Source organism: Anomaloglossus baeobatrachus, chromosome 6 (assembly GCF_048569485.1).
Source record: "Anomaloglossus baeobatrachus isolate aAnoBae1 chromosome 6, aAnoBae1.hap1, whole genome shotgun sequence".
In the NCBI taxonomy this organism is placed as follows: Eukaryota; Metazoa; Chordata; class Amphibia; order Anura; family Aromobatidae; genus Anomaloglossus; species Anomaloglossus baeobatrachus.
This window is the reverse complement of record NC_134358.1, coordinates 39,441,325-39,585,503: the sequence shown is the minus strand read 5'-3', so window position 1 is coordinate 39,585,503 and position 144,179 is coordinate 39,441,325. Positions and strand designations below refer to the sequence as shown.

Sequence of the window (144,179 nt, the reverse complement as noted above, 5' to 3'; positions counted from 1 at the left end):
CCTTCAAATCTCAGGGACCTGGAGCAGTTTGCCAAAGAAGAATGGTCCAAACTTCCTGCAGAGCATTGTAAGAAGCTCATTGATGGTCACCGGAAGCGGTTGTTCGCAGTTATTTTGGCTAAAGGTTGTGCAACCAAGTATTAGGCTAAGGGTGTCAATACTTTTGTCTGGCCCATTTTTGGAGTTTTGTGTGAAATAATCAATGATTTGATTTTTGTTTCATTCTCTTTTGTGTTTTTTCATTGCAAGCAAAATAAATGAAGATAATAATACCAAAGAATTTGTGATTGCAATCATTTTCAAGAAGAAACTGAGCATGGTAGTGCCCGCTCATCACTAGTTACCAGTACTGCGCACCTGAGCATGGTAGTGCCCGCTCATCACTAGTTACCAGTACTGCGCACCTGAGCATGGTAGTGCCCGCTCATCACTAGTTACGAGTACTGAGCACCCGAGCATGGTAGTGCCCGCTCATCACTAGTTACAAGTACTGAGCACCTGAGCATGGTAGTGCCCACTCATCACTAGTTACAAGTACTGAGCACCTGAGCATGGTAGTGCCCACTCATCACTAGTTACAAGTACTGAGCACCTGAGCATGGAAATGCCCGCTCATCACTAGTTACGAGTACCGAGCACCTGAGCATGGTAGTGCCCGCTCATCACTAGTTACGAGTACTGAGCACCTGAGCATGGTAGTGCCCGCTCATCACTAGTTACGAGTACTGAGCATCTGAGCATGGAAATGCCCGCTCATCACTAGTTACGAGTACCGAGCACCTGAGCATGGAAATGCCCGCTCATCACTAGTTACGAGTACCGAGCACCTGAGCATGGTAGTGCCCGCTCATCACTAGTTACGAGTACTGAGCACCTGAGCATGGTAGTGCCCGCTCATCACTAGTTACGAGTACTGAGCACCTGAGCATGGTAGTGCCCGCTCATCACTAGTTACGAGTACTGAGCACCCGAGCATGGTAGTGCCCGCTCATCACTAGTTACGAGTACTGAGCACCTGAGCATGGTAGTGCCCGCTCATCAGTACTAAGATGAGGTTCTCAGAGCTACCGTCATAGTCTCCTGCAGATCTATTTGCACCAACTCTAATATTAATGCTTTAAATTTTACCATCAGGATCCATTTGTCCTATGTGTAAAGAAGCTGCAATACCTGACACGACCTCTGGACCAGAGCGGCGCTGTTTCTAAAATAAGCTAATGTATCTTTTTTTGAATAATGAACAATCCTTTTGAAAATAAATCATAAATCCTGGTGGGATGTTTGTCGTCTTGTGCGAGTGCAGATAAAGCTACTGTATTATCCGTAGCGACCTCTGCTATATTTGCATTTTTTGTGCAATTTTAACCCTACATTGGAAAAGCACAAAACAAGCGGGACATTTTTTCCAATCAGAGGGGTTAATGCGTGAGTCATTGTCCTGATGGAGTGTTGATCGAGGCTGCATCTGCCCATCCATCATTCAGCTGGCGCTGGTGCCCGGCAGGTGCAGGGGTCCACCAGGCTCTCTGGCGTCTACTGAACCAGTTCCACTGTCCCCCGCACCGCAGCGTCCGTCCCGGAGCCCCCTTCTGTAGGGGACATCTGGATCCCGCTGTTCTCTTGTCACATTCCATCTCGGGTCATCCTTGTGTAAAGTTCAGTCAAGTTCACGGGCAGGAAAAAACGAATAATATTAATAAAATGTTTAATTCTTGGCAGCAGGATCACAGATATGAGGGATTTCCCCGGTTCTTAGGTCTTTTAGAGTCAGTTCCATGAATATAATGGGGGGATTTCCAGGAGCTGTTAGTAAGATTTCATAATCTGTCACACCGGGACATGAAACCTCCTATGGCAGAACGGTAACTCCACCAGCGGTGACGTGAGGATCAGATCTTCAGCGTATTATTTCTTATAACCCTTTGCTCTGATATTAGGGGAATGTATATCTAATATATAAAGCTGAATGTGTGTGTGTGTGTGTGTGTGTGTGTCCGGGATTGGCATCTGCACCGTCGCAGCTACAGCCACAAAATTTTGCACACTCACATGTCTGGACCCCGAGAGTGTCATAGGCTATATTTTGAGGGGAAATTTTAACCTCGCGCTTTACAGTTAATCACCAAAAACCTGCCTCCATTAAAGCAAATGGAGCTGGGAGCCACAGCGCAGCCAGAACTTCAGAAGAATGCGCAGCCACGCCCTTATATGGAATGTTGGCGTGTCACAATGCAGCCAGGGAAAGAGGCAGACACAGACAGGGAAAGAGGTAGACACAGACAGGGTAAGAAACAGACATAGACAGGGTAAGAGACAGACACAAAGAGACAGACACAGACAAAGAGACAGACTGACAGGGAAAGAGACAGAGACATACACAGGGAAACAGACAGACAGGAAAAGAAAGGGAAAGAGACAGACAGTGTAAGAGATAAACAAAGACAGGTAAAGAGACAGACAAAGAGACAGACACAGGGAAAGAGACAGAGGGAAAGAGACAGACAGGGAAAGAGATGGAAAAAGACAGACAGGGAAAGAGACAGACAGGGAAAGAGACAGACAGGGAAAGAGACAGACAGGGAAAGTGACAGAGATAGATAGACAGACAGGGAAAGAGATAGATAGACAGACAGGGAAAGAGATTGAGACAGACGGAGAAAGAGACAGTCAGAGACAGACAGGGAAAGAGACAGACAAAGAGATAGAGAGAGAGACAGAGAGATATATACAGAGGGGGAGACAGACAGAGAATGGGAGAGAAACAGAGAGACAGTTACTATCCCGGGCGTTAATACATTCTATTTATACATTCTATCCCGGGAATGTTAATATATTCTATTTTGTTAACAACATTTATTAACCCAGGCTAAGCCACCTTATACACCACCCTGTCTTTATTTTATAGTGTCCTCTCTTATTAGATAATTAGATACAAAGTGAAATGACTGCTTATGGAACATGGGAAACCTTCTTTTCTAATGGAAGAGCTTATGGACTGTTCTTTTGGTCAGATGTTGCTCCATTTTCAGCCATTTTATATTCAACAAGAGAGGACTATGTAGTGGCGAGGACGCTGTGAATAACCAAAATAACAAGAATACACTACGTAATGGATGGTGCGATACATAACATGAGAGGATGCTAAATAATCTAATATATAAAGCTCAGTGTATGTGTGTGTGTATTTCCGCTAAAGGAATCTACACCGTCACATTTACAATCATGAAATTTTGCACAGATGCCCCATGTGACTCAAGGAACGTCATAGACTATGTTTGGATGGGAAAATTTAACCCTGCTTTATAACTTTATAGTTACTTGATAAAAATCCTGCCTCCATTAAAGTCAATGGAACTTCGAGCTATAGGAGCTGTAATTGGTTGCTATAGGAACAAAATAAATTGTTAGTATAAGATGCTTATGTGTGAGGTAATAAGATGTCAGTGGGAAGACGGATAGAGAGAGACAGAAAGAGACAGGGAGAGAGGGACAGACAGTCAAAGACACAGACAGAGGCAGACAGACAGGGAAAGAGACAGGCAGACAGGGAAAGAGACAGAGACAAGGAAAAAGACAGGGAAAGAGACAGAGACAAGGAAAGAGACAGGGAAAGAGACAGAGAGAGGGAAAGAGACGGAGACAGATGGGGAAAGAGACAGACAGGGAAAAAGACAGACGTGGAAAGAGGCAGACAGGGAAAGAGACAGGGAAAGAGACAGAGACAAAAAAAAAACAGGGAAAGAGACAGAGACAAGGAAAGAGATGGAGACAGATGGGGAAGGAGACAGACAGGGAAAAAGACAGACGGGGAAAGAGACAGACGGGGAAAGAGACAGGGAAAGAGACAGAGACAAAAAAAACAGGGAAAGAGACAGAGACAGGGAAAGAGACAGAGACAGGTAAAGAGACAGGGAAAAAGACAGAGACAGGGAAAGAGACGGAGACAGACGGGGAAAGAGACAGACAATGAAAGAGACTGAAAGAGAGAGACAGACAGACACAGAGATAGAGACAGACAGACAGAGAGACTGGGAGAGAGTCAGAGAGACAGTTACTATCCCAGGCAACGCCCGTGTACTATAGCTAGTACTATATAGTAATAGAGAGGATGCTAATAAGGGACGGTGCTATACATAAGTGATAATACTCTGTAATATTGGGGTGGTGCTGTATATAGCAGCAGACGCTATATATTAAGAGATGACACCATACATAACTAGAGAGGATGCTGCGTAATAAGGGACGATGTTATACATAACATGAGAGAACACTGTATAATAAGAGATGGCATCATATAAAGAGAGGATGCTAATAAGAGACGGTGCTATACATAACAAGAGATAACACTGTGTAATATTGGGGTGGTGCTGTACATGACAGCGGATGCTATATAATAAGGGATGGCACCATACCCATACATAACATAGGGATGCTGCATAATAAGGGACGGTGTTATACATAGCAAGATGTAATACTGTGTAATAATTGCACAGTGCTATACATAACATAGGGTGTTATATAATAAGGGACGACACCATACAAGAGAGGATGCAGCATTATAAGGGATGGTGTTATACATAACAAGATGTAATATTATGTAATAATCGGCTGGTGCTGTACATAACAGAGGATGTTATATAATAAGGGATGGTGCCATACATAACTAGTCAAATGTGTTTTTGCTGTAAACTTTGCAGATGCAGATAAGTCGTGGTTGGAGAAGTCATCATGACGGTGTGGGCCAGATGGAAAAACAGGAAAAGTGAAAAGACATCACCTGTAGGTCTTCATATACAGAAATGTTGTGTAATCACTAGCACAGTCCACACTGCTGGCATCTACCTCTCTACAGTCACTGTATGCTGGTGATATCGGGCTTGTTCATTGTATAGTGAAATTTGCACAATATCAACACTGCTATTGTGAGGAACCCAGAGTTATACCTTTGGTAATAATACAGGGATAATGCACACAGTGATGTCATAGTAGAGCAATAATGCACACAGTGATGTCATAGTAGAGCAATAATGCATGCAGTGATGTTATATGTCATAGTACAGCAATAATGCATACAGTGATGTCATAGTACAGCAATAATGTCCAAAGTAGTGTCATAGTACAGCAATAATACACACAGTGATGTCATAGTATAGCAATAATGCAGTGATATCATAGTTCAGCAATATTGCATACAGTGATGTCATAGTACAGCAGTAATGCACAGTGATGTCATAGTAGAGCAATAATGCACAGTGATGTCATAGTAGAGCAATAATGCACGCAGTGATGTTATATGTCATAGTACAGCAATAATGCACACAGTGATGTCATAGTACAGCAATAATGTCCAAAGCAGTGTCATAGTACAGCAATAATACACACAGTGATGTCATAGTATAGCAATAATGCAGTGATATCATAGTTCAGCAATATTGCACACAGTGATGTCATAGTACAGCAGTAATGCACAGTGATGTCATAGTAGAGCAATAATGCACAGTGATGTTATATGTCATAGTACAGCAATAATTAATGCACACAGTGATGTCATAGTAGAGCAATGATGCACGCAGTGATGTCATAGTACAGAAATAATGCACACAGTGATGTCATAGCACAGAAATAATGCACACAGTGATGTCATAGTACAGCAATAATGCACACAGTGATGTCATAGTACAGAAATAATGCACACAGTGATGTCATAGTACAGAAATAATGCACACAGTGATGTCATATAGTACAGCAATAATGCACACAGTGATGTCATATAGTACAGCAATAATGCACAAAGTGATGTCATAATACAGCAATAATACACCCAGTGATGTCATAGTACAGCAATAATGCACACAGTGATGTCATAGTAGAGCAATAATGCACAAAGTGATGTCATAGTACAGCAATAATGCACAAAGTGATGTCATAGTAGAGCAATAATGCACACAGTGATGTCATAGTACAGCAATAATGCACAAAGTGATGTCATAGTACAGCAATAATGCACACAGTGATGTCATAGTAGAGCAATAATGCACACAGTGATGTTATATGTCATAGTACAGCAATAATGCACACAGTGATGTCATAGTTCAGCAATAATGCACACAGTGATGTTATATGTCACAGTACAGCAATAATGCACACAGTGATGTCATAGTACAGAAATAATGCACACAGTGATGTCATATAGTACAGCAATAATACACAAAGTGATGTCATAATACAGCAATAATACACCCAGTGATGTCATAGTACAGCAATAATGCACACAGTGATGTCATAGTAGAGCAATAATGCACAAAGTGATGTCATAGTACAGCAATAATGCACAAAGTGATGTCATAGTAGAGCAATAATGCACACAGTGATGTCATAGTACAGCAATAATGCACAAAGTGATGTCATAGTACAGCAATAATGCACACAGTGATGTCATAGTAGAGCAATAATGAACACAGTGATGTTATATGTCATAGTACAGCAATAATGCACACAGTGATGTCATAGTTCAGCAATAATGCACACAGTGATGTTATATGTCATAGTACAGCAATAATGCACACAGTGATGTCATAGTTCAGCAATAATGCACACAGTGATGTTATATGTCATAGTACAGCAATAATGCACACAGTGATGTCATAGTACAGCAATGATGCATACAGTGATGTCATAGTACAGCAATAACGTACAAAGTAGTGTCATAGTACAGCAATAATACACACAGTGATGTCATAGTATAGTAATAATGCAGTGATATCATAGTTCAGCAATATTGCACACAGTGATGTCATAGTTCAGCAATAATGCACACAGTGATGTCATAGTACAGCAATAATGCACACAGTGATGTCATAGTACAGAAATAATGCACACAGTGATGTCATAGTTCAGCAATAATGCACACAGTGATGTCATAGTACAGCAATAATGCACACAGTGATGTCATAGTACAGCAATAATGCACACAGTGATGTCATAGTACAGAAATAATGCACACAGTGATGTCATAGTTCAGCAATAATGCACAAAGTGGTGTCATAGTACAGCAATAATGCACAGTGATGTCATAGTTCAGCAATAATGCACACAGTAATGTCATAGTACAGCAATAATACACAGTGATGTCATAGTTCAGCAATAATGCACACAGTGATGTCATAGTACAGCAATAATGCACAAAGTGGTGTCACAGTAGAGCAATAATGCACAGTGATATCATAGTTCAGCAGTAATACACCCAGTGATGTCATAGTAGAGAAATAATACACATAGTGAGCTCACAGTAATGGGATAATGCACACAGTGATGTCATAGTAAAGCAATAGTGCACACTGTGAACTCACAATATTCAGTTAATACACACATTGATGTCATAGTACAGCGATAGTGCACACCGTGAACTCACAAATAACGGGGTAATGCACATAGTGATGTCATAGTACATTAATAATGCACATAGTGATGTCATAGTACAGCGATAATGCATAAGGTGAACTCATAATAATGGGGTAATGCACACAGTAAGATAAAAGTAATGGGACAATGTGCAGAGTGATGTCTCCGTATGAAGTACAGAATGTCATTCCTTTACCATGGCACTCTGATCAGCGCAGTGTGGGCATTTCGGCACCCGCCATGATATGTTTATCATCTATTATTTGTGGATTATTTTTATTTTCCCTCAACCTAAAAGTTTACTTTTGTCTAATTTTTTTCTCCGCTCATACAATGGCGGTACAATAATCCTCCTCCCTTGTGCTTCTCATTGAATCTATGGGGGGGGGGGGCTTGTGTTTATACACAGAGGTCAATCAGAACAGGACGAGCTGCAGCACAAATCTTAGACGTACAGTGATTATTGTGCCGGACGGAGGTGCCGGTGTTTTCCGTAGGTTCCTCTTTAACATAACGACTTATGGCTGCTATGAAAGATTATCCTGATAAGTTCAGTGATCTCCTCGGTGTACCCTCCATACATTTTTCCCTGGGTTCTTGGCCGGAACATGCAAATGTAAGAACGTAGCAGAGAAACACTGTGTAACCTCTTCTTTCTGTTCCCCTCCAGGCTACAACGTTCTGCTGTGTGATCTTTCACTTCTGGCAGCTGCTCAGTTTCTCTCTCTCCTACACGCCGGTTCTGCGCGCCGCTCATCTATCCTGTACCACCTGCCAGTTGTTATTTTGTGTGTTGCAATATCAGGAATGTAAGGAATAACAGGAGAACATATCTGCGTTATCTTCTTCAAAAGCGCTGATCTCACGGACTTCACAAAGAACTTTCTATGGGAGAAAACAGGTGCAGCGCGACCCGGTGCCAGGCTACGAGAGCTGTCTGCTAATGTCCTATCACCATCGCCACCATATCTACTCAATTTTTACTAAGTGCGCCTAGAAATACATGTACGAAACAGTTACTGATCAATATTTGCATTTTAAGTAGCAAAATATTGAAGCCCCACCCCTGCCTAGCTTGGGAACGCCCCACAATTGATAGAAACGCCCCTGCTTAAGGAAAATTACCATAAACTCCTACCTAGTTTCATGGCAATCTTTCCCTAAATTTGGAGACAATAGGTATCTTTTCTATAAGCTGTAATGTAGGGCATATTTGCCCAAAATATATAAGCCCCACCCCTGCCTAGATAGCAAAACCCTCAAAACTGATAGAAACGCCCCTGCTAAAAGTAAATTACCATAAACTCCAACCTAGTTTCATGTCTATCTTGCCCTAAATTGGGGGGCTAAAAGGAATCTTTTCTATAAGCTGTAACGTTGGGCATATTTGCCCAAAATATTTAAGCCCCACCCCTGCCTAGTTTGAGAGCCACCAAAACTGATAGAAGCGCCCCTGCTTAAAGAAAATTACCGTAAATATCAACCTATATTTCATGGCAATCTTGCCCTAAATTAGGAGGTATAAGGTATCTTTTCTATAATCTGTAACGGGCATATTTTCATAAAACATTTATGCCCCACCCCTGCCTAGTTTGGAAACCCCCCAAATTGATAGAAATGCCCCTGCTTAAAGCAAATTACCAAAAACCTTAACCTAGTTTCTTGGCAATGTTGCCCTAAATTGGGGTATAAAAGGTATCTTTTCTATAAGCTGTAATGTTGGGCATATTTTCCCAAAATATTTAATCCCCACACCTGCCTAGCTTGGGGAAACACCAAAAACTGATAGAAACTCCCCTGCTTAAAGAAAATTACCATAAACATCAACCTAGTTCATGACAATCTTGCCCTAAATTGGGGGGATAAAAGGTATCTTTCCTAAAAGCTGTAAGATTGATCATATTTGCACAAAATATTAAGCCCCACCCCTGCCTAGCTTGAGAACGCCCCAATATTGATAGAAACTCCCCTGCTTGAAGCAGATTACCATAAACTTCAACCTAGTTTCATAGCACTCTTTCCCTAAATTGGGGGATAAACAGTATCTTTTCTATAAGCTTATTTGCCAAAAATATTTAAGCCCCACCCCTGCCTAGCTTTGAAACACCCCAAAATTGATAGAAATGCCCCTGCTTAAAGAAAATTACCATAAGCTTCAATCTAGTTCATGTCAATGTTGCCCTAAATTTGGGGGATGAAGGGTATTTTTCTATAAGCTGTTAAGCTAGGATATAATTGCCCAAAATATTTAAGCCACACTTCTGCCAAGTTTGGGAATCCCCCAAAATTGATAGATACGCCCCTGCTTAAAGAAAATTGCCATAAACATCACCTTAGTTTCATGGCAATTTTACCCTAAATTGAGGGATAAAAGGTATCTTTTCTATAAGATGTAGCGTTGGGCATATTTGCCCAAAATATTTAAGCCCCACCCCTGCCTAGTTTGGGAACACCCCAAATTGATATAAACGCCCCTGCTTGAAGCAAATTATCATAGACTCCAACCTAGTTTCATGACAATACTGCCTTAATTTGATCAGATAAAAGGCATATTTTCTAAAAGCCGTAACTTTGGGTATATTTGTCCAAAATATTTAAGCCTCACCCCTGCCTGGTTTGGGAACTTCCCAAAAGTGATAGAAATGCACCTGTTTAAAAAAAAATTACCATAAACTTCAACCTAGTTTCATGGGAATCCTGCCCTAAGTTGAGAGTTAAAAGGTATCTTTTCTATAAGCTGTAACTTTGGGCATATCACAGGTTTCATAGACCCCACCTCTGAGCACAGGTCACGCCCACATAGTGATGACATAACACAGCCAGAGCACTAAAATATATACAAACATGGACGATATGAAATAGAAAATGCTATATGGTATATCCAACTGTTCAATGCCCCCCCCTTTTTTTTTTTTTTAACAAAATATCGAACTCTTCAGTGCCTCGCTTTTGCAAAATATCCAACTGTTCCGTGCCCCCTTTTTGCCCAACTGTCATTGATTGCAACATTACTAATCTTCTGTGGCAGTAGGGTACTAAATAGACAGCAAATGGGCACAAAGGGGGGCACTGTTGCCAAAAAATGACCCCCAATTCTAACTTGGTACAGGAGAACATTCAGCCATTGACGTACGTGTATCGGTGCTAACAATATACAATGAGGATTCCCAGTAGATTCCAGCAAGCAGAGATCTGGAAAATTCAAGAAAGAAAATATTCAGAGAGTATAATACAAAATTGAGTAACTTCTCATCATCGAAAGAATCAACTTATTTGCTTAAACTGTGTTGCCCTTTAAATTTATAAAAATGAATGCTGGGAAATGTAGTTCAGTGTCAGTGAGGGAGAAAGTAGGTAACTTCTTCTACTTGTGTTAATATGAAGTAGCTAACTTCTTCTACTTGTATTAATAGGAAGTAGCTAACTTCTACTTGTGTTAACAGGAAGTAGCTAACTTCTACTTGTGTTAATAGGAAGTAGCTAACTTCTACTTGTGTTAATAGGAAGTAGCTAACTTCTACTTGTGTTAATAGGACGTAGCTAACTTCTACTTGTGTTAATAGGAAGTAGCTAACTTCTACTTGTCTTAATAGGAAGTACCTAACTTCTACTTGTTTTAATAGGAAGTAGCTAACTTCTACTTGTGTTAACACGAAGTAGCTAACTTCTTCTACTTGTGTTAATAGGAAGTATTTAACTTCTACTTGTGTTAATAGGAAGTAGCTAACTTCTTCTACCTGTGTTAATAGGAAGTATTTAACTTCTACTTGTGTTAACAGGAAGTAGCTAACTTCTACTTGTGTTAATAGGAAGTAGCTAACTTCTACTTGTGTTAATAGGACGTAGCTAACTTCTACTTGTGTTAATAGGACGTAGCTAACTTCTACTTGTGTTAATAGGACGTAGCTAACTTCTACTTGTGTTAATAGGAAGTAGCTAACTTCTACTTGTTTTAATAGGAAGTAGCTAACTTCTACTTGTGTTAATAGGAAGTACCTAACTTCTACTTGTTTTAATAGGAAGTAGCTAACTTCTACTTGTGTTAACAGGAAGTAGCTAACTTCTTCTACTTGTGTTAATAGGAAGTATTTAACTTCTACTTGTGTTAATAGGAAGTAGCTAACTTCTTCTACCTGTGTTAATAGGAAGTATTTAACTTCTACTTGTGTTAACAGGAAGTAGCTAACTTCTTGTGTTAATAGGAAGTAGCTAACTTCTACTTGTGTTAATAGGAAGTAGCTAACTTCTTCTACCTGTGTTAATAGGAAGTATTTAACTTCTACTTGTGTTAACAGGAAGTAGCTAACTTCTACTTGTGTTAATAGGAAGTAGCTAATGTCTTCTACTTGTGTTAATAGGAAGTAGCTAACTTCTATTTATTTTAATAGGAAGTAGCTAACTTATACGTGTGTTAATAGAAAGTAGCTAACTTCTTCTACTTGTGTTAATAGGAAGTATTTAACTTCTACTTGTGTTAATAGGAAGTAGCTAACTTCTTCTACCTGTGTTAATAGGAAGTATGTAACTTCTACTTGTGTTAATAGGAAGTAGCTAACTTATCATCATACCTGTTTTTCAATAGAAATGACTAAAATTATCATTTTGGGAATGAATAACATGGGAAAAAAAGTAAGATATGGGGTTTTTACTCAGCGAAGTGGAGTTCCCCTTTAAATAAAAAGTTGTCCAAGAACATAACAGAGGGGGAACTGAGTCACCTCCAGGCTTTCTTTACATAACGACATCAAAACAAGCCAAATAATAAGGATTTGGATTTTAATTCTTGGCCGCTCTCCACAGGCAAGTACCTGCAAGACCGATACAAAGGATCAAACCCTCAGCTGTGATCAGCCGCCATAAAAGCCTGGATGACAGAATATATCTGCTCCTATCCATCGTATTGTTCCTGCTTGTATGTGTTTATATTAAAGGCAGCGATTAGGGAAGGAATGAAATGTAGGAGGACCCCCATGTATGCAAACACTGCATCAACAAAAAGTGCAGAATTTAAAGGGAAGGATCAAAAACAGAAATATACAATAAAAAAAAGTGTTTATTGCCTGTGTCCAGATGCTTCAGCAACAATTGAAGGGGTCGTCCACTTTTGAAACTTTGACTATTGGATCCCCAATAATATAAAGGGAACTTAGCAGCAGGTGATTCTTTTTGCTGAAGCCCCACACGAGCAAATTGAAAACTAATCAAATTTTTTTAGAATTTTCTAAAAGTCCGATTCTTGCCAAACTTAGCCAATTTTTGGGGAATTCCATTTGTGTAACTTTGTTACACAATCCTTTGTGTAACGGATTAATAAGTGTCTAGAAGAGGTTAAAAAAAATAATAAATGATGGTGGTCACCTGGTCCCTCTCCTGTCCTTGCAACTGAAGCCACTGAGGTGATAAGGATCCTGCTGATTAAACAAATATAGCAAATAAGCCACAGATCAGACTGTGACAAGACAGGCATCCCTGAATTCTGAGTGTAAACCCTTGCAGCATGCTGTCTCCAGCTTACATACAAAAACCTGCTGACAGATTCCCTTTAAGGCAATTTTAATTTCCTATTAGCAGCACCCATAAAATTGTAGACTGTTCAGCCCGGGTAGAGGTATTTAGGTAGGGACCCAGCATAAGAGATACGCCTTGACACGGGCTGTTGGGCTCGCATTAAACTGGCCTTTTTTATGTGCTAAATGTCTCAATTTTTACACTTATTTCTTTAGCAGTTATGCGGGCGTCACACGGGACGATCTATCGTGCGATCGCATGAGTGATCGCACTCGCCCCCGTCGTTTGTGCGTCACGGGCAATTAGTTGCCCGTGGCACACAAAGTCGTTAACCCCCGTCACACGTACTTACCTCCCGGGCGACCTCGCTGTGGGCGGTGAACATCCTCTTCCTGAAGGGGGAGGGACGTTCGGCGTCACAGCGACGTCACACAGCCGCCGGCCAATAGAAGCGGAGGGGCTGAGATGAGCGGGACATAACATCCCACCCACCTCCTTCCTTCCGCATTGCCGGCGGGACGCCGGTAAGCTGTGTTCATCATTCCCGGGGTGTCACACGGAGCGATGTGTGCTGCCTCGGGAACGATGAACAACCGGCGTGCAGAAGAAGGAACACATTTTTGAAAATGAGCGACGTGTCATCAAGCAACGATAAGGTGAGTATTTTTGCTCGTTCACAGTCGCTCGTAGCTGTCACACGTTACGATATGTGAAACGATGCGGATGTACGTCACTAATGACGTGACTCCGACGACATATCGCCCGATATATCGTACCGTGTGACGCCCGCATAAGGCATGTCCAAATTCCTATATTCAGTGTTTGGATACCTTAGCGTCTCAGAGTGCAGCTGTTTATTTATTAGAGTATATTTTGCACCAGTTCACACTTCTCTGTTAGGAAGTGCCATCAGTTTTCTAATTTTTGATTCATTGCATAGGCACCATATAGTAGCGACTGGAAAACTGCCTGAATAAGTCCACTCAGCAGATCTGGAAAAGAGAGATGGACTTGGGGGCTGGCAGCCGGGACCCTTCAATCAAATATTGTAAGGTGAGGATCGGCATAATCCAAACTCGGACACTTTGATGCGAAGATTTTGTGCCGTACTGAAGTGTCTGACATTGTGTGGTCGGTACTCCCGGTTCCTCCACCAGTACTTGGCCATACCGACTTGCACTTTCTACCTGCGGTGCTGCCCAGTCTGATCTCTTGGGGACCAGCACAGGATTCCTAATGATATTGAGGCCTCTTATCTATGCTCTATGCATTGTCTCTCATTTGCTATAATGGCCCATTAAATATTAATGTTGCAGGCTTTTGTGCTTTCTTTTTCAAACCACATTTTTGCATTTTCCATTTTAGGAAAATTATTAGATTTTTGCGCTGTTAGACATCCCACCGCTCCGGCTCCTCCGTGCGGAGGGTCACAGGGTCAGCAGGGGCTGTAACTCAGAAATCACAGCCTCCCTATAACATCTGAAATTAGAGAAACTAAAAAGAACATTTCCAAAAATCCACATCAGTCCTCATAGATAGATAGATAGATAGATAGAGGGATAGATAGATAGATAGATAGATAGAGGGATAGATAGATAGATAGAGGGATAGATAGATAGAGGGATAGATAGATAGATAGAGGGATAGATAGATAGATAGATAGGAGATACAGGCGTCAACCTGTTCTGTGCTTATTTATAGGTGGGCTAGAGTTTACCTCTGCTAGTCTGCTTGCTTTTTTGGTTACATATTGAGAAGAAGCCAATCACATTTGCTCCCCTCCTATTTATGCTGGTTGAAACCTTCCACCTATGCCAGCTATAGTTTGTTATATTTTAGTCTGTGAGGTGGTTGTACTTATTGCTTGGTGCGGTTGTGGAGTTTACCACTGCTGTTTTGCAGCTTCCTTCTTCTCGTGTTTCCTCTTGAATCTCTTATTGTCTTTACCTATATGTGTGTGTGTGCTGTGTCACAAGAGTTTTTGTTTTACCTTGTCTGTTTTTATCTGTGGGTTTCATCACACTCCTGTCTCATCCCTCCCTGGGGGAAGGGGGATGGGAAATCAGATCAGGACTGGTCTGGAGCAGGGCCAGGAAGGAGACTCAGGCCTCTCCACCATCAAGAGTATCCCTGAGGATAGGGATAGCATAGGGCCTCTAGCTTGAGGGACAGCTTGGGAGCTCTGATTCCCTGCTATCCCATAGTCATTGACAATCCCATAAAAGAAAGGTGGCTAGATAGATGGATGGATGGATCAATGGATAGATAGATAGATAGATAGATAGATAGATATAGAGCTAGATAGATAGATAGATAGATAGATAGATAGATAGATAGATAGATAGATAGATATAGAGCTAGATAGATAGATAGATAGATAGATAGATAGATAGATAGAGGGATAGATAGATAGATAGATAGATAGATAGATAGATAGATAGATAGATAGATAGATAGATAGATATAGAGCTAGATAGATAGATAGATAGATAGATAGATAGATAGATACATACATAGAGGGATAGATAGGAATGTGTTATTTTCTGATGCTGCGTCCCCTGTAATGGCGTTGATCTGCATGTGGTCGTCCTCAGATTTCTTGTCCTGTGAGGTGAATGACTGGAGATGAATAGAGGGAACGTCTTTCCAGTCAGGGCTGCAGCATCACTCAGCGCTGATCCTGGAGACTGGCTTTTAGGTTACAAGACAAGTAAGTAAATGTTTGCTCTCAGCACTGACACTGGTCTGAACTAGGGCCTAACTGGAGCAAAGAGCCCAGACACAATCCAGGGCGGACGTCCTTCTGCCTGAAGGAACCATTCACAGCCGGGAGCTGAATGTGATCTACAGCATTTACCCCAACGCAAAAATATCAGCCCCGGATATTTGCTTTCTATCTGTCTTATTTTCTTTATTTCTTTTTCCTTCCTTCTTTTCTATTCTTTCTTTCCTTATTTGTTTTTTCTTTCTTTACCTCTCTTCTTCTTACTCTTTCTTTTTCTTTCCTTTTTCTTTCTTTATTTGTCCTTGTTTGTTTTTCCTTCCTCTTTTTTTTCTGTCTGCCTTTCCTTATTTCTTTCTCCTTCCTTCTTTGCTTTCTTTCTTTATTTGTTTTTTTTCTTTCTTTACTTCTCTTCTTATTACTTTGTCACTCTTCTTTCTTTTTTTCCTCTCTTCTTTGTACAATCTCTCCTTTGTTTCTTCTTTCTTTCTTACATTCCTTCCATTTTTTTTATCTTTCTTCTTTTTTCCTTTTATTTTTCTTTCTTTCTTTCCTTATTTGTGTTTTTCTTTACCTCCTTATTCTGTCTCTCTCTTTTCTTTTTCTTTCACCTTCTTTCTTTCTTTCTTTCCTTCTTTCTTTCCTTCTTTCCTTTTTTTCTTTCTTTCCTTCTTTCTTTCCTTCTTTCCTTTTTTCTTTCTATCCTTCTTTCTTTCTTTCCTTTCTTCCTTCTTTCTTTCCTTTTTTCCTTCTTTCTTTCCTTCTTTCCATATTTCCTATTTTCTTTCTTTCCTTTTTTCTTTTTTTCCTTTATTCTTTCTTTCCTTCTTTCTTTCTTTCCCTCTCTTCTTCCTACAATCTCTACATTATTTCTTCTTTCTTTCTTACATTCTTTCCATATATCTTTTATCTTCCATCCTTTTTCCTTTTATTTTTCTTTCTTTCCTTAGTTGTGTATTTCTTTACTTCTCTTCTTCTTACTCTGTTTTTCTTTCTCTTTCTTTCTTTTTTTCTTTCATTCTTTCTTTCTCCTTTCTTTCCTTCTTACTTTCTTTCCCTCTCTTCCTACAATCTCTCCTTTATTTCTCCTTTCTTACATTCTTTCCATATTTCTTTTGTCTTCCTTCCTTTTTCCTTTTATTTTTCTTTCTTTCCTTATTTGTGTTTTTCTTTACTCCTCTTCTTATTCTGTCTTTCTTTCTTTCTTTCTTTCTTTCTTTCTTTCTTTCTTTCTCCTTCTTTCTCTCTTTCTCCTTTCTCTCTTTCCCCTTCTTTCTCTCTTTTGCCTTCTCTTTCCTTCCTTATTATATACATTGCCCATTTCTCAGGACTTTTACCCTTTGCTCCATCGTCTGAGCTCACAGTGAATATTTACAGATCACTAAGTAAATGCTAGCAGGTTGAAGAAGCGGAAATTATGGCTGGGCCTAACAATAGCCTCTATCTCCAAGGCCAATATGTCCGCGCTTCACCGCTTTTCTCACATCAGTGCATTAGCGCTGCCCTCCGCTCTACCTGAACCTGATCGCCTTCTTTCTTATTTCCCAGAACAAGGCTCGGTTATGTCTTCCGCTTGTTTGGGTCGTAGCTCGGATGTGGAGACAACACTTCGGGATGTAGAAAACATTTCCAGTAAATCAAGAGTCACAGTGCTGAGTCTTCTCCGGGAAATATGGCTGATCACGTGGCTTTCCTAGATGTTTCAAGTCTGGCTACATGTGTGTGAGTGCGGGGAATATTACTGCTCCTCCAGGGACAATGGGACATGACCTCAACGATGAAGGCGCCATCAGCAGTTGCCTATTAGGGGGAGGTGTTGGGCTACCACTGAATCTCCTCCTCCTACCGGCCGACATCCCCGAAACTTATTCTGATGATGACCTAAAATTAAGAAAATATTTTGGCTCGTAGGATGTGGTCCACAGGCTCCCGTCCAATGGCCACCAAATACTAGCCTAGTTTTTGGACCAAAATTGTGGGAATTGCTTTGCTCATATCTACGTAGGTGTCATCCTTAGGTTAAGTCTTCAATATCCGATCAGTGGGGGTCCTACACCAGGCACCCCAGCAAGTCAGCTATTTGGCATCCATATTTACTCAGTGCACAATGGCTGCTCTCGGGTACGTCAACTCAGTTCCTATACAAGTAAATAGTAGATGAGCTGTAGTACCCAAGAACAAGGACTTTACAAAATGTATATAAGACAGGGCTATGCCGTAATAAATGGCTAGGTGATCACCAACCTCACCGGTATCATGGACCTGGCTGCAGTCACGTGTTTAGATGGTGTGGTATCACCTCAGAGACCAAAAGGGTAGGTGATCACCAACCTCACAGGTATCATTCACCTTGCCGCAGTCCCGGGCTTAGTTTGTGCGGTATCACCTCGAAGGCCAAAGGGGTAGATGATCAACAACCTCACCGGTATCATGGACCTGGCCACAGTCCCGAGCTTAGATGGTGTGGTATTACCTCGGAGGCCAAAGGGGTAGGTGATCACCATCCTCACTGGTATCATGGACCTGACTGCAGTCCCGGGCTTAGATGGTGCGGTATCACCTCAGAAGCCAAAGGGGTAGGTGATTACCAACCTCACCGGTATCATGGATCTGGCCACAGTCCCGGGCTTAGATGGTGCGATATTACCTCGGAGGCCAAAGGGGTAGATGATCACCAACCTCACCGGTATCATGGACCTGGCCGTAGTCACGGGCTTAGATGGTGCGGTATCACCTTGAAGGCCAAAGGGGTAGATGATCACCAACCTCACTGGTATCATGGACCTGTCTGCAGCCACGGGTTTAGATGGTGCGGAATCACCAAGGAGGCCAATGACCGGCCACAAGGGATACGCGATTGATGGCATAAAAGTGTAAGTATTGAGCATTTTATTGTTTTTTTTTTCCATAATGGCCAACCCATCTTAGACACGGCTCAGTCTTCGACATTTATATTCTGGACACATTGATGCAATTTCTTCTATTAAGTACACCAGCCCATACTGATCACATTGGTGCCAGTCACACCCTGATTTTTTTGCCTTCTGCTCGCCTCTTTATTGCCCCCCTCCAGCCCTTATAAAATTTGAGGATTGGGGTCGTAGGTCACTTCTGAAGTCCTGTGATTTTATGGGGGGCCCATTAGACCCCACTCCCTCGGACAGTTGTTTTGGGCTGTCATAGTAAAAGTCTCATAGATGTGGAAAAGTCACGGAGTCTTCTGTAAGGGTCAAGTAGAACAATGGGCATCAGGGGGTGGTGGGCATTGAGTGCAGCGGTGGGACGTCCTCTCCTGGTCTATCAGTGTGATCCTTGCATGAAGAGGGTCCTAAAATCTTTTTTATTGTCATGTAGGTGATAATTAGACCCTGAAGTGCCTAAATGTGAACCATCTGTTGGGGCTGATCTCAGCTGTTGGGAGACTTATGACTTCCTCTAAGACTTTGCACCAATTAGTTCTGTACTTAAAGGTTGTTCTTCTCATGTCTAACACTTAAAGGGGCAGTAAACCGAAGTGTAACCACTTATTGCACATAAGACGCCATCGCTCCCATTCACACCTATGTACTCACATAGATCTAGACGCCCTTAGCTTTTCTAGACCTTCAGTCCACTTCTAACCTGTAATGGCCGATAACTTAGGACAAATAATGCCGATCATCAGCACTAAAGGGAATGTCCAGGAAAGTTAGTTCTTACTTTAAGCCATGTTTTCCAAACCAAAAGACTTCTTCCTGGATATAGTGCATACATTGTACTGCTGTGTCAGTAGGGTATGTGGTGGTCCGTGCTCCGTCCGGCTCCGGGGCAGACCCCCAGAGCCATCTGTCAATCATTCATCCATCCAGTACAAGTGCTGATGTCAGCACATCCCATCCCCCCGCACTAGATATCCCCAGGGAGGATTACTGATCAATGATAAGTATAGTATTGAAATATCTCCTATAACCGACCCCCGGGGCCAGAATATAACCCGCACACAATACCTCCCCTTACTAGGACCTATTGGGGGGAGGAGGGGTAATAGCAAATGCAATATTTTCCTCGGGATCAATAAAATGTATCGTATGTTATATACAGTTAGGTCCAGAAATATTTGGACAGTGACACAATTTACGCGAGTTGGGCTCTGCATGCCACCACATTGGATTTGAAATGAAACCTCTACAACAGAATTCAAGTGCAGATTGTAACGTTTAATTTGAAGGTTTGAACAAAAATATCTGATAGAAATTGTAGGAATTGTCACATTTCTTTACAAACACTCCACATTTTAGGAGGTCAAAAGTAATTGGACAAATAAACCAAACCCAAACAAAATATTTTTATTTTCAATATTTTGTTGCGAATCCTTTGGAGGCAATCACTGCCTTAAGTCTGGAACCCATGGACATCACCAAACGCTGGGTTTCCTCCTTCTTAATGCTTTGCCAGGCCTTTACAGCCGCAGCCTTCAGGTCTTGCTTGTTTGTGGGTCTTTCCGTCTTAAGTCTGGATTTGAGCAAGTGAAATGCATGCTCAATTGGGTTAAGATCTGGTGATTGACTTGGCCATTGCAGAATGTTCCACTTTTTTGCACTCATGAACTCCTGGGTAGCTTTGGCTGTATGCTTGGGGTCATTGTCCATCTGTACTATGAAGCGCCGTCCGATCAACTTTGCGGCATTTGGCTGAATCTGGGCTGAAAGTATATCCCAGTACACTTCAGAATTCATCCGGCTACTCTTGTCTGCTGTTATGTCATCAATAAACACAAGTGACCCAGTGCCATTGAAAGCCATGCATGCCCATGCCATCACGTTGCCTCCACCATGTTTTACAGAGGATGTGGTGTGCCTTGGATCATGTGCCGTTCCCTTTCTCCTCCAAACTTTTTTCTTCCCATCATTCTCGTACAGGTTGATCTTGGTCTCATCTGTCCATAGAATACTTTTCCAGAACTGAGCTGGCTTCATGAGGTGTTTTTCAGCAAATTTAACTCTGGCCTGTCTATTTTTGGAATTGATGAATGGTTTGCATCTAGATGTGAACCCTTTGTATTTACTTTCATGGAGTCTTCTCTTTACTGTTGACTTAGAGACAGATGCACCTACTTCACTGAGAGTGTTCTGGACTTCAGTTGATGTTGTGAACGGGTTCTTCTTCACCAAAGAAAGTATGCGCCGATCATCCACCACTGTTGTCATCCGTGGACGCCCAGGCCTTTTTGAGTTCCCAAGCTCACCAGTCAATTCCTTTTTTCTCAGAATGTACCCGACTGTTGATTTTGCTACTCCAAGCATGTCTGCTATCTCTCTGATGGATTTTTTCTTTTTTTTCAGCCTCAGGATGTTCTGCTTCACCTCAATTGAGAGTTCCTTAGACCGCATGTTGTCTGGTCACAGCAACAGCTTTCAAATGCAAAACCACACACCTGTAATCAACCCCAGACCTTTTATCTACTTCATTGATTACAGGTTAACGAGGGAGACGCCTTCAGAGTTAATTGCAGCCCTTAGAGTCCCTTGTCCAATTACTTTTGGTCCCTTGAAAAAGAGGAGGCTATGCATTACAGAGCTATGATTCCTAAACCCTTTCTCCGATTTGGATGTGAAAACTCTCATATTGCAGCTGGGAGTGTGCACTTTCAGCCCATATTATATATAGAATTGTATTTCTGAACATGTTTTTGTAAACAGCTAAAATAACAAAACTTGTGTCACTGTCCAAATATTTCTGGACCTAACTGTACATTCGTAATACTGAACTTAAAATCGCTATATGTAAAGCGCCATGGAATAAATGGCGCTATAATAAATTAAAATAATAATACAATATATGTGAATCTAGTCTTAGAGGGATTTTACCATTTTTAACATTTATGGCACAAGATATCCAATAAATATCCCATATGGAGCTCCTGCCTCGAAGACCTTTAAACAGTAATCAAACTTTTATTCATCCATTTTCTAATTATTTTGAATAAAAAGTTATAAAACTTTAAAATTCACTTTATTAATTAATTTATATTCATTCCTTTAAAAAGAATTTCCAGCAGGTGGACAGGTGAATTCCCCGGTGGGCCCTCCCCATGAGCAGTGCTTGGCCCAGTACGCTTAATGCAGTATTTACAGACAGAGGTCGCATCTCTTCAATCATTTGACAAACTACCCAGCTTATTATACGCAAGCATAGTTGGGGGTCAGGTACAGTGGTGTAACTAGATTTTGATGGGCCCTGGTGCAAAATTTGGACCTGGACCTCCCTTATTTTGGTCAGATATATGTATATGTATGTATACATTTAGCATTCTAAATCCTATAAAGACATACAAGTTACCTTCCCCCCCCCTTTGTAGTAATGTCCCCCACCGTGTTCTAAAGTCCCCCCCATCCTGGGCTCCTTACTCGTAAGTATGTCGCCCATCCTGGTATATATGCCCCCCATCCTGGTATATATGTCTCCCATCCCATCCTAGTATAAATGGTCCGTCCCCATTCTAGCCCACATCTTCGTGTATATACAACCTCATTCTGGTAAAAATATCTCCATCCTGGTATATATGTCCCCATCCTAGGCCCTTCCTGGTATATACTGTTCCCCTCCTGGTCCTCCTGGTATATACTATCCCCCTCCTGGTATTATTATTATTAATATTTATTTATAGAGCACCATTAATTCCACGGTGCTGTACATGCTATCCCCCTCCTGGGACTCTCCTGGTGTATACTGTCCCCCTGCTTGGCCCCTTCTAGTATATACTGTCCCCTTCCTGGTATTCACTGTCCCCCTCTTTGTATATATGTCCCCATCCTGGTAAATATGTCTCCGTTCTATCTAACATAAAAAAACAACACCATTGTAATCACCGTCCCTGGTGCCCACGTCACGCAGCGTCATCCTATGTAGCCAGTGCACAGTGGCTGGCAGCTTTCATTGGGATTGGTGCACTGCTATTGCAACGCATGATGTCATTGCCATGCACCGCCCTCAGTCACTGAGACAGATGAAAGCTGCCGCCTTCTGTTTGGCCGGCAGCGGGCATTGCAGTACAGGGACCCGATGGGTCTCTGCTCTGCCATGCATTTCTCTCGGATGCACATCCAGCTGAAGCAGGGGCTGGTTCCAGCGGTCTCCTTGTACTCCAGGACCCGGTCGCGGTTGCAATCCTTGTGGCCGAGATCGTTCTGCCCCTGGTCAGGTATATTGCTTGTAGCTGATCAGTGGGACCCTTAGAATAGATATTACTGGTGGGCCCTTGCCATCATAGTACGACACTGTGCAGGTGTCCTTCAAACCCCGGCTTCTCCCTGACTTTTGCCTTTAGCTACATGGATATCATATCGTCCTCTTATGGAGTACCGATGATGGCAGTGATGGGTCAGCTCAGCACCTGGGTCTTACTAACACTGGGGAGAAGCAGCTGCAGGAGATTGTTCTGATAAGGGTCCTCTCACACTGGCATATAAAATGGATGTGTGCAATGTGAGAATATTTCGCATTGCACTTGTGACTTGTGACGCCCTGGCCGGGCCAGGTAGTCACAGATAGGGCCCCCGCATTACACCGTTCCCTAACAAGGTGACAGCAGCACATATAAAACCCTAGTCACCCCCCTCAGTTCTTGATGGATACACCAGGGGGCGGAACCAGGCAGTTGGAAGACGCCCACCAAGGAGTCTCAGACAGCCTGAGGCGGGAAAGTTTAGTCGAGTCTAGAAGTTCAAGTCTAGAGGTCAAAAGGAGAAGTGTGTGGGCTGGAGCTGTGTGCAGCTCCAGCAAAGGAAAAACCCAAACTGAACCGGTGCCAGGGCAGGAGCCCTGGTACTGCTGGCTAGGAGGCAGACGGAGGCCTCTGTCTGCAGGAGCCAGGAAGACGGCTTGGTGGAACCGTGGTGGACCGGGACAGGGTAGTGGCCCGCCGGTACTGACCCGGGGAACCAGTTCGGAAACCGGAGCACAAAGGGGGGTACTCAGACCCTGAAGATAGGTCCAGAAGCTACTGGGGGCTAGCTAATTAACTGATTGCGGCCAGGACTAGAGGTCCTGTCCCACCCAAAGTCCCGACTGAAGACAACAGCCCAACGAGGGAGATAGAAATCCAACGCCACGGCACAGATATCCCACGGGCCAGCGTCTGCGGGCAAAGAGCTCCTCAGGCAACCAAAAGCCGGGAGCGGACTCCTGAAGTTGCAAGCGCAGGTAGTGTGGCGCCCTGGACAAGCCAGGGGCCACAGAGAACAACACCCACACACCCCACACTCCCGGTCAGGCACACCGAAGTCAGACAAAACCCTTGTTGCCTCCCTCCAGGGGCTGATGTTCACACCAGGGGGTGGGCCAGGCAGTTGGTCCCGCCCACCGAGGAGTTCACAGCCCTGGAGGCGGGAAAACCAGGCAGATAGAGTTTGGAGGTGAAAAGAGAGAGGAAGGAAAGTGGCAGTTAAGCAGCCTGAAGTTGGTCCAGGTGTGTGGCCCGGACAGATCAGCAAGGTTGGCAGACGGTGGTAACCGTCTGCAGGAGTGGCCTATTGGAGTCTACCGTAAGGACCGTGGACGGGCGGTGGCCCGGCGGTACCGGACCGGTACACAAAGAGAAGTCAGCACCATCTGGCAGGGGCTTACGGACCTCGGCAAGGCTAGGAGTCGCCGCGAATTTGCCAAATTCGTTAGCGAAGGGAACCTCCTGGGTTTCCCAGCAGCCAAGTCCCGACAGAAGGCAACAGTCCAACCAAGAGAGGGAGACACCGCCACCGCCAAGGCAACCGTTTCCCAGGGCCAGAGCCTGCGGGCAAAAGGGGCTCCTCCGGCCCATATCCAAGCTGGGGAGCGGGTTACCGGTAGGAACCCATTGGAACCGTTTACCGTACATAGGTGCAAGGAAAGGCAGTCATCACCAACCTGCCGGGAGAAACAACACCGCAGCCGTCTGTGTGACCCGTCCATCCAGCCGTGTGTTTTACCGAGAACTGTGTCCTCATCATTGGCTGAGAGAGTACCACCGTGCCGTGCGGCACAGCGCTGCGCCCGCGACCCTGCACCTCACCAGGCCCCATAACCCGCCGGCCATCTATCCCTACCCCATCACCGGGCCCTGGGACAACCAACCCCCTACCCACGGAGGGGAGAACTAACATCCAGGCTGCTCCCTGTCATCGCTCCCGGGATCCCCCGTCCAGAGCAGCGGTGGTGTCACCAATATCACCACAACCGTGGGTGGCGTCACGGACAATAACTAAACCCCCACAATCAATTTCCCTTTTCACTCACGGGCGAGGAACGCCGCTCGAGTCCCCGGGATCCGGCCCACCGCTCGAGCCACCACCGAGCAGCAGCAGCAGCCGGATCCGAGCAGTGGGTGAGCGCAGCGTCCCCTCCTCCGCCCGTGACAACTTGGCGTCACGAACAGGATCCTACCGTTCTACCAACTGGTGGAAGTACGCCTTGTGTGACCGCCGGAGGTGTCCGGCCGAAAAATTTGTGAAGCCGCCATCTTGGGCGTGAAAAATTCCCGCTCGAGCGTCTCCTCGAGTAGTAGAGGCGCGAAGGCCAAAACCCCGCCCCTGTAGAGGAGGAGCCGGAAAGAGACTAAGGGGGACTGATGGCGTCTGGCCGCATGTAGCGCGTGGCTATAAAAGCAGGGACGCCAGGACCCTGCGGCCATCTTGTTCCTGGGAGAGGCCGCCAGCAAGATGTATATGCCGTCCCATAGCACCGTAGCCCCCGCGCCTGGAACCGCGGCGTGGGTGGAGATCCGGACCGCGCAGCTCCAACAACGGCTGCAGGTCAAGATGCAGCTCCTCTTGGAGGAGTGGGAGACCGACATGGCAGAGGTTATAGCGACCGTACGGAGACGCGAAGAGGAGGGAGCTTTGGAAGGGAGGGTGAGTGACCCAGGCCCCGGTACCCCTAGTGGGTCGGTCATGGCGGCTGCGGGACCCGGTCTGAACCCGCTCGCCCTGCTACCTCCCTCGCTACCCATATCGGCTGCCTTGACCCCGCCACTAGGCCCGCTACCCCCGCAACCGGTAGCGGTACCCTGCATGTCCGCCCAGGCGGATCGACCTGCAACCGGAGCCCGTGACCGTCCGGAAGTGCTGCCTTGGAGAGTACAAAAGCCCGAGCCGGAGGCATTTACAGAGACTTCCCCCGAGCCAGAGCCGACAGGCCGCTCCGTGCAGAAGGCCCAACGGAAGAAAGCCCCTGTGCCCATCCCCCACACCTCGGCTGAGGTTGCGCCGGGTTGCCGCTGCAAAGCAGCACCCCAGGCCAAGTCACCGCGAGACCTTCCACCCAGATTGCCAGTGGTGGGCAGTGTCCAGAAGGTCTCGCGGGGCCCGACCCGTGCGCCGGCGCTCGCAGCAGCGCCGTATTGGTACAGGGAGCCGACACCGCTGGGCCCGGAGATAGCGGAAAGGGAAAGGAAGAAGGCGGAGATGGTGGCCCGTACGATCCGGGAGAAGGAGAGCCTCCGCCAAGCGACCTTCCGTGTCTGGGGCACCCTGTATGAAGGGCAGGTGAGGCGGTTTGATGTCCGCCGGGGCTATGGCTTCATATACGAGCCGGGCCTGGAGGCCGAAGTTTTCATAGCCCGGCGGGATGTTAATGCCCACCTGCCGGAGGAGCATCCAGGCCGCAATCTGATGCCCGGGGACCTGGTGCAGTATACCCGGCACTCTGGGGAGAGGGGGTGGTTTGCGCTGGATGCCAAGCTGAGGGGCAGCCAGGAGGCCCGGGTGTCCACCGCGTCCCCTCCTTCAGCCGACACCGAAGAGTCGGAGTAAGGGCAGCGGAGTCCCGTTGCAGTTGTCCCCCGTTGGGACCATTAAAAGTACCGTTTTGAAAGTTTGAAAGAATGAAAAAGAAAGAAAATCAACTGAGATGTCATCTGATTTGCTACCTGATTGTCAGCCTGAGTGAAACCGGTCATTGCCGGCAACTGGTCCCCGTTGGGACCTTTCATTTTGCGTAGAAACTACTACGAACAGGCCCGAGAACTAGCAGGGCAACCACAAACTTGTGGCATGTAAATAAAAATGTTGTTATGGCTTTCACCGTTGCCGCCTCCGGAGAGGCAGATTGGAGGAAGGGCCCGCAGTGGAGCAGGCTGGGGCCCAGCCACCACCGGAACCGGTGGCGATCCTCTGGGGGTTTCAGGGGTTCCCCATGGACGTGGGTCACCTGAAAAGGACAGAACCCGCTCGGGCAGCTTGTGCTGGACTGGGGTCAAGGGGTGCTGCCTGTTTGCTTAGGGGCAGCATCTGTCGCGGGCGGGGAGGAGGGTGTCAGCACACTACGCTCACCCCTTCTGCTCGGGTCCGGCGGCTGCTGCTCAGTGGTGGCTCGAGCGGTGGGCCGGATCCCGGGGGTTTCTCGAGCGGCACTCCTCGCCCGTGAGTGAAAGGGGGTTGTTGGGTGTGGGGATTGTTTATTGTCCGTGACGCCACCCACGGTTGTGGTGATTTCACCACCGCTGCTCAATACGGGGATCCCGGGGATGGTGATGCGGAGCAGCCAGGTGTTGTGTTGCCCCTCCGTGGGTAGGGGTTGGTGATCCCGGGGCCCGGTGATGGCTTGGGAGGTGCAGGGCCTGGTGGGCGCAGGGACGCGGGGGCAGCGCTGTGCCTTGCGGCACTGTGGTACTCACTCAGCCTGAGACGTTGACACAGTTTTTACGGTAAACCAAACGGCTGGTAAGACGGTCCCACGGACGGCTGCAATTGCTCTCCCAGTAGGTGACGGTGATGTCCCTCTTCCTAGCACCTTTGTGTACGTGTTGGTTGCGATGGGTCCCCACCGGTAACCCGCTCCCCGGCTTCAAGCTGGACCGGGGGAGCTCTACTCTTTGCCCGCAGGCGCTGGCCCTGAGAAACGGTGCCTTGGCGGTGGCGGTGTCTCTTTTACACTGGCTGGGCTGTTGCCTTCAATCGGGACTTGGTTGTTGGGGGATCTACGTCCCCTTCACTGACGGATTTGGCAAATTCTGGCGACTCCAAGCCTTGCCGGGGTCCGAGAGGCCCCTGCCCTGGTGCTGACTGTCCTTCGGAACACTGCTCCAGACCGCCGGGCACACAGCCTCCGGGGTCCTTACAGGAACTTCCAAACGGTCCCCCTCCAGACAGTCACCGCCGTTGCTGACCTTGCTGACCTGTCCTGCACACAGCTGGACTACTTCAGGCTTTAGCACACTCTTTCTGTTCTGTCACCACTCTTGCCTTCCTCCTTTAATACTTTTCTTCCTTCACTTTCACTTAGCTGTTTACTCCTTTCTAGCCCTCAGCTAGACTTCAACCCTGTTCTCAAGCTCTTCCCTGAGCTGACTGCCTGGTTTTCCCGCCTCCAGAGCTGTGAACTCCTCGGTGGGTGGAGCCAACCGCCTGGCCCACCCCCTGGTGTGAATCATCAGCTTCTGGAGGAAGGCAACAAGGATTTTTGGTTAGCTTTGGTGTTCCTAACTGGGATGTAGGGTGTGGTGGTGTGTGACCTGTGTTCCCTGGCTTGCCCAGGGCGACACATTCCCCCTTAGCAAAATGCAGACCGTCCGCGGGCTGCCGTCCAACACCGGTTTTATTTTTCTGCAAAAGTTAACATGGTAAATCAAACATAAATACATTTTTAATAACTCTTCCCTTAACGGGAGGCACATTTCTTTAACGTTGCATAACGGTTTACGGTTACGGTTTCCGCTCTCTCCCACCCAAGCAACCTGGCCCTGATGCTGCCCCTAAAGCCCAGGCAGCACCCCTTGACCCACAGTCCAGCACACGGTACCCGAGCGGGATCTGTCCTTCCCCTCCAGAGGGTAGCCACCGGTTCCTTTGGTGGCTGGGCCCTAGCCTGCTCTGCTCAGGGCCCTCCCTCCAACCTGCCTCTCCGGAGGCGGCCTGCGGAAAACGGTAACGGCAAACAACATATTTACAAGCCACTAACGTCTGTGGTTGCCCTGCAAGTTCACGGGCTTGTCCATGGATAGTCCTCCATGCAAACTTTTAAACGGTCCCCACGGGGACAACGGTGCCGGCTCCAGCCGGTTCAATCACATGGATAATCAGGTGAACTTTGGATCATTTCACTTATCATTCTTTCAAACTTTTCAACTTACAACAAACAACACTCTTTACATTCCCTGACCCCTTTTACTCACAGAACGGTCTCCCTGTACCTAAGTGGAGGTCTACCTAGGTTAGAATGGGTGGACCTTCGGGGACCGGTGTCAGTGGTGCTAGACAGTGGGGTAGAGGAAGCAATCGGTTCCTCCTCCCTGCTATGGTGTGGAGCAGGCGGAGGTGTAGGGGAGCTGAGTACAGGTTCGTCCCTGGGCACTGGCACTGGTTCTGGCTCACGGTTAACTGCTTCCACTACTTCTTCATCCACGGGTTGTGGGAACAGTATCACTGGAAGAATCACCGCGCCGTTCTGTGTAGGCCAGTTTGCTGGGAAGTCACCCATTACAGTGTGGATTACCTCTGCTGCTTTCTCTGCTGGTCGAGGAACTGGTACTTCAGCCTCTGCCTCCAACGCTGGGGGGCACCTTTTTAGATGGTCCCGGGAAACTGTGGCCAGGGTACCCCCTTGGTCACGACTGATCTGGTAGGCCTTCCCATCTCCCCATTCTGTGGGTTGTATGACGTAAGGGACTTGCTCCCACTGATCATCCAGCTTGTGGGCCTTCCTTTTCCGTTTCAGCACTACATCTCCGGGTTGGAAAGGGCCCGCGGACGCCTTCTGATTGAACCGGTGCTCCTGCTGTTTTCGACTTCGACTGAGGTTTTTCTCCACATACTCCTGGATTTGCCGGTATTGTGCTCTCCTCCGACTTTCCCACTCCACCGTCGAAGGGAGTGCTTCTGGGGCCTCCAACCTCATCTCCAGATCCACCGGCAGGCGGCCAGGCCGAGCCCTCATCAGATACGCTGGGGTGCACTTCGTCGAGCTAGAGGGGATATTATTGTACATGTCGACCAGGTCGGGTAACTTTTCCGGCCACAGGTTCCGTTCTTCCAGTGGTAGCGTCTTGAGAAGACCCAGGACCAAGTGGTTCATTTTCTTGCACATGCCATTGGTTTGGGCGTGGTACGGAGTGGTCCGGATTTTCTTGCAGCCATACAACTGGCAGAATTCGTGGAACACCTCTGCTTCAAAGGCCGGGCCTTGGTCACTCAGCACCTTTTCGGGGTACCCATGGGGTCGGCAAAAATAAGCCTGGAACGCTCGAGCAGCGGTTCGACCAGTCAGGTCCTTAACGGGGACTACCACCATAAATCTTGAGTAGTGGTCTACAATGGTCAATGCGTAGGTGTACCCACTTCGGCTAGGGGTGAGCTTGACATGGTCTAGGGCGACCAATTCCAGCGGCTGATGGGTGACTATTGGATGTAAGGGTGCCCTCTGGCTAGTCTCGTCCTTTCTCCTTAGCATACAAGGACCGCACTCTCGGCACCAGGCTTCCACCGATTCACGCATCCCACTCCAATAGAACCGCTCCCTCAACAGCATCTCCAGCTTCTTCCACCCGAAGTGGCCAGCACCATCATGGTATGCCCGCAGGACAGTAGCGACGTCAGCTTGAGGAATGACCAACTGGCATATTTTCTCATGGGTCTTCGGGTTGATCAGCTCACGGTACAGCTTCCCTTGGTGTAGGTAAAGCCGTTTCCGTTCCTTCCACAAGCGTTGGGCTTCGGCTGGAGCGGCAGGGTCTATTCCCGTAGCACCTTGTTCCACCAGAGTCTCGACAAGGCGAACAGCCGGCGCTTGGTCCTGAGCTTCCTGCCACTCTTGACTGGGCCGTGGGTCCAGATCCACTCGTTGCTGATGTACTTGTACCCTCTCAGTAGGCGGCTGGTGAAACGCAGGCAACTCGATCTCCTCGAGGTCATCATCCTTGCACCCCTCTTCTGACAAATGGGGCATTCGGGAGAGTGCATCCGCATTTATGTTGACGTGACCGGCTCGGTACTTTATGGTAAAATCATAGTTGGCTAGCCGGGCTACCCACCGCTGCTCCAGCGCGCCCAACTTGGCCGTGTTCAGGTGAGTCAGCGGATTGTTGTCCGTAAACGCGGTGAATGTTGCTGCCGCCAAGTAGTGGCGGAACCGCTCCGTGATAGCCCACACCAACGCCAATAGCTCGAGCTTGAAGGAGCTGTAGTTCTCAGGGTTCCTTTCAGTCGGCTGGAGTTTTCGGCTAGCATAGGCAATCACCTTCTCCTTTCCATCCTGGACCTGGGATAGGACCGCTCCTAGCCCCACGTTACTGGCGTCCGTGTGGAGGATGAACGGGCGCCCATAATCAGGGTACGCCAGGACCTCTTCTCCGGTCAAGGCCGCCTTCAACTGGCAAAAGAACTCCTCATGCTTGTCCTCCCACGACAATGGGGTTCCAATGGGTCTACCACCTTTGGTCTGTCCCACGAGGAGGTCTTGCATGGGGGCAGCCATCTTCGTGTACCCCTTTATAAAGCGCCGATAGTACCCCACCAGACCCAGAAACTGCCTTACTTCCCTCACTGTAGTTGGTCTCGGCCAGCTCTGGATGGCAGTAATCTTCTCAGGGTCGGGGGCGACACCATCCGCACTCACCACATGCCCTAGATACTGCACCCGGGGTTTCAGCAGGTGGCATTTAGAGGGCTTCAATTTCATCCCGTACTTGGCAAGGGACGCGAACACCTCGGCCAGGTGCTCCAGATGGGCCTCATACGTCTGGGAATAAACAATCACATCATCCAAGTACAACAGGACGGTCTCGAAGTTTAGATGTCCCAGGCAGCACTCCATCAGCCGTTGAAAGGTTCCGGGGGCATTGCACAGCCCAAACGGCATGCTATTGAATTCACAGAGCCCCATCGGGGTGGTGAAGGCGGTCTTCTCCCGGTCCTCTGGGGCCACGGCCACTTGCCAGTATCCGCTGGTGAGGTCAAGGGTCGAGAAGTAGTTTGCAGTTCTCAGTGCAGCCAAAGACTCTTCAATCCGAGGTAATGGATAGGCATCCTTATGGGTTATCTGGTTGATCTTCCGGTAGTCCACACACATCCGCATGGTACCATCCTTCTTCTTGACCAATACCAACGGAGCGGCCCAGGGACTACAGCTGTCTCGAATAACCCCTGCCTCCTTCATATTCCTCAACATATCCTTGGCACACTGGTAATGTGCAGGGGGAATAGGTCTATACCTCTCTTTGATAGGGGGATGTTCACCGGTGGGGATGTAGTGTTGGACCCCCTTAATCTGCCCAAAGTCTAGGGGGTGCTTACTAAAAACCTGTTCGTACTCCTGCACCACCCTGTATACCCCTGCCCTGTGATGTGTAGGGGTATCATCAGTGCCTACATGTAGCTGTTGATGCCACTCCTTTGTCTCCCCCTGGGGTGGGGAAGTGCTGGTGGTAGGTGGGAGTGTGGATGGACTGGCTTCATGGATAGTGTGAGGGTCCAGGGTGAGCAGCTTGGCAATGGTGGCATACCGGGGAAGCCTGACTTCTTCCTCTCCACAGTTCAGCACTCTCACAGGCACTCTCCCTTTCTTCACATCCACCACCCCTCGGGCGGCCATTACAGTGGGCCAGTGCTCGGAAGGCATGGGCTCCATCATCGCAGGGTAGTCACGCCCCTGAGGCCCTACTGCTGCCCTACACCAGATCATCATCTCACTCCTAGGGGGCACAGTCAATGGAGCAACATCCATCACTCTCACTCCACCAATCTCCCCTCCTGTTGAGCTTACATGCTGGCGGTACATCAGGGCTCGGATCTCACGCTGCACAGCCCTCTGCCGGCTCCCTGCCACTGTGGCGGACAGCTGTTGTAATAGGGTTAACACATCAGCCATGCAGTGCTCCATCACATTGGTTCCCAGCACTATTTTCGGGATATGATCACTGGGTTCATTCATGATCACAATCATACCCTGGTGTTGCAGTTCGGCTTGCCCCACTGTCATAGCCACTTGTTTATACCCCACCTGGGTCAATGGGAGTCCATTAGCGGCAATCAACGTTATACTATTGTCTGGGGGCACCAGCTCGTCTACGGCCCAATACCGCTGGTACAACGTGTACGGTATGGTAGTTACCTGTGATCCAGTGTCCAAGAGAGCCATCACTGGTATGCCGTCCACAGCCACGGGGATGATAGGGCGGGCCCCGATATATCGGTCCCGCCAGTCCGGGGGGCCACGATGTTCTACTCCTGAGGATTGGCCCGGGGCCCCAGGGGTTGCTCGTTTAACGGGCACTGTCGGAAGTAATGACCCGGCTTACGGCACTTGTAGCAGATTGGGGGTCTGCTCCGCGGGTTGTTAGCACTTTTCCGCTGCATCCAGGGAACATCCTCGGGACTGTCAGCAAGCTGTATCTGTGCTGGAGGCTGAGGTCTGGTCAGAGGTTGTAGTGCAGCCAGGATTTTGGCAAGGTCTCCGTCCATGCGACGGACCTGGGCTTCCAGTTCTTCCACTGTGCTGCTCGGGGCTGCAGGTGTTGGAGAGGTTGGTTTGGCTGAGGCCGCCACAATGGGAGCCGTCTCGACGGGCCACGGGGTGGGTTCCAGAACTTCGGTTGCTGGGGGCTGTAGTGCTTTAATGGCCCGCTCCTTTAACACAGCAAAGTCCACATCAGGGTGTTCCAGGGCCCACAGCCGGAGTTGTTTACGATCCTCAGGGGACCTCATCCCCTGCGCAAATTGCTCCACTAACATCTTGTTGCTATCCGCCTCATTAATAGGGTTCGCCCGCTTCAGCGTGCGGAGGGCGGTCTGCAGACGTAGAGCATAGTCCCGAATGCTATCCCCAGCTCGTTGCCGGCACTGGTAAAACTGCATCCTCAGCTCAGCTTCAGTCCGGGTCTCGAAGGCAGTCTGTAGCTTCTCAAAGATGGTGGCTACAGAGAGCCAGTCCCCCTCGGCCCAGGTCTCCGCTTCCTGCTCCGTCGCACCGGTTAACTGGCATAGCACTATCGCTGCATGTTGCTTATCAGTCAGGGGGTACAGCTCTAGCAACGGGTTAAGCTTTTTCCGGAAGGCCTGTAGGGCATCCGGTTTCCTGTCATACTGCGGTAGCCAGGCAGCTCCGGGCGCGTAGGGCAAGGAGAACGGCATGACCTGAGCGAGCGTGGGGGCCGCGGCACCTCCCGCCGGTACGGCCGGGACCTGGGCAGGTCCATTCCCGTCCGCGGGTGCCGCTGCGGCTGCGACCACCGCTTCTCCAGCGGCTCCGTCGGGCGCAGGCATCTTGTTTCCGTCCCCCTTAGCTCTTTCCGGCCCCTCCTCTTTCGGGGCGGGGTTTTGGCCTTCGCGCCTCTACTACTCGAGAAGACGCTCGAGCGGGAACTTTTCGCGCCAAAGATGGCGGCTTCTGAATTTTTTCTGCCGGATATCTCCGGCGGTAACAAGGCGCACCTCTACCCAACGGCAGAGCGGTAAGATCCTGTTTGTGACGCCAAGTTGTCGCGGGCGGGGAGGAGGGTGTCAGCACACTACGCTCACCCCTTCTGCTCGGGTCCGGCGGCTGCTGCTCAGTGGTGGCTCGAGCGGTGGGCCGGATCCCAGGGGTTTCTCGAGCGGCACTCCTCGCCCGTGAGTGAAAGGGGGTTGTTGGGTGTGGGGATTGTTTATTGTCCGTGACGCCACCCACGGTTGTGGTGATTTCACCACCGCTGCTCAATACGGGGATCCCGGGGATGGTGATGCGGAGCAGCCAGGTGTTGTGTTGCCCCTCCGTGGGTAGGGGTTGGTGATCCCGGGGCCCGGTGATGGCTTGGGAGGTGCAGGGCCTGGTGGGCGCAGGGACGCGGGGGCAGCGCTGTGCCTTGCGGCACTGTGGTACTCACTCAGCCTGAGACATTGACACAGTTTTTACGGTAAACCAAACGGCTGGTAAGACGGTCCCACGGACGGCTGCAATTGCTCTCCCAGTAGGTGACGGTGATGTCCCTCTTCCTAGCACCTTTGTGTACGTGTTGGTTGCGATGGGTCCCCACCGGTAACCCGCTCCCCGGCTTCAAGCTGGACCGGGGGAGCTCTACTCTTTGCCCGCAGGCGCTGGCCCTGAGAAATGGTGTCTCTTTTACACTGGCTGGGCTGTTGCCTTCAATCGGGACTTGGTTGTTGGGGGATCTACGTCCCCTTCACTGACGGATTTGGCAAATTCTGGCGACTCCAAGCCTTGCCGGGGTCCGAGAGGCCCCTGCCCTGGTGCTGACTGTCCTTCGGAACACTGCTCCAGACCGCCGGGCACACAGCCTCCGGGGTCCTTACAGGAACTTCCAAACGGTCCCCCTCCAGACAGTCACCGCCGTTGCTGACCTTGCTGACCTGTCCTGCACACAGCTGGACTACTTCAGGCTTTAGCACACTCTTTCTGTTCTGTCACCACTCTTGCCTTCCTCCTTTACTACTTTTCTTCCTTCACTTTCACTTAGCTGTTTACTCCTTTCTAGCCCACAGCTAGACTTAAACCCTGTTCTCAAGCTCTTCCCTGAGCTGACTGCCTGGTTTTCCCGCCTCCAGAGCTGTGAACTCCTCGGTGGGCGGAGCCAACCGCCTGGCCCACCCCCTGGTGTGAATCATCAGCTTCTGGAGGAAGGCAACAAGGATTTTTGGTTAGCTTTGGTGTTCCTAACTGGGATGTAGGGTGTGGTGGTGTGTGACCTGTGTCCCCTGGCTTGCCCAGGGCGACACACATCAGGGCCAGGTTGCTTGGGTGGGAGTGAGCGGAAGCCGTAACCGTTTAGTACCGTTTGCAACGTTTTAAATAAGAGTACCTCCCGATGTGGGAAGATGTTATTTTACTTGTAATGTGTTACCATTTTTCTATTTTTCAGTTGTGAAAATAAAACCGGTGGTGGACGGGCAGCCCGCAGACGGTCTGCATTTTACTAAGGGAGAATGTGGCGCCCTGGACAAGCCAGGGGCCACAGAGAACAACACCCACACACCCCACACTCCCGGTCAGGCACACCGAAGTCAGACAAAACCCTTGTTGCCTCCCTCCAGGGGCTGATGTTCACACCAGGGGGTGGGCCAGGCGGTTGGTCCCGCCCACCAAGGAGTTCACAGCCCTGGAGGCGGGAAAACCAGGCAGATAGAGTTTGGAGGTGAAAAGAGAGAGGAAGGAAAGTGGCAGTTAAGCAGCCTGAAGTTGGTCCGGGTGTGTGGCCCGGACAGATCAGCAAGGTTGGCAGACGGTGGTGACCGTCTGCAGGAATGGCCTATCGGAGTCTACCGTAAGGACCGTGGACGGGCGGTGGCCCGGCGGTACCGGACCGGTACACAAAGAGAAGTCCGCACCATCTGGCAGGGGCTTACGGACCCCGGCAAGGCTAGGAGTCGCCGTGAATTTGCCAAATTCGTTAGCGAAGGGAACCTGCTCAGCGCTGCCCCCGCGACCCTGCACCTCACCAGGCCCCGTAACCTGCCGGCCATCCATCCCTACGCCATCACCGGGCCCCGGGACAACCAACCCCCTACCCACGGAGGGGAGAACTAACATCCAGGCTGCTCCCTGTCATCTCTCCCGGGATCCCCCGTCCAGAGCAGCGGTGGTGTCACCAATATCACCACAACCGTGGGTGGCTTCACGGACAATAACTAAACCCCCACAATCAATTTCCCTTTTCACTCACGGGCGAGGAACGCCGCTCGAGTCCCCGGGATCCGGCCCACCGCTCGAGCCACCACCGAGCAGCAGCAGCAGCCGGACCCGAGCAGTGGGTGAGCGCAGCGTCCCCTCCTCCGCCCGCGACAGTAGTCCACCATCACAAACAGGTGCAGGAGAAAGGCAGAGACCACCAACCGGGTTGGGGACAAGACTGCAGCCGGATGCGGGCACCGACCACCATCACCTTAGTTTACCAGAGACTCGTGTGTTTACTAATCGTGAGTACATCAGTGCCCTCCGGCCATCCATCTCCCTGCACCGTCAAACACCCCCAACGGGTCCCGGGGCCACCATCCCTGCCCATGGAGGGGTTAACAACTTGCTGCGCAACATCTCCCCCGGGTGCCCCGTAACTGCAGCGGGTGGTGTTTACCTTCACCACATCCCGTGGGTGGCGTCATGAACTTAAACACGGCTCCGGCCGTACACATACGTCCCCAAACCGCAAACCCCTTTTTGATCGACGTGACCGCACGACCCCCGGGTCCGGAGACCCTCGAGCCACCCACTGAAGGTCTGGATCCGAGCGGCTCGGCTGCCGAGCACGAGGCGGTACACAATCAGACCAATGTTAGTCAATGAAGCAGAGCAGATATGTGTAAGGGATCATCACCTGACAAAATCGTCAACACCTCCAGCTGGTAATTGTAAGGATGGGGGTCTATGGGACAATTTATTAAAGTTTTGCCTCCTAATTTGCAATACTTTTCACTACAAGAATGGCTTTTAGTATACTGTGAAAGACGGTTCTCTGAGAGATAGTTTCATCACGATTTATTTATTATAAAATGTTCTTTGCTAAAAATAAATACCATATTTAAGAAAATTCAGGTCAAGAAGTCTTGGAAATTTGTCTCCAGCCTAATTATTGCCAAGCCACAATTTTGCACTTGTTTCCCCCATCTCCCTCGTATGACGTACAGAGCCTTGCGAAAGTATTCGGCCCCATTTAATTTTTCAACCTTTTCCCACATTTCAGGCTTCAAACATAAAGATAAAAATGTTAATGTTTTGGTGAAGAATCAACAAGTGGACACAATTGTGAAGTAGAACGAAATTTATTGCTTATTTTAAACTTTTGTAAAAAAGAATAAACTGAAAATTGGGGCGTGCAATATTATTCATCCCCTTTACTTTCAGTGCAGCAAACTGACTCCAGACGTTCATTGAGGATCTCTGAATGATCCAATGTTGTCCTAAATGACTGATGATGATAAATATAATCCCCTGTGTGTAATCAAGTCTCCGTATAAATGCCCCTGCTCTGTGATAGTCTCAGGGTTCTGTTTAAAGCAGAGGGCATCATGAAGACCAAGGAACACAACAGGCAGGTCCGTGATACTGTTGTGGAGAAGTTTAAAACCGGATTTGGTTACAAAAAGATTTCCACAACTTTAAACATCCCAAGAAGCACTGTGCAAGAGATCATATTGAAATGGAAGGAGTATCATACCACTGCAAATCTACCAAGACCCGGCCGTCCATCCAAACTTTCATCTCAAACAAGGAGAAGACTGATAAGAGATGCAGCCAAGAGGCCCATGATCCCTCTGGATGAACTGCAGAGATCTACAGCTGAGGTGGGAGAGTCTGTCCATAGGACAACAATCAGTCGTACACTGCACAACTCTGGCCTTTATGGAAGAGTGGCAAGAAGAAAGCCATTTCTCAAAGATATCCATAAAAAGTGTTGTTTAACGTTTGCTACAACCCACCTGGGAGACACCAAACATGTGGAGGAAGGTGCTCTGGTCAGATGAAACCAAAATCGAACTTTTTGGGCACAATGCCAAACGATATGTTTGGCATAAAAACAACACAGCTCATCACCCTGAAAACACCATCCCCACTGTCAAACATGGTGGTGGCAGCATCATGGTTTGGGCCTGCTTTTCTTCCCCAGGGACAGGTTAGATTGTTAAAATTGATGGGAAGATGGATGGAACCAAATACAGGACCATTCTTGAAGAAAATCTGTTGGAGTCTGCAAAAGACCTGAGACTGGGACGGAGATTTGTCTTCCAACAAGACAATGATCCCAAACATAAAGCAAAATCTATAATGGAATGGTTCACAAATAAACGTATCCAGGTGCTAGAATGGCTAAGTCACAGTCCAGACCTGAACCCAATCGAGAATCTGTGGAAAGAGCTGAAAACTGCTGTTCACAAACGCCTCCATCCAACCTCACTCAGCTCCAGCTGTTTACAAAGGAAGAATGGGCGAGAATTTCAGTCTCTCGATGTGCAAAACTGATAGACACATGCCCCAAGCGACTTGTGCTGTAATCGCAGCAAAAGGGGGCGCTACAAAGTATTAACTTAAAGGGACCGAATAATATTGCACACCCCAATTTTCAGTTATTTATTTTTTAAAAATGTTTAAAATAAACAATAAATTTCGTTCAACTTCACAATTGTGTCCCACTTGTTGTTGATTCTTTACCATTAATTTTAAATTGTTTATCTTTATGTTTGAAGCCTGAAATGTGGGAAAAGGTTGACAAATACTTTCACAAGGCACTGTAGGTCTACTTCCCAGGCGCAGCAGGTCGCCCATGCGCCCTGACTCTCAGCTCTTGTCTATAACAATGAAGATATCCAAAGATATTCCTCCATTCAGTTCCTTCTGGCCGTGGTCTTGTAGCCAGAGTCAAATGAAGGGTTGATTTTTGGGTTGTCCAGACTTTTCAGTGTATGAAAACTTTTTTTTTTAAAGACCTTCTCTTTTCTAAAGTTTCTTTGACACAGTCTATCGAGATTTCCATTTTTCACCACTGGCAAGTTGTTTTGCCTTCAGTTTTTAGAGCTCTTATAAAATTTATGGAGGTCCTTTTTTATTTCCAAGAGATTATCATCATACAGAAAATACTGCCATTTAGTGACAACATGAAACACTGCCATATTCTGTGACGCAAATGGAAATCGGATCAAGTATAATGACCATCAAAAGACCAGAAGAGCAAAAACATGTCACCAGAAAGTTTGCCTTATTATTACATCTACAGACAGAATTCCTGAGGACAAACATGGACCATGTAACCCCAGGGGCAGGAGAATTCATTCAGAGAACTCATTTACAACACAATTGTGAGGTCTCTGAAGAGTTGTCCCAACACCTTAAGGAGACACCAGTGGTGTCAATAATCTTTGAAGTAAAACATGGTTCCTTGAAGAAAGCAAAGAAAAGAGGTCCCAGTTGACCACAACTATAGGACTCAAGGTGCTCCAGCCCCTCACCCCTCCTTCGTTAATAAGCCCATTCATCACAGCCAAGTGGCCAGATCTTTTGTTTTTGAAGGGGACTAATTTTTGAGGGACTAAGAAAATGCCCCCAGGACAGAAGAATGGTAAAGGTGGCTTAAGGCCCCTTTACACGCTACGATATGTCGTCGGGGTCATGGATTCTGTGACGCACATCTGGCATCGTTTGACATATCATAGCGTGTGACAGCTACAAGCGACTGAGAACGAGCAAAAATACTCACCTTATCGTTGCTCATTGACACGTTGCTCATTTTCATATTATCGTCAAACCTTCTCTGCGCCGGTTGTTCATCGTTCCCGGGGCAGCACACATCACTCCGTGTTACACCCCGGGAACGATGAACACAGCTTACCTGCGTCCCGCGGGCAATGCGGAAGGAAGGAGGTGGGCGGGATGTTTTGTCCCGCTCATCTCCGCCCCTCCGCTTCTTTTGGCCGGCCGCTACGTGACGTCGCTGTGACGCCGAACGTCCCTCCCCCTTCAGGAAGAGGATGTTCGCCGCCCACAGCGAGGTCGTTTGGAAGGTAAGTACGTGTGACGGAGTTTACGACTTTGTGTGACACGGGCAACAAATTGCCCGTAACGCACAAACGATGGGGGCGGGTACGATCGCACGATAAATCGTAGCGTGTAACGGGGCCTTTAGGTAAATAGATTGAATGGGGTAAAAAATCATAACTAAGCAGTTGGTTTGTTGAGTAATGCTCATTATGGAGAATTTGATTCATCTGTATATTTCATGATCTTCCATGACTTCAAGGGGATGTCTACTTTCTACCATCCCAGTAGTTGACCACAGAATGATCTTCACGATCTACCAATGATCAATTGAAACCTATTAAAGCACAAATGGAGCATCATATAATCCCAAATGAAAACAGTGGGCTATCCATGGACTTCAAGCATGTGGTGGGTTCCCCAGACTGAGATCTAGCTCCTAAATAAAGGACTCTTCTTAATTATACAGTGGTTTGCTTGGAAATTCAGTTCAAACCAAAAGGTTCGATAAATTTGCGCTGACCTCAATACTGGAAAAGAAAGAGAGAGATTGAGAGAGAAATAGAGAGACCAAGAGATCACTCACAAGAATAATGTATTTCATTTCAATATGACGCGTCCAACCAGGTAAATTTGGAGGTGGAATCCAATTGTGTCATACATTTCACCAGTCCTGCACCTTACTGGGCTCCAATGGGAACCTCTGATCCTGACATGTCCAACCAGGTGAATTTGGAGATGGAATCCAGTTGTGTCACACATATCACCAGTCCCGCACCCAACTGGGCTCCAATGGGAACCTCTGATCCCGACATGTCCAACCAGGTGAATTTGGAGATGGAATCCAGTTGTGTCATACATATCACCAGTCCCACACCCAACTGGGCTCCAATGGGAACCTCTGATGCCGACATGTCCAACCAGGTGAATCTGGAGATGGAATCCAGTTGTGTGATACATATCACAAGTCCCGCACCCAACTAGGCTCCAATGGGAACCTCTGATCTCGACAAGTCCAACCATGTGAATCTGGAGATGGAATCCAGTTGTGTGATACATATCACAAGTCCCGCACCCAACTGGGCTCCAATTGGAACCTCTGATCCCGATGTGTCCAACCAGGTGAATTTGGAGATGGAATCCAGTTGTGTCATACATATCACTAGTCCGGCGCCCAACTGGGCTCTAATGCAAACCTCTGATTCCGACGTGTCCAACCAGGTGAATCTGGAGATAAAATCCAGTTGTGTGATATATATCACCAGTCCCACACCCAACTGGGCTCCAATGGGAACCTCTGATCCCGACATGTCCAACCAGGTGAATCTGGAGATGGAATCCAGTTGTGTGATACATATCACAAGTCCCGCACCCAACTAGGCTCCAATGGGAACCTCTGATCTCGACATGTCCAACCATGTGAATCTGGAGATGGAATCCAGTTGTGTGATACATATCACAAGTCCCGCACCCAACTGGGCTTCAATTGGAACCTCTGATCCCGATGTGTCCAACCAGGTGAATTTGGAGATGGAATCCAGTTGTGTCATACATATCACTAGTCCGGCGCCCAACTGGGCTCTAATGCAAACCTCTGATTCTGACGTGTCCAACCAGGTGAATCTGGAGATAAAATCCAGTTGTGTGATATATATCACCAGTCCCACACCCAACTGGGCTCCAATGGGAACCTCTGATCCCGACATGTCCAACCGTGTGAATCTGGAGATGGAATCCAGTTGAGTCATACATACCACCAGTCCCGCACCCAACTGGGCTCCAATGGGAACCTCTGCTCCCTGATGACCCCATGGTTTACTGATCACCGCTGTACAAGGTATGATAATCTGCTTGACTAACTAGGATGGGATATCATAGCTGCTGCACATTATGGAGAATCCCACTCAGCATCTGTCTCCAGTGTGGAAAGACAAGTTGTTGTTTTTTAGGAGAACTCGCAACTCGAATCTCGAGCATTTAAGTCTGCGTAAAAAAGTGAATTCAAGGAAATTCAATGCAAACTTGATCTTCCTTGGAATGATCCGCCCATACCAACCCTCAGTAAAACCAAAGCTCTTGGGAATCACCAAGAAAATTTATTTTTAGAAGCCAGCCCCGCAATCAGAAGATCTCTGCAGGTTCCTCACCTTCTCTGACTCTCAGCAGAAGTCAACTGGATGAAGCCACCTCCACTCATTTCCTTTGCATGGGGATCATTTAATGGCTTTTCTTCTGCATCCTAAAAGGGGTACCAAGTGAAGAACCCACTTACTGATGTTCATATACCCCGATAACAAGACAACCCCTTTGCTTATTTCCAGGAACCAACAGATTGAGCATGTGAATGTCCAACATGCCAGTTCCTTCTTTCTCCTAACAGCAGAGTAAAGTTGGTGGGGATCCAAAAATGCTCAATTAGCCCTTAGGATAACCTTATTTTGAAGGACCTCATCTTTGACCTGACCCTTTTTTAGGGTCTAATATAAAACCTTTGAAAAAAACGTTCACAATTGTCTTCTACAGTGTAATGGGCAACACAATGATCCCATTCTCTCACCAAATTGCAAACCTCACCCAAATGGCTGGAGACTAATTTAAGGCAATTACTAATGCAGATTTCTTCCTGTCAGTCAATTTGTAGACAGAGAATCATTAAACAGGTAGTTCAGTGTAACTGGGTCAATCCCTGGGAGACAAATGCATTTGCATCTGTAATTAGCCTATATTTTGGAGAGTTCCTCTTCCGAGAACTTCTGGTGAGTCCGGGTAAAAATGATACCGCACCAGATAAATTCATAGAACGCAGATTAACACGAGCCAAGGGGATTAGCTAAGAAGAAAAGTTCATTTCATTTAGGAAATCATTAGCAACTCAAAGACAAATCAGCAAGAGTCCAAATAGTGAAATGACCCCGCAGCTCTGATCCACATCCCTGCGATAACTGCTGTACTCTGATCCATGACTTATAAAACTTCTTGTAACTACTGGAGAACAAATGGAAGTCACAGAGCAGTTATGTTCTTGTCCTGCTACTATAGGACTATAACTACTATAATACTGCCCCCTATGTGCAAGAATATAACTACTATAATACTGCCCCCTATGTACAAGAATATAACCACTATAATACTGCCCCTATGTATAGGAATATAACTACTATAATACTGCTGCTATGTACAAGAATATAACTACTATAATACTGCCCCCTATGTACAAGAATATAACTACTATAATACTGCCCCTATGTATAAGAATATAACTGGTATAATAATGACACCTATGTAGAAGTATTGCGGCAGCGATATAGCAGATATATTATGGTTTCTGTGACGGTTTTTATTTAATATTTCTTGGTAATGTAAGATACTTCATTAACATTTTTTTAGAAAACAAAAATAACTTGTACTATGTTTTTGCAGTAGAACTAATAATACAAAGTGAAAACAAAAATATAAAAAGTGAGTGTGTGAACCTACTCCTTTGCCGGTAGATAAGAAGTGCTGCTTTATCTGAGCGTGTTGTTTACCACTATCTTCCAGGAAATCTCGCTCGCACCCACCCAGGAAGCACAAAATGTTCAAATTCGAAGAAAAAACACAAACTCTCACACGTCACATGTATGTCCTGCGTGTACACGTGTGTGAGCGCCGTCATATGTGTACTAGAGGGAAGGTTTATTTATCATAGGGTGAAAACGTTACAGGAAACTATAGTGGAAGGTTTGGATTCTCTGACGTTATCTGCCGGATGCCGTATACTCCATCACCTTGGCTGTATATTGTCTTTCGGCCATCATCACGGTGATGATTTGTCCTCATTATTACTACTATGGTGCATTGTTTATTACTAGTGACATGAGCCTTTCTACCTATAATCCACTATATATGTGGTGTCCATGGTTTTCTTCAGATTGCAGACAAACACAGCTCAGCCCTATCCTTGGAGTAACTCAGCCATATCGCCGTGCCATTTCTGCCTTGCACTCAGTGACAAACCTAGCTTTGCTACATTGTTGAATAACTCAGCCATATCGCCGTGCCATTTCTGCCTTGCACTCTGTGACAAACCTAGCTTTGCTACATTGTTGAGTAACTCAGCCATATCGCCATGCCATTTCTGCCTTGCACTCTGTGACAAACCTAGCTTTGCTACATTGTTGAGTAACTCAGCCATATCGCCGTGCCATTTCTGCCTTGCACTCTGTGACAAACCTAGCTTTGCTACATTGTTGAATAACTCAGCCTTATCGCTGTGCCATTTCTGCCTTGCACTCTGAGACAAACCTAGCTTTGCTACATTGTTGAGTAACTCAGCCGTTTCGCTGTGCCATTTCTGCCTTGGACACCAAGACAAACTTTGCTACATTACTGGGTAACTCAGACTTCCCACTTTCCGGCTCTGTGTGGGAATCTGTGACAAACAAAGCTCTGCTACAATCATTGTGTGCCACCCCCGTGGAAGCAGCCGAGCTGCTCGATTCTGGGTTCGCTGTGGCTCGAGGGTCTCCAGACCCAGGGGTCGTGCGGCCACTCGAATGAAAAAGGGGTATTTACAGGGGAGTTATAGTTTGTGACGCCACCCGTGGTGTATGGAAATTAGGAGTACCACCGCTGCCGCTGGGAGTACCTGGGGTGAAGCAGCGGGGGCAGCAAGGTGTTGTAACCCTCCACAGGTAGGGGGATGCCCCGGGACTTGGCATAGGGGTGCCGTGGGGTGCAGGGGTCACTCTCATACTCACTCAGTTCATAGGCAGACACTGACAACCGGGTAAACCAAGTCTCAGGGTACCGCTGCCGCTGAGGGGAGCTCGTCCGGGTCCCATCCCCAATGGTGCTGCCTGGTGATCCGTGACCTGCCTCCTGGCACTTAGTTTGACTAAACTTGATGGCCCGGTAGCTTGGAACTAGCCGGGCCCCGCTCCCTACTATGGCTAAGTATGGGAGCTTGCTCTCAGGGCTCACGCTTGGGATTTTCCAGACCGTTTTGGTTGGAAAGTTCTATCCCCCTCGTTGCGCTAATGCCCCAAATCTGGAGCGGGTGGGAACGGATCGTAAAGGCTCCGTTCTCCTCAGGCGAATTGTCAGGTTGCCTGAAGCTACTCCCCGACCTAGGGTCCATGTACCCCATCGTGCCGTCGGTCCCGGACCGGTGATAGGGCTAGGTTGCCAGCTGTCCTCCTCGACAGGTCTGAGCACCTCGCCACAATATCCTGCAACCGGGGCTCCGACTCCTCTAGGCCCAGACCACCGTCTGCAACCTAGGCAGTTATTTCAGGAGTCACCACTCCCGACTTCCTCTGAGCTCCTCTCAGCTTGAGGGCTACTCCAACCTCCTTCTCCACTCACAGCCAGACTCTACTCTACACTCCTCCCCTCCCCTCCCCCCCAGATGGACGACTCTATTCCACGCAAGCCATCCACTAGTGTGTCTGGTGGGTGTGGTGCAGGGAGTATCTAGGATTTGATTTGCTGTTGGAGGCAACACCACTTAAGTAGGGACCTAGAACCAAGAGGGAAGCGGAATACTGCACGGGAGTGCAGCTTGTGCAGTACCCTGTGACGACCTGACAGTCCAGGGGCGTCACAGTTGGATCAGTTCTGTGGCAGATAATTTTGCTGTGTTGTCTACTATGTTACCAACTCTGCTCTTGTTATTCGACCTGGACCACCTCTCTACACCAATGTCCTCTATCCGTGCTGCATAGTAGTAACTGCTCATCCAGTCCAAGGCTTTCAAGGATCCATCGCAACGCGTGAGACATACCCCGATTATGTCACATCCATCCGTCACCTGACTGGTCAGCGATTATCATAGTAGATGTGGTGCAGCCATCTGATACCTTTATTATGATTTATGCCAAATATTGGTGTATATTATAGAGTAAACTTGGATTTTTCTGGTGCACGGACAGCAAGAGATTCAATAAGAGGTGGGAGTTTCTTAGCACAACGCTCACATCTTACCCTCCCGGCTTCTATAAAGAATGTTGCATGCGTTGCCGGTTTTGATAAATGGATTGCCAGATTAGGCGTCATTCAGATGATTGCAGAACCTGCCCCCCTCACAATACAACTGAAGGGGGTCAGGATCCAGGAACTAAAATGTGACCACAGAATGATGTCCTCCTGACCGAATTTTGCTTCTTGGATGTTTAGCTTGGTTCTTCTAGCAATGGCCGCCGTACACGTCGCGCTCCTGTGGTTTTTTCTTGCCTTTTCTTTGGAAGCTTTAATAATAAGGACAATTAGCAGCAGCTGGAAGGATAATCAAGGGGAAGATTGCTTTGTCTATGGAAGAAAGAGGAGGCGCTGTGCTGTAAGTCTCCGCACCGTATACAGCGCGCAGCTACTTATTATGCATATGCTCTACCACAAGGCGGTAATATAGATGCAGTCGGCACTGTGCTGAAATACAATGCAAAGATTCCCTGTATATAGAGTACAGAGGAGGGAATCGATTCGCAGGACCCTTGTCTAGCATCCATATCAGTAGTCTGTGGCCGCTGGATGGAAGCCCGATGATCTATCTCTTACCTGCCGACATGGCAGCTCTTTTGACTGGTTGGTCTGGCACAATGTCATGTGTGCATCCCGCCATCACGATAACGTCCCACAATGTCACATGTGCATCCCGCCATCACGACGACGTCCCACAATGTCATGTGTGCATCTCGCCTAACGACGATATGTGACGCCCCTGGACTAGTCAGGTCGTCACAGGGTACTGCATGCTCTTTCTCTTAGTGCAGGACTCAACCTCCCATGGTTCTGGGTTCCCAACCTATAGTACTGCCTCCATCAGCATCCAAAAATCCCAATCACACTTCACACCACACCCTGCCAGACACACCAGTGGGCTGCTAAGCTGGAATAGGGCCGCCCACCATAGGGGTCAGGCAGACCGGCTGCAGGGGAGCAAAGTGAGAGGGAGGGGGGGTAGTAGCTCCCAAAAGGAAGAAGAAACTGGAGGTTGGAGCTCCCAGAGAAGCTGAGTAAAAATTTGGGTTGCAGACGGTGGTCTGGACACGGAGGAGTCGGAGACCCGGTCGTGGGATATTAGGACTGGGTGCCTGGACCTAGTCTTGGAGGACGGTCAGCAGCTCGCGTTCAATAGCCGGTTCGGGACCAAAAGCACGGCGGGGTACTGGACCCTAGGTCGGGGAGTAGCTTCAAGCAACCCGACAATTAACCTGTGGAGGATAGTGACTTTATGGACTGTCCCTACGAAGCTCAGAGATCAGGGGCACTAGCGCAATGATTGGGATAGGGCTTTCCAACCCAAACAGCCCACTGAAATCCCAAGCGTGAGCCCTTGAGAGCAAAGCTCCTCTACCAATAGTAGGGAGCGGGGCCAGGACAGCTGTATTCCTACGGGCCAACTGAACACTTCTAAATTTGTGCACGGAGGCAGGCTCCGGACCATCAGGCAGTACTATAGGGGATGGATACCCGGACGGGCTCCCCAAGAGGGCAGCGGCACCCAGAGACTTGGTTTACCTTGTTTTGATAGTCTGCTCTTCATCACCGACACTGTCTGAGTGAGTACATGGTCATCCCCTGCTACCGCCTAGCCCTGCGCTCCACCATCCAGAGTCCCGGGGTCTCCCCTACCCGTGGAGGGAAACGTCATCTGGCTGCCCCACTCCATCTCCCCGGGTACTGCCAACACCGGCAGCGGCGGTACTCCCCTTACCGCAAACCATGGGTGGCGTCACAAACTATTATCCCCTGTAAATAGACCCCTATACATTTGAGTTGCCGCGAGCCCCCGGGTCCAGAGACCCTCGAGCCACAGTAAATCCCGGATCCAAGCGGTTCGACCGCTACAGGGGCAGCACATGACATCCCACAATGACATGTGTGCATCCCTCCTTAATGATGACGTCCCACAATGTCATGTGTGCATCCCGCCTTAACGATGGTGTCCCACAATGTCATCCCGCCCTAACGAATGATGTCCCACAATGTCATGTGTACATCCCGCCATCACGACAACGTCCCACAATGTCATGTGTACATCCCGCCATCACGACAACGTCCCACAATGTCATGTGTACATCCCGCCATCACAACGATGTCCCACAATGTCATGTGTGCATCCCGCCTTAACGACAACATCCCACAATGTCACGTGTGCATCCCGCCATCACGACAACGTCCCATAATGTCATGTGTGTGTAGCGCCCCACGGGGCAGGTGTTTTAACCTACTCGTTGCCGGTCCGGGGGTGCAGATCCTCTGCATTGTGACGGGGTGGCCTTGCCCGGTTCCTTTGCCCTGAGGCATACAGGAAGGAGGATTGGAGGGTGGCAAGGAGGATGGAGGTAGTAGTCGGAGGTTAGGAATGTCTATTAGGATCGTGACGCCACCTGTGGTATGCGGCCAGGGATGGGGCCGCTGCTGCAGGGTCTCTCACTGGGGCAGATGTTAAATGCAGCCGGGATGGTGTCGCTCCCCACAGGTGCAGCGGGATTAACCCGGGGAGGATGGGAGGAGTTTGGTGGTAGTCCCCGTTGGCCGCTTAAAGGAGAGGCAGAGGACGGTTCCAAGTCTGTTTACTCACAAGTCTTTTAGACATTGCCCGAGGTACTGTCCTCTGCCACCATGGGCTCCAGCCAATCCCGGATCCGTCGGCAGTTACCGCCGGTGCCTGTGAAGTTTTTTAGTGAAGTGTCCCTCGGTTGCTATCCGGAACCCAGGCCGAGCCTCCTGCTCCACGCTACGAGCCCACGAAGAGAGAGAAACACTAACTCCAGTTGTCAGTGCTAGGTGTTATCCCAAGCTTGGCCCAGGAAGGTTCTGTCTAAGTGTGATGGTAGCGTATACTTCTAGCCCATGTGGTGCCTGCCCCTGGTGGTTTTCCTAGTGACTGGGGAAGTCCCATGCTTTGTGATGGCTGGCTACCCTGCCTGCCCTAGTCCAACCCCATGTGAGTAAGCACCTGCTGTTGTTTGTGTGTGTTTTGTGAAGGCACCGGGGGGTTAACCCCACTCCGGACCCCCCGAAAAGTGGTGTAATACCCTGTGGCGCCTGAAGCCCAAGGGTGCCACATTCCCCGGTGGCAAATGGCAGCACTCCCGAGCTGCAACATTTTACAAAGATTACCACATTTTTGTTATGCATTAAACAAAAACATTATGTCTTCCCTTTATGGGAGGCACAGCAAATAAACATTTCAAACATTTTCAACTGTTTCAAACAGGTCAGCAAGTCATCAAGACATTTTCAAAGTGCAGCATAGAAAATCAACATTAACTTTAACTTTTTCATATGCAAGAAAACAATTACTATTACTCTTTCTTGTGTGCTGCTTCTGGTGGAGATGGCTGTACCAGGAAACAGTCCCGGCCCCCTGGTTCCCGACACTCATGGGACAGCCTCTTGCAAAATGTCCCGCTTTCCAACAATGGCGACAGATGGGCTGCCCATCGGCAGTATACTGATCAAGAACTTGGGACAACGGGTCCTTGCCGCCTCATCGCCATGGAAGGTCATCAGCACTGGAAGCCAGTTCAATGGATACCGGTAGCTGTTTCACCTGCTTGGACTGCACTACATGGGTCAAGGCAGTCACACACTTGATCAGTTCCTGAATCTGGAGTCGCCAATCATCGGGGGGATCCTTCTCCACGGCTTGCTCTTTGGCATCCACCTTTAGCTTGGTAGTGGACACAGGATTGGGCTGAGATGGTTCACGCAGCACTTGGATGGCCCGGTCTTTGAATTCGGCAAAGCTGATGTCTGGGTGTTGCATGGCTATGATGCGCAGCTGGCTCCGGTGGGCATCAGACAGAACCCCCTGCAGAAACTGGTCGGTCTGTAGGTGATCTTCATCCTCCACCTTTGCTGGTATCACCTGCTTGACTGCTTTTATTGCGTTCAAGATCCACTCTCCACCCACTCCAAAATCGGGGTACTAGCGCAATGAGAGGGAGAGGACTTTCCACAAATACGGTCCAAGAAATCCCAATCGTGAACCCTGAGAGCAAGCTCCCTCAGTTAGCCACACTGGGGAGTGGGACCCGACTAGTTTCAAGCTAAAGGGACCAACTAGAAGGAAACAAGGTGCCAAGGGAAAGGTCACAGATCAACAGGCAACACCAGCAGAAACGGGACCCAAACGTGCTTTCCCCCAGTGGCAGTGGTGTCCAGAACTTTGGTTTACTAAAGTTGTCGGTGTCAGCTTTATTGGACTGAGTGAGTACGCAAGTGACCCTTACCTCCCCAATGGCACCTCCCTGTCACCATCACCGAGTCCCAAGGCATTCCCCCCTACCCATGGAGTGGCTAAACACCTGGCTGCCCACTCCATCGCCATTGGGTACTCCCAGCTGCAGCGGTGGTACGCCACCTTACCACACACCACAGGTGGCGTCACGAATTCTAAATATAATCTCCTGTAAATACCCCCCTTCATTCGAGTGGCCGCAAGACTTCCCCACCCCCGGGTTCGGACGCCCCTCGAGCCACTGCGGAACCAGATCTGCGCAGCCTGGCTGCTGACACGGGGGCGGCACAATGACATCTGCCGATTTTGCTAATACGCCACACACAGTCCATAAACAGAGAGTTCAATAGGCGCACAGTACCCAGTTGTGGGCACGAATATCCTGTTCGTGACGCCAAAAGTAGCGCCCCATGGAGCAGGTGTTTTAAGCTACTAATTGCCGGGCCGGGGGTGCAGATCCTCTGCGTCGTCACGGGGTGGTCTGACCCACTTCCGTTGCTCCGAGGCGTACAGGAAGGAGGATTGGAGGGTGGCAGGGAGGATGGAGGTAGTAGTCGGAGGTTAGGAAAGTCTTTTAAAGTGATCGTGACACCACCTGTGGTACGCGGCCGGGGACGGGGGCCGCCGCTCCAGGGTCTCTCAGCAGGGTAAATGTCGGGTGCAGCCGGGATGGTGTTGCACCCTACAGGCAGAGCGGGATTACCCCAGGAAGGATGGCGTGGATAGTGGTAGTCCCCGTTGGCGCGACAGCGCTGGTTGACGGCGCTGGTAAAGGAGAGGCAGAGGCAGGGCTGCGGTTCCAAGTCTTTTTACTCACAAGTTGACAGTGCTAGGTGTTATCCCAAGCTGTGCCCAGGAAGGTTCTGTCTCAAGTTTGATGGTTGCGCCTACTTCTACCCCATGTGGTGCCACCCCCAGTGGTTGTCCTAGCGACTGGGGAAGTCCCATGCTTCGTGATGGCTGGCTCCCCTCTCTGCCCTAGTCCAACCCCCTGTGAGTAAGTACCTGCTGTTGTGTACCGCCCTGAGAGGGGCTCGGCCGCTCCCTGGCCAGGGCCGAGCCGCTCGAGGTCTGGGCTCGGGTTGTCAGTGGCAGCCGGGGGCCGCGTTGTCGTTGGACGGGTCGTGACGCCACCCATGGGTCGTGGTGACGGGATGCACCACCGCTGCGGCTGGAGTGATGGGGGCTCCTGGGATCGGTGTTGAAGGCGCAGCCTGGATGTTAGCCCCTCCGTGGGTAGGGGCGGTGTGTCCCGGGGCCCGGCGGGACAGGCGATGATGTTGTCGGGGTGCAAGGTGCTGTACTGCGGTGTGGTGTTGTGCCCGGATGGCACTGGTGTACTCACTATTAATTCACACTCAGAGTCACTGGTAAACCAAAGTTCGGGTATGGTCGGGTCCCGCAGCCGGCTGCTTGTGTCCCTTGTGAGGCTGATGGTGGCCCCTTTCCCCTCTTGTTGTGGTTTTCGGCTCCCCTGCCTGGACAGTGGTAGCCCGCTCTCCTGTGTTGAGCTGCCGGAGGAGCCCTCGGTTGCCCGCAGGTGCTGGCCCGTCGGATGTTTGGCCCTTGGCGGTGGCGCTCACCCGGTATCGGTGGGCTGTTGCCTTCTTTCGGGACTTTGGGTGAGGATGAACCCGTGAGGTCCAGACTGCAATCAGTTAATTTGCCTATACTCAGTGGCTTCTAAGCTAGGACGGGGTCTGAGTACCCAGTTTCTGGTGCTCCGGTAAACGGTTGACTCCCCGGTTCAGGGCCGGCGGGCTCCAACCCTGGTCCGGTCCCTACGGTTCCGCTGGTTGCTATACCGGTACTCCTGCAGACGGCCACCACCGTCTGCCTGCCTGATGTTACGGGGATCCCAGTCTCCAACCCGGGTCCCTGACAGCTCTGCTCCTCCACACCTCCTGTCACTTTCACTCTACAACTCAAACTGTTTGTATTTCCTGCCTCAGGACAGTAGTCTCCTCGGTGGGCGTGTCTTTCCGCCTGACTCCGCCCACCTGGTGTGCCCTACTGGCCCTGAGGGAGGCATCAGGTCTCTCTTTCGGGTGACTGGTGTGTCCTCACAAGGGATGGGGGTGTGTGTGTTGTGTGGTAGGTGTTGTTACCTGTGACCCCTGGGGTCCAGGGCGTCACAGTTGTTTGTGTGTGTTTCGTAAAGGCATCAGCAGGTTAACACCCTCCTGACCTGGGATAGATATTACCCCTGAAAAGTAGTGTAATACCCTGTGGCACCTGAAGCCCAGGGGCGCCACATATAACAGCTTCTGAGCCTCGTCCATTAACCCGTACCAGACATATGCCATACTGTATGTATACGATGGACGTTGGGTACGCGTTAAAGAATACGTTATTGATATCGTAATCCTGAACAACCCTGTGAGGCAAATCCCGGGATATGAAGATGAATTATGACTCCAGTCATAATCCCTCATCACTCCCTGGCAGTGCCCCCTCCCTTCTTGTTCTCAGTGTTCCACTTACACCTCCATGGCCATGTCCTGTGATATGGAGATGAGGTGGTGTGGGAACAATGGACACAGGAGGACTCCCTGCCGTCACCCTGTAACAAGAGTTGTATCTCATTAGCAAGGCTATGGAAATAGCCAGACAGAACGACTCCAGTAAAAAATGGTTCATATCTCGCAAGCCATATTTCCGATAAATATGGCAACCATAAAAATGGTGTCTCCGCATGCGGACGATGCCGGCACACCCTTTTTATGGGAGCAGGACATTGGGAAATGCCCCAGGCGTGATATCAGCCAATGGGGAACTGGCAGACAGGTCATGAGTCCCCTCGTTCTGTAGCTAAATTCATAACTGTCACAATGAGAGCATTGGCGTCCGCCTACGACGCTCCCAGGCAAAGTTATGGCCATATTCCATGTTGTGGATTTTGTCCATAACTCCAGCCAGGGGTGGAGCAGTGCTCCCTCTGAGGTCACGAAGGTAGGAGGGGACCTGGATCTGCCCAGGTTGATAACCCTACTTCGGCCATTTTCCAGTGTTCTTTCGCTGGGGGTCACGTGTGAGAAACATCTGTGGGAGTTCCTGGAAACCTGGTCTACAGCGCCCCCCTGTGGCCAGACGCAACAAGGTAACTGCTGGAACTGTGTATGCCTGTTTGTAACCCATGCTTTGATTGTAACTGTACTCTGACATATGTATATTCTGTAGATTCCCTATTGTATATATTGTAGTTTCTAGTGTGCTTTAGGCTGATTAAATTATATAATTAATCTTGGGCTGTTCTGTTATCTCGATCTTGAATCCCACGTCTGTGTGTTCGGCTAATAGTTACCGTAAATCGGTTGGTGGCAGCGAATTGTGCCAAGGATTATTGTGGGGAGGCCAGTGAGATTCGGGGAGATTTTATATATTCCGCCCGCGGAGGTCGGGGGAATATATACCTTACTCTCACCGGGGACCCTTCAATAATCGGCATAAGTAGTATAGCGGCCTCCTTGCTTATTGTCGGGCAATTCCATAATTGGCCTGACTATAAGAGGGGCGCTAGAGAGCGCGTCACGTGCTCTGTCTGTCGGTCGGGAGGTATAAAGGAGGGGTGACCCCCACTTGTTACCCCCCGATTGTGACGTACTGGTAGCCAGCGCGGGGGATTTCTGAGTGACCCCCCCGGTGGTTTGTGACATATTGGTGGCATAGCGGTGGGATCGAGATAATAGTGTGTGTGAGTGTGAGACCCATACTCCCAGACACTAAAGACTGCCTGCAGCAGCTGTGGCTGCTGGGGTCTTCAGACTAGCTCAACACTAGAGTGTCAGAGTGCAGATACTGTAAGGTGTGTGGAGGCATCAGGTGTCAGTTCTGTGTCAGTGACCAAAAGTCTGCAAGAATGGCTGATGGCACCAGGAGCAGAGCTAGGCAACTGGCCAATGCTAAAGCAGGAGCCGAAGAGAGGGAGGACGGTGCTGTGGGCAGTAATGAGGAGGTTGCCCACGAGTCCTCCAGGAGCTCGACGCCAGAAAACCGTTCTGCAGAGGACAGCGCACAAGCTGGCAATTATGGACAAGATGAGGAGCAGCTCACCCAAGGGTCCTCAACGAGCCAGATGCCAGCCCTCCGCTCTGCAATGGACAGTGAATCACCATGCTCCGCAGCGGGCCGCAGATCACCACGTGCCATTCCACCGAGCCTGGGAGGCTCGGATAGCCTTCTTCAAATGGCTATGGCCCTTCTCCAGGCTGGAGACCAGGAGGGCTACAAGGGACTCCTGGCAGAGCGCAGGGCAGAGCGGCAAGCAGCGCGTGAGGCTGAGGCTGCGGAGCGGCAGGCAGCGCGTGAAGAGCGCCAGGCAGAGCGTGACTACCAGCTGCAGCTAGCTCAGCTCCGGCCCTCATCAGCCACACGTGACCTTCAAGACACCAAACTTCCAAAGGTCCGTGTTGAGGACTTCCCAGTGCTGGAGAAGGATGGAGACTTGGACTCTTTCTTGACTGCTTTTGAACGGACTTGCTTGCAGCACCATCTGAACAAGGACCAGTGGGCCAAATACCTGACCCCCCGTTTAAGGGGTAAGGCCCTGGATATCCTTGGGGACTGGCCTGCTGAGGCAGATCAGGGCTACGACACCATCAAGCGGGCCCTGATCCAACAGTACAACCTCACTCCAGAGTCCTACCGCAAGAAGTTCCGGAGCCTACAGAAGGGACCAAAGGACTCCTGGGCTGACCACCGGCGGGCACTTGCCCGAGCTGCCGACCACTGGACCCAAGGCCTGCAGCTTTCCACCGGACCGGAGATCCTGGACTTGTTCATCACGGAGCAACTCTTGTGGAACTGCCCTGAGGATCTCCGCCAGTTCATCCGAGACCAGAAGCCAAAGGGGTCCACGGCTACAGCTGCCCTTGCCGATGACTACACCAACAACCGGGCCCCTGAGGCCAGGAGAGCGGCCACCAGCAGCACCTGGAGAGGGGGTAAGATGAATTCTGCGACTGCCCCACCTGCCCCTAGACTGCAGGGGGTGTCCCCCTCAACTCCCCTCTCCAGGCCCGTGGCGGAACCAAGACGGTGCCACCAGTGCAACCTACCTGGACACTTCAAGGCCATGTGCCCTCAGCGTCCCAAGGCCCCGGCTCCGTCCCCGTCCCAAGGGCCGCCCAAGGTGTATTGTGTGGGTGGGGGTGGTGGTAGGTCCCTGGACAGCTTCCAACCTGTCACCGTCGGCCGGTCTGTGACCATAGGACTGCGAGACAGCGCCTCGGAGGTGACTCTGGTGCGGCCTGAGATGGTGTCCCCCCAAGACTTGATCCCTGGAAAAACCCTCGCTGTCTCCGGGATTGGAGGCACTGACCCGGCGCTGCCTGTTGCTGACATTTATGTGGACTGGGGCGCAGGGCGAGGGGTGAGGGAGGTGGGGGTAACTGATCGGATCCCTGCAAACGTGCTACTTGGGACAGATTTGGGGCAGATAACCTCCCAGTTTGGGCCCCAACCAAGGGCTGAACCTTCAGCCAGTACTGACATGCCTCCGGACAATGTTAATGTGTTATCTATGAATGATGTAAGGGAGGAGGGAGTGAACTCTGATATTTCTGCTTGCATAGACACCATAGACACACACTCAGCTGCAGCTGTGACAGGGGAGGGGGTCAGAGAAAGGTGTGACAATGCCTACAAGTAATCAGCCTGTGAGCTGGGATCTGTTGCCCTCTGCAGGGATAAGCAGAGAGCAGGGTGCTGCAGGGGGGGGACCAGTGTGTGGGGTGGGGGCTACCACAGCAAATGTGGGGTCCCCAGAGATTTCACAGCGGGGTTCTGTTGCTGCAGGAGGGGAACAGGCAGGTGAGATTGGGGCCGGTCCAGGAGCGGAAGTGCTCCCAGGTAAGATCTCGGTGCATGGTTCCCCCACAACCGGGGTGTCAGGAAGCCAGGTAGGTCTGCCTGAACCGGCGACTTGGTCAGGAACGGAGGAGGAGCAGGCACGACCCACGGTCGCAGCGGCTGTGGCCGCTGTCACCCGCAGTGGGAGTGCTGGAAGCCAAGGGGCCTCCCGGAGGTCCGATAGCTCTTCCCCTTCTGACCAAGTGGCAGCCGAGTCAGGTGGAGGCCAGGACACAGGTCCCGGGGTACTGACTGAAGATGTGACAGTCTCGTCGATTCTGGCCACATCTAGTCAGGGGTTTCAGGCAGCGTTAGAAGCTGACGACAGCCTGAAAGCTCTTAAGGAGCAGGCGGCACAGCCTCCCTCGGACTCGGACCCGGAGCGAGTGGTCTGGGACCAAGGACGGCTGTACCGGGCCACGGTCCAGCAGGGTTCACCGGAGGCGTGGCCCAGGGACCGACAGTTGGTGGTACCCTATCCGTTCCGGACGGAGTTGTTGCGGATCGCACATGAGATTCCGATGGCCGGACACCTAGGGATCGCTAAGACCAAGGCCAGGTTAAACCAGCATTTCTACTGGCCAAAAATGGGGGCCGATGTGGCTGCCTACTGCCGTTCGTGTGAAACCTGTCAGAGAGTGGGGAAGGCGGGGCCACGCCCCAAAGCCCCACTGGTATCTCTGCCAATCATCGATGAGCCTTTCAGGAGGGTGGCTGTGGATCTGGTCGGCCCGCTGGCCATCCCCAGCAGCTCCGGGAAACGCTTCATACTGACGGTAGTGGACTATGCCACCCGGTACCCAGAAGCAGTGGCCTTGTCGTCCATTCGGGCTGACAAGGTGGCCACCGCATTGCTGGAGATTTTCTCCCGAGTGGGTTTTCCCCAGGAAATGCTCACTGACCGGGGGACCCAATTCATGTCCCAGCTGATGGACGCCCTCTGTAAGCAAGTCCAGGTGCGACATCTGGTGGCCAGCCCGTACCATCCACAGACTAATGGCCTGTGCGAGCGGTTCAATGGCACCTTAAAGCAGATGCTTAAGATGTTGGTCGACTCCCATGGGCGTGACTGGGAGCGGTATCTCCCACACCTGTTATTTGCTTACCGGGAGGTTCCACAGGCCTCAACAGGATTCTCACCGTTTGAGCTCCTGTACGGGCGACGTGTGCGGGGCCCCCTGGCTCTGGTGAAAGAGGCTTGGGAAGGGGATTTGGCCACCCCTGGAGTGTCGGTTATCGAGTATGTCATGCGCTTCCGGGACAAAATGCAGGCCTTGACGCAACTGGTACACGACAATATGGCTCAAGCCCAGGCCGATCAGAAGCGTTGGTACGACCAGAACGCTTGTGAGAGGACCTACCAAGTGGGTCAAGAGGTGTGGGTACTGGTCCCCGTACCACAGGACAAGCTTCAGGCAGCCTGGGAAGGCCCATACCTCGTGTACCAGCAGCTCAACCCTGTGACGTACCTGGTCACCCTGGACCCTGCCCGTGGAAGGCGGAAGCCCTTCCATGTGAACATGATGAAGGCACATCATGAGCGGGAGGCATGTGCGCTCCCAGTGTGCAACCTGCCCGAGGAGGGAGAAGCGGAAACCCTCTTGGATATGCTAGCCCAGGTTAGGGCAGGCGGATCCATTGAGGATGTGGAGGTTGGCCACCAGCTCTTGGAAGACCAACGGTCCCAGCTGTGGGCCACCCTCCTCCCCTTCCGGGGGTTGTTTACCAACCAGCCCGGAAGGACTGACTTGGCTGTCCATCACGTGGACACTGGGGATCATCCCCCGATCCGGCGTTCAGCATATCGGGTCTCCCTGGAGGTGCAGCAACACATGCGCCAGGAGATTGACGAGATGCTGAAGCTGGGGGTGATCCAGGCATCCAACAGCGCTTGGGCCTCGCCTGTAGTCCTCGTCCCTAAGAAGGACCGAACCACTCGGTTCTGCGTGGACTACAGGGGGCTCAATGCGGTCATGGTCGCCGATGCGTACCCAATGCCACGCATCGATGACCTGCTCGATCAGTTGGCCGGGGCTCAGTACCTGACCATCATGGATCTGAGCCGGGGATATTGGCAGATCCCCCTGACTCGCAAGGCCAGGGAACGCTCTGCCTTTATTACCCCATTTGGACTGTACGAGTCCACGGTGATGCCATTCGGGATGAGGAATGCCCCTGCCACTTTCCAGCGGATGGTCAACACCCTGCTCAAGGGACTTGAAGGGTACGCGGCCGCGTACCTGGATGACATTGCCGTCTTCAGTCCCACCTGGGAGGACCACCTAGAGCATCTAGCACAGGTGCTCAGGCGGATCCACCGGGCAGGTTTGACCATCAAGCCGGGAAAGTGTCAGCTGGCCATGAGCGAGGTCCAGTACCTCGGTCACCGGGTAGGTGGGAGAACACTGAAGCCCGAGCCTGAGAAAGTGGAAGCCATCGCATCCTGGCCCACCCCCAGGACCAAGAAGCAGGTGATGTCCTTCTTGGGGACCGCTGGGTACTATAGGAGGTTTGTTCCATGCTATAGTAGCCTGGCAAAGCCCTTGACGGACCTCACCAAGAAGAAGCTGCCCTCTGCAGTCGATTGGACAATGGACTGCGAGACAGCCTTCCGGGCCCTAAAGGACGCCCTGTCCAGCCCGCCCGTGCTACAGGCAGCCGACTTCACGCGGCCGTTTGTAGTACAGACCGACGCCAGTGACTTCGGCCTCGGTGCGGTGCTCAGCCAGGTGGACTCTGCGAGCCAAGAGCACCCAGTCTTGTACCTGAGCAGGAAGCTGTTACCAAGGGAAGTTGCCTATTCCACGATGGAGAAGGAGTGCCTGGCCATAGTGTGGGCCCTGCAGCGTCTGCAACCCTATCTATACGGGCGCCACTTCATCGTGGAGACGGACCACAATCCCCTCAGCTGGTTGCACACCGTCTCTGGGACGAATGGGCGATTGTTGCGATGGAGCCTTGCGCTCCAGCAATACAACTTCACCATTCGCCACAAAAGGGGCCGTGACCACGGTAACGCAGACGGGCTGTCCCGACAAGGAGAGGTCGCGGACGGGCGCACGGGGGAACACCGGAGTGTGCTGCCCCCTAGCGCCCTCAAAAGGGGGGAGGTGTGAGGCAAATCCCGGGATATGAAGATGAATTATGACTCCAGTCATAATCCCTCATCACTCCCTGGCAGTGCCCCCTCCCTTCTTGTTCTCAGTGTTCCACTTACACCTCCATGGCCATGTCCTGTGATATGGAGATGAGGTGGTGTGGGAACAATGGACACAGGAGGACTCCCTGCCGTCACCCTGTAACAAGAGTTGTATCTCATTAGCAAGGCTATGGAAATAGCCAGACAGAACGACTCCAGTAAAAAATGGTTCATATCTCGCAAGCCATATTTCCGATAAATATGGCAACCATAAAAATGGTGTCTCCGCATGCGGACGATGCCGGCACACCCTTTTTATGGGAGCAGGACATTGGGAAATGCCCCAGGCGTGATATCAGCCAATGGGGAACTGGCAGACAGGTCATGAGTCCCCTCGTTCTGTAGCTAAATTCATAACTGTCACAATGAGAGCGTTGGCGTCCGCCTACGACGCTCCCAGGCAAAGTTATGGCCATATTCCATGTTGTGGATTTTGTCCATAACTCCAGCCAGGGGTGGAGCAGTGCTCCCTCTGAGGTCACGAAGGTAGGAGGGGACCTGGATCTGCCCAGGTTGATAACCCTACTTCGGCCATTTTCCAGTGTTCTTTCGCTGGGGGTCACGTGTGAGAAACATCTGTGGGAGTTCCTGGAAACCTGGTCTACAGCGCCCCCCTGTGGCCAGACGCAACAAGGTAACTGCTGGAACTGTGTATGCCTGTTTGTAACCCATGCTTTGATTGTAACTGTACTCTGACATATGTATATTCTGTAGATTCCCTATTGTATATATTGTAGTTTCTAGTGTGCTTTAGGCTGATTAAATTATATAATTAATCTTGGGCTGTTCTGTTATCTCGATCTTGAATCCCACGTCTGTGTGTTCGGCTAATAGTTACCGTAAATCGGTTGGTGGCAGCGAATTGTGCCAAGGATTATTGTGGGGAGGCCAGTGAGATTCGGGGAGATTTTATATATTCCGCCCGCGGAGGTCGGGGGGAATATATACCTTACTCTCACCGGGGACCCTTCAATAATCGGCATAAGTAGTATAGCGGCCTCCTTGCTTATTGTCGGGCAATTCCATAATTGGCCTGACTATAAGAGGGGCGCTAGAGAGCGCGTCACGTGCTCTGTCTGTCGGTCGGGAGGTATAAAGGAGGGGTGACCCCCACTTGTTACCCCCCGATTGTGACGTACTGGTAGCCAGCGCGGGGGATTTCTGAGTGACCCCCCCGGTGGTTTGTGACAAACCCCTTTAAGTTTTATTCTACATATTAACAGAAAAATGTTTTTATGGTATGGCCATGGTCACTGCCGCGGTCAGGCAATGCTACAAGATCTCATTAAACCCCATATTATGTTGCGCACAGAAGCATCCATTATGCTTTTTTCCACCCTGCTGGTCAGTCAGGGGTTAATAGGACTGCTATTTTGGAACTAGGATGTCGGTAACAGGGAGCGGCGTTTTTTCTTTTTGGAAATGGAGCGTGCTAAGGTGCCCTCGGCGAGCCGCCTGTGCCGCTGATGGTCCTCATACCTCGCTGTCACCGGACAGGATGGTCCACTTTGCTGGAGATTACTGTTGGCAATCGGCAAACATCTCTCCGGGTCTCTTCTGTCCCAGGAAGCTGAGATTTACCGCCCCTAATGACAGGTTCCAGGTGACTTCTTACAAGGAGCTGTCACCTTTAGCATGCAGGCTACGTGTTCATCTCATGTGATGCTATGTGAGAAGGAAACACATGTGTGGATAGGGTGTGAGCACTTAATGTCACATTACAAAACAAACACGGATGTAGCAGAGCCGCGTTTGTCACAACAAATCCAAATATTGTAAGGTGATTTTTCAAAGAACTGCAAACCTACTGAGTTATTCTAATCCGAGCTGTCCTGGCTCCTAAGAAGAAACATCAAAGTCAAATTCAGCTCTGTTACATCTGTTCTGCTCTGCTACATCAGTACAGCTCTGCCACCTCTGTGTAGCTCTGCTACCTCAGCTGTCCTACATCTGTGCAGTTCCACTACATCTGTGTAGCTCACCTACATCCATTCTGCTCTAATACATCTGTGCAGCTCTGTTACCTGTGCTCTACTATATCTGTGCAGCTCTGCTACCTCAGCTCTACTACATATGTGCTGCTCTACTACATCTGTGCAGCTCACCTACATTCATTCTACTCTGCTTCATCTGTACAAATCTACTACGTGTGTTCTACTATATCTGTGCAGGTCTGCTACCTCTGTGTAGATCTGCTACCCCAGCTCTGCTAAATATGTTCAGCTCTGCTACATCAATTTCATTCTGATACCTATACTCTACTATATCTGTGCAGCTCTGCTATCTCAATTTTACTACATCTGTGCACTTCTACTTCATCGTTCTGCTCTGCTACATCTGTGCAGCTCTGCTACCTGTGCTCTACCATTTCTGTGCAGCTCTGCTACCTCTGGGCAGTTCTGTTACCTTAGCTCTACTACACATGTGCAGCTCTGCTACATCCATTCTGCTTTGCTATATCTGTGCAACTCTGCTACCTGTGCTCTACTATATCTGTGCGGCTCTGCTACCTCTGTGTATCTCTGTTACCTCAGCTTTACTACACATGTGCAGCTCTGCTACATCCATTCTGCTCTGTTATATCTGTGCACCTCTGCTACCTGTGGTCTACTATATCTATGCAGGTCTGCTACGTCTGTGTAGCTCTGCTACCTGTGCTCTACTGTACCAGTGCAGCTCTGCTACCTCTGTGTAGCTCAGCTACCTGTGCTCTATTATATCTGTGCAGCGCTGATACCTGTGCTCTATTATATCTGTGCAGCTCTGCTACCTGTGCTCTATTATATCTGTGCAGCGCTGATACCTCTGTTCCTCTGATAACGACTATCAGATTTTTTATTAGACAGGGTCATTAGGTCCATCTTAGCATGCTCAACCAGTAGCATGAGAACTATTGGGGGATGGATCCAGTGGTAAAAAAGGGTAAAGAGAGTCCTTGGGGATATGTAATCCATTAAAGACAGTCAATCTTGGAGGATCACACTGTTCCCTAATATTTAGATCTCTTTGCATTTTTGCAGACCTGGGTATTTTTTCACAACTTTTGACCCGTTCTTCTCTCCATTTGATGTGCATTGGTCACTTATGTTGCAGTTTTTTTACTATATTATAAATGTATCTTCAATAAACAATAATTAATTTTAACATCTGATCCTCCCCAGGAGCTGGACAATCTTCTTCTACAAGGGCAGACTGGCCCACCAGGAGGTCGGGAGAACCGCCGGTGGGCCCCTGCTATTGATGGCCACACCCCCTAGGCCCCGCCCCCCTACCCCCCCTGGGCCCTTTTGGATATGTGTGACTCTTCTATATATAACTCATCCACTTCTCAGATGTCCAGATGCACAATCTCTGATGATTCCGGGTGAAGGCGAGGCTGATGTATGAGGTGGAGCCATTACACATTTTTACACAATTGAGTCTTATTCTCTGGAAATCACTGACCCAAGTAATGTTGTAAGAAATTACTCATAGTGATAACTTGGAAGCACAGATGAAGGATTAGTGTGGACAAGAGCTTATCGAATGACGGGAAGCATGGGTGTGGATCAACTTTTCTGTAAATGTATATTTCAGGGGAAAAAGTGGAATCGACTGAAAACTAAAAGAGCTGAATAAGAAGTTGTCTGACAACAGAAAGAGCTGACGAAGGAGTGATGGAAACCAAGAAGAGCTGAGGAAGCAGTGCTGGAAAGCTAGAAGAGCTGACGAGGGAGTGGTGGAAAACTAGGAAAGCGAAAGAAGGAGTGGTGTAAACCTAGGAGAGCTAAAGAAGGAGTGGTGGAAGCCTAGGAGGGCTGAAGAAGGAGTGGTGGAAACCTAGGAGAGATAAGGAAGGAGTGGTGGAAAACTAGAGGAGCTGTAGAAGAAGTGGTGGATACCCAAGAGAGCGAAGAAGAAGTTGTTGAAAACTAGGAGGGCTGAAGGAGTGGTGGATACTTAAGAGAGCTAAGAAGGAGTTGTTGAAAACTAGGAGACCTGAAGAAGGAGTGGTGGAAAACTAGGAGAGCTGAAAAAGTAGTGGTGGAAACCTAGGAGGGCTGAAGAAGAAGTGGTGGAAAACTAGGTGGAACCTCAAGACCCACCTCTTCCAACAAGCCTACAACCTACAATAGCCCTCAGTCCAGTAGACCACTGCGCAACCAGCTCTGTGCTCACCTATTGTACCATCACCCATTCCCTGTAGACTGTGAGCCCTCGCGGACAGGGTCCTCTCTCCTCCTATACCAGTCTGTTTTGTACTGGTAATGATTGTTGTACGTATACCCTCTTTCACTTGTAAAGCGCCATGGAATAAATGGCGCTATAATAATAAATAATAATAATAACTAGGATAGTTGAAGAAGAAGTGGTGGAAAACTAGGAGAGCTGAAGAAGAAGTGGTGGAAACCTAGGAGAGCTGCAGAAAACTGGTGAAAACCTAGGAGAGCTGAAGAAGGAGTGGTGGAAATCTAGGAGAGCTGAAGAAGCAGTGGTGGAAACCTAGGAGGGCTGAAGAAGGACAGCTGGCAATCTAGGAGCACTGAGGAAGGAGTGGTGGAAACCTAGGAGGGTTGAAGAAGGAGCAGTGGAAGCCTAGGAGAGCTGAGAAAGGAGTAGTTGAAAACTAGAGGAGCTGAAGAAGAAGTTGTGGAATACTAGGAGAGCTGAAGAAGAAGTGGTGGATACCTAAGAGAGCTAAGAAGGAGTTGTTGAAAACCAGGAGAGCTGAAGAAGAAGTGTTGGAAGCCTAGGAGAGCTGAAGAAGAAGTGGTGGAAGCCTAGGAGGTCTGAAGAAGTAGTGGTGCAAGCCTAGGAGGGCTGAAGAAGGAGTGGTGGTGTCGTGGGCGGAGGGGACGCCGCTGCTGCGCTCTCGCTAATGCTCGGGTCCGGCGCTGCTGTGGCTGCTGCTTGGTGGCTCGAGCGGTGGGCCGGATTCGGGGACTCGAGCGGCTCTCCTCGCCCGTGAGTGAAAAGGGGTGGTTGGTTTGGGGGATTTAGTCCGTGACGCCACCCACGGGTTGTGCTGAAGATGGGCACCACCGCTGTTGGTGACGGGGATCCCGGGAGCGATGGTAGGGAGCAGCTGGGATGTTGTTTTCCCCCTCCGTGGGTAGGGGTCGGTGGTCCCGGGGCCCGATGGTGAGACGGGGAGGCAGGGTTGGTGAGGTACAGGGTTGCAGGGGCAGCGCGGCGCGGTGCCGGATGGCACGGGAGTACTCACTCAGCAAGAGATGCACAAAGTCCTCGGTAAACCAAACGGCTGGATGGACGGGTCCCGCAGCCGGCTGCTGTGTCTCTCCCTGGACAGGTGATGGCGGCTGTCTTTCCCTGCACCTTAGTGTACTTGTTTGACTACGATGGATCCCCAACGGTAGTCCGCTCCCCGGTGTATGGATGCCGGCGGAGCCCGTTTGCCCGCAGACGCTGGCCCTTGGGTCTCTAGCCTTAGGCGGTAGCTGTATACCCTCACGGTGTGGGCGGTTGCCTTCTAACGGGTCTTTGGCTTTTAGGAAACCCCTGGGGTTCCTGTCACACTCGGATTTGACTGTTGACGGCGACTCCAAGCCTAGTCGGGGTCTGATGGCCCTGCCTGTGTGTGCTGGCTTCACTTCGCTTCCCGGTCGGTACCGGCGGGCCAACGCCCGATCCTACGGTTCCGCGTCGATTCACCACTCCTGAAGACGGCCACCACCATCTGCCAACCTTGTTGTCAGTGCCTGGGCCACAAACCCAGACACTCTTCTCTCACTTCAACCTCCTCCACTGTTGTTCAACTTCTAACTCCCACTTCTCTCGCCTCCAGGCCTGTGAACTCCTCGGTGGGTGGGGCCAACCGCTTGGCTCCGCCCCACCTGGTGTGGACATCAGACCCTGAAGGGAGGCAACAAGGGTTTTGTGTTTGGCTAATGTTACTGTCTAGTGGGGGTGGGGGTGTTTGTGTGTTACCTGTGACAACCTGGCTAGTCCAGGCTGCCACATTGGCAACCTAGGAGGGCTGAAGAATGAGTGGTGACAGCCTAGGAGGGCTGAAGAACGAGTGGTGACAGCCTAGGAGGGCTGAAGAACGAGTGGTGACAGCCTAGGAGGGCTGAGGAACGAGTGGTGACAGCCTAGGAGGGCTGAAGAACGAGTGGTGACAGCCTAGGAGAGCTGAAGAACGAGTGGTGACAGCCTAGGAGGGCTGAAGAACGAGTGGTGACAGCCTAGGAGAGCTGAAGAACGAGTGGTGACAGCCTAGGAGGGCTGAAGAACGAGTGGTGACAGCCTAGGAGGGCTGAAGAACGAGTGGTGACAGCCTAGGAGGGCTGAAGAACGAGTGGTGACAGCCTAGGAGGGCTGAAGAACGAGTGGTGACAGCCTAGGAGAGCTGAAGAAGTGGTTGATATCTAAGAGAGCTAAAGAGGGAGTTGTTGAAAACTAGAAAAACTGAAGAAGGAGAGGTGGCAATCTAGGAGAGCAGACTTGGATCAGAGTGGGATCCATTATCCTTTGGTGTGAAGAATAAAAAACAAAATTTCTTTGCCTTCTCCATTCTGTCAGTCTATGAAAATGTATTGACCCTTAAGGGTGCTTTACATGCTGCGACATCGCTAACGATATATCGTCGGAGTCACGTCGTTAGTGACGCACATCCGCCGCCGTTAGCGACATCGCAGCGTGTGACACCAAGAAGCGACGATCAACGATCGCAAAAGTGTCAAAAATCGTTGATCGTTGACACGTCGCTCCTTTTCATAATATCGTTGCTGCTGCAGGTACGATGTTGTTCGTCGTTCCTGCGGCACCACATATGGTTATGTGTGACACCGCAGAAACGTTGAACATTTCCTACCTGCGGCTGCCGGAAAAGAAGAAAGGAAGGAGGTGGGCGGGATCTTCCTCCCGCTCATCTCCGCCCCTCCTCTTCTATTGGACGGCTGCCGTGTGACGTCGCTGTGACGCCGAATGAACCGCCCCCTTAGAAAGTAGGCGGTTCACCGGCCAGAGCGACGACGCAGGGAAGGTAGACCGTGTGATGGGTGTAAGCGATGTTGTGCGCCACGGGCAGCGATTTGTCCGTGTCACACAACCGACGGGGGCGGGTACGCTCGCTAGCGATATCGATACCGATATTGCAGCATGTATCCTATAGACTTGAATGGCCGACTCCCATTCGACTCTTGGAGATAAATGATGCATACTGCTATTTCTTTCCTCGGACCACTTGGTTTGAGGAAATAGTCACACATGTGCACGGCCTTATTGAAAAACATTGGTCCGTGTGCGATACAATGTTTTGTCGGGTCGCACTTGGACCGAAAATATGGTTGTCTACATGAGCCTTAAGAAAAGTAGATGGTGCACACTACTAAAAAGCACTTGTGTCTTTGCTCTTGTGGTCTCAGGACTTGTACCCTCACTCATCTAATTGCAATTTGGGACATGTTAACTTATTGATATATTATGGGATACTTTGCACGTTACGACATCGCTACTGCAATATCGTCGTGGTCAAATCGAAAGTGACGCACATCCGGCGCCGGTAACGACGTCGCAACGTGTAAAGCCTAGATGCTCCGATAAACGATCGCAAAAGCGTTGTAAATCGGTGATCTGTGTAGCGTCGGACATTTCCATAATGTCGCACCAATAGGAGATACGATGTTATTCCTCGTTCCTGCGGCAGCCATACATCGCTGTGTGTGACACCGCAGGAGCGAGGAACATCTCCTTACCTGCCTCCACCGGCTATGCGGAAGGAAGGAGGTGGGCGGGATGTTTACGTCCCGCTCATCTCCGCCCCTCCGCTTCTATTGGCCGCCTGCCATGTGACGTCGCTGTGACGCCGCACGACCCGCCCCCTTAGGAAGGAGGCGGGTCACCGGCCAGAGCGACGTCGCAGGGCAGGTAAGTGCGTGTGAAGCTGCCGTAGCGATAATGTTCTCTACGGCAGCTATCACAAGATATCGCATCTGCGACGGGGGCGGGGACTATCGTGCTCGGCATCGCTACAATTGGCTAGCGATGTCGCAGCGTGCAAAGTACCCCTAAGTCCTGGGGATGGATCATCAATACAAAAGGACTAGGAAACCCCTTTAATCAGAATCCATTGGGACCCCACAGATAGTCCCCACCAATCACATACCCGGCTCTGCTATAAATGCCTCTTTGTTAGGCTTTGTGTAACCCATCTGCTTTGTACATAAGCGATTAGCAGACCTGAGTATTGTTTCGCACATAGAAGTGGGAGTTGGAATTTGTTTTTTTGCTTCAGGTAAAACTAAAGCATGGAAGCGATCCAGATTGAGGAGAACATCCGTTGAGCTCCTCCCGGCCGCGGCTTTCATGAGGAGCTCATGCGTGAAGTGCAATCAATTCTGCACGGACAATACCTGTTAGAAAAATGTATAGCCATCAGCAACAGTGATTGATGTTAAACGGGTGGATTTGGGTGAAACCACAAAAAAGCGTTAATGTGCACAAGGATACAAACACACGCCATTGTGGAGGACAATGCATACAATAACAAGCGCTCGTCACGTGGCCCCGCATGTATGTGATGACTTGTTCTATGTACGGATCATGGTCCGGAGTGGAAACTTGTGATTGTGAAACGGTGACTAATCTGTTATATTGTGGGGGACCCTGAGGGGATAACATGGGGGTCCCACTGCCTGGAGTAGTTCATTGATAGAGTATATCACAAAAGTGAGTACACCCATCACATTTTTGTAAATATTTCATTATATCTTTTCCTGCAGATCTGACCCTGTGATACAATGTGCAGTGTCAGTGCGCAGCTTGTATAACAGTGTAAATTTGGTGTCCTCTAAATAACTCAACACACAGCCATTAATGTCTAAACCACTGGCAGCAAAAGTGAGTACACCGTTAAGTGAAAATGGCCAAATTGTGCCCAAATAGCCTTTGTCCCCTCTCCGGTGTCATGTGGTTCATTAGTGTTACAAGGTCTCAGGTGTGAATGGGGAGCAGGGGTGTTACATTTGGTATTATCTGTCACACACTCTCTCATACTGGTCACTGGAAGGACAACATGGCTCCTTATAGCAAAGAATTCTCTGAGGATCTGAAAAAAATTGCTGTTCTACAGAAAGATGGCCAAGGCTATAAGAAGATTTTCACCACCCTGACACTGAGCTGCGGCACGGTGGCCAAGACCATACAGCGGTATAACAAGACAGGATCCACTCAGAACAGGCCTCACTATGGCCGACCACAGAAGCTGAGTGAACAAGCTCAGCATCATATCCAAAGGTCATCTTTTCAGGATAGATGTATGAGTGTTGCGAGCATTGCTGCAAAGGTTACAGGGGTGGGGGTCCGCCTGTCAGTGGTCAGACCATATGCCGCAGACTGCAGAGGTTATAGGGGTGGAAGGTCCAACTGTCAGTGCTCAGACTATACTCCGCACACTACCTCACAATGCTTTGCATGGCTGTCATCCAAGAAGGAAGCCTCTTCTAAATATTATGCACAAAAAAGCCGCAAACAGTTTCCTGAAGACAAGCTGACTAAGGACATGGATTACTGGAACCGTCCTGTGGTCTGATGAGACTAAGATAAACTTATTTAGTTCAGATGGTGTCATCGCGTGTGACGTCTACCAGGTGAGGAGGACAAAGACAAGTGTGTCCTGCCTACAGTCATGCATGGTGGAGGGAGGGCATGGTTTGGGGCTGCATGAATGCTACCTGCAGTGTGGAGCTACAGTTCATTGAGGGAACCATGAATGCCAACATGTCCTGTGACACACTGAAGCAGAGCATGATCCCCTCCCTTCATATTCTAACATGATAATGACCCCAAACTCTTCCAAGACAACCACTGCCTTGCTAAAGAAACTGAGGGTAAAGGTGCTGGACCGGCCAAGGGTCTCCATACTTAAAGCCTATGAAGCATCTGTGAGGCCTCCTCAAATGGAAGGTGGAGGAGTGCATGGTTTCCAACATCCACCGGCCGCGTGATGTCGTCATGAAGGATGGAAGTGGATCCAGCAGCTCCTGTGAAGATCTAATGACCTCCATGCCCAGGAGAGGTAAGTCAGTGCTGGAAAATAATGGTTGCTACACAAAATATTCACACTATGGGCACAATTTGTTTTTCTAATGGTCACATTGTGTGAAGGCCTGGATCTTGGTATTGACCAGTGTCTGTCATCACGTCCAAGAAATACAACTGATATTCGTAGTGATAAGTGCTCTACTTCTCTTGTCTTATTTCCATATTCTCACGCAGTTCTCCATCCATGGACATGCCCTTTGCATGCAGAGACAGATTGCAGAAGTTTCTGTATCCTGTGTGAAGGGAGAAGTGGAGACAGTGACTAGCCTGCGGCCGAGAGTCGTCTCTGCGTGAGGAACCTGCGCAGCGGTGTCCTCAGCTGATACTCTCACTACTCCGTTTTATGAATGGGACCTACAAAATGGAAACCGCAGGCGTCACTGTAAAGTTTGAGGACACGGATCACGCCATTCATAATTGTGATCGTCAACATAGAAACCAGCAGAGCTTGCAATTGGTCTTGGCATAACTAGGACAAAAGTTCATTAGAAATGCTACAACGGGCCTTCACCGGCCAATAAAAAGTCCAAAATGTGTCTGAAATAGATACAAATTTTAATTATTTTAATTAGCCATGTGGAAAGAAGGTGTAGTGCTGTCGTCCCTGTACCCCTCGCTGCCCTCCCTGCTGGGAAGCACACTTACTCACTGCCATGGCCGGCTCTCACCATGCTACCCGGCGTACACACTTTTTCCCACATGGGTGCTTCCTGTGTTCCCCTCTGGGGCCTGTGCACATAGCACAGGTCCTCCAGGAGTGTTCTACCTAGGGCATGCGTGTGCACCGCTGCTCTTCTGTTACTTAAGGCACTCTCCCACTAGGGGAGGTGCCTGATTAACGTATTAAGTTAGCTAGCTTCAGCTACCCCGAAGGTCCTTGCTATACTAGAGACTGTACCTATCCACCCCGGCCTTGCCACCAGCCTCAGTTGCCCCAGAAGTCCTCTATACTTGAGACTGAGCCTGTCTGCCCCAGCCGTGCCATCAGCCTCATCTACCTAGGAGGCTCTTGCTACGATAGAGACGGTGCCTGTTCACCCCGGTTGTGCCACCGGCCCATTCTGCTTGGAGGCCCTTGCTAAACTTGAGATTTTATCTGTCTGCCCCGGCCATGCCACCAGCCTTAGCTACCTCGGAGGCCCTTGCTACCCTAGAGACGGTGCCTGTACACCCTGGCTGTGCCACCAGCCCATGCTACCCCAGAGGTCCTTGCTATACTTGAGACTTTACCTGTCTACTCCGGCCGTGCCTCCAGCCTCAGCCACCCCGGAGGTCCCTGCTACTCTAGTGACTGTGTCCGCTTGTCTCTGTGTCTGTCTGTGCCCTGGGAGTCAGATGCCACAGTCCCGATCACTACCCTGGGAGTGGTACCTGTCATCTGCCTCATGGTGGGCGCTTAGTCACTCCCCTCCCACTAAAGGAAATTCTGGGGTTTCCAGTGGGTCCACTTCTACTCACCGCTTTACCATCTGCTGCCGGTGTTTTGTCTCCTACCAGTCACATAATATTCTTTATGAGTTGCGGCACCTTTTTGTTGATTAGCTGCACCCCTGAAAGGAGGAGTTCCATCTGATGGACGTGTGAACACTGCAGGCAATCAGCAGCCACTGATGTGCTGCAGCGGTCATGTGACGTAGAAATGCCATGTCCCCACCAGGAGACAGTGCTAAGAGCGGTGGAAAGGGCACCATTCTAGGAGGTGATAGTGTGGGGTTATTTTAAGTTTATCTGGGATACGTTAGCATTTATGGATGGGTTGTCCTATAATAAGCAATAAAGATTAAAAAGACGCAAAAAGAAATGACATCCTTCCTCAAGGTTCAAGATCAAGAAGGCCACAACAAAGGACAGATACTTTTTCGCAGGAGCTCTAAACCTTTTGTAGGTTCACATCCAGGTTCACGGTTACAGAGTTGAGAAAGACTCTCAAGAAGGACGATTCTGGACAAGGTCAAGGGTTAATTTCCAAGGAGCGATGGTATAAAAATAGGTGCATCAAGCAATGAGGCCCTAGCCTTTAGTTTCATCTTACTTGTAGATCCTCAAATCCCTTGGTCTGGATGAGACGTGATAGTGCAGCACAGACCAGTGGCGCTGGTGCAGCACTAACATCTAGATGAAATAATGGAAACAAATGTGTCCGAGCTAAAACAACTACCAAAGTAGTTAATGTGGAACAACAGAGCTGGAACAGTGATGCAGAAATGTTGGCTCAGTAAAGAGGAACTGGTGTAGTAGGGTTCAGTTTGCAACAGAGACACAATGTAGCAGAGATAGCACAAAGATGTAGAAGAGTTAACTCAGCTATGTTTCAGAATTGAGTTTGTAACAGAGGCTCAATGTAGCAGAGCTGGAACAGCAATTTAACAGAGCTTGCCTAGTGACAAGGAAGCAGTGCAGCAGAGCTAGGTTTGCAACAGAGTCTCAAGGAAAGAAAGCTGTGACAGCAATTTAACATAGCTTAGTGAACTGGAAGTAGTGCAGCAGAGCTAGGTTTGCAACAGAGACTCATCCCAACAGAACTGGAGCCCTGAAATATCAAAGCTGTACAGCAGGCCCGGATGTAGCAGTGCCGGAAGTTCACGCAGTGTTGGAACCACAGTTTGGCAGAGCTGAATTTACAGTGGTTGTACAGCATAGTTGCAAAAATGTAATCTACCTAACCTCTCAGGCTGGGTGGATGATGTCCTCTGAACATGATGCACCGGAGAAAAGATGTGATCAGCTGACCACGTACAGCGCAGGTGAGTAACAACTAGTTTTTTTTCCTTTTTTATCTTCCCATAAAGCATTTGGCTCTTAATCAATAACCAATTACTGCAGATCTTTTGAAAATATCAAAAGAGGAAACTAATTTAGCAAAGTCACAGTGATAGGAAATTTATAGGACTTTTAGTTACGTATCTCCTGGGATAACATTGATTGAGAACATTGTAATGCCTAATTTCCCCTGTGGGGGAGCTGTAGAAAAGTTGAACAGTTTCTCTTTTTCCAAATATTACCTTTAATCATTGAGGATCTCTGCAGTGGGACATTTCGTAACCAGATTATTGAGGGACAAATCTAAAAAGTAGGACTTACAAAGAACCCCAAAAACCAGAGAGCACTTTAGATGTCCCGTCAGGTATGTTCATGACTTCTCTGTCTTCATCACCAGCCACTGACTTTACTATGGACCACAACCTGAGAATTTATGGATAGTCAATTTTGAGGATCAGGAAGGATCTCAGTTCATCCAATGCCAAACCCGATGTGGTGAGAACTTCAGAGCTCATGTTCCCCCTTCCTTTTTTTTTTTATAGCTGTAAGACCAAAGTCCTTAAAGGTCACTTCCATGAACCCTTTATTTATAAACGTGTTACATAACTAATTGCATAATATTTCATAATATTTTCTTCTAAGAACTAAGCAAAATTTGCCGAGGTCACACCAGATAAGACCGACTCTCTGTTCCCCATAGAGAACATGAAGGAGAAGATTGGATTTTGAATTCTGATATCTACACAGTCTCGGAAACCAGCCTAAAAATCTCAAAAAGTCTTGATTGGAGATGTCTTCTGGAGATAATAGTTGAAATTTTTGATTTTACATGAGGTCTTACTTGGTCTGTGATCTTAGAAAAACCACAAAGAACTATATCAAAAAAACACCAAAAAGGAGCCAAGACAAATGATATGTGCACACACAGTGTGTGCACATATCATTTGTCTTGGCTCCTTTTGGTGTTTTTTTTTTATATAGTTCTTTGTGGTTTTTCTAACTAATTCAGTGTAGGGACTCGCAAGTGTGAGAATCCTTGACGAACGGATTGCGAGCTTACATATTTTGGGCCAAAATATAAACTAATATCTCACTATTTGAGGTATGGCACATTTTATCCATGTTTGCAGGATGTGTGTGGACCTTTGGCATTCAGGTGGTTAAATGGTGAGCCTGTCATGTGTTATGTACTCATAGTGCTAACTAACCCGCCTGGACCTGGTGTTGTGCGTCATTTATAGGCCTTAATTCAGACACTGTGCGTCTCGTGTATCCGTGCGAGATGCACCTATATAGTGCTGTTTAGCCCGCCTGACCTGGGTTTCTGGCGTCATTTATAGGTCACAGTTCAGACACTGTGCATGTCACTCATTATATGATGGGCTCCCAGTGCAAGCCTTATTAGTGTGCATGTCTTATGCTAAGCAGCCGCCCCTCCCCCCTAGTGTGGAGGTTGAGTGGCTGTGACATCAGCATCTTGCACCTCGGCTGCAGCCATCTTTATGAGGAAGGCTCACCACATTCTGTGTGTGCACATATCATTTGTCTTGGCTCCTTTTTGGTGTTTTTTTGGTCTGTGATCTTCCAGGAGATGTATTCTTTTCTTATCTTTTCTACTGGTTTGCAACCAATAATAGTCAATGGATCCACGGTATGGATTCTTTTCTTGTTTTTTCTATTGGCTTGGGACCAGTAATTGTCAATGGATCCATTGTATGCTACAATAGTAAGAGTTCTAAAAAAGAAACCCCAAAAAACAAAGTCCTATACAATTAAAAATGGCCAATCAAAAGACTTTTTGGACAAGTTTGGCAAATGTTTGGCTGGCCAAGGACATCATACGGACAGAGTTGGTGGACCTCAACTAGCATCCAAAAATGAGGTGTCGTCAATATTACATTTACATTTCATAAACATTTTTCCAATTGAACTATCAACGTTTAACTTATTGCATGCCTCTTGATTCATCTAGGACTTGTACTTGTCCTTATGAATTATGAAACTCCAAGATCAGATGATAATGTGATGCGGATACCCCTTACTTGTCTTTACGAACTATGAAACTCCAAGATCAGACGATAATGGGATGCCGGTGTAGCAGGTATCCCTTTCCATGTCTACGTACTGCCACCAGCCTCTCTAAGGTGGTTATCATTGTAGACTACCTTGGATGGTCTACCTGAGGATCTCCTGTACAATGTTTATATCCCCTTGAGGGGCATTTAAGGTTACGATTGCAAAATCCCTTTGCCTATCAAAATCTATTCGTGGCCCAGTAAATTCACCCACTTCTCCCAAGGTCTTAGTGTTAGATGGACTAGCACAGACTTTTAGGGCTACATTCCTGTTGATGATGGTCCATTGTGTGTTGAGGATCAGTGGTACGAGTACTTGGATGGTTCTGGCTTGCAGGAGTACGCCAAGCTGAGTTTGTTAGAGAGTCCTCATGCAGAGCAGTGTAGTAGAGTTGATACATCAGCAGAGCTGAGTTTGTTAGCGTCCTCATACAGAGCTACTAGAGCAGTATAGCAGGGTTGACTCAGTAGCAGAGTTAGGTTTGTCATAATATTACTATACAAAGCTGGATAATCGATATCACATAGTACAAGCGTACACACTAACTACCTGAATTTTCAGGCACAGCCTCACCACCTGAGCCGACCAAAATGACGCAATAGAGTGAGTTGGTTAGGTAGGAGCAGAGGTAGACCTTGCCTACAGAGGGTGGATGGGGAGCTCGGCACTGGATGCAGGAGAGGTCAATAACATCAGAATAATGGCACTTGGTTAGTTTGTAGGTTGTTCCAATAGGGAAGCAGATGACCTTGGGTGGAAAGCTGCCAGTTTAGATCTTTTTTTTGATTTGGGTAGAACATAGGTAAAACGTGAACCTTCCACAGTCAAGGGCAAGATATGCAACATGATCCCCAACTACCAAGTGCAAAGTACACATGCAATTATTATCTCTGTACCCCCTGTAGCTCTACCTCTTATTACTGGTGGTCTAGACGGCAAAACCCCCAGCGATCAGCTTTGACCAAAGCCTACAACCATCTGATTGATTATCTTTTCTAGCCCATATTCGAGATTTCGGTTGACCAATGCTTGTTCACACTACATTTGTGAACCTAGTCTCCTTTTCTTCTCTCATTTTTCAAAGGTTGCCCGGTCTGTGAAGATGGTCAGCCTTATTCGAGTCCTGTTGACCCATTGTCAAAAGACTCCGCTGGTTGCCCCTCCATGTTGGCCATCTCTATGATCCAAACTGGATTTATCTTCTCCGGTTTGTGCCATATTTCTCTTAAATTTTATTAAACTTATATTATATTTTTATTATCATTTGTAATTTAACCCCTTTCACGTATATTTTTTCACAATAATCAAAGCACTGTCTAAACAGATTTTAGCAAATATTGGTATACTTCTTTATTCTGTCTTTTCCTTTAATTTTAAAAAAAAAATGTATTTGCTTGCCAGATAAAATATTTTCATAAATTCACGGAGTCTTAATCCGGTGACCTCATGTGGGGGAGTCATTCGGAGCTGTCAGAAGATGTCCTGATTGAGCAGTTTTACGCTTGTGCAGATGAAAAGATCCAACTCAAAGAGAATTTTGCCAAAGGCTGAGCCGCTAATGGAGGAGACACCAGGCAGCTTTGCCTGGAGCCACATTGTAAACTGCATGTGACCATTTGGAAGCCGCGTGTGCGGCTGGTGGCAGAATTGAGAGGGTGCGAGAGATGGATGGATGACAGATAAGGAGCCGTTCACCGAGACTCCACAATTGGTGATCGTATGATCCGTCCATTGTCTACTGTGATATCGTGAACCCTGAAGGCAATGTCTGATAACTATAAGCTGAGCAAAAAAGGTGATAAAAATCAAAGAGCAGTTTATATTAAACTTGACAAATTTAAAAAAAAAAAAAATACAAAAAAATATAAATTTTTGATTACACTTCCTCAGTCAAGCCAAAAATTTCAGTTGCTGTATTACCCGATACCCTGTTCCCCCGAAAATAAGACCTAGTAGGATTTTGGGGGCTTTTTTTAGTATGCCTAAAATATAAGCCCTAGTCCAAAAATAAGCCGTGGTTGCGGTTCCATAATGAAATGTCCAATCAGCTAAAAAAGTAAAAAGAATACAGCAGGACACTTCATCAAAGAAAGAAGACACCCCCAAAAGAAAGAAGACACCCCCTAAGAAAGAAGACACACCGAAAAGAAAGAAGACACCCCCAAAAGAAAGAAGACACACCGAAAAGAAAGAAGACACACCGAAAAGAAAGAAGACACCCCCAAAAGAAAGAAGACACCTCCAAAAGAGAGCAGAACGCCCCAAAAAAAGCAAACACCATGAAAAGAAAGCAGACACCCACCACCCTCCAAAAAAAAATACGCTCACCAGATCCCAAACATTTAAAGGGGCTTTACACACAACGACATCGCTAACGAGATGTCGTTGGGGTCACGGAATTCGTGACGCACATCCGGCCAGGTTAGCGATGTCGTTGCGTGTTAAACGTACGAACGACCGCTAACGATCAAAAATACTCACCTAATCGTTGATTGTTGACACGTCGTTCTAATCCCAAATATCGTTGATGGTGCTGGATGCAGGTTGTTCGTCGTTCCTGAAACAGCACAAATCGCTACATGTGACACCCCAGGAACGACGAACAACACCTTACCTGAGTCCCCGGCAACGAGGTGGGCGTCACTTTCTTTTGGTTGCTCTCTGCCCCTCCGCTTCTATTGGACGGATGCCGTGTGACGTCGCTGTGACGCCGCACAAACCGCCCCCCTTAGAAAGGAAGCGGTTCGCCGGCCACAGCGACGTCATTAGGAAGGTAAATATGTGTAAAAGAGACTAACTATATTGTGCGCCATGGGCAGCGATTTGCCCGTGATGCACAAACGACGGGGGCGGGTGCTTTCACGAGCAACATCGTTAGCGATGTCGCTGAGTGTAAAGCCCCCTTTACAGTTGGTAAGTGCAGAAGGTTGATGGGTTTGAAGCAACCGGTGGTAGGGCCGCGGGTGTGTGTGTATGCTCTATTCCAACAAAATCCCCATACTCAGATTTTACCGGTAGTAACATTTCTTTACTATGAAACATATTTATAACACAGTCAACCGAACTATCTGCGCACATGTGTATGGTGGAGTCCCCGGATCTTCACTCCTTCCGGGTACGCAGCAAGGAAAAAAAAAGAAAAGAGAAAAACACAAAGAAATGGCGGCAACTTTCCCTAACTTTCCCTATAATCATGTACCAGTCTATCCCAGAAGAAGATGCCGCTCCCACGTCGCAGGCCTGGAGTCTCACGATGATGGGTCCCGGTGCAGCGCTGAAGGGATGCAGCTCCTCGGTCTTCTCCTTTGATCTTCTCTCGCTGGTAATGGATTCTAGTCAGTCTCTTAGTCCCGGGGCACACCGAGCAGAAGAAGGGAGGTCACGGTTGCACGGATGGCTCCCTTGTGTCGGTAACGGCCCCTGCACTTGCACTCAGGGTTCGATGCTCTGCAGTCAAGTTGTCACAGCCCCTGGATATGCACTCCAGGCGCGATGCTCTGCAGTCCGGTTAGATCCTCGGTGAAAACAATGTCCTGCAAACCGGGGATGGCAGAAACCACTTTCACAGTGTGATTCTTCCAAGAATCCGGTTGCAAAAGAGCCCTCTGTTCAGGGAGACCACACGTAGCTCTGTGCTGGCTGAGCTCCGGGGCTGTACTGTCCTCCCGGTCTTTTTCTTCCTGGTTAGAACACACAAGCTGTAGGGGATTTCCCACCTCTGTGTCTGTGATTGCACAGTCTGACACTGATCCCTTGTGGGCAAGTGCTGAAGCAATGTTCAAATCCATTTCTACATTGATGATGCAGTCTGAATGGTTGATCCCATTACATACCCCCCCACTTAAAGGTTGGCAGTCCCTGTCAACTACCGTCGGTTCCCAGGCAGTGATGACTGCAGATGTCACAGGGGTTGGTTGAGAAGTGGGCCATATATACTGGTCCCTGTAAGACCGCCCGGGCGGGATCCCAGCAGTGGTGCGGTCAGTGCGTCTCAAGGGTCGGTTGTTCCCCTCCCCGTCACTGTCTTTACTCCCCACTTCAGTCAGCACTCCGGGGGAAGAACTGGGTTGTGTAGATGGGTCACCGGTCTCAGAGTCGACGTGATCACTATGCTGGGAAACGTCCGTGACGTCAGTCGTGTCGGCAGCGTCACCCCCTCCGGGTACTGTGGTAGGGGAGTCAGGCTGGGATCGGCAGGGACGCAACATATTTCGGTGCACAGTGCGGATGCTGCGACTGTCTTCACCCCGCACTCGGTATACATGCCCGTTGGGGTAGGGGCGTTCGATTACCCGGTAGACCTCAGTCTCCCACTTGGCTCGAAGTTTCCCTTGTGGCTTCTTGATACGGAGCAGGACTGGCTGTCCCAACTTCAAAGGGGTGCTCTTGCACGGGGAGTGGGTCAGCATGTATCTGGCCCCGGATTTGTTGGCTCACCAGCCGGTGTACAGTCTCCATCTTCTGTCGGTGAGCATTTAGCCAGGAGGGGTAGTTATGGCAGACATCATCTCCAGTGGACCTGGTTGTTGTAGGCCCATACTAGATCGGGAAGGAATTGGGGCCATTGGTCTTTCTTATCATCGGCCAAGGTGCGGATCAGCTGGAGTAGAGTCCGGTTGAAGCGTTCACATGCACCGTTCCCTTGTGGGTGGTAAGGAGTGGTCCTTGACTTCTGGATCCCATACATCCGATGCAGCTCTTCGATGACTCGGCCTTCGAAACAAGCCCCCTGGTCGGAGTGCAACCTCTTCGGACACCCACAGACGTGGATGAACTGTTGACAGATGGCCCGTGCAGCCGATTCAGCCGTCTGGTCTTTGGTAGCAACAGCGACAGCGAATTTTGTGAAGTGATCCACCATGACTAGGCAGTACTGATAGCCACTGCTCGCAGTCCCAATCAGCAGATAGTCCACCATCAACAGCTCAAGGGGCCTGGATGTTTTAATTGTCTGGACAGGTGCACGCTGCTCAGGGGACTTGTGTAGTTCACAGGTGCAACAGGTTTGGCAGACGTCTTCAACCAGCTTGCGGAGCCCCGGACAATAGATGGACTGTTGAATCCACCGAAAGGTCTTGTCTATTCCGAAGTGTCCATTCCTTTTGTGGGCTTTGGCCACCATCTCACGGGCCAATTGATCAGGCACCACAACTTGTGTGCATTCCTCCAGCATGTGCGACAAGAGAACCTTCCGGTATAGCACTCCTTCTCTCAGAATCAGCCGGTCCCACTGACTGAGCAGGGTCAAGGTCCCGGTAGACAGTCGTGCCCGTATATCGGCGGGAGTCTTCTGATGCCGCTTCACCCATTGTTTGAGTAGAGCCCATTCAGGGTTCTGGTCCTGGAGCCTGCACCACTCCTGGGGTAGCAAGGCGACCCCCACTGGAGTTCCAGCTTCGCCCACAACGAACTGGCGGTAATCCATCATCTGTTGGGCGAGCTTTGCAAAGTCAGGCGTCTCGTCCCCTTCTAATTCTTCATCCCGGTCTCGGTGGAGTAAGGGGTATGACACTCTAGACAGGCTGTCCGCATTTTAATTCTCAGCTCCAGCCCTATATTTGATCTTGTAATTGAACTTGGAGAGCCGAGCCATCCAACGCTGCTCCATGACTCCGAGCTTCGCATTTTCTAAGTGGGCCAACGGGTTGTTATCGGTCAGGACTAGTACTTCGGTCCCCGTGAGGTACCCTGCAAATTTCTCCGCCATAGCCCACGTTAGGGCCAACAGCTCCAGCCGGAACGAGCTATAATTGGTGGGATTCTTCTCGCCCTCATGTAGGGACCGACTGGCATAGGCTATGACCCGTTCCTTGCCTTCTTGTACCTGTGAAAGTACTGCCCCTAGACTCTGTAGACTGGCATCGGTGTGTAGTTGAAAGGGCAGGTTGTAGTCCGCATATGCCAGGATGGGGGGAGATGTTAAGGCACCCTTTAGGGCTTGGAAGGACTCATCCTGGCTGGGTCCCCAGCTGATGGGTCGTCCTCTGGGGCTGTTGGTGGTCCCTCGAAGCAGGTCATGCAAGGGTGCAGCAAGCCGGGCGAAGTTTTTGACGAACCGGCGGTAGTAGCCGGCCAACCCCAGGAAAGCCCTGACCTCCTTGACGTTTGTGGGCTGCGGCCAATCCCGTACGGCGGCTATCTTCTCTGAAGACGGCTGAACACCTTCGGCTGAGATCCGGTGGCCCAGGTAATTGATCTCGGGCTGCAGAAGACGGCACTTGCTGAGTTTCAACTTCAGGCCATGTTCTCTCAACCTACTGAACACACGGCCCAGCTGCTGCAGGTGTTCTTCAAATGTGGCCGAATAGACTACAATGTCGTCCAGGTAGATGAGGGTGAAGTCAAAGTTGAAGTCTCCCAAGCAGCGCTCCATCAGCCGCTGGAAAGTCCCCGGTGCGTTGTTCAGACCAAAGGGCATCCGGTCGAACTCGTACAGGCCCATGGGTAGGATGAAAGCAGTCTTCTCTCTATCTTTCTCGTTCATGGGTACCTGCCAATATCCGCTGGCCAGATCCAACGAAGAGAAGTATTTGGCTTTCTTCAGGGCTGTCAGGGATTCTTCGATCCTTGGCAAAGGGTATGAGTCCCGGGTGGTGCAAGCATTCAAACGGCGGTAGTCCACACAGAACCTCAGGGACCCGTCCTTCTTCTTGACTATCACCACCGGTGCAGCCCAGGGGCTCTGGCTTTCTCGTACCACTCCAGCGTGTAGCATGGAATTCAGGAAATTTTTCACTTCTTGGTATTGCTGGGGACGTATTTGGCGGTACCTTTCACGGATCGGAGCAGCGTCACCTGTGGGGATTTCGTGCTTGATACTGGTGGTGCACCCAAAGTCGGTGTCATGCCGGGCAAAGGACGCCTGATGCTCTTGAAGTAGCTCTTCCACCTGGGACACCTCCCGTTTGGAGTATTGGGATACGTCCAACTGACACTTCTCTCGTAGTTCTCGCCCCGTGTTGGTGTCACCCGCGACAGCGGCCATGGCAGAGACCGTCACTGTCCAATCTCCCTCTGTAGACGGTACAAACTGGAGGGGGCTCATAGGGTTCACCTCTTCGGTTAGAGCGTAGACTCGGGCGAGCTGTGTCCCGGCTTCTAGGTCAACGCTCACGTTAGCCGTGTTGCCCAGCCTGACAGGAATTCTTCCCTTTCTCACTACTGCTAGAGTTCGAGCGACTAGTGGATTCAGCTTCCCTTCCTTCGGGGTGCGCGGCTCAATCAGCACCTCCACGCCTTCAAGCTGTCTCGTGGTGCTAAGGGGTAGTGAGATAACTGTCTCTTTCCCAGCCGGTAAGGTGATCCTAGTATGGCGGGGTACGGTGATCGTGGCCAGTGGCAGTTGTTCTTCTGTCATTCGCTGGAGGTTGCAGGTCCGGACCACTTGCTGAAAGGCACGGCGGGTGGCCCTATGTGCGGTCACTTCTTGCCAGTACTTGGGCCCCCTCTTGGTAAACAACACCAGATTCAGGTCTTTCAAGATCTTCATCCCAATAATCATGGGCGTTTCTGATCCAAAGCCTTCCCTGACCACAATTATCCCTCTCTTCCCGAGATCTTGGCCACAGATTTCGGTGTTCATCCAGGCAACTCCCGTCACCGGAATGGGTAGATTATTGGCTGCTTTGATCTTGATGGCGGTATCAGGGTCATAGGCAACCCGCGGCTTTAGACATTCTTCGTAGAACTGCTCGGAGATGGTGGATACCTGAGACCCAGTATCCATTAACCCTTGTACGGCGATCCCTTCCAGTAATACTTCCAGGGTGGGGCTATTTGATGCAAGTTTGTTCCGTGGCTGGCTCTGTTTTCCCACACCCCTCTCTTTGGCCTCCCCTGCCGAGTGAGCCTCTTTGGCAGGGGCGTCTAGTTTAAAGGCGGCCGCTGTTGTGAGACATGACTTGCTGATTCTGGTAGATCGGACCGTGGATGAACTTGAAAGTTCTGGGGGCAACGGTTTGCTCTATGGCGGGGGTCGCCGCATGTCCAGCATCTTCCCATCGGCCGGCTGGGTTGTTGTCTCGCTTGCCGGCCCGCCTGTTGGTCTAGGGTGAGCTGTGACACCTGTTTCTGCAACTCTGCCACCATCTGCTTCAGTTCTTCCGTGTCGCTGTTCGGAGTCCCGATACCAGATATGGACCTGCAAGCCGCGGTATATGTCTGTGTCTCCACGACAGGTCCCCTTGAACTTTCTATAGCTTCTTGTTTGACCTCAGCGAACGTAAGGGCCGGATTTATCCGGAGTAGATCTTGCATTGAGCGGTTAAGGTACGGGTCTCTCAATCCGGTCACGAACTGATCTCTCAACACCAGGTCACGGGCACCCGTACTAGCTATTTTTTCTTGTTTTCTACAGGCTTGTTCTAGCAGCACTTGAAGGGCATTGGCATATTGAGGAATGTCCTCCGACTCGAGCTGAGTACGCCTGAAGAACATATAGCGCAATGTTCCCGCATATGTGGTCGGCCCATAGGTGTTCTCCAGCACCCGCACCAAGTCATCCAACGTACGCTGGCCCCTAACCGTCTCCAGCCTGACTGTCGTCCACGCTTCCCCCTCTAATGTTAGCATGGCCATTTCTGCTAAGGTCTTAGGATCAGTGTTATACATTTCCCCCACTATCTTAAGTTGTTCAGTCCATTTAGTTACAGGATAGTTCCGTCCGTCAAACTTTCTCACCTGATTGACAATAGACGTCGGGGGAGCTGTCCGGTTATAAGTTACTACCGGGGGATGATTTTGTTGGTCACACATCCTGCCGACTACGCCACATGAAGCGACCGGTGGTAGGGCCGCAGGTGTGTGTGTATGCTCTATTCCAACAAAATCCCCATACTCAGATTTTACCGGTAGTAACATTTCTTTACTATGAAACATATTTATAACACAGTCAACCGAACTATCTGCGCACATGTGTATGGTGGAGCCCCGGATCTTCACTCCTTCCGGGTACGCAGCAAGGAAAAAAAAAGAAAAGAGAAAAACACAAAGAAATGGCGGCAACTTTCCCTAACTTTCCCTACAATCACGTACCAGTCCATCCCAGAAGAAGATGCCGCTCCCACGTCGCAGGCCTGGAGTCTCACGATGATGGGTCCCAGTGCAGCGCTGAAGGGATGCAGCTCCTCGGTCTTCTCCTTTGATCTTCTCCCGCTGGTAACGGATTCTAGTCAGTCGCTTAGTCCCGGGGCACACCGAGCAGAAGAAGGGAGGTCACGGTTGCATGGATGGCTCCATTGTGTCGGTAACGGCCCCTGCACTTGCACTCAGGGTGCGATGCTCTGCAGTCAAGTTGTCACAACCCCTGGATATGCACTCCGGGCACGATGCTCTGCAGTCCGGTTAGATCCTCGGTGAAAACAAAGTTCTGCAAACCGGGGATGGCAGAAACCACTTTCACAGGGTGATTCTTCCAAGAATCCGGTTGCAAAAGAGCCCTCTGTTCAGGGAGACCACACGTAGCTCTGTGCTGGCTGAGCTCCGGGTCTGTACTGTCCTCCCGCTCTTTTTCTTCCTGGTTAGAACACACAAGCTGTAGGGGATTTCCCACCTCTGTGTCTGTGATTGCACAGTCTGACACTGCCCCCTTGTGGGCAAGTGCTGCAGCAATGTTCAAATCCATTTCTACATTGATGATGCAGTCTGAATGGTTGATCCCATTACAGGTTCTCACACAGAGATCTGTGTTGCTGTCAGGTCCCTCACCATCCCAGGTGCATTGATCTGCAGCTCTCACAAACAGATCGGGTATCAGTATCCCTCCACGCGAGTGATACTGTTTCCAGTCACCAGTGGGAGCCAACAGCTGTAGAACGACAGTGATGCAGATTTGTATGTAAGAGCCCATTCACTTGCCAACTCTATTTGTTTGGGTTCTGGTAAGTGCGGTTCTTTTAGGGGGTGTCTGCTTTATTAACGACTCCAGTTCAAAACATTAACCATGACATACAAAGCCATCCACAACCTGTCTCCTCATTAAATCTGTGACCTAGTCTCCCGGTACCTACCTGCACGCAACCTCAGATCCTCACAAGGTCTCCTTCTCTACTCCTCTCTTATCTCCTCTTCCCACAATCGCGTACAAGATTTCTCCCGTGCCTCCCCCATACTGTGGAATGCTCTACCTCAGCATATCAGACTCTCTCCTACCATGGAAAGCTTCAAGAGGAACCTCAAAACCCACCTCTTCCAACAAGCCTACAACCTACAATAGCCCTCAGCCCAGTAGACCACTGCGCAACCAGCTCTGTCCTCACCTATTGTACCATCACCCATCCCCTGTAGACTGTGAGCCCTCGCGGGCAGGGTCCTCTCTCCTCCTGTACCAGTCTGTTTTGTACTGTTAATGATTGTTGTACGTATACCCTCTTTCACTTGTAAAGCCATGGAATAAATGGCGCTATAATAATAAATAATAATAATTTTCAGGGTAAAACTAGCAGTACATAGAGAATAATAAATGTAAGCAGGTAATTTAACCCTGAGTAAATATGGTCTGTACCCACCACTATAGGATGGGTTCTGCACCATGAGAATAGCAGATCAGATAAGAAAATGTGCATCTGACCCAGTAATAGGAAGAACACAAAATGTTGATGTTCCAGAATTTGATGACATGAACATATCTGATTAAATGTTTTTTTTTGCTCAAGAATAAATGTGAATTGTTGTTCATGGGATTGATGAAGAGCTCATCCCATCCTTTCCCCACCTAGGGCCCAGATCAGGGTTAGTGAGGTTCAGGTATCCTTCTCGGCGCATAGGTGCAGAACCTATCTAGGGCATTGAGGGAAGCCAGGGCCCAGTGGTAGGCTTGGTCAGGGGTCTCCGTCTCCCCCTACCCTAGACACAGGTTTTCACTTTTGCCATTCGCTGGGTACTTCTCTGTACCTGGCGTGACATCAGCAGACTTGAGTGATGCAGCAGAGTATTACAGGTGGCACAGAATCTGTATTGAAGGTCTAAGTAGTGATGACAGCCTCAACTTCCTGAATACTCAGTCCGAGAGCAGCAACCCGCAAGGTCTTCGACTATGAATTCACAGAAGAACATCATGGTGCCATAATAATAGCCCAATGTGCAGAAAAATGATGGAGCAGGAACAGGTCAGTAACAAGGGTCACTACGCTGCAATGGGCTCAATGTCCTATGATTCAGATCCCCATCTATGCGATATTGACTTATTCTCGTGCTCCCCCAAAAATCTTTTAAAAAGTGTGCCACCCTGGCAAAACCAGGGTGTCACAGAGGTCTGCATCCATCTTTTTGGTGCAGATCTCACTCTCCCTTGGGGAGCTTCCCACACAGATACACACCAGCCAATCAGGCCCTACTCACCCCCTCCTCAGGAAAAGGGAGGGGGCAAGAGGAGCTTAGGAAGGGCAGAGCAGAGTTTGAGCTGTAGTCAGTCTGCAGGAGGAGAGAAGTCTGGAAGGAGCTAGGAGGAGCGGCAGCAAGGGCCTCAGGAATAGGCCAGCCGCTTGTAGGGAACCGAAGTGGACCGGGGCAGGGTAGTGGCCCGCCGGTGCCAACTGTCGGGACCCTGTCCGGACCTGTGCACGGAGCAGACACAGACATCAGGCAGGAGAAAAACACCTGAATTACACACACGGGTGTGGGACCCGTCCTCTCAGCATCCGTGGCCCCAGTTACCAGCAACTTGGTTAATTCCTGGACTCGTGTCAGTTATTGCCTTATACTGTGAGTACTCCTGCACCACCTAGTCCAAGCCGCGGACTGCACCCGTCACTTCCCAATCCATTACACCGAGGTCCCGGGACATCAACACCTTACCCGTGGAGGGAAAATCACCACCTTGCTGCCCATCACCATCCCCGGGATCCTTTGACCGGCAGCGGCGGTGTTCCATTACCTCACCGCACACCACGGGTGGCGTCACGGATCATAGACTTACAAATTCCCCTGTACAAAATCCCCCTTTTTGGATGTGGAGCCTGGGATCACAGACCGGGTCACGCCACCGTGATACCTACAGAGGTGACCCCTTGGCCCGGATCTGAGTACCTCTTACCCCTGGGCGACACAGAAGCAATGCCGGATATAACCCATAAAAATACCTAATGCAAAAAAAAAAATCCTGACCCTTTCTTTGTATTGATGGATGAAACACGACCTCCTCTGTTCTCGGTGGTTTTGGTAGTGAGGATTATAAGGCATTTATTAATCTGCAGAACGTTACTGCGGTCTATCCGGTCACTGACATGTTACACTTGGCAAACTAAACTCCCCAGATTACATTTTGACGTTTATGTATTTCCCGTTACTTCCATTCGGTTGCATCACAAGATATAAGTCATAAGCTCCAATCCTAATTATTTGTGCCGCCTGATAGGAGAGATGGAGGTTGGGCAATAGTGTCTGAAAGTTTAGGAAACGTATGAATCATCTTGCACCGCTCGCCCCGTCCTCGTGCGGAAGAATCAACTCTGCTGCGTGAATTGTATCTGATTCTATAGAAAGAAAAATGATATTTTGGGGACGGGGGATTATTGCAAAACAGGGTGAACGCTTTCTTATACATTCGTTAACGACTGTGCACGATTGTCTCAAGGGAGTAAAAAAGGGGGCGATTTAAGAATATATTCACAAAATGTGATCCGAAAGAGTGTACTATGGACCCTGTGATACAGACGAAGGGACCTGACAACTGCTCTGTGCACAATTCTGGTCTACAATTATAGTTGTCACCAGTAGCGTAACTAGAGTCTGATGGGCCCCGATGAAGAGTTTGAGCCTTGGACCCCCCATATGTTCGTGAGATATATTGGCCATTGCAGCATTCTAAACCCTATTATCATTGTGTAGTAATGTCACCCACCCTGTACTAATGTTCCCCATCCTGAGCTACTTGTTGTAAAATATGTCCCCCATCCTTGTAAATATGTGCCCCATCCTTGCATATATTCCCATCATAACCCCATCATGGTATATGTCCCCGATCATGGCCCCATCCTGCTGTATGACCCCGATCATGGATATAGCCTGGTATATATGGCCCCATCCTGGTTTATATGTCTCCATCATGGCCCATCCTGGCATATATGGCTCCATCATGGCCCATCCTGGTATATATGTCCCCTTCCTGGTTTATATATCCCTATCATGGCCCCATCCTTGTATATAGTCCCCCATCATGGCCCCATCCTGGTATATATGCTCCAATTATGTCCCCATCCTGGTTTATATGGCCCCATCATGTTGCCATCCTGCTGTATGACCCCGATCATAGATATAGCCTGGTATATATGGCCCCATCCTGGTAGAGTATATATGTCCCCTTTATGGCCCATCCTGGCATATATGGCCCCATCATGACCCATCCTAGTATATATGTCCCCATCCTGGTATATATGTCCCTACCATGGCCTCATTCTGCTATATAGTCCCCATGATGGCCCCATCCTAGTATATAGTCCCCCATCATGGCCCCATCCTGGTATATATGCTCCAATCATGTCCCCATCCTGGTTTATATGGCCCCATCATGTTCCCATCCTGGTATATAACCCCATCCTGGTCTATGTAATTAGCATGTCTGCATGCTGATATATAGCCCCTATCCTGGTATATAGCCCCTTCATCCTGCTATGTAGCCCCCTTATCCTGCTATACAGCCCTCCATCATGGTATATAGCCTTAAATACCATACCTCAGTGCACACTGGCCATTTTGGAAAAGGAGTGTGTCCGCACACATCCTCCGGGCAGTACCTGGAGGCCTGTGTGGTGTGTGCATGCTCTGGCAGACAGCAGCATGGACCGGGAGTTGGGCAGCCAATGCTAGGTGGCTAGGAACGTGAGAGAGATGGCGCCCCCACCGAGGAAGAGAAGCAAGACAGCACGGGGACGTCGGCATGGGCATTACAGTCACCCAGTGTATAACTGTATATACCGGAATGTGTGTGTGAAGAGCTGGTTGCGAACTAAAGACAATTGGAACAATGGACATAGAGTGGAGCCCACAGCTGTAAGGGATATGCACTTTTTACAGTACGAAGCGCCGGCTATGTCAATCTTTGTATTTTATTGGAGATTGCTTGCTCGTTGGTTTAAGGTACCCAATTTGAAAGGGGGAGGGGTTGTAAATGTGTGTATCCTGGTTGGCCACTATTGACTTACATGTAATGAGGCCTGCAGTAGGATTCATTGTCCTACATCTGGTGGGGGTTGTGTGCCTATTGTTCCCCTCTGATACACAATCCTTTAGGGTACCTTCACACTAAGCGATGCAGCAGCGATCCGACCAGCGATCTGACCTGGTCAGGATCGCTGCTGCATCGCTACATGGTCGCTGGTGAGCTGTCAAACAGGCAGATCTCACCAGCGACCAGTGAACAGCCCCCAGCCAGCAGCGACGTGCAAGTGACGCTGCGCTTGCACGGAGCCGCCGTCTGGAAGCTGCGGAGACTGGTAACTAAGGTAAACATCGGGTATGGTTACCCGATGTTTACATTAGTTACCAGCGCACAGCTGTGTGTGCAGGGAGCAGGGAGCCGCGCACACTGAGCGCTGGCTCCTTGCTCTCCTACCGTAGCTACAGTACACATCGGGTTAATTAACCCGATGTGTAATGCAGCTACATGTGCAGAGAGCAGGGAGCCGCGCACACTGCTTAGCGCTGGCTCCTTGCTCTCCTAGCTGCTGTACACATCGGGTTAATTAACCCGATGTGTACAGCAGCTACATGTGCAGAGAGCCGGAGCCGGCAGCACAGGCAGCGTGAGAGCTGCAGAGGCTGGTAACTAAGGTAAATATCGGGTAACCACCTTGGTTACCCGATGTTTATCTTGGTTACAGCTTACCGCAGGCTGTCAGACGCCGGCTCCTGCTCCCTGCTCGCTTCATTTGTCGCTCTCTCGCTGTCACACACAGCGATCTGTGTGTCACAGCGGGAGAGCGGCTTTGAAGAAAACGAACCAGGGCTGTGTGTAACGAGCAGCGATCTCACAGCAGGGGCCAGATCGCTGCTCATTGTCACACACAGCGAGATCGCTAATGAGGTCACTGCTGCGTCACAAAAAGCGTGACTCAGCAGCGATCTCGGCAGTGAGCTCGCTGTGTGTGAAGCACCCCTTAGACTGGCCAGAGACTGCCCTCCTTCATACTTGGAGTTACATGAAACAAATGTTTAAGGGGGTGGGATGTGATTACCTTTCCTCATTAAAGGCACTGATCCCAAACCCAAAAGAGGTAGAAAAGCGAAGAGACACATGTTTAGAGGTAGTTGATACTGTGACGTGCATGGGAGGATCTATTGCTGCGGCCATGTCCCGTGCCCATGAATGGACTATCGAGACTGGAGCTGGATTTACATGCTGCGGTCATGATATCCTTCATGAGATAATCTGTAGTCAATGAAGACATGTTTCCCCTCTACTGACATACATAACAGTTGATGCTTTTACAATTCTATGGAGAGAGGAGGATAGAGGAGTTACAGGCTGACACGGACATTCTGCTGCAAGTTCTCCTGAAACCATAGTTACAGTTCTCCATAGACCTTTATGAGCACCAACTGATATCACCTATCTCAGTAATGGGAAAATATGCACTCGCTAAAGACAGCTTTTATCCCTGAATTGAGAATTTGAGAATAATAGAACAGTCCAGGAGGAGAATGAAGCGGATTTCTCTGATACGATGTATTACACAGTTTCTTATTTATATGATCTATGAACACAAATGGTGGCTCAGTCACCAACATTGACCCATGGTGGGTCATTATACGTGCCTTGCTGTATGAATAAGAAAGGATAAGTCCATTTAGTGGAGATCAATGACTCGTTACATAGGCATGTCGAGACTATTCTGGCTTCTTCTTCAGGGACGTTCCCAATAAAATCCACCAAACTGCACTTATTCATGGTTGGAAGGGTTTAATTTTTAGTAGTCGGTGGGGTCAATGACTATAAACTTCATGTACACATCGCTTACCTATAAAATTCTCCAATATTCAAGAGATATATTCACGACTTAATGTTTTTAATCTCATTCTTCATCTTTTATATGACTCCATAATAGATTAGTGAGCAAATATTATTGGTTCACCCTCCCGAGAAGAACGTTTCTCCAGGTATGATTCATCTGCTCAAAAGTCAAGGTCGTGGAGATACCTTAACATTGATACTCATGTTGACAAACGAGTGAAAGACGACTATTGCACTTGTCAGGTGGAGATGAAGATGCCTTGTTAGTGTGGACGGCTGGAATGGGATAATCCCTTGAGTGCTTGGGGTGACCAAGGAATGATCACAAAAGGTTAGAGGTCTTCGTAGCTGGATGCCTCTATGTTTTCTGTAGATTAAGAATCCAAAACAACTGAGATTCACGTATCCCTGACATTAGCCGCGACAAGTGTGTCCTTTTTTAGGTAGCCGGGACATTTCATTAGTGAAGAACAGGTGCCGTAAGATGAGGAACCAAAACAAAGTTGGGATGTGATGTCCATGTCGTCATTTCAAGGACGTGCATGCTAGAATAGAAAACTATGGAGCCCATCAGAAGATCGGCACTATACGCCTTGACCGATGTGTGACTGAACCTCCTTCTTTGTCATCATTCTTTCAGAAGAGGATGGTAAGGTGGATCAACAGACAAGAGGTTCAGCCATGATATACCCTTATTAAAAAGACATGCCCCAATGGATGTCCATTGATGATACTTGGTGCCCTTTGCACATACACTGAAACCAAAAATCTAAATAAAATCTTTATCTAGTCTAGTGTTCCTCAACTCCAGTCCTCAAGGCCCACCAGCAGATCATGTTTTCAGGTTTTCCACAGTATTGTACAGGTGATGGGTTTTCAGGATTTCCTCACTATTACACAAGGAATAACTCCATCACCGGGGCAATATTAAGGAAATCCTGGAAACCTGATCTGTTGGTGGGCCTTAAAGACTGGAGTTGAGGAACACTGATCTAGACCATATTTCCTACGGTAGGTTTCCCGTATGATCACATTCTTTCTATAGTTGCCACTTTCTTCGACAACCCCACACCTCTAGAAGACCACTTTTGAAATCTTTGTAGGCCCTCATGGGCAATCTATTCATATATCGAGCTAGGCGAATCTTCAGAAATTCGCTTTTATTCAATTCGATCCCAATAAAACCAGTCCAAACCAAAAGTGGCCGGAGTGTCATAAAAAGACATTAAATTTGCTCTGACGTCTCTCCAAACTTCAGATTGAGGAAAGGGGATGGTTTTCAAAGAATAAATGATAGTTTTGGTTGGTTTCATGATTTGCGATTTATTGCAGTAATTTTTCTTATTTTTTTTGTCTTGTATTTACTGTGTAAAATAGCACTTGCGGATCATGAATCACCAAATTTTCCTTCTTAACCAGCTTTGGCACACTTTTGCAACTTTTTGAAGGAGTTGTGACATTTAGTGCTTAAAATACACAACTCCTTTAAAAAGTTGCAAAAATTGTGCCAAATTGAAAAATCCTCCAGAAATCTTACTCCAGGCAGAGACTGGAGTGAGATGCGGCCAAAAAAAGCAACATTTGGGAATAGTCTCATTTCATGAATCTACCTAAATCATCTGGATAAGCAAAGTGGTCAGAAAAGGATGAAAACCTACCTATTAAAAATGAATTGACATCTTAAAAAATGATGCAAATTTTATACAGAATTAAATACAGATACTAAAAAAGGAGGATATTTCTCCAGATAAGTGGACAAACCGCATTGGTGAATTTGGACCATTGTAGTAAACTGTCCTACGCTCTTGTATGACTGCTTACACCACCTCCGCCGCTGCTCCTTGGTTCTCTTTGCAGGTGTTTTGCTCTTCCATCAATGTCACCATCACATTTGATCCCTGGACTCAACTGTGAAGGAAATGAAAATCAATAATGAAAATTGGGACCTATACAATGTATTTGCTGAAAAAATGAGGTGTTCTGTGAGCAGAAGGATATTTATCATGGGCTGGTGGCTTCAGTATTCTACAGCTGACAGAATATATCCAACCTACAAAGTACAACTTCTCTGTATCTTCTTCTTCTGCATCTGTATCTTCTTCTAATACATCTGTATCTTTTTCTTCTGCCTCTGCATCTTCTTCCTCTGCATCTTCTGCATCTGTATCTGCTTCCTCTGCATCTGTATCTTCTTCCTCTGCATCTGTATCTTCTTCTGCATTGTCACGAACAGGCGGGGAAGTCCCTCAGAAATCCGCAGCTGTTCACTGATTTGTTACACACGACTACTCTCTAGTGCCCCCCTTGTCTGCAGGCCAGTTTTGGTACTGCAGGACAATGCATAAGATGAGGCTGCTGAGCTGATAATGCCAAATATTGGAGGTCTCACAGCAAGGGTAAATGTATATCTCTGATTCCTGCTGGTGGAATATTTATATACCTCGGTACCCTTAATGATAGCACTCCAATAATTCTATGCAATACAATTACGCTGCCACCACCCAGACTTTCTACAGGTAGCTGGGGACCCGTTTCAGATAGCATAAGGCCCTTCGGGGTTTTGGATTCGTATATAAAGCATAAGGAAAGAAACTCTTAAATTTTTATATATTTAATCCAAAAATAGGCAGTGTTTAAAGAATATACAAGAATTTACAAAAGGGAACAATACACATTACGGCATAACAGTTACATTAAAATGAAAGGTATAAACGTGAAACTTACTAAGCTTCTGCCATAGAAGTGAAGTCTGCTTATGGAGGGAGGGTCTCCAAGAGATGTTAGAATCGGCCAGCATCACCCTTCATGATGCCCTCCACGTGCTGACTGAGCCCCCCAGACAGGAACTGTCTCTTATGCTCTTGCTAGCCCCCCTTGCCTGTGACATCATTTTACAGTCACTTGTGGGCTGGGCTTGAGATGGTCACAAAGTTCCATAATTCTAGGGTTTTCCATATCTTTGCTCCTGGGTCACACAGGTGAAAGATATTAGCGTCATATTTAATATCTCGATTTTACAGTTACATTGATACCAAACACAACACCTCTAGTACAATTTTACTGGCCAATACTAATTGGTCATGATTCTGACGATCTCCCCGTCGGGTGAGACGGTGCGCTGGGTTCCGCACGACGCAGGGATTCTGGCAATGTGTTTTTCATCTTTCTAGCATTAAAGTTGCACTTCAAAACCTGCTTTTGGAGTTTTCCCGCTAATATTACAAAGAATTGTCTTTCTCTGCAGCTTTTGGCTTTAGTTCTACCATCACCCAAAGTCATAAATACCTTAAGCTTCCAGGCCGATCAGATAATCACCATGACGACCTGTGGCTGGTGAAGAAGAGGGGGATGAAGACCCTTCAACAGTTCTACATGACACCTCCCCCTTTTTGAGGTAGCATGGGAGATTGATTTGCCAATCGTCTCCTAAGCCTACCTCGCTGGCATCCCCCTGCCGGGACAGCCCATCAGCGTTGCCATGCTCAACACCCTTCCTGTGTTGAATGGTAAAGTCATACTGCTGTAGTGCCAAGCTCCACCGCAGTAGCTTACCATTGTCGCCGGCCACCCGATGTAGCCAGCTGAGAGGGTTGTGGTCTGTCACTATGGTGAAGTTGCGTCCATATAGGTAGGGCTGCAGTTTTCGCAGGGCCCACACTATAGAGAGGCACTCCTTCTCCACAGTGGCGTAGGCCACTTCCCGGGATAAGAGCTTGCGGCTGAGAAACATCACCGGATGCTCTTCTCCCTTCCCATTTACCTGGCTGAGTACTGCACCAAGGCCAAACGCACTGGCATCTGTCTGAACTATGAACCGTCGGGTGAAGTCCGGGGCTTGTAGGATTGGGGAACTGGCGAGGGCAGCTTTTAGTGCCCTGAAGGACCGTTCACAGTCATCTGTCCAGGTGACTACTTGCGGTAGCTTCTTTTTGGTGAGGTCCGTCAACGGCTTAGCAAGAGCACTATAGTTAGGAACGAACTTCCTATAGTACCCTGCCGTACCCAAGAAGGACATCACCTGCTTCTTTGACTTGGGGGTAGGCCAGGAGGTGATGGCATCAACCTTCCCTGGCTCTGGTTTCAGGGTCCCGCCACCCACTCTGTGTCCGAGGTACTGTACCTCCATCATGCCGATCTGACACTTCCCTGGCTTTATAGTCAGACCAGCGCTTTGGATCCGCCTGAGCACCTGCTCCAGGTGCCCCAGGTGTTCCTCCCAAGTGGGACTAAAGATGGCAATGTCATCCAGGTAAGCTACTGCAAACCCTCCTAGTCCCTCGAGCAGCTGGTCGACCAATCGCTGGAAAGTGGCAGGAGCATTTCTCATGCCAAAGGGCATGACGAGGGATTCATACAGTCCGAATGGGGTGATGAAGGCGGACCTTTCCTGTGCTTCCTTGGACATAGGAATCTGCCAGTATCCTCGACTCAGGTCCATGATAGTCAGGTACCGGGCCCCAGCTAAGCAATCCAGTAACTCATCGATGCGTGGCATTGGGTATGCATCGGGTGCTGTGATTGCATTTAGCCTCCTGTAGTCCACACAAAACCGGGTTGTCCGGTCCTTTTTTGGAACCAAGACTACAGGCGAGGCCCATGCACTTTTGGACCTCTGGATCACTCCCAGGACTAGCATTTCATCGATCTCCCTTTTTATGTCCTTTTGTACCTCTAGGGAGACACGGTATGGGGGTTGACGAACTGGGGAATGACTCCCTGTGTCCACCTGGTGGGTGGCTAGGGATGTCTTCCCTGGGACATTCGTGAAGGTCATCAGGTAGGGCCGGAATACCTCCCGCAGCTGGGACCTTTGGCCCAGGGATAGCTGTGGGTTGAATGTCGCCTCCTCGATAGACCCTCCATCCCGGGCCAAGGCGAGCAAGTCCACCAAGACTTCACTTTCGCCTTCCTCGGGAAGACTACACACAGGAAGGGCAAAGGCTTCCCTGTCATGATGAGCTTTCATCATGTTGACATGGAAGACCTTTTGCCTCTTCCTGGCATGGTCGATGGTGACCACGTAGTTTACATCATTGAGGCGCTGATGCACCAGGTATGGACCCTCCCAGGCCGCCTGAAGCTTGTTCTGGGTCATTGGGACTAGCACCCACACCTTCTGACCCACTTCGTACACCCGCTCTCGAGCGTGTTGGTCGTACCATCGCTTCTGGCTGGCCTGGGCTTGCGCCATATTCTCATGCACCATCTGCGTCATTGACTGCATTTTGTCACGGAGCCGAATGACATACTCCACAACGGACACTTCTGGGGAGTTCAGTTCCTCTTCCCAGGATTCCCTTACCAGACCAAGAGGCCCCCGGACTCGTCTGCCATACAGGAGCTCGTAGGGGGAAAATCCCGTTGAGGCCTGTGGTACCTCTCTGTAGGCAAACAGCAGGTGTGAGAGATACCGCTCCCAGTCGCGTCCATGTGACTCAACCAGCATCTTAAGCATCTGCTTAAGGGTACCATTAAATCGCTCACACAAACCATTGGTCTGTGGGTGATAAGCGCTTGATATCAGATGCCACACCTGCATTTTCTTACAGAGAGCCTCCATTAGACGAGACATGAACTGAGTCCCCTGGTCGGTAAGCATCTCCCTGGGAAATCCTACTCGGGAGAATATGGTCAAGAGGGCATCTGCCACCTTATCGGCTCTAACTGAGGACAGAGCCACTGCCTCCGGATACCGGGTAGCATAGTCTACCACCGTAAGGACGAACCGTTTTCCAGAGCTGCTGGGGACGGCCAGAGGCCCGACAATGTCCACAGCGACCCTCTGGAAAGGCTCTTCTATCACCGGCAAAGAGATCAGGGGAGCTTTGGGAGCAGGCCCTGACTTTCCCACTCTTTGACATGTGATACAGGAGCGGCAGTAGTTGGCAACATCTGTCCCCATTTTGGGCCAATAGAAGTGGTAAGACAACCGGGCCTTGGTTTTGCTAACCCCCAAGTGTCCGGCGAGTGGGATCTCATGGGCAATCCGCAGCAACTCACTCCTAAAGCGGTGAGGCACCACCAGCTGTTTTTCCTTCAGCCACTCTTGTTGGGGGTTACAGGGAATTGTCTCCCGGTACAACTTTCCCTGGTCCCAGAATACCCTCTCCTTATCGGTCTCGGAAGAGGGCTTCTCTGCGAGGTCCCTTAACGTCTCTAGACTGGCATCAGTTCGTAGAGCCACCTGAAACTCTTGGCTAGAGGCAGCCAAAAGTGACGTTAAGGTTCCAACCTCACCGGGACCCTCTGGGACCTGCTCTGGGTCCGTAACCAGTTCCGTTATCCCTCTGGGTGAAGAGGTGTCAGAAGGCAAGGTTTCATTTGCGTTCTGGGCACTCTGACTGCGGGTGACAGCACCGATGAAGGCTGTCTCCCCGGGGAATAACTACTCTTCCCCATCAGCCTGACAGGTACTACTGGCTGTGTTACTGTCCGCTGTGACACTGCTCAGCTGCATTTGACCACTGTCCTCGTGGTTCTCATGTCTGCCTCCATCTCTGTCAGCACAGACACTTGCTACCTTGGGGTTGTCCTCAGCCACGTCACCCTGCCGCGTGGCAGGGCTGAGTTCCCCTGTACAAATCTCCACTTTACCATGCACAACATTTGTAATTACGTTCTGGGTATCCGCATTCGGGTCGCATGACTTATCAACAACATTTGCATCACATGATTTAACAACATTTGCATCACATGACTGATCAACATTTGTATCACCTGACTTTTTGGATTCGGGAGGATCATCAGGGAGAAATTGTGCAACTAATCGCCCCAGATCAGTCCCCAATAAAACATTGGTTGGTAGATGTTCATCCACCCCCACTTCCCTCCACCCTCTCCCAGCACCCCAGTCGAGGGGAATCAGGTCCATTGGGAAGGATTGGTGGACACCCCCCGCCAAGGCGACAGTCAGGAGTTTTCCCGGGATAAAGTTTTCAGGGGGTACCAGTTCAGGGCGGACCAGTGTTCTGTCGGCCCCAGTGTCCTTGAGCCCCACAGTGGGGGTTCCGCCTACGGTGACGGGGTGTAGGTTTTCGCAGGCCCTACCACCCGCCTTCCTTGCCAAAAGGACAGTTCCAGTAGGCCCTTGGGCCTTGGATGTGGGGTTCCTCTTCTGCCTCTCTGGGCAAACAGAGCTGAGGTGTCCAGGCTGGTTGCAGGAAAAACACCTGCGAGTGTCAGAGGTGGGCCGGGCACTGGTGGATGAAACAGGACCTACGGGAGGTCGGCTGGTAGGGGCAGGGGTGGTTGTAGTTGTCATCTTACCCCCTTTCCAGCTAGTGGTGGACGGCTTCCGCACCTCCGATGCACGGTTGGCCACATAGGCGTCGGCAATCTGGGCTGCTTTTGAGGCCTCCTTGGGCTCTCGGTCCATAACAAACTGTCGAACCTCCACAGGACAGACATGTAGGAGTTGGTCCTTCACCATGAGGTCCTTTAACTCCTCAAAGGTTGTAACGGACAGTCCTTGGATCCACTGGTCAAAGGTGCGCTGGAGCCCACCCTCCAAATCGCTGTAGCTGTCATGAGGTCCGAGCTGGAGGGTCCGGAATTTTTTTCGGTACACCTCTGGAGTCAGCTGATACTTCCGTACTAGGGCCTGCTTTATGGCCCCATAGTCTCCACTCTGCTCTTGAGGGAGACTGGCAAACGCGTCCAGGGCCTTGCCTCGCAGCCCTGGGGTTAAGTATCGTGCCCATTGTGCTGAGGGCAACTGGTACTGCAAGCAAGTCTTTTCAAATCCCCTCAGAAAGGTGTCCAAATTCCCGTCCTTTTCCATCACAGGAAAGTGCTCTGGTCGGGGCTTAAAGCTGCTGGCATTATTGGACTCACCGTTTAGTGAGGAAGATGTCTGCTGCCGGGCTTCGAGGATATTCAATTCATGGTCTCTCTGGGCTTGGCGCTCTCGCTCGGCTCGCTCAGCCTCTCGCTCGGCTCTCTCAGCCTCTCGCTCGGCTCTCTCAGCCTGAGCCTGGCGCTCAGCTCTCTCAGCCTCTCGATATTGCTGAATGAGGTCCAGCCGTCCCTGCCGGTCCTCGGCAGTGAACTGTTGTAGGGCCATTTGCAGGTAGGAGTCCATGTTGCCCTGGTCACTGCTCTGGCTCGCAGTTGATGGTGGGGATTCTGCAGCAGTCCCATCCTGGGCTTGGCTTGCCTCCCCTTCTTCAGCACTGGGGGAACGGACATGCTCTGCGTCCCATTGTAAAAGTTCTTTAATGAGGTCCTGCCTCGTTTTGCCATGGCCATCAATCAACTTGGATCTGCAGAGTGCAGAAAGAACTTCCTTCTTCTGCTGATTGTACCAGGCTTCTGACACAGCCTCCATAATTGCCAAATAAAAGATAGGATAGAAAACAAGAGAGAAGGGAGGGGGTAACTGCTACACGTACAGTATTGTTCCAGGTATATTTAAACACTGAGTTCAATCCTCAAAACTTTTGCAAGTTTTTAGTGAAAGGGATGATTGCTCAAACCAGATCACTAATGCTTTATATATCCCACCGTTTGCCACCAATTTGTCACGAACAGGCGGGGAAGTCCCTCAGAAATCCGCAGCTGTTCACTGATTTGTTACACACGACTACTCTCTAGGGCCCCCCTTGTCTGCAGGCCAGTTTTGGTACTGCAGGACAATGCATAAGATGAGGCTGCTGAGCTGATAATGCCAAATATTGGAGGTCTCACAGCAAGGGTAAATGTATATCTCTGATTCCTGCTGGTGGAATATTTATATACCTCGGTACCCTTAATGATAGCACTCCAATAATTCTATGCAATACAATTACGCTGCCACCACCCAGACTTTCTACAGGTAGCTGGGGACCCGTTTCAGATAGCATAAGGCCCTTCGGGGTTTTGGATTCGTATATAAAGCATAAGGAAAGAAACTCTTAAATTTTTATATATTTAATCCGAAAATAGGCAGTGTTTAAAGAATATACAAGAATTTACAAAAGGGAACAATAAACATTACGGCATAACAGTTACATTAAAATGAAAGGTATAAACGTGAAACTTACTAAGCTTCTGCCATAGAAGTGAAGTCTGCTTATGGAGGGAGGGTCTCCAAGAGATGTTAGAATCGGCCAGCATCACCCTTCATGATGCCCTCCACGTGCTGACTGAGCCCCCCAGACAGGAACTGTCTCTTATGCTCTTGCTAGCCCCCCTTGCCTGTGACATCATTTTACAGTCACTTGTGGGCTGGGCTTGAGATGGTCACAAAGTTCCATAATTCTAGGGTTTTCCATATCTTTGCTCCTGGGTCACACAGGTGAAAGATATTAGCGTCATATTTAATATCTCGATTTTACAGTTACATTGATACCAAACACATCGCCTCTAGTACAATTCTACTGGCCAATACTAATTGGTCATGATTCTGACGATCTCCCCGTCGGGTGAGACGGTGCGCTGGGTTCCGCACGACGCAGGGATTCTGGCAATGTGTTTTTCATCTTTCTAGCATTAAAGTTGCACTTCAAAACCTGCTTTTGGAGTTTTCCCGCCAATATTACAAAGAATTGTCTTTCTCTGCAGCTTTTGGCTTTAGTTCTACCATCACCCAAAGTCATAAATACCTTAAGCTTCCAGGCCGATCAGATAATCACCATGACGACCTGTAGCTGGTGAAGAAGAGGGGGATGAAGACCCTTCAACAGTTCTACATGACATGCATCTGTATCTTTTTCCTCTGCATCTGTATCTTCTTCTGCATCTGTATCATCTTCTTCTTCATCTGTATCTTGTTCTTCTGCATCTGTAGCTTCTTTCTGCATCTGTAGCTTCTTCTTCTGCATCTGTATCTTTTTCTTCTGCATCTGTATCTTTTTCTTCTACACCTGTAGCTTCTTTCTGCATATGTATCTTCTTCTTCTGCATCTGTATCTTCTTCTTCTGCATCTGTATCTTCTTCTTCTGCATCTGTATTTTTTTCTTCTGCATCTGTAGCTTCTTTCTGCATCTGTATCTTCTTCTTCTGCATCTGTATCTTCTTCTGCATCTGTATTTTTTTCTTCTGCATCTGTAGCTTCTTTCTGCATCTGTATCTTCTTCCTCTGCATCTGTATCTTTTTCTTCTGCATCTGTATCTTTTTCTTCTGCATCTGTAGCTTCTTTCTGCATCTGTATCTTCTTCTTCTGCATCCGTATCTTCTTCTTCTGCATCTGTATCTTCTTCTGCATATGTATCTTTTTCTTCTGCATCTATATCTTCTTCTTCAACATGAGATATCATCTGACATCTGAATGAAATGAGCATGACTAGAGTCTTCATATCTTCCCGGCAAGTGACCACAATTGATCTTTGCGTATTGTCTTCTTGCCCTTTCGACAGTACAACCCAAATTGTGTGACCTGGGGTCAAAGTGTTTTTACATCAACATTGAAGGTGATAAATCAGTAGGGATGAATGAATCTTAACAGTAAAGTTTGGAATTCACACCAGACACCGAGTGTCTGGGGTTTAACAAATAACCCATGTCCAAGTTCGGGTTTTGGATACTGTTTGTAAGCAAAGCAACAAGCTTTTAGGTACGGGAAAGATGATTGTATGCTGCTATGAACAATAGAAAAAACTGACTTGGTCTCCAGCCTATTTTTGATAACTAGCACAGGTAAGGCAGACAAGCTGCCAGCTGCAACCCTCAGCTGTCAGCTATAACATAGCTGGTTATTCATAATAGAGGGGATCCCACCCTGTTTTTTTAATAATTGAAATTGATCATTTAAAAAAAAAAAAAAAAATGGTATGGGGTCACCACCATTTTACATAACCAGGCAAGGTAAAGCAGACAGCTGAGGCCTTAAATCAGGCTGAGAAGGTCCATGGTTATTTGGCCCATCCCAACCTAAAAATAGCAGCTTACAGCCACACCAGAATTGGCACATCCATTAGATTCCAGCTCTTTTTGATTGCCCTGGTGCAGTGGAAATCGGGGTAATATCTTTGGGGTTGATGTCAGCTGTGAATTGACAGCTGGCATCAAGCCCAGTAGTTAGTAATGGAAAGGTGTCTATCAGTTGCCCTATTACTAATCCGGTAAATATACGGTTAAAAAACACAGATACTGGGTGGAAAAAGTTTATTTGAATAAAGTCATCCTTTACACATGCCCTTGTTCACCAACTTATTAATTAAGAAGTATCCTGGAAGTCGCAACATAATCTAATGGAGTAATATCCCACAACAACCATCAATTCATATGGAGCCTCGTTCTGAGAATGTTCTATGAACGAGGCTCCATAGGTCACTCCTAGTCAGTGGTTAGGCAGGTACTAGTGTGATAAATTCATAGTACTTGGCTATCTTTTGACAACGCATGATGCGGGACCATAGCTGCTATGAATCGGGGTTCTCCAGAGTCTGGCTTTTGAAATTAGGGGGGAACCCAGTGATTGACAACTTCATCATTTATCCTAAAGGAAAGGTGATCAGTTGTTTTGGTTGGTCAAACACCGCCTATGGCCAGTTTTCTGATCTCGTACATTCAGTGCATGGAGCCAGCGCAGAGACTCATTATCCGGCCTTTCTCCTGTATTGATGACAGAGCGTATTGCAGGATTCAGGCACAAACAAAACAGCTTTAATGACCCAGAACTAATAAATCCTCCACTAATGTGATATCACTGAACTGATCATAACACTGATACATTACTGCTCAGAAAGACAATCCCGGCTGATAAATACACAACCCGGCTAATTACGGAGAAATGATGAGTAATCTGTAACTAATCTTTTATTGGCTGAGTGGCACATAATGTTTTACACGTTGTACTATTATTATATCCTTCCAATTCAGCAGTGATAAGACCCCGGCAATAATGTCATCTAAGGAATTACTATGACACTTGAAAAGCATAAAACTATTTTATTATCTGTATGTAGGCGGTCATACAACACAACAAACACAATATTACATTATATTATATGTACAAAAATATAACTACTATAATACTGCTCCTATGTACAAGAATATAACTACTATAATACTGCCCCCTATGTACAAGAATATAACTACTATAATACTGCCCCTATGTACAAGAATATAACTACTATAATACTGCCCCTATGTACAAGAATATAACTACTATAATACTGCCCCCTATGTACAAGAATATAACTACTATAATACTGCTCCCTATGTACAAGAATATAACTACTATAATCCTGCCCCCTATGTACAAGAATATAACTACTATAATACTGCCCCTATGTACAAGAATATAACTACTATAATACTGCCCCTATGTACAAGAATATAACAACTATAATACTGCTCCTATGTACAAGAATATAACTACTATAATACTGCCCCTATGTACAAGAATATAACTACTATAATACTGCCCCTATGTACAAGAATATAACAACTATAATACTGCTCCTATGTACAAGAATATAACTACTATAATACTGCCCCTATGTACAAGAATATAACTACTATAATACTGCCCCCTATGTACAAGAATATAACTACTATAATACTGCCCCTATGTACAAGAATATAACTACTATAATACTGCCCCTATGTACAAGAATATAACTACTATAATACTGCCCCCTATGTACAAGAATATAACTACTATAATACTGCTCCTATGTACAAGAATATAACTACTATAATACTGCCCCTATGTACAAGAATATAACTACTATAATACTGCCCCTATGTACAAGAATATAACTACTATAATCCTGCTCCTATGTACAAGAATATAACTACTATAATACTGCCTCTATGTACAAGAATATAACTACTATAATCCTGCTCCTATGTACAAGAATATAACTACTATAATACTGCCCCCTATGTACCAGAATATAACTACTATAATACTGCCCCTATGTACAAGAATATAACTACTATAATACTGCCCCCTATGTACAAGAATATATCTACTATAATACTGCTCCTATGTACAAGAATATATCTACTATAATACTGCCCCCATGTACAAGAATATGACTACTATAATACTGCCCCTATGTACAAGAATATAACTACTATAATACTGCACCTATGTACAAGAATATAACTACTATAATACTGCCCCTATGTACAAGAATATAACTACTATAATACTGCCCCCTATGTACAAGAATATAACTACTATAATACTGCTCCTATGTACAAGAATATAACTACTATAATACTGCCCCTATGTACAAGAATATAACTACTATAATACTGCCCCTATGTACAAGAATATAACTACTATAATACTGCCCCTATGTACAAGAATATAACTACTATAATACTTCCCCTATGTACAAGAATATAACTACTGTAATACTGCCCCTATGTACAAGAATATAACTACTATAATACTGCCCCTATGTACAAGAATATAACTACTATAATACTGCCCCTATGTACAAGAATATAACTACTATAATACTGCCCCCTATGTACAAGAATATAACTACTATAATACTGCTCCTATGTACAAGAATATAACTACTATAATACTGCCCCTATGTATAAGAATATAACTACTATAATACTGCCCCTATGTACAAGAATATAACTACTATAATACTGCCCCTATGTACAAGAATATAACTACTATAATACTGCCCCTATGTACAAGAATATAACTACTATAATACTGCCCCTATGTACAAGAATATAACTACTATAATACTGCACCTATGTACAAGAATATAACTACTATAATACTGCCCCTATGTACAAGAATATAACTACTATAATACTGCCCCCTATGTACAAGAATATAACTACTATAATACTGCTCCTATGTACAAGAATATAACTACTATAATACTGCCCCTATGTACAAGAATATAACTACTATAATACTGCCCCTATGTACAAGAATATAACTACTATAATACTGCCCCTATGTACAAGAATATAACTACTATAATACTGCCCCTATGTACAAGAATATAACTACTATAATACTGCCCCTATGTACAAGAATATAACTACTATAATACTGCCCCTATGTACAAGAATATAACTACTATAATACTGCCCCTATGTACAAGAATATAACTACTATAATACTGCCCCTATGTACAAGAATATAACTACTATAATACTGCCCCTATGTACAAGAATATAACTACTATAATCCTGCTCCTATGTACAAGAATATAACTACTATAATACTGCCTCTATGTACAAGAATATAACTACTATAATCCTGCTCCTATGTACAAGAATATAACTACTATAATACTGCCCCCTATGTACCAGAATATAACTACTATAATACTGCTCCTATGTACAAGAATATAACTACTATAATACTGCCCCCTATGTACAAGAATATATCTACTATAATACTGCTCCTATGTACAAGAATATATCTACTATAATACTGCCCCCATGTACAAGAATATGACTACTATAATACTGCTCCTATGTACAAGCATATAACTACTATAATACTGCCCCCTATGTACTAGAATATAACTACTGTAATACTGCTCCTATGTACAAGAATATAACTACTATAATACTGCCCCCTATGTACAAGAATATAACTACTATAATACTGCCCCCTATGTACAAGAATATAACTACTATAATACTGCTCCTATGTACAAGAATATAACTACTATAATACTGCTCCTATGTACAAGAATGTAACTACTATAATACTGCCCCCTATGTACAAGAATATAACTGCTATAATACTGCCCCCTATGTACAAGAATATAACTACTATAATACTGCTCCTATGTACAAGAATATATCTACTATAATACTGCCCCCTATGTACAAGAATATAACTACTATTATACTGCCCCCTATGTACAAGAATATATCTACTATAATACTGCTCCTATGTACAAGAATATATCTACTATAATACTGCCCCCATGTACAAGAATATGACTACTATAATACTGCTCCTATGTACAAGAATATAACTACTATAATACTGCCCCCTATGTACCAGAATATAACTACTGTAATACTGCTCCTATGTACAAGAATATAACTACTATAATACTGCCCCCTATGCACAAGAATATAACTACTATAATACTGCCACCTATGTACAAGAATATAACTACTATAATACTGCCCCTATGTACAAGTATATAACTACTATAATACTGCCCCTATGTACAAGAATATAACTACTATAATACTGCTCCTATGTACAAGAATATAACTACTATAATACTGCTCCTATGTACAAGAATATAACTACTATAATACTGCTCCTATGTACAAGAATATAACTACTATAATACTGCCCCTATGTACAAGAATATAACTACTATAATACTGCCCCTATGTACAAGAATATAACTACTATAATACTGCCCCTATGTACAAGAATATAACTACTATAATACTGCCCCTATGTACAAGAATATAACTACTGTAATACTGCCCCTATGTACAAGAATATAACTACTATAATACTGCCCCTATGTACAAGAATATAACTACTATAATACTGCCCCTATGTACAAGAATATAACTACTATAATACTGCCCCCTATGTACAAGAATATAACTACTATAATACTGCTCCTATGTACAAGAATATAACTACTATAATACTGCCCCTATGTATAAGAATATAACTACTATAATACTGCCCCTATGTACAAGAATATAACTACTATAATACTGCCCCTATGTACAAGAATATAACTACTATAATACTGCCCCTATGTACAAGAATATAACTACTATAATACTGCCCCTATGTACAAGAATATAACTACTATAATACTGCACCTATGTACAAGAATATAACTACTATAATACTGCCCCTATGTACAAGAATATAACTACTATAATACTGCCCCCTATGTACAAGAATATAACTACTATAATACTGCTCCTATGTACAAGAATATAACTACTATAATACTGCCCCTATGTACAAGAATATAACTACTATAATACTGCCCCTATGTACAAGAATATAACTACTATAATACTGCCCCTATGTACAAGAATATAACTACTATAATACTGCCCCTATGTACAAGAATATAACTACTATAATACTGCCCCTATGTACAAGAATATAACTACTATAATACTGCCCCTATGTACAAGAATATAACTACTATAATACTGCCCCTATGTACAAGAATATAACTACTATAATACTGCCCCCTATGTACAAGAAAATAACTACTATAATACTGCTCCTATGTACAAGAATATAACTACTATAATACTGCCCCTATGTACAAGAATATAACTACTATAATACTGCCCCTATGTACAAGAATATAACTACTATAATCCTGCTCCTATGTACAAGAATATAACTACTATAATACTGCCTCTATGTACAAGAATATAACTACTATAATCCTGCTCCTATGTACAAGAATATAACTACAATAATACTGCCCCCTATGTACCAGAATATAACTACTATAATACTGCTCCTATGTACAAGAATATAACTACTATAATACTGCCCCCTATGTACAAGAATATATCTACTATAATACTGCTCCTATGTACAAGAATATATCTACTATAATACTGCCCCCATGTACAAGAATATGACTACTATAATACTGCTCCTATGTACAAGCATATAACTACTATAATACTGCCCCCTATGTACTAGAATATAACTACTGTAATACTGCTCCTATGTACAAGAATATAACTACTATAATACTGCCCCCTATGTACAAGAATATAACTACTATAATACTGCCCCCTATGTACAAGAATATAACTACTATAATACTGCTCCTATGTACAAGAATATAACTACTATAATACTGCTCCTATGTACAAGAATGTAACTACTATAATACTGCCCCCTATGTACAAGAATATAACTGCTATAATACTGCCCCCTATGTACAAGAATATAACTACTATAATACTGCTCCTATGTACAAGAATATATCTACTATAATACTGCCCCCTATGTACAAGAATATAACTACTATTATACTGCCCCCTATGTACAAGAATATATCTACTATAATACTGCTCCTATGTACAAGAATATATCTACTATAATACTGCCCCCATGTACAAGAATATGACTACTATAATACTGCTCCTATGTACAAGAATATAACTACTATAATACTGCCCCCTATGTACCAGAATATAACTACTGTAATACTGCTCCTATGTACAAGAATATAACTACTATAATACTGCCCCCTATGCACAAGAATATAACTACTATAATACTGCCACCTATGTACAAGAATATAACTACTATAATACTGCCCCTATGTACAAGAATATAACTACTATAATACTGCCCCTATGTACAAGAATATAACTACTATAATACTGCCCCCTATGTACAAGAATATGACTACTATAATACTGCTCCTATGTACAAGAATATAACTACTATAATACTGCCCCCTATGTACCAGAATATAACTACTGTAATACTGCTCCTATGTACAAGAATATAACTACTATAATACTGCCCCCTATGTACAAGAATATAACTACTATAATACTGCCCCTATGTACAAGAATATAACTACTATAATACTGCTCCTATGTACAAGAATATAACTGCTATAATACTGCCCCCTATGTACCAGAATAAAACTACTATAATACTGCCCCCTATGTACAAGAATATAACTACTACAATACTGCCCCCTATGTACAAGAATATAACTACTATAATACTGCCCCTATGTACAAGAATATAACTACTATAATACTGCTCTATGTACAAGAATATAACTACTATAATACTGCCCCTATGTACAAGAATATAACTACTATAATACTGCCCCCTATGTACCAGAATATAACTACTATAATACTGCCCCCTATGTACCAGAATATAACTACTATAATACTGCCCCTATGTACAAGAATATAACTACTACAATACTGCCCCCTATGTACAAGAATATAACTACTATAATACTGCCCCTATGTACAAGAATATAACTACTATAATATTGCCCCTATGTACAAAAATATAACTACTATAATACTGCCCCCTATGTACAAGAATATGACTACTATAATACTGCTCCTATGTACAAGAATATAACTACTATAATACTGCCCCCTATGTACCAGAATATAACTACTGTAATACTGCTCCTATGTACAAGAATATGATTACTATAATACTGCTCCTATGTACAAGAATATAACTACTATAATACTGCCCCCTATGTACCAGAATATAACTACTGTAATACTGCTCCTATGTACAAGAATATAACTACTATAATACTGCCCCCTATGCACAAGAATATAACTACTATAATACTGCCCCCTATGTACAAGAATATAACTACTATAATACTGCCCCTATGTACATGAATATAACTACTATAATACTGCTCCTATGTACAAGAATATAACTGCTATAATACTGCCCTCTATGTACAAGAATATAACTACTATAATACTGCCCCTATGTACAAGAATATAACTGCTACAATACTGCCCCCTATGTACAAGAATATAACTACTATAATACTGCCCCTATGTACAAGAATATAACTACTATAATACTGCCCCCTATGTACCAGAATATAACTACTATAATACTGCCCCCTATGTACAAGAATATAACTACTACAATACTGCCCCCTATGTACAAGAATATAACTACTATAATACTGCCCCTATGTACAAGAATATAACTACTATAATACTGCCCCTATGTACAAGAATATAACTACTATAATACTGCCCCCTATGTACCAGAATATAACTACTATAATACTGCCCCCTATGTACCAGAATATAACTACTATAATACTGCCCCTATGTACAAGAATATAACTACTACAATACTGCCCCCTATGTACAAGAATATAACTACTATAATATTGCCCCTATGTACAAGAATATAACTACTACAATACTGCCCCCTATGTACAAGAATATAACTACTATAATATTGCCCCTATGTACAAGAATATAACTACTACAATACTGCCCCCTATGTACAAGAATATAACTACTATAATATTGCCCCTATGCACAAGAATATAACTACTATAATACTGCCCCCTATGTACAAGAATATAACTACTATAATACTGCCCCTATGTACAAGAATATAACTACTACAATACTGCCCCCTATGTACAAGAATATAACTACTATAATACTGCTCCTATGTACAAGAATATAACTACTATAATACTGCTCCTGTACAAGAATATAACTACTATAATACTGCTCCTATGTACATGAATATAATGTGATATGAAATAATATATACTTATATAAAACCAGAGTTGTCTTTTTCACCTTTCATCTGAATACATATTTCCTAACTGAGTGATTAGCAGATCAGTTCTCGTTACATTGGACCCGGGCATGTCGTGCCATGATTAGCAGCTCATTAACATGCAGGAATTTTAACAGAAGCCAATAATCTTGGGAAATCTCCCTCTATTCTGTGTTTTTGCAGCTTTTTTGGGTGTCTCCATTAATTGATCATTTCATAAGACGCGGTTGTCTCCGTTGCTCAGGTATGTGGGGTTGTTCTTCCCTGGTATTTGGCCGGGTTCATTCAGTTATTCATTGTGAATAGATGGCGCCAACTCGTCAATTAGATTGTGCTGCGGATTCACTGCCGGTGAGACGCAGGTGACGGCCATATACTCAGTGCGGCCGTGCGCTGGCACAGAGCAAAACAGAAATGACATAACACAGAGAGGATTGTCTGCAGACGCAGCCGTCCAGGCAGTTATGCAACAATGCGTCTCACTTATATAACCGCTATTATACAACATTGCTATGACATAAGTCAGGATGAGACCGGCCGTGTCGGAAGGGTCTCTGCGAGTGATATCATACAAATAGTCAGAAAATGAAGGTTTATACTTATAGAAGTGCAGCTAAAAGTCCCCCCCAGTGCAAATAAGGGTGCATATACTTTTGCAACTAGTGTTTTAATTTACCCCAATATATCCAAAGTAAAAATGATGCTCTTTGCAAATAATCTTGATACATTTGCTATAGTTCCAGGGATGACAAACCTGTGTATAATCCAATGTTACAGGCATCTGGTACCATTCATTAACAGCACACAGCTGTGTTCTCAATGATCGGACATGAAGGAGTTAATTTCTACTGGTTATCTCTTGGATCACATGTTGTGGGAGACCTATCACAGTCACTCCCCACCTTTTTAAGATGGTGGAATCTGTCTTCCCATGCCGACTATAGCTTTTGCAACAACGGTCCGTGTGCTGTTGTATCTCAGTCTTGGTGTTGATTGTACTGCTTTGTGTGTGTTGTTTCCTCCCTGCTCTTATTTTTCTCCATATCGCTTCTTGTCTAATAGCTCTGTGTGAATACACTGTGTGATCGAGTTTTGGTTTCCCCTGTTTGTCCTTATCTGTTTGTTCTACCACTCCTGTCCCAGCCTTCCCCTGGGATGAGGGAGAAGGGATATTAGATCAGGGCTGTACAGGAGCAGGGCAAGGAAGGCGGCCCAGATATTGTCACCATCAAACAAATCTCTGGGATCACGGACAGCTATGGCCAGTTTAGGAGCCCCGGTCCCCAGTTATCCCATCATACCCCGTGACACTGTGAGCTGAAACATCAAAATTAAGCCTACAGCCCCTAAAATGATTGTCTACCCATCCCCTTTCTTAATTCAGAAAGATTTCAATTCACACACTGATAAATATCTTAATATATTCTTATATCGTTTGGAGATACTTTTCTCTAAACTGGATCTCAAGTCCATCTATTGCAACCATTAGGAGGAGCATATTCCATATTCACAGTATACGGTAAGCTCTAAAGCTCCCTCTAGTGGTGAATGCAGACACCGCAGAATTTAATCACTTAACTTTATGAACATGTAGTGGTCTGTATCATGAATTAAAAATTCTGACCACTTTACTAAAAAATTGGCATGACCTGATGATCAAAAGGAGACATTAAAGGGTTTTTCCCAACACAAATCCATCAGATATGGGATGATTTGCTGGTCGCTGGGCATCCATCCTTGGGGACCTTAGCAATCTTGACAACAGGGTTCTGCAATGATGTCCTGAATGGAGTGTAGGTGGACATGCACATGCTCAATCTTCGCTACATCTCCTGTCTATAGGACTGCCAGAAATGGCGGGGGAGGGGCTGGAGCAGAGTGTGTAAGGAGAGTGAAGAGAGCAGACCAGGGAAGGATAGCTCCTGGCTGCTGTAAGGAAGGGATGTGTGAGGAAGGGGCCCGAGGTGGCCGGGGCAGGGTAGTGGCCCGCCGGTACTAAGGGATGACCTGGATCACTGCAGGGGGAGTGGGCTCCCCGTTCCCGACTGAGGAAGGAGAAAGAAGCGTCTGGCTGCAAAACAAGAACAGGATCCTGCTGTACTGTGAGTGGGACCCAAACACCCTCCGCACCGAAGGCTGCGGACTCCGGCAGTTTCTAATTTACCAGTGACTCTGTGTGGTTTAATTGTGAGTACACCAGTGCCATCCGGCACTGCGCTACGCTGCACTGCAACCCTGCACCCTGCGAACCCCATCCTACGGGAACCCAACCTCCTACCGGGCCCCGGGACCACCAGCCCCTACCCATGGAGGAGTTAACACCTAGCTGCTCCCCGCCATCGCTCCCGGGATCCCCGTCACCAGCAGCGGTGGTGCCCACCATCACCACAACCCGTGGGTGGCGTCACGAACTCTGTATATATCCCAAATTCCACCCCCTTTTCACTCATGGGCGAGGAGCGCTGCTCGAGCCCCGGGTCCGGCCTGCTCGAGCCACCGAGGAGAAGGCACTGGATCCGGGCATGATCTCCTCGAGCAACCCTCGCAACAGGGAAGCTGGCCCCCGCCCCCGACAATGGCAGCAGCCAGGCACACAGGCATTAGTAAGTTATATCCTGGTTCCTGTTTTAATACCCAGTCCCTGCTGGTCTTTACTTCCCACTCCCATCTAGACACACTGGAAATATCTGCTCAGCCAATCACTGATTGAGACAAGTCATCTCTGTGACCAATCACTGGCTGAGACAATACAACTCTGTGACCAATCACTAGCAGAGATAAGTCACCTTGGTGGCCAATGATTGGATGAAACAAATTACTTTTGTGGCCAATCACTGGCTGAGACAAGTCACCTTTGTGGCCAATCACTAGCTAAGACAAGTCACTTCTATGACCAAACAATGGCTGAAACAAGTCCCGTCTGGAAAAATCATTGGCTGAGACAAATCACCTCTTTGGCCAATGATTGGTTGAGACAAGTCACCTCTGTGACCAATCACTGGCTGAGACACTTCCCCTTTATGGTCAATCACTGGCTGATAAAAGCACTTCTCTGGCCAATAATTGGCCGAGACATGTCACCTTTATGACCAATAACTGGCTCAGGACAGGTTACCTTTGTGGGAAATGGTTGGCTGAGACAAGTCATCTTGGTGTCCAATGACTGGCAGAAACAAGTCACCTCTGTGACCAATCACTGATTGAGAACAGTCAAGTCTGTGACCAATCACTGGCTGAGGATGAGTTACCTTTGTGGGAAATGATTGGATAAGATAAGTCACCTTTGTGACAAATCACTGGTGAAACAAGTCACCTCTGTGACCAATCACTGGCTGAGACAAGTCACCTTTGTGATCAATGACTGGCTGAGACAAATCACCTCTGGGACCAATCAGGGGCTGAGAAAGAACCTCTGTGGTTAATCACTGGCTGTGACAAGTCACCTCTGTGGCCAATCACTGGCTGAAACAAGTCCCATATGTAGCCAATGATTGGTTGAGACACGTCACCTTTGTGGCCAATCACTGGGCGTGACAAGTCACCTCTCTGACCAATCACTGGCTGAGACAACTCACCTGTGTGGCCAATGATTGGCTGAGCTTCTGAGCTGAGTTAGGACGAGGAAGAAGAGACCACAGGGACCATTTACGGTAAGTATTGGGACGGTATCAGCGGGGCATCGGTGAAGGTATCACTTCTGTAGGTTTTCTAAACCCTTGTCAGTCCTCTTAAACGCAGTTTGTATCCCCTTACTAGCAAGCTCGGTGTGTAATGGCCTGCCTGGCGGTGTAGTCCGGGTATTGGGGCAGCCCCAGGTGGTCTCATTTGTAATCTCGGATACATAAAGAAGGTAATGAAGCCATAAAGCATCGCCCTGGCCCCCGGCCCCCGCTGAGACCTCGGCTCCCCGATACATTATGTCACATCCTCAGATCCCGGCACCTTTTATGTGATGTCTTATACGACGTCGCAGCCTCGTAAAGCCCCGAACATGTCGCTGCGCCTCAGCGTAAGGAATTCAAAGCCTTAATAAAACACCGCCGAAAATGGAGCGCGGCATAAAGCAATAAACCCGCGGATTAATCAAACCGTAATCTAACCCCATACACAAACTATTAAAGTGTAAGTCAGGCCTCAGAAGTAGCAGACGGGAAGAAATTCATTACGTCTGGGGCTCCGGTGCTAGACCTATTATTGTCCGTCAGGTCTGGGATCCGGCAACTTGAAAGCAGCGCGCGGGCGTCGTAAAGTCAGAATATGAGGCCGATCTGCTGATTAAAACTGGGAAATTAGGGACAGGAGTTTCCTTATTACATGGAATATTGTCCACAGGGGGCGCTGCTTCATTGTGATTCCCAGCAGTAGACGTGATGGGATATGTCATGATATTGTGATAAGCCGTAAAGCCAAAGAGACCGCCGTCAGGATGAGCGCATCACCAAAGAAGAGCTGCACAGTATTCTCCAGAGCTGCGCTCCTCCAGCAAAGCTGTGCATAGCCCCATTCAGAGCAGCTCAAGAGTTGTTATAGATTTCTGTGCAGTGGATGAAGGGGAACACGGCCATGTAAAGAAAGGACCGAACCTTCCACTGTACTGGGAGGGAAGAAGTGTCATTGGGGATGAATAGTTCTGTACGGAGAGGTGTCCGGTCACGGATAGTCTTTGTTCAGTAATATCTAAAATTAAAACTGTAGGACAAGTCTCCAAAACTGGTATATTATTATTATTATTTATTATTATAGCGCCATTTATTCCATGGCGCTTTACAAGTGAAAGAGGGTATATGTACAACAATCATTAACAGTACAAAACAGACTGGTATAGGAGGAGAGAGGACCCTGCCCGCGAGGGCTCACAGTCTACAGGGAATGGGTGATGGTACAATAGCTGAGGACAGAGCTGGTTGCGCAGTGGTCTACTGGACTGAGGGTTATTGTAGGTTGTAGGTGTCGCGGGCGGGGAGAAGGGTGCCAGCACCGCGCTCACCCCTCTGCTCGGGTCCGGCTGCTGCTGCTCAGTGGTGGCTCGAGCGGTGGGCCGGATCCCGGGGGTTCTCGAGCGGCACTCCTCGCCCGTGAGTGAAAAAGGGGATTTTGTTGGGGAGATTGTCCGTGACGCCACCCACGGTTGTGGTGATTTCACCACCGCTGCTCAATATGGGGATCCCGGGGATGGTGATGCGGAGCAGCCAGGTGTTGTGTTGCCCCTCCGTGGGTAGGGGTTGGTGATCCCGGGGCCCGGTGATGGCTTGGGAGGTGCAGGGCCTGGTGGGCGCAGGGACGCGGGGGCAGCGCTGTGCCTTGCGGCACTGTGGTACTCACTCAGCCTGAGACGTTGACACAGTTTTTATGGTAAACCAAACGGCTGATAAGACGGTCCCACGGACGGCTGCACTTGCTCTCCCAGTAGGTGACGGTGATGTCCCTCTTCCTTGCACCTTTGTTTACTTGTTGGTTGCGATGTTTTCCCACCGGTAACCCGCTCCCCGGCTTCAAGCTGGACCGGAGGAGCTCTACTCTTTGCCCGCAGGCGCTGGCCCTGAGAAACTGGTGCCCTGGCGGTGGCGGTGTTTCTGCTACAATGGTTGGGCTGTTGCCTTCAATCGGGACTTGGTTGTTGGGGGATCTACGTCCCCTTCACTGACGGATTCGGCAAATTATGGTGACTCCTAGCCTTACCGGGGTCCGAGAGGCCCCTGCCCTGGTGCTGACTGTCCTTTGGTACACTGCTCCAGACCGCCGGGCCACTACCCGTCCGCGGTCCTTCCAGGAACTTCCAAACGGTCCCCCTCCAGACAGTCACCGCCGTTGCTGACCTTGCTGACCCTGTCCTGCACACAGTTGGACTCTCTTCAGGCTTTCTTTCTGTCACCTTTCACCTTCCTTCAACTTCTCCTACTCCTCCTTTACCACTTCCACTTCACTTCCTTTCACTTCCTCCTCCTTTCTCTATCTGCACTCTAGCCCTGCCTGGGCTCAACTCTGTTGTTTCCTCCTTCACTCCCCTAACTAGACTGACTGGTTTCTCCCGCCTCCAGAGCTGTGTCCTCCTCGGTGGGCGGAGCCAACCGCCTGGCCCACCCCCTGGTGTGAACATCAGCCCCTGGAGGAAGGCAACAAGGATTTTGGTTAGCTTTGATGTGCCTAACTGGGGTGTAGGGTGTGTTGGTGCAATGACCTGTGACCCCTGGCTTGCCCAGGGCGTCACATTCCCCCTTAGCAAAATGCAGACCGTCCGCGGGCTGCCCGTCCAACACCGGTTTTATTTTTCTGTAAATGCATAAAAGGTATAACATGGTAAACGGTAACATATTTACATTTTTAATGAATCTTCCCATAATGGGAGGCACTTTTACTTTAACGTTTCAAACGGTTTACGGTTACGGTTTCCGTTCTCTCCCACCCAAGTAACCTGGCCCTGATGCTGCCCCTAAAGCCCAGGCAGCACCCCTTGACCCACAGTCCAGCACAAGTTACCCGAGCGGGATCTGTCCTTCCCCTCCAGAGGGTAGCCACCGGTTCCTTTGGTGGCTGGGCCCCAGCCTGCTCTGCTGAGGGCCCTCCCTCCAACCTGCCTCTCCGGAGGCGGCAACTGCGGAAAACGGTACGGTAAAACAACATATTTACAAGCCACTTAACGTTTGTGGTTGCCCTGCAAGTTCACGGGCTTGTCCATGGATAGTTCCCATGCTAAACTTTTTGAACGGTCCCCACGGGGACAACGGTGCCGGCTCCGGCCGGTTCAATCACAAAGATAATCTGGTGAAGTACTCGGTATCATCATTTTTGCAAACTTAAACATTTTCAACTTTCAAACTCAGTGGTGGTCCCAACGGGGACTGGACAACGGTGCTCCGCTGCCCTACTCGTACTTTTCTGCTGAGGCGGACCCATCCTCTGCCACCAGCACATCAAACATGCACTGACATGCCTGCAGTGACAGGGGCACCCGGTACCCATTTCCACCGGTACGCGGGGTATGGACAACCACGGGGTCTACTACATGGCGGGAACGCTCACTTGCCTCTTCAAACTCAGCAGCAGACCCGGGACTAGGGCCGGAGTCGTCATCTCGTGTTCCTGCGTCAGGCGGGTTGCCGCCAGCTGTCGCAGCTTCCTGGCCTCCAGCATCCAGCATTTCAGACCCTTCCGCGGTAGCACGGAGCAGCAGATTAGGTGAGCTTACACTAAGGCGCCCCATAAGTAACGGCAAGGGTGATGCATAGGCCGAGACTAGGCCGGGCCCCTCAGCCGCAGCGGCCGGTCCTGGTAGGACATAGGGACGTAGGTCACCAGTCGGTTCTGCTACATCCATTTCCCCTCCGTACATCGGGGCAGTTGTAAGCAGCTCCTCCACCTCATTGGTCCACTGCTCCATCATCCGGAAGATCTGATCCTGCTGACGCTGGTGGAATTGCATCACCCGGGCCTTCATCCAGGCCATGGTCTCGGGCTCAGGGTCTGGCACAGTCTCTACTGGGGCTTCTGGCACCATGCTGTTAAGGGGCCGCGGTCCTCGCGGTTCCCCCTGGTGCGCTTCAGGGCCGTCCTGGACGTCTGCAGCCGGCTGGTCCGCCGGAGCGGCTGGGCAGGGTATCGCTACCGGTTGGGCAGGTAGCGGGCCTAATGGCGGGGCGGCAGCAGCTATCACGGGTAGTGGGGAGAGAGGCAGGGTGAGCGGAAGCCGGCCGGGCCCCTCAGCTCCAACGGCCGATCCCTTAGGAATACAGGGGCGTGGGTCGCTTACCCGCTCCTCCAACTCCTCTTCAACCTCGCGCCTCCACATAGCAGCCACCACGTCCGCCATGTCGGTCTCCCACTCCTCCAGGAGGAGTTGCATATGGGCCTGCAGACGATTACTCAGCGGGACGGTCCGGTCCCTCAACCACGTCGCTGTGCCGGGCGCGGGGGCTTCCTCGTTGGGAGTTGGGTAGTACATCTCGGCAATCGTGCCTTCCAGGAACTCAGTACTGCTGCAGAGTCCTGGCGTCCCTGCTTTTGTAGCTGCTCTCACATGCAGCCAGCCGCCATCGCGTCCCCCTTAGCTTCTTTCCGGCCACTCCTCTATTGGGGCGGAGTTTTGGCCTTCGCGCCTCTGCTACTCGAGAAGACGCTCGAGGGGGAACTTTTCGCGCCAAAGATGGCGACTTCTGGAAATTTTCAGCCGGATACCTCCGGCGGTCACAAGGCGCACCTCTACCCAACGGCAGAGCGGTAAGATCCTGTTCGTGACGCCAAGTTGTCGCGGGCGGGGAGGAGGGTGCCAGCACCGCGCTCACCCCTCTGCTCGGGTCCGGCTGCTGCTGCTCAGTGGTGGCTCGAGCGGTGGGCCGGATCCCGGGGGTTCTCGAGCGGCACTCCTCGCCCGTGAGTGAAAAAGGGGATTTTGTTGGGGAGATTGTCCGTGACACCACCCACGGTTGTGGTGATTTCACCACCGCTGCTCAATATGGGGATCCCGGGGATGGTGATGCGGAGCAGCCAGGTGTTGTGTTGCCCCTCCGTGGGTAGGGGTTGGTGATCCCGGGGCCCGGTGATGAGATGGGAGATGCAGGGCCTGGTGGGCGCAGGAACGCGGGGGCAGCGCTGTGCCTTGCGGAACTGTGGTACTCACTCAGCCTGAGACGTTGACACAGTTTTACGGTAAACCACACGGCTGGAAAGACGGTTCCCACGGACGGCTGCACTTGCTCTCCCAGTAGGTGACGGTGATGTCCCTTTTCCTTGCACCTTTGTTTCTGTGTTGGTAGCGATGTTTTCCCACCGGTAACCCGCTCCCCGGCTTCAAGCTGGACCGGAGGAGCTCTACTCTTTGCCCGCAGGCGCTGGCCCTGAGAAACTGGTGCCCTGGCGGTGGCGGTGTTTCTGCTACAATGGTTGGGCTGTTGCCTTCAATCGGGACTTGGTTGTTGGGGGATCTACGTCCCCTTCACTGACGGATTCGGCAAATTATGGCGACTCCTAGCCTTGCCGGGGTCCGAGAGGCCCCTGCCCTGGTGCTGACTGTCCTTTGGTACACTGCTCCAGACCGCCGGGCCACTACCCGTCCGCGGTCCTTCCAGGAACTTCCAAACGGTCCCCCTCCAGACAGTCACCGCCGTTGCTGACCTTGCTGACCCTGTCCTGCACACAGCTGGACTCTCTTCAGGCTTTCTTTCTGTCACCTTTCACCTTCCTTCAACTTCTCCTACTCCTCCTTTACCACTTCCACTTCACTTCATCATATCATAGTATCATAGTATCATAGTTTTAAGGTTGAAGGGAGACTCTAAGTCCATCTAGTTCAACCCGTAGCCTAACATGTTGCTCCAGAGGAAGGCAAAAAACCCCAATGTGGCAAACAAGTTCCAATGGGGAAAAAATTTCCTTCCTGACTCCACATCCGGCAATCAGACTAGTTCCCTGGATCAATACCCTGTCATAAAATCTAATATACATAACTGGTTATATTAAATTTTTCAAGAAAGGCATCCAGGCTCTGCTTAAATGTTAGTAGTGAATCACTCATTACAACATCATGCGGCAGAGAGTTCCATAGTCTCACTGCTCGTACAGTAAAGAATCCTCGTCTGTGATTATGATTAAACCTTCTTTCCTCAAGACGTAGCGGATGCCCCCGTGTTCCAGTCGCAGGCCTAGGTGTAAATAGATCTTTGGAAAGGTCTCTGTACTGTCCCCTCATATATTTATACATTGTGATTAGATCTCCCCTAAGCCTTCGTATTTCCAGACTAAATAAACCCAAGTTTAATAACCTGTCTTCGTATTGCAGCCCCCCCATTCCTCTAATAATCTTGGTCGCTCTTCTTTGCACCCTCTCCAGTTCAGCTATGTCCTTCTTATATATCGGTGACCAGAATTGTACACAGTATTCTACGTGCGGTCGCACTAGTGACTTGTACAGAGGTAGAACTATATTTTTTTCATGAACACTTCTACCTCTTTTAATACATCCCATTATTTTATTAGCCCTGGCAGCAGCTGCCTGACACTGGCCACTAAAGTGAAGTTTACCATCCACCCATACACCCAAGTCTTTTTCTGTGTCTGTTTTACCCAGTGTTCTACAATTAAGTACATAATCATAAATGTTATTTCCTCTACCCAAGTGCATGACCTTACATTTATCTACATTAAACTTCAATTGCCACTTCTCAGCCCAATCCTCCAATTTTCATAAATCTCCCTGTAATATAAAATTATCCTCCTCTGTATTGATTACCCTGCAGAGTTTAGTATCATCTGCAAATATTGAAATTCTACTCCGCATGCCCCCAACAAGGTCATTTATAAATATGTTGAAAAGAAGCGGGCCCAATACTGACCCCTGTGGTACCCCACTATGAACTGAGACCCAGTCCGAGTACGTACCATTAATAACCACCCTTTGTTTCCTATCACTGAGCCAGTTTTTAACCCAGTTACAAATATTTTCCCCTATCCCCATTATTCTCATTTTATGTACCAACCTTTTGTGTGGCACCGTATCAAAAGCTTTTGAAAAGTCCATATACACAACATCCACTGCATTTCCCTGGTCCAGGCTTGAACTTACCTCTTCATAGAAGCTGATCAAATTAGTTTGACAGGATCGATCCCTCATAAACCCATGTTGATACTCTGTCATAAGGTTATTTTTCTTGAGATACTCCAGTATAGCATCTCTCAAGAAACCCTCAAGGATTTTACCAACCGTAGAGGTTAAACTTACCGGCCTATAATTTCCCGGCTCAGTTTTTGTCCCCTTTTTGAATATTGGCACCACATTTGCTATGCGCCAGTCCTGCGGTACCGACCCTGTTATTAAGGAATCTGAGAAGATTAAAAATAATGGTCTATCTATCACGGAACTCAATTCCTGTAGTACTCTGGGGTGTATGCCATCCGGGCCCGGAGATTTGTCAACCTTAGTGATTTCGAGGCGGCGGCGTACTTCCTGCTGGGTTAAGCAGGAAATATTCAAGGGTGAATTTATGGCATCACTGGTCATGTCATCTGCCATGGCATTTTCTTGTATAAAAACCGTAGAAAAAAAGTCATTCAGCAGCACTTCCTTTCACTTCCTCCTCCTTTCTCTATCTGCACTCTAGCCCTGCCTGGGCTCAACTCTGTTGTTTCCTCCTTCACTCCCCTAACTAGACTGACTGGTTTCTCCCGCCTCCAGAGCTGTGTCCTCCTCGGTGGGCGGAGCCAACCATCTGGCCCACCCCCTGGTGTGAACATCAGCCCCTGGAGGAAGGCAACAAGGATTTTGGTTTGCTTTGATGTGCCTAACTGGGGTGTAGGGTGTGTTGGTGCAATGACCTGTGACCCCTGGCTTGCCCAGGGCGTCACATAGGCTTGTTGGAAGACATGGGTCTTGAGGTTCCTCTTGAAGCTTTCCATGGTAGGGGAGAGTCTGATATGCTGAGGTAGAGCATTCCAGAGTATGGGGGAGGCACGGGAGAAATCTTGTAAGCGATTGTGGGAAGAGGAGATAAGAGAGGAGTAGAGAAGGAGATCTTGTGAGGATCTGAGGTTGCGTGCAGGTAGGTACTGGGAGACTAGGTCACAGATGTAAGGAGGAGACAGGTTGTGGATGGCTTTGTATGTCATGGTTAATGTTTTGAACTGGAGTCGTTGGGCAATGGGAAGCCAGTGAAGGGATTGGCAGAGTGGCGAGGCTGGGGAGTAGCCAGGGGAGAGGTGGATTAAGCGGGCCGCAGAGTTTAGGATAGATTGGAGGGGTGCAAGAGTGTAGGAAGGGAGGCCAGAGAGCAGGAGGTTGCAGTAGTCGAGGCGGGAGATGATGAGGGCATGCACTAATGTTTTTGCTGATTCTTGGTTAAGGAAAGCATGGATCCGGGAGATATTTTTGAGTTGTAGTCTGCATGAGGTGAAGAGGGCTTGGATGTGTGGCTTGAAGAATAGAGCAGAGTCGAGGATTACTTCGAGGCAACGAGCTTGTGAGACTGGGGAGAGTGAGCAACCATCAAGTTTGATGGAAAGGCTTATTGGAGGAGATGAGTGAGGAGGAGGAAAGACAATGAACTCTGTTTTGTCCATGTTAAGCTTTAGGAATTGTGCAGAGAAGAAGAATGAAATAGCAGACAGACATTGTGGTATTCTGGTTAGTAGAGAGGTAATGTCAGGTCCAGAGAGGTAGATCTGTGTGTCATCGTCATAGAGATGATACTGGAAGCCGTGGGACTCTATGAGCTGTCCCAGGCCGAAGGTGTAGATGGAGAACAGCAGGGGTCCAAGAACTGAGCCTTGGGGGACACCAACAGATAGGGGCGAGATGAGGAAGTGGTGTGAGAATGGGAGACGCTGAAAGTTCGGTCGGTTAGCTATGAGGAGATCCAAGATAGGGTCAAGTCTGTGATGCCCAGAGAGGAGAGAATCTGTAGTAGGAAGGAATGGTCTACTGTGTCGAAGGCAGAGGACAGGATATAGTACTGACACAGCGTGCATAGGAAAAAAAAACATAGGGCATGCATAAAAATGGAAATGCCCCCCAGAAAGGGACAATCAGTGCCCCCCAGAAAGTGCCCCATAGTACAACCCAGAAAGTGCATTGTAGTGTCCCCCAAAAAGTGCTACGTACTGCCCTCCAGAAAGTACTAGTCGGTGTCCCCCAGAAAGTGTCAATCATTGCTCCCCAGAAAATGCCCCATAGTACCACCCAAAAAGTGCTATGTAGTGCTCCCCAGAAAGTGCCAATCAGTGCTCCCCAGAAAGTGCCAATGATTGCCCCAGAAAGTGCCCCATAGTACCACCCAGAAAGTACCATGTAGTGCCCCCCAAAAAGTACCACATGGTGCCCCAAGAAAGTGCCACATAGTGCCCCCCAGAAAGTTGCATGTAGTACCCCCTAAAATGTGCTATGTAGTGTCCCCAGAAAATGCCAATCAGTGCCCCCAGAAAGTGCCCTCATATTGCCACCCAGATAGTGCCATGTAGTGCTCCCCAGAAAGTGCAAAGTAGTGCCCTCCAGAAACTGCCAAGTAGTGCCCCTCAGACAGAGCCAATCAATGCCCCCCAGAAAGTGCCAATCACTACCCCCAAGAGAGTGCCACTTTCCTAGTGTGATTAAAAATGGAGCAACCATGTCACCCTCAAAATGTTGCCACACAGTGCCCCTAAAAATGTGCTGAGTAGATAATTAAAAAAATAACAAAGATTCAAGATAAGACCCCAAAATAGAGCTATATAGAGCGCACCTTCAGAACAATGCCATACAGGGAGTGCCCTCAATAAGAGTGGCCATGTGCCATGTTCCCATGAAGGCTAAGTAGAGCAGGACACAGATGTCCTTTGGGTGGTCTGTGACTTGGCCCAGGTGGGCATGAAGACGTGATTATGTGGCGCCCTGGACAAGCCAGGTCGTCACAGGTACAACACCAACAAACCCCACACCCCGGTTAGGCACTCCAAAGCCAAACATAAAATCCTGGTTGCCTTCCTCCAGGGGCTGATGTCCACACGAGGGGGTGGGCTTGGCGGTTGGTCCCGCCCACCGAGGAGTTCACAGTCCTGGAGGTGGGAAAAGGAAAGAGATGAGTTTTGAGGTTTGAAGTGAAAGGAAGTGAAGTGGTAGAGGAGCAGACAGAAAGCGGTCCGGGTGTGTGGCCCGGACGGTACAGCAAGGTTGGCAGACGGTGGTGACCGTCTGCAGGAGAGACCGATTGGAGTGAACCGCGAGTGTTGCGGGCGGAGGAGGGAACGCCGCGCTCTCCCTCTGCTCGGGTCCGGCTGCCGCGGCTGCTGCTGCTCGGTGGCTCGAGCGATGGGCCGGATCCCGGGGACTCGAGCGGCGCTCCTCGCCCGTGAGTGAAAGGGGAATTGGTGTTTTGGGATAGTTTATTGTCCGTGACGCCACCCACGGTTGTGGTGATTTGTTAACACCACCGCTGCTCTGTATGGGGAGCCCGGGAGTGATGGTATGGAGCAGCCAGTTGTTGATGTGCCCTCCGTGGGTAGGGGTTGTGGTGCTCCCGGGGCCCGGTGATGGGATTGGGATGGTGGACAAGCGGGTCTGGGGCCTGTGGAGGTGCAGGGGCGCAGGGACAGCGCTGTGCCGCACGGCACGGAGGTACTCACTCAGCCAGTAAACACGACACAGTTCTCGGTAAACAAACGGCTGGTTGGACGGGTCCCTCGGACGGTTCACGGTGCTGATGTTCCCTGCAGTTAGCGGTGACGGTCTCTTCCCTGCACCTATGAAAGTCTCTTTGGTAGCGATGGGTCCCCACCGGTTACCCACTCCTCGGCTTCAAGCTGGGCCGAAGGAGCTCTACTCTTGCCCGCAGGCGCTGGCCCTGGGAAACTGGTGCCCTGGCGGTGGCGGTGTCTGCCCTTCACGGTCGGGCTGTTGCCTTCAATCGGGACTTGGTTGTTAGGAGACAGACATCCCCTTCACTGACGGATTTGGCAAATTATGGCGACTCCTAGCCTTGCCGGGATCCGAAAGGCCCCTGCCCTGGTGCTGACTGTTCTTCGTATACTGCTCCGGTACCGCCGGGTCACCACCCGTCCGCGGTCCTTCCAGCAACCTCCGAGCAGTCCCCCTGCAGACTATCACCGCCGTCTGCTGACCTTGCTGTCACTGTCCGGGGCACACACCCGGACCAACTTCAGGCTTTACAAACAGTTTCTTTTCACTTTTCTTCAGCTTCTCTCCTAAGCTCCTCTACCACTTCACTGTTTACTCCTTACTCCTCCACTTCCCTAGCTTAACTGCCTGGTTCTCCCGCCTCCAGGGCTGTGTACTCCTCGGTGGGCAGAGCCAACCGCCTGGCCCACCCCCTGGTGTGGACATCAGCCCCTGGAGGAAGGCAACAAGGATTTTGGGTTAGCTTGATGTACCTGCAGGGAATGTGGGGTGCGTGTGGTGTTGTGACCTGTGACCCCTGGCTTGCCCAGGGCGTCACACAAGGACCGTGGACGGGCGGTGGCCCAGCGGTACCGGACCGGTGAACAAAGAGAAGCCAGCACCATCCGGCAGGGCTTACGGACCCCGACAAGGCTAGGAGTCGCCGTTGAATTTGTCAAATCTGTTAGCGAAGGGAACCTCCGGGGTTTCCCAGCAGCCAAGACCCGATTGAAGGCGACAGCTCAAACCGTGAAAGGGAAACACAGTCACCGCCAAGGCTACAGTTCCCAGGGCCAGAGCCTGTGGGCAAAAAGGGGCTCCTTCAGCACCCATTCAAGCTGGGGAGCGGGTTACCGGTGGTGACTACACAGGTGCAGGGAAAGGCAGTCACCATCAACCTGCCGGGAGGAGAAACACCGCAGCCGTCTGTGGGACCCGTCCATCCAGCCGTTTGTTTTACTGGAGACTGTGTATTCGTTACTGGCTGAGTGAGTACCACCGTGCCGTGCGGCACAGCGCTGCCCCGCGACCCTGCACCTCACCAGGCCCCGTAGCCCACCTGCCAAACATCCCTACCCCTCATAGGGCCCCGGGACAATCAATCCCCCTACCCACGGAGGGAAGAACCAACATCCAAGCTGCTCCCTGTCATCGCTCTCGGGATCCCCGTCCAGAGCAGCGGTGGTGTCACCAATATCACCACAACCGTGGGTGGCGTCACGGACAATATCCCTAAACCAAACCACCCCCCTTTCACTCACGGGCGAGGAACGCCGCTCGAGTCCCTGGGATCTGGCCCACCGCTCAAGCCACCACCGAGCAGCAGCAGCAGCAGCCGGACCCGAGCAGTGGGAGAGCGCAGCGTCCCCTCCTCCGCCCGCGACAATTACATTACGACGCCTGCTATCGGCACTGAAGTAAAAAAAAGGACCTCAGTGTAGGTTACAGACCAGAAGATGGGACCGGACAACTCCCATTCCCGAGCCTTGGTGCCACCGGACGACCTTCTTGTCCATAAGGTTGGTAACGTCATCTCGGAGTGGCACATGGTGGATGCTGCACATTTTCTTATATTTGACAATGGGTTTGCTCTTCTTTGCCCTACTGGAAACTTGACTCTGGTCCTGGGGCGGATAAAGTGTCTACGTGCTGGTGTAAGATGGGTGTCGGACAACAGAAGAGTCCTGAGAACGGCTGCCTAACACAAACAGCGACCCACGAAGGAATGTATCTCATTGTGCTGCGTTCACTAAACTCAGATCAAGTGCAGAAATCGCCTTCAGCTCCAAACTGACAGCAGCTTACACAGGTGACTGCGAAAGACCTCGCCTTTGGGATCCGGAGACTCTCTGCTCCTCCATCCACCGGTGGGAGCCTTCCCAGACGCACCTTCTCCTCACCCTCTGACAGCTCCTTGTGGTTTGTAGACCACATCAAAAGGAAACTGAATACTAACTGGATGCACAATTCTCCTGATTGACAGGGGCCGGGTGTTCTGACTTTTTGTCTTTCTATCCTTCACCTAAAGCAAAATGTGATGCAATAAACAAACACATTAAAGTACTATGAACTGGTGGCATCTCATTGAAAGGGTATGAATATTTTTGCAATCAATGTCTTTAAAGGGAACCTGTCATCAGAAATTTAGCTTGAAACCTAAAAGTTTCCCCCTCTGCAGCTCCTGGGCTGATTCTAACAGGTTCCTGTACTTTTTGTGGCCCCTTTTAAACTAAATTAAATACTTTATAAACTTGTACCTTTTTGCTATGTAAATTTTGTAAATCGTCCATGGGGGCGGGCTCTCTGCTGACCGTTGCTGTTCCTCCAGCACATTGACGCCGTCCCCCCACGCTCCATTTCATCCATCAGGACACTGCCCACTGCGCCCGAGGTGCTGCCCACGCCAGGATCGCTGGTGACGTGTGTCACAAGCATGAGATTATGGGCGGCGCTGTGATTGCATCGCAAGTGCCCGCCCATTATCTCGTGGATGCGCTTTCCCCCACTGCCTCCAGCGTTCTGCGCAAGCGCTCGCCGGCCAAATAACCCGACGTCACCTCCTTCCCATCTTACCCTGCAGCAGGGCAAGATGGGTAAGAGGTGACGTCGGGTCATCTGGCCAGCAAGCGCTTGCGCAGAACGCTGGAGGAAGAGGGGAAAGTGCGGTCACGAGGTTATGGGCGGCACTTGCTGATGACACTCACAGCGCTGCCCATAACCTCGTGTCTGCGCAAAACGTCACCAGTGGTCACACGTGCACACAGTGCACAGTACCGCTACAGTCGCACAGCGCATGCGCGGGACCACGGGCGCCCAGGGGCGGCGTCCTGAGATATGAAATTCAGCGTTGGGGGGCGGCGTAAATCTGCTGGAGGAACAGCAACGGTCAGCAGAGAGCCCGCCCCCATGGACGATTTACAAAATTTACATAGCAAAAGGTACAAGTTTATAAAGTATTTAATTTGGTTTAAAAGGGGCCACAAAAAGTACAGGAACCTGCTAGAATGCAGCCCACGAGCTGCAGAGGGGGAGACTTTTAGGTTTAAAGCCAAATTTCTGATGACAGGTTCCCTTTAAGATAAAAGAAAAGGCAAATTTGCAAATAACTTTTCAGGGGGTGTCCTATTTGCTGAAAGGACAAAAGTGTCACAAAATATCATTACGTACCCAGAGTTCAATGACGAGCACCTTCACAAGTGAGCGCTGCAGTCAATCATTGGCAATGGTGGTGTGTTATTGGCTGTAGTACTCATGTGTGTAAATATATACAGTGATATACAGTGGAGTAGAGAGGGAGTGGTGGGATTTAAGAAGAACTGTATCTTTATTTTTTTATTTCCTTACTATCCTTGTCCATTTTTTTCCCTAAAAATGGAAAATTCCTTTAATTGAAAATGGGTATTCTTATTTTGGAGCAAACCTGTTCTTGTTATGAGTGTGTCCCGCTCTTAGGAGCCTCTAATGAGTCTAAGACCAGAAGGTCACAACGCCTTATTGTTCGCAGGTCTACAACTTGAACTTGAGTGAATCTACTTTCTTCTAGTGCTGTAGGAGTTAAGGACTCTTTCCTTTCTGGCCGTCCTTTGTAGCCTTAATTTCAAGTGCAGCTCTTTTGTGACCACTCCTCTTCCTTTTAAAATGTCACGTGTCTTACCATCTTACACCGGTTATTGATTTTCATTCTATGCTGATCACTTTAGGGGGAACTTGTGTCACGGGGTATGTACAGATGGAATAGGGGCTCCTAGGATGACCCTAAGACTAGGGCCCCTGTGCTGTCCCTTATCTCAAAGGTAGGCTTGATGGTAGCCAGGTTTGAGCCCCCAGCATGACCCTGTCTGCTGTCTGAGGCCTGATACTCCTCTCCCCCACTAAGGGAGCGAGCCGGAAACTCAGTAACCAAAACCCCAGAAATAGGTAAAGACAAGGGTAAATGAAAACTCGTGCACACTGCACTCAAACTCGAAGGAGGGACAGTATGTGAATTGGAGAGTAACGCAAAAGGGGTAGGATTCACACGCCACATAAAAAGGCAACTTGTAGATCATCATACAACAGGATAACCACAGGAACTGAGGAGCAAAGCTATATCTAGCCCTCAAGCCCCAGTATCCAGAGCCTTATAAAGAGTGAAGGCAGCTGGTGATCAGCAACCTGAGCTCCCAGCAGATGAGCACAAACCAACAGAAATTAACGACAGCCTGTCTCTGGAAGAAGCTGAGGAGTGGTGCTATTACATCTGTGATGTTTTCCTTGTTGTGTCTATTTTCCCTCTGTCTGTCTCCCTTACCTTGTGTTGTATTATTGCAGTGTTGAGACTAGTGTTCTTGCTAACCTACTCACTAGCCAGGGTGAGTTCAGGGTGAACGAGGGCCTAGACATGTGATGGCGACAGGGGGAAGGATCTGTATAAGGACATTAGGGAGCATAGGGTACAGACTCAGGTAAGTTGTAGGAGGTGTCACCTCTCCCCTCTCCTTATCATCAGGGCCTTCTTTTTATTCCATTCCTGTTGTTACCATTGTGTTACACTGCATGCTATGTGTCTGTACATTCTGGTTTGACAGTTCTCTATGAGAAGAGTCTCTGAGTGATTTCAGCTGACATTAAACTACTGTGTAAACTACAGTGGTGAGACTAGTGTTCTTGCCACCCTTCTCACTAGCCAGGGTAAGTTCAGGGTGAATGAGGGCCTAGACGCATGATGACGACAGGAGGAAGGACTTTTATAGGGACATTAGGGATCACAGGGTACAGACTCAGGCGAGTTGCAGGAGGTGTCCCCTCTCCCTATTGCCAGGGCCTTCCTTCTATTTCATTCCTCTTGTCACCTTTGTGTTACGCTGCACACTGACCATCTGTATACTCTGGCGTGACAGATCTCCATGAGAGGAAAGAGTCTTGGCTGGCTTCTTGTCTCCCATGAAAAAACCAAGCAGCGGGCATGTTAAAATCAACATGTCCAACCTTTTATCATTCCATTGGCAGAGAGTAGGGGGGGACTCTAAAAATGAGTGATTTCAGCTAGCATTAAACTACTGCTAGCAATTTATGTATCTCTATGGTAAGAAGCTACAAAAGAACCCTGTGTATTTTGATTCCGCAGTCATGTTTTGGCTATCGTAGTCAGAAAACAAGCGTCAGAAGGGGCCAGTTTCCAAACTTCTTATCCTCCTTCTTGCAGCTGCAGTTTTTCAGGTTGTAATTTAGTGGTACCGGAGACTAGATACAGATTACCAAAAAAGGGGGTATGGTTTAAAGTGGGAGAGGGCGGGGTTAAAATGTGCCAAATTGTGCCAGATATTGGCACAAAGAAAATGGTTAAAAGGGGTAGTCCAGAAATATGATATGGATGAACTATCCTTAAAGTGGGAAATGGTATATTCATTTTTGATTGGTGGGTGGACGACTGAAGAAGGACATCTGCTTTCGGGAAAGCCCTAACCAATGCTAGTATTTTAAAGGGTATAATACTAATTAATATAAGGTTTATGAACTTTTTTTTATAAGAATTAAGCCATTTTTAATCTTTTTTTTCCATTTTTTATTTTGTTTCTCAAGGGGTTAATTTGCGACCCATCAAGCAGAACGGTGAAGCAACAATGACTTCCAAAATGATTATTTGCCGAGCTATATTCAGCTGTTTCCAGTGACGAGAGTGATTACGGCCTCGTCGTTATGAAACGCGGAAAAACTTTTCAGAATCTAAGTCAAACACGAGAGCGAAGAAAATACACAAGAGCGGCTGAGTGTTCCTGCAACCGCAACCGGTGCGGCAATGACTTACACAGATGGGTCCACGATTGGAGCAAGGAAGCCATAAATGAGGAGGAATGAGAACAGCGTGGGAGACAGAAGTCGTTATCTTGATACATTACGAGGTCCGTGTCACCTATCCCAGCCCCACCCCCCTAATATTTATCCCCCCATCCATATTAGTAATTGAAATTCTTAAAAATTTCCTCCTCAGCAATTTCTCTTCTGTGTAATGTCTAATAAACATAGTGGCATAAAAGTGAGGTGGGATTTCAGTGTAGAACATTCAAGCCATTGGATCAATGACCGGAGAAATGCATGCTGGGAAGTGAGAAAAAAAGAAGTTCCAGTACCTAAAGTGCTGGCATAGTGCTCCTGGGGAAAGGAAGTAGCAGCAACGTAACTAGAGTCCGATGGGTTCCCACCTGCATATTGATCAGATGTATAGTTCCTTGTAGCGTTTTAGATCCTATAAAGATACAGTATATGTGGTTGCCTCCATGTAATAACGTCCCTCATCCTGGATCCTTCCTGTAATAATCTCCCCCATCCCGGCCTCTTCTGGTAATAATGACCCCTATCCTGGATCCTTGCAGTAATAATGCCACCCATCCTGGGCCCCAACTTATAACAAAGTGTCCTATCCTGTGCCCCTTCCTGGTATAATGTCCATCATCCTGGTACAATGACCTCTATCCTGGTTTCTCTTCATGGTGTAATGCCCCCCAATCTTGAGCTCCTTCCTGGTTTAATGTCCCCATCCTGGCCTGTTCCTGGTATGATGCCCCCCATCCTAGCATAATGCCCCCCATCGTCGGCCCCTCTCTATAATTATGTCCTCCATCTTAGGCACCTTTCAGTAATATTGTTTACATCCTGGGCCCTTTCAGTAGTAATGTCACCCATCCTGGGTCCCATTCCATAACAATTTGCCCCATCCTGGTACAATGTTCTCCATCCTGGACCCCTTCATGGTGTAATGCCCCAATCCTGGGTTCCTTCCTGGTATAATATTCATCAGTCTGGGCAAGTTCCTGGTATAATGTCCCCCATTCTAGTATAATGGCCCCTATCCTGGGCCCCTTTCCATAATAATGTCCTCCATCCTGGTCTCCCTCCAGTAATATCGTTTCCATCCTGGGCCCTACCAGTAATAATTCCACCCATTCTGTGCCCCATCCTATAACAATATAACAATATCCCCCATCCTGAGTAACTTCCATCCCCCATCCTGGTACAATGTCCTCCACCCTGGACACCTTCGTGGTGTAATGCCCCTCCTCCTGGGCTCCTCCCTGGTATAATGTCCTTCATCCTGACCCTGTCCCAGATATAATCTCCATATCCTAGTATAATGCCCCATATCTTGGGCCCCTTTCTATAATAATTTCTCATCCTGGGCCCCTTCCAGTAATATTGTTTTCATCCCAGATCCATCCACTCATAATGTCCCTTATTCTGGGCCCTATCCTATATCAATATTCCTCTTCCTGAGCCCCTTCCTGGTATAATGTCTCCCATCCTGAGCTCCTTCTTGGTATATTGTCCTCCATCCTGGTCTCCTTCCTGGTATCATTCCCCCCCTTCCTGAGCATTTTCCAGGTGCAATGCCCCCATCCTGGTCTCCTTCCTGGTATAATGTCCTCCATCCTGAGCCCCTTCCTGGTATTATGCCCCCCCCCATCCTGATCTCCCTCCTAGTATAATACCGCCCATCCTGGGTCCCTTCATGTAATGACGCAATCCTCTTTCACACTTTTGGTTGATTTTCCTGACAAAACTAAGACTACTGTACGTTAAAAAAACAGAGCCTTAGATTATTTCTCCATTGACTCCATTTTTTGTCCGCCATCTGTTTTATCAGAATCATCGTACGTAATTGTTAGGTAATTACCAGACTGACCGCTTGTAAGTACTGAAGATCTCATGCGTCTGACCGGCTCTTCCAGGTTGTATCTGACTTTTGTCATCACGAATCACATAAATTACTGATCATGATCTAAGAATGTTGGCCATGTGCCATCAAGACATCCTGGAGGAAACACGCTTCCCCTTGTCTATTGCTTCTGTTGAAATATTGCATCAAGTTTAGCCAGTCTGGTTGTGTTTTCTAGCATGCCCCAAGGGTTAGAAATGAAATGATTAGCCAAGAGTATACAAACAATATGAGGGCCCTTATTGAGGCTAGATTTTCTCTCCATATCTCAGACTTCTTGGCCTTCTTCCTCACCCTAGTAGAGTTGGGGGTTTATGCCAACACTGAAGAGTCAGAGGATGTTCACACTGGATGAAGAAGGGGGACATGGCCAACTTAAAGGGGCTTTCTAGATGGGGCCATCAATGCCATCATCATTCTCTGATTGTTGGATTTTATGGCCTTCAACAATCCCGAAAAGTCAAAAGATTGGGATCGTGATACAGTTCCTAATCTGGAGTGGTGCTATATCCAGGTAAATAATCTGTTACACATTTGTTCTGGACCCATTGGGTTTCACCATTGGTGAAATTAAAGACCAACTTGTCTGGGACTAAACTTTAGACCGAAACCTTAACTAAGCAATAAAGTCTTGAGACAGTGATTATACTTTTTAAAAGGCCATCTCTAGGCCTTGTTATGGTGTACGCTCCCTGTGACCGCAGCTTTTACATTCCTGGGTTCAACAACTCCTACTATCCCCAGATAACCTCAATCCTTCAAATTGCAATTGCTTATCAATTAGCTCTCCTCACTTCAGTGTTGTGTGCACTGATGAGGACCAAAAGGTAGAATTGTCCTTCCTATACATGGGAATCCAAAATGGCTAGGTGAGCAAAATGATCCTGGGATCCTGGTTCAGTGGCCAAATCTGTCACAATGCAATTCTCCTACTTCGAGCAACATTTTTGGTATCTCTTCTGATTAGTAGATGGTGACCCCACAATACCACTACCCATGAATGAAGGCTTACAAATCAGATGATGTGCCACAGATAGTAGGAGGCTCGCAGAAGCCATGGACTACCGGACTTGAGTCATGTGGCTCTATTCGCTCCACTTTAGTATTTGGTTATTTTAGATTCCCATCTATATACAGGCCTGTTTCCACCTTTTGGTCCTCATCAGTGCACATGAGACTAAAGTGAGGAGATCTATTTTGAAAGGGATTTCAATATCCAAGATTGCAGTTGTCTGGAGTTATGACCTCTGAGTTCAATTATGAAATATTAGTGGCTGGACCCAGGAGTGTAATAATTGCAGATCACAATGGGTATAACTTTGACCGTAACCGAAGAGGGCCCATAGTAGCACAAGGCCACCCACTAAAAGTCTTGCTTGAATGGTTGGTGGTTTAGTCCACAATTTACTCTTGGACCAGTTGAGCTCCAATTGCACTAATGGTCAGATCTTTGGACTTCCGATGCTGACACTAAACCAAAGTCCTTTGAATCTTTTCGGTCAACTCTACTTAATGTCCATGTTAGATTCAACTTCAATGTAGAATGGGCCGGGTAATGACGTTGGGGTGGATATTGGCTGATTTTTATCAGCTTTGGTGGCACAGAGGACTCTTCATCAGTGGTAGATCAGGTTTGTGCAGGTTTCCCCGCACAATATAAGTGATAGTTTAGTAAACACGTTTCTTGGAAACGCTCGTCCATTAAGCCGGTCATCTTTGTGGTCTATGACCTTTACAGAGGTGCCGGGTCCTGTTAATGAGTGATGGCGTACATCTGCTGCCACTTGGCTTCGTCATAGTAGGATTGCAGTAAGTTGGCGCATTCATACAAAGGGCTAAAAAAAGAATATTTCGAAAGACAGTGTAAATAATCCGGGTGTCATGAGTGGACTTGGTAGAGGGCAGAGGTGGTCAGCCATAATTCATAGTCTCTATGGGAAGACTGGACATCCTCATACATACTGTCATTGCTGTCTATTCTAAAGGCTTTACCTGCTAGAGGGGCTGCGGATGTGCCCACCAAACCACCTGGCATGGCATTCAACCAGTATGGAGCCATTGAGAAAGTAGATCCCAACCAAAGGAATGGCGACATTGGCAAGTGATGTTTTTTTGGTGGCTGCTGGCTGCTTTATATTTTGATGTCACCATCCGAAAGAAGGTGATAAGGCAGGAACTGTCACCAATATCTCTAGTGCCAAAGCCCGATTTACCTGGAAAAGATGGTCATGGTACATGCATGTTTGGGCATGATTCATAAGTAGAGCTCCTGTGTTTAAATTCCCCAACATGACCTCTGCGTGTAATTCCATCTTAAAATAATAAGCCAAATCAAAGTTCCAAGAGAGCAAGAACCACCCATCAGATGTTTTAGGGTTCTTGGTACTGGTAACTGCAGAGCAGGGTACTCGTTCTCTGGGTGAGAGGTCTTTCAAGTGGGCGCAAGGAGTAATGTTTCTTCCAGTTGGCACAGGTAGTAGAGGGAAAGCTCTTCCTTTGTTTCCTTAGACTGGTTGCAAAGCTTGTCGAAGGGTCCGGCATTGATTTATTGGGTAGCTACTAGCAAAGAGCGAGTTTGGCCAGATTCGAATTTGTGATCAGCTCAAATTAGATGATCAAATTTATTCAATATGATGCCGTAGCTTAATAAAATCTAATATTAACCAATGATCTTGGCCGGGTATCACCTGCCCTGCAGCACAGCCTCACTCTTGTTCGGTCATCCCCTTCTGTCTGGTCATCGATGCCATCTGCATTGGGACATTTTGGGCATCTTCCGGCTCTTGACATCTTCGGCGTCTCTTGTGTGGTCATGTTTTTGCATAGGGTGCAGTTAGTGCAGAAGATGTTAGGCACTGGAAGATGCCGAAGATGGCCCATTCACGGGCGGACATGCCATTGGTGCAACCACACAGGGGCCTAGGAGTTATTGGGGTCACTACCACCTACAAAGCAGGTGGTATTGTGCATTATGATGGGCTACTGGACTGCAAAAGCCCCATATATTGCTCTTGCACAGAAGCCTCTTCTGTTTGTGTCCACCGGTGGTCCCAGAGAAGACTACACTAACCAAAGAAGACAACTGCACCGTGGACCAGGAGAGATCAGTGCAGGGACAGCATTTCATGTTTTTCCCAGCCCTCTTGATTCTTGAGAACGATCTTACAGCAAATTAGGATCCTGGTGCCTCTAAGTAAATCACTCATCTCTAGGAGTAGTTACTTGTAGGTGGCACTAGACGGATATTTTCTTCTCTACTAGAGCTCATTTTTATGCCTTTTTACCAGGGAGCACTGCCTTTCCTGTAAATCTCGCTAAGCCAGCTGGTGGTCTGCACAGCAAAGCAGTACCCCCTTAGCAGACATATGTTGGGACACTTCTGCTTTGGAACCTGAGACATAAAAGGAATAGGAATCAATTAAGAGCCAATGCTGTGACAGGCCATACAACGGTGGCCATTGCGGTCCCACGGAGGTCCCCCCAAAAATGATACCTGTATCCCGGAGCCTCCATATCTGTGTTTGCTCATCTTCACTCACATGGATTTTCTTGTTGTGACCATCTTAGCATTTGACAGGTCCGTATCTCAGATAAAGAGGAAAACAGCTGTTCCTAATGGCCGGGTGCGTAAATCTCCAGCTCCTAGACCTGCTGTTAGTGAAACCTTTGCATGTTTCATGTTTACCCAGAGGTAATTCCTCCTGGTCAGACAGGTTATCAGGAGAATCCCCGGCCTTGCCCTCCCGACCTCCCAACGACTCAAGTAGCAGCAGTAAATTCTCCCTGTGGATGATATTTGCAGCAGTTGCTCTGGGACACATTTACCTTCAACTGCTCAGAGAATATTATGTCTTAATGGAGGTTACTAACTAACAAAGTGCAAATAAGTGATAACCCATAGCAAACAATTAGTTATAAGCCTTCACCTGTCAGTGCAGTGGACCATGGTATCGGCACTGATAGTAATGGTCTGGCACTTGGCACAGTAGCTGGGGTTGGGGGCGCTGACTCATGTTTGAGAAATTCCGAGTTTGGTGGTGACCGGAAGTGACCTATGAAGCCTCGTTCTTTTAACGAGAATCCATAGGATGGCGTACCGATTGTGGGGACGTCATGGGACCAGTACACCATGGATTACATAGGAGCTTTGTGAATTTTTAAAAAATTATCAATTGGTAAACAAGGGAAAGTATGGGGGAGTCTTTATTCAAATAAACTATTTTTTCTTGAGTATGTGTTTTATTTATTTTACAATTACTGGGCTAGTAATAGGGGTGTCTGATAGACGCATCTCCAAACCCCTGGGCTTGATGCCAGCGGACATTACACAGCTGACATAAACGCCAAAAGTATTACCCCAATTACCAGGGCACCAGGACAATCAGGAAGAGCCAGGCAAAGCTTCAGAATTGGTGCATCTCAAAGATGCGCCAATTTTGGGGTGGCTGTGGGCTGCTATTTTTAGGCTGGGAAGGAGCCAATAACCATGGGCCTTCCCAGCCTGATAATACCAGCCCCCATCTGTCTTCTTTACCTTAGCTGGTTATCAAAAATAGAGGGGACCCCACACCGTTTTTTTTTTTTTCAAATTATTTATTTATTAGCTGAAACAAGGCTAAAAACACCCTTTAGCGCCACATGGAAGGCACTGGAGGGTGCAAGTGTATAAACTCTGCTCTAATCTAAGTTTTTGTGCCTAGATCAACTCTCCCTGAATTGCTTCCAGAGATCAGTGAGTCGAGCATCGCACCCCCGTGTCTCATATATAAAGCGATGACGCAATGCGTCTGGCCAATCATAGTAAGGCCAGAAGCCAACATGTCTACAGCATTATCGTGTATGGCAGGCATTACCGCATGTTGATTGGCTGTCTAAAAGGCGTGAATAATGAGGGGCAGGGACTCGAGCACCTGCGGTACTTGGTCAAGTACCAAGTGTACCCGAGCGCCTCGAGGCTCCATTGAGTATTAATCAGTGGCGAGTGCCCTAGGGCTCCATCGAATATCAGTCAGTGGTGAGTGCCCCAAGGCTCCATCAAGCATCAATTAGTGGTGAGTGCCCCAAGGCTCCTTTGAGTATAGAACAGTGGCAATCACTCTTAGGCTCCATTGAGTATCGATCAGTGGCGAGCGTCTAAGGCTCCATCAGGTATCAATCAGTGGCATGCACCCCTTGGCTCCATCGAGTATTGATCAGTGGCAAGTGCCCCGAGGCTACATCGAGTATCGATCAGTGGCTAGCGCTCTGAGGCTCCATCAATAATTGATCATTGGTGAGTGCCCGAAGGCTCCATCAAGTATCAGTGAGTGGCGAGTACTCCGAGGCTTCATCGAGTATTTATCAGTGGCGAGCGCCCTGAGGCTCTGTCGAGTATCGATCAGTGGCGAGCGCTCCAAGGCTCCATCGAGTATCACTCAGTGGCGAACGCCTCGAGACTCCATCAAGTATCAATCAGTTGCGAGTGCCGCGATGCTCCATCGAGTATTGATCATCGAGCAAACCCTCAGCTGTGAGAAGTATTAGGTCTGAAACGTTTTGTAGTCTCTGCATGTTAACAAAAAGACTAATAAAAAAAATAGTAAAAAAAAAATATTACCTGTGTTTATATTTTTATATGACTTCGGGAAAGTTTTTCCTTTATCCTTCAGTTTCTCAGTCCATGAAATCTTGTGTAATCAGGTCACGGTTATTTCTGAGTGGATGCTTTTCCCTTTGTACATGGTACTTTGTGTAACTGTTGCACAAGCGACGGCACTCGGGGGCCCCGGTCCTAATCTTCACTCTGCACAAAGGACCATAAAACACTGGCAGGAGCAGAAGGAAAACAATTATTGAGCAATAGGGCCCGGGGCCCGGCCTGGACTATAGATAGATAACATGTTCTTCAAAGGCGGCAGGTGTGTATCAGCGAGCGACAGCCTTCCTTAATCTATGGGAAGGAGACAGCAGATCAGGATATTATGTAATGGCCCCAACGACTATGGGGACCACAAAGGGTGCAAAAAAACAAAAATCATCACAGATTTTATATATATATATAGAATGTGACCGATACACGGCAACATAGATGATGGATCCGGCCGCAGAAGATTTTCTTGTCACCATTTCTTTAGCCTAATTTTTCAAAATGATACATGAATTTAGCTCCAAATAAAAAAATGTTTTTTTGGGTTTTTTTTGCCTTTTTGTTTTTTCTCTTTTCAATCCTTCAGAGCAAAAAGTTGAATTTTACACTCACTTTTTTGTCTCCTTTGTTATTTATCATTTCTTCAGCCAAATTCATTAAAATGGTTCATGAATTTAGCTCAGTTTAGCTCAAAATAAAAAAAATGTTGTTTTTTTTTTTTTGTCTTTTTGGCCTTTTACGCTTTTCAACCCTTTAGAGCAAAAAGTGGCATTTTTCCAGTTAAAAATGTTGTACAATTTGTGCAAAAACATCAAGGAGAAAAGGCCATTGAAAATTAATGGTATAGGCCCCCCTCCTCTCAGTGTATAGCTGGGTGTATCCTTAGTGTATGATTTTTGGTATATCCTTAGTGTATGATTTTTGGTATATCCTTAGTGTATGATTTTTTTGTATATTCTTAGTGTATGTTTGGTATATCCTTAGTGTATGATTTTTGGTATATCCTTAGTATATGATTTTTGGTATATCCTTAGTGTATGATTTTTGGTATATCCTTAGTATATGATTTTTGGAATATCCTTAGTGCATGATTTTTTTGTATATCCTTAGTGCATGATTTTTTTGTATATCCTTAGTGCATGATTTTTGGTATGTCCTTAGTTTATGATTTTTGGTATATCCTTAGTGTATGATTTTTGGTATATCCTTAGTATATGATTTTTGGTATGTCCTTAGTGTATGATTTTTGGTATGTCCTTAGTGTATGATTTTTGGTATATCCTTAGTGTATGATTTTTGGTATATCCTTATTGTATGATTTTTGGTATATCCTTAGTATATGATTTTTGGAATATCCTTAGTGCATGATTTTTTTGTATATCCTTAGTGTATGATTTTTGGTATGTCCTTAGTGTATGATTTTTGGTATATCCTTAGTATATGATTTTTGGAATATCCTTAGTGCATGATTTTTTTGTATATCCTTAGTGTATGATTTTTGGTATATCTTTATTGTATGATTTTTGGTATGTCCTTAGTGTATGATATTTGGTATGTCCTTAGTGCATGATATTTGGTATATCCTTAGTGCATGATATTTGGTATATCATTAGTATATGATTTTTGGTATATCCTTAGTGTATGATTTTTGGTGTATCCTTAGTGTATGATTTTTGGTATGTCCTTAGTGTATGATTTTTGGTATATCCTTAGTGTATGATTTTTGGTATATCCTTAGTGTATGATTTTTGGTATATCCTTAGTATATGATTTTTGGTATATCCTTAGTATATGATTTTTGGTATATCCTTAGTGCATGATATTTGGTATATCCTTAGGGTATGATTTTTGGTATATCTTTATTGTATGATTTTTGGTATATCCTTAGTGTATGATTTTTGGTATATCCTTAGTATATGATTTTTGGTATATCCTTAGTATATGATTTTTGGTATATCCTTAGTGCATGATATTTGGTATATCCTTAGGGTATGATTTTTGGTATATCTTTATTGTATGATTTTTGGTATATCCTTAGTGTATGATTTTTGGTATATTCTTAGTGCATGCTTTTTGGTCTATCCTTAGTGTATAATTTTTGGTATATCCTTATTGTATGATTTTTTTGTATATTCTTAGTGTATGATTTTTGGTATATCCTTAGATGCTTCCAGATATGGATTTATATTTTGTATGATGCTACTTTACATTCAATGTGGCTGTCTTCATGGGTTTACTACCAGGGATGGACACAGACAGGAGAGGGCCTCTGTGCGGGGATCATAAGTGGGCCCTTTACAATCCAATCGTTCATCAATAGTTCACGTGTCTGTCACAAAAGCTCTAAATGTTATTGAGCAAACTTTAAATGCCCTTGAGCATGCTATGTGTTCAGCAATGGAGTCTTCCGTTGTGAGTGTGCATACAGGAGCGTGCATACAGGTCATGGGGGGAGTGCATTACTTATTGTTTTCTTTGAAACAATTGTACCTACTGATTCCAGGTCTTTCTGTAGCTCTCCACAGATGGTTATTGGCTCTTGGTCAACTCTTCTGATAATTCTTTCACTCCTCTGTCTCAAGTCTTGCACGGATCACCTGTTCATGGCCAGTAAATGGTGAAATGATGTTCTTTCCACTTCTGTATTATGACCCCGACAGTGCTCACTGGAGTCTTCAATGATTTTGAAATTCTTCTGTAACCAATGACATCAGTATGTTTTGCAACAATAACATTATGAAAGTCTTGATACAACTCACTGGTTTTACCCTTCATGAGATGTTTCTTGTGTAGCACTTTGGTAATGAGACATATTTTTATAGTCCATTAGTTGAACCAGCTGATATTATTATACAATAAGTGGCAGGATTGCTTTCTAGTTACTGATAGATTTGAACTGGAGTTGTGACTTTCCATGGCTTTTTGTAACGCTCTTTCTTCAAGTGTTCAATACTTTTTCCCTTTGTCATTTCTCATTTTTGCACATAATTTATGGACATCTATGGTTTGATTTTTTTTTTTGCCTGTGGAGATTGGATGGGTTTTTACCGACATCTGGTGATTCATGTCACTAGTACCTTTAGAAATATTCTTACTTAGAAAATTAGTGATGAGTTCTGTCACGGTTCCGCTGTGCGGAGCATTTTGCATTTGAAAATGCTCTGCTATGCGTCTTGTGCACTTCCTGTTTGCTCAGTGTGCTCTTAGCTCCTGTCTGGTGTAAAGGGGGCTTTACACGCTACAATATCGTTAATGTTTTATCGTCGGGGTCACGTTGTTAGTGACGCACATCCGGCGTCATTAACGATATCGCAGCGTGTGATACTTACCAGCGACCTTAAGCGACCTCAAAAATGGTGAAAATCGTTCACCATGGAGAGGTCGTCCCAAACTCAAAAATTGGTAAGGGTTGTTTATCCAGGTGGTTCATCGCTCATTCGGCAGCACACATCGCTGTGTGTGACACCGCAAGAGCGAGGAACGTCTCCTTACCTAGCGCCGGCCGCAATGCAGAAGGAAGGAGGTGGGCGGGATGTTACGTCCTGCTCATCTCCGCCCCTCCGCTTTGATTGGCCGGCCGCTTAGTGACGTTGCAGTGACGTCGCTGTGATGCCGAACGTCCCTCCCCCTTGAAGGAGGGATTGATCGGCAGTCACATCGACACCACCGACCAGGTAAGTATGTGTGACACTGCCATAGTGATAATGTTCGCTACGGCAGCGATCACAAACAATTGCATGCGCGACGGGGGCGGGTACTTACACGCTCGCTATCGCTACAAATTGCTAGCGATATCGCTACCGTGTAAAGCCCCCTTTAGTGTTCTGATCTTGGCTTCTGACCTAGGACCTCTTCCTGACCACGTCTCTGTCTGCTCCCTGAATCTTCTATGTTACCTTCTGGCTTATTATCCCGGCTTGTCTGACTACCCATCTATTCATACTACTCGGACCTATTCCTGCGCACACATACAGTTAGGTCCAGAAATATTTGGACAGTGACACAAGTTTTGTTATTTTAGCTGTTTACAAAAACATGTTCAGAAATACAATAATATATATAATATGGGCTGAAAGTGCACACTCCCAGCTGCAATATGAGAGTTTTCACATCCAAATCGGAGAAAGGGTTTAGGAATCATAGCTCTGTAATGCATAGCCTCCTCTTTTTCAAGGGACTAAAAGTAATTGGACAAGGGACTCTAAGGGCTGCAATTAACTCTGAAGGCGTCTCCCTCGTTAACCTGTAATCAATGAAGTAGTTAAAAGGTCTGGGGTTGATTACAGGTGTGTGGTTTTGCATTTGGAAGCTGTTGCTGTGACCAGACAACATGCGGTCTAAGGAACTCTCAATTGAGGTGAAGCAGAACATCCTGAGGCTGAAAAAAAAGAAAAAATCCATCAGAGAGATAGCAGACATGCTTGGAGTAGCAAAATCAACAGTCGGGTACATTCTGAGAAAAAAGGAATTGACTGGTGAGCTTGGGAACTCAAAAAGGCCTGGGCGTCCACGGATGACAACAGTGGTGGATGATCGCCGCATACTTTCTTTGGTGAAGAAGAACCCGTTCACAACATCAACTGAAGTCCAGAACACTCTCAGTGAAGTAGGTGTATCTGTCTCTAAGTCAACAGTAAAGAGAAGACTCCATGAAAGTAAATACAAAGGGTTCACATCTAGATGCAAACCATTCATCAATTCCAAAAATAGACAGACCAGAGTTAAATTTGCTGAAAAACACCTCATGAAGCCAGCTCAGTTCTGGAAAAGTATTCTATGGACAGATGAGACAAAGATCAACCTGGACCAGAATGATGGGAAGAAAAAAGTTTGGAGAAGAAAGGGAACGGCACATGATCCAAGGCACACCACATCCTCTGTAAAACATGGTGGAGGCAACGTGATGGCATGGGCATGCATGGCTTTCAATGGCACTGGGTCACTTGTGTTTATTGATGACATAACAGCAGACAAGAGTAGCCGGATGAATTCTGAAGTGTACCGGGATATACTTTCAGCCCAGATTCAGCCAAATGCCGCAAAGTTGATCGGACGGCGCTTCATAGTACAGATGGACAATGACCCCAAGCATACAGCCAAAGCTACCCAGGAGTTCATGAGTGCAAAAAAGTGGAACATTCTGCAATGGTCAAGTCAATCACCAGATCTTAACCCAATTGAGCATGCATTTCACTTGCTCAAATCCAGACTTAAGACGGAAAGACCCACAAACAAGCAAGACCTGAAGGCTGCGGCTGTAAAGGCCTGGCAAAGCATTAAGAAGGAGGAAACCCAGCGTTTGGTGATGTCCATGGGTTCCAGACTTAAGGCAGTGATTGCCTCCAAAGGATTCGCAACAAAATATTGAAAATAAAATTATTTTTTTTGGGTTTGGTTTATTTGTCCAATTACTTTTGACCTCCTAAAATGTGGAGTGTTTGTAAAGAAATGTGACAATTCCTACAATTTCTATCAGATATTTTTGTTCAAACCTTCAAATTAAACGTTACAATCTGCACTTGAATTCTGTTGTAGAGGTTTCATTTCAAATCCAATGTGGTGGCATGCAGAGCCCAACTCGCGAACATTGTGTCACTGTCCAAAGATTTCTGGACCTAACTGTATCTGTCTGCTCCCTGAACCCTATACATTACCTCCCGACTTCTGACCTCGGGCCTCTTCCTGACCACGTCTCTGTCTCCTCCCTGCATCTTATATGTTACCTCCTGGCTTATGATCCCGGCTTGTCTGACTACCCTTGTTTTTATACTGCTCATAGTGTCTAGCATCACAAGTTCAATACTTATTTCACTTGCTGCAGCACCCCCTTAAGGCAAACATAGCACTATACTTCATCCTATAGACTTAAATGGCTTTTCAAGGTTGCACCTTGATAAAAACATCAACTTTCATTTTTCACCTTCCCTGTCCAGTGCTGAGTCTCCACTGTTGCTCCCTGTGCCAATAAGTTGAGCTCTGTGGCCACAGTGCTGACGATGTAGGTTAGGGCCGCAGTCATTAAGAGAACCAGGAGCCATGAGGGAGACTTAGCGCTGGACCTGGGGATGGTGAGTAAAGCACTTTTTTTTTTTTTGTTTTTTATATATAGCTGAGGGATGCAGTTGTCCCAAAAGTGAAATACTCAGGCAGGGGATCACCATCAATGATGTTCACATGTCCTAAAAAGTCGTATGGACAAATGACGGTACCACCCCTTTAAATATGGGATTATCTAGACTCGAACTTGGAAATGTATCAAGAACTAATGACATAACGTCTCCTATTCCCAGTAGTGTAGACTTGCATGGGCTGCCACTTTCCCTGTTTGTGCGCACTGTGCACAAGACACACTTCACTTTGCACCTGCATCGCCGCCGTCCGTCCGTCTGTCCTTCTGTCCGTCCGTCCGTCCTTCCCCGCACAGCGCTGGGTTTCCATGAATCTGATCACCCTATTTACACAGCGATAAAACCTGTTCTAAGAAGAAAATTGAACTCGGAGCAGCACATGACGCTCGCCATTGATAACTGACCGCGACTCGCACTTTTTAATGTATTTTTTTTATTCTTGAAAATTTCTTTAACTATTGCAAAAAAGAAAACAGGTTGAACAAGTGGATAAACTATAGGGAAGGATGCGAGCTGGAGGGTGACACAATGTATGTTTGCATTTACAGATTTGTTCCAGTAGCTGCATACACATCCTGCTGTACATTGTGAGAAGCAGCGGGGGGAGGGGGCAGCTGCAGATTACTATTAAAGAAGAGTGTGCAAAGCTGATACACTTGGCTATGTCGAGAGAAGTGGTCACCAACTGTATCTCCCCAGCTGTTACAATACGATAACTTCCAGCATGTGGATATTAAGGCATCTGGGGGCCATAGTTTGCAAACAAGTAGTGATGAGCACTACCATGCTCAGGTGCTCGGTACTCGTAACTAGTGATGAGCGGGCACTACCATGCTCGGGTGCTCAGTACTCGTAACTAGTGATGAGCGGGCACTACCATGCTCGGGTGCTCAGTACTCGTAACTAGTGATGAGCGGGCACTACCATGCTCAGGTGCTCAGTACTGGTAACTAGTGATGAGTGGGCACTACCATGCTCGGGTGCTCAGTACTAGTAACTAGTGATGAGTGGGCACTACCATGCTCAGGTGCTCA

The 144,179-nt window shown here is 47.8% G+C and overlaps 1 long non-coding RNA gene across 1 annotated transcript in view; it reads left to right on the top strand.

Moving 5' to 3' along the window:
• LOC142244006 (uncharacterized) overlaps window positions 1–8,415 on the top strand; it is a 106,142-nt gene extending 97,727 nt beyond the window's left edge. The window contains exons 3-4 of the long non-coding RNA XR_012724420.1: window positions 4,698–4,779; window positions 8,072–8,415. This is a non-coding gene — a long non-coding RNA (uncharacterized LOC142244006). The remainder of the gene's footprint in view (window positions 1–4,697; window positions 4,780–8,071) is intronic.
• Window positions 8,416–144,179: the final 135,764 nt, after the last annotated feature.